At 40.4% G+C, this 121,105-nt stretch overlaps 1 protein-coding gene across 3 annotated transcripts; it reads left to right on the top strand.

The window, feature by feature from the left end:
• Window positions 1-10,775: 10,775 nt before the first annotated feature.
• On the top strand, window positions 10,776-110,542 carry agla (amylo-alpha-1, 6-glucosidase, 4-alpha-glucanotransferase a). 3 transcript variants are annotated; one of them, XM_063064578.1, is made up of 34 exons: window positions 10,776-10,913; window positions 12,639-12,783; window positions 24,156-24,363; window positions 28,801-28,970; window positions 31,721-31,924; window positions 35,266-35,447; window positions 36,890-37,025; window positions 37,131-37,248; window positions 37,759-37,861; window positions 37,972-38,069; window positions 38,785-38,924; window positions 41,408-41,595; window positions 44,925-45,048; window positions 51,174-51,337; window positions 52,239-52,340; window positions 54,384-54,539; window positions 54,668-54,818; window positions 58,067-58,191; window positions 59,183-59,292; window positions 59,412-59,546; window positions 61,649-61,779; window positions 63,867-64,003; window positions 77,401-77,534; window positions 85,669-85,844; window positions 86,414-86,516; window positions 87,741-87,966; window positions 93,508-93,619; window positions 93,735-93,870; window positions 97,582-97,694; window positions 105,445-105,656; window positions 105,933-106,030; window positions 106,642-106,729; window positions 106,824-106,957; window positions 109,131-110,542. In XM_063064578.1, the coding sequence occupies exons 2-34, from the start codon at window positions 12,702-12,704 to the stop codon at window positions 109,246-109,248; spliced, it is 4,614 nt and encodes a 1,537-aa protein (XP_062920648.1). In that variant the 5' UTR covers window positions 10,776-10,913; window positions 12,639-12,701; the 3' UTR covers window positions 109,249-110,542. The 3 variants fall into 3 exon arrangements, with proteins under 3 accessions (XP_062920648.1, XP_062920646.1, XP_062920647.1); XM_063064576.1 differs by lacking the exon at window positions 10,776-10,913 and adding an exon at window positions 10,936-11,194; XM_063064577.1 differs by lacking the exon at window positions 10,776-10,913 and adding an exon at window positions 12,397-12,527.
• Window positions 110,543-121,105: the final 10,563 nt, after the last annotated feature.

Below are 121,105 nucleotides of genomic sequence, written 5' to 3'. Positions count from 1 at the left end.
CCAGGGAATAAAGTCCTAACCTATTCAACCTTTCTCTGTAACTGAGTTTCTCAAGTCCCGGCAACATCCTTGTAAACCTTCTCTGCACTCTTTCAACCTTATTTATATCCTTCCTGTAATTTGGTGACCAAAACTGTACACAATACTCCAGATTCGGCCCCACCAATGCCTTATACAACCTCACCATAACATTCCAACTCTTATACTCAATACTTTGATTTATAAAGGCCAATGTACCAAAAGCTCCCTTTACGACCCTATCTACCTGTGACGCCACTTTTAGGGAATTTTGTATCTGTATTCCCAGATCCCTCTGTTCTACTGCAGTCCTCAGTGCCCTACCGTTTACCTTGTATGTTCTACCTTGGTTTGTTCTTCCAAAGTGCAATACCTCACACTTGTCTGTGTTAAACTCCATCTGCCATTTCTCAGCCCATTTTTCCAGCTGATCCAAGTCCCTCTGCAAGCTTTGAAAACCTTCCTCACTGTCCACTACACCTCCAATCTTTATATCATCAGCAAATTTGCTGATCCAGTTTACCACATTATCATCTAGATCATTGATACAGATGACAAATAACAATGGACCCAGCACTGATCCCTGTGGCACACCAGTAGTCACAGGCCTCCACTCAGAGAAGCAATCCTCCACTACCACTCTCTGGCTTCTTCCATTGAGCCAATGTCAATCCGATTTATTACCTCTCCATGTATACCTAGCGACTGAATCTTCCTAACTAACCTCCCATGCGGAACCTTGTCAAAGGCCTTACTGTAGTCCATGTAGACAGCATCTATTGCCTTCCCTTCATCCACTTTCCTGGTAACCTCCTCGAAAAACTCTAATAGATTGGTCAAACATGATCTACCACGCACAAAGCCATGTTGACTCTCCCTAATAAGTCCCTCTCTATCCAAATACTTGTAGATCCTATCTCTTAGTACTTCCAATAATTGACATACTACCGACGTCAAACTTACCGGCCTATAATTTTCCTGATTACTTTTAGAGCCTTTTTTAAACAACAGAACAACACGAGCTATCCTCCAATTCTCTGGCACCTCACCCGTAGATACCGACATTTTAAATATATCTGCCAGGGCCCCTGCAATTTCAACACTAGTCTCCTTCAAGGTCAGAGAGAATACCCTGTCAGGTGCTGGGGGTTTATCTACTCTGATTTGCCTCAAGATAGTAAGCACCTCCTCCTCCTTAATCTGTATAGGTCCCATGACCTCACTACTTGTTTGCCTTATTTCCATTGACTCCATGCCAGTTTCCTTAGTAAATACAGACGCAAAAAAAACCATTTAAGATCTCCCCCATTTCTTTTGGTTCCATACATAGCCGACCACTCTGATCTTCAAGAGGACCAATTTTATCCCTTACTATCCTTTTGCTCTTAATATACCTGCAGAAGCTCTTTGGATTATCCTTCACCTTGACTGCCAAAGCAACCTCATGTCTTCTTTTAGCCCTCCTAATTTCTTTCTTAAGTTTTTTTTGCACTTTTTATACTCCTCAAGCACCTTATTTGCTCCGTTTCCTATACATCTCTCTCTTCTTCCTTATCAGAGTTCCAATATCCCTTGAGAACCAAGGTTCCTTATTCTTATTCATTTTGCCTTTAATCCTGACAGGAACATACAAACTCTCCACTCTCAAAATTTCTCCTCTGAAGGCCTCCCACTTACCAATCACAACCTTGCCAGAGAACAACCTGTCCCAATCCACGCTTTTTAGATCCTTTCTCATTTCTTCAAATTTGGCCTTTTTCCAGCTTAGAACCTCAACTCGAGGACCAGATCTATCTTTATCCATGACCAAGTTGAAACTAATGGTGTTATGATCACTGGAACCAAAGTGTTCCCCTACACACACTTCCGTCATCTGTCCTAACTCTAATATTGCATTCTCTCTAGTTGGTACCTCTATATATTGATTTAGAAAACTTTCCTGAACACATTTTACAAACTCTAACCCGTCTAGACCTTTAATAGTATGGGAATCCCAATCAATCTGTGGAAAATTAAAATCCCCTACTATCACAACTTTATGTTTCCTGCAGTTGCCTGCAGATTTGCTTCTCCAATTCTTGCTGACTATTGGGTGGTCTATAATACAACCCCATTAATGTGGTGATACTTTTCCTGTTTCTCAGCTCCACCCATATGGCCTCGGTAGACAAGCCCTCTAATCTGTCCTGCCTGAGCACTGCTGTAATATTTTCCCTGACTAGCAGTGCCACCCCGCCACCCTTCATTCCTCTGCCTCTATCATGTCTGAAACATCGGAACCCTGGAACATTAAGCTGCCAGTCCTGCCCCTCCTGCAGCCAAGTTTCACTAATGGCTATAATGTCGAAATTCCATGTGTCAATTCACACCCTCAGCTCATCAGCCTTCCCCACAATACTCCTTGCATTGAAATAGACACACCACAGAAGATTATTACCACCACACACGACCCTTCTATTTGTGACTTTGCATGAACTTTTAACATCATTTATTTTCATCCCCACTCCACTATCTGCTCTGGCACTCTGGTTCCCATCCCCCTGCAAATCTAGTTTAAACCCTCCCCACTTGGGCTATATTATTTTTTTTCTTTGTGACTACATGTTTTCTTGAAATCATAACCATATGTTCTATTTGCACTATGTGCTATGTACTACGTGCAGTGTGCTATTGATAATGCATTTTGCAACTTGGCCCTGGAGGAACTCTGTTTCATTTGACCATATTCATGTATGGTTGAATAACAATTAAATTTAAACTTGAAACTTGAACTTGAAAATGTGTAAGAGTTTTAATGAAATCATTGCTGCCAAAGCAGAAGGTAACTGAGTAACCAATCTGAATGCAGAAACACATTTCTTTATTGACATAGATTAGATAGCACAAAGGGTAAATAGAGTGGGAGATTACTTATGTGGAATATAAACTATACGGTGCATCTCTTTGTTCAAATAGCCTGTTTTTTTATATCCTATTCATTTTGATATATGATGAGATTTGAGAAAGAGAGACCAAAAAGAAACTCACTTTACACAGCTATGCTTCTGAGAAATGAACTGCTGAATTTATGACTAAAATAGCCGATATAGTGTAAAAATATAGAAATATCATACAGGAATAGAGAAGATACCTGGGATTAGGTGTGGATTGCTACTTATATGGAAGATAGAAGCAACGCAATCAAGTAGGGCTGTATAGCCTATACCATAAGACAATAAGAAGTAGGAGTAGGAACAGAATTATGACATTCAGCTGCTTAAATCTGCCCCAGTAATCATGATTCATCTGACATTCCTCAAGTCCCCTTTCTGCTCTTTCCCCATAAGTCTTGATTGCCTTATTGATTAGAAATCTATTTCAGCCTTTGGCACCACAGACTGACGGCTGGTGGGAAACATACAAAAAGACAAAGTTCAACTGAAGGTACTGACAAGCAGGATTAGGAAAAGGGGAGGAGCAACGAGACCTGGGTGTCATTATACACCAGTCATTGAAAGTGGGCATGCAGGTACAGCAGGTGGTGAAAAAGGCGAATGGTATGCTGGCATTTTTAGCAAGAGGATTCGAGTACAGGAGCAGGGAGGTACTACTGCAGTTGTACAAGGCCTTGGTGAGACCACACCTGGAGTATTGTGTGCAGTTTTGGTCCCCTAATCTGAGGAAAGACATCCTTGCCATAGAGGGAGTACAAAGAAGGTTCACCAGATTGATTTCTGGGATGGCAGGACTTTCATATGATGAAAGACTGGATGAACTAGGCTTATACTCGTTGGGATTTAGAAGATTGAGGGGGGATCTGATTGAAACGTATAAAATCCTAAAGAGATTGGACAGGCTAGATGCAGGAAGATTGTTCCCGATGTTGGGGAAGTCCAGAACGAGGGATCACAGTTTGAGGATAAAGGGGAAGCCTTTTAGGACCGAGATTAGGAAAAACTTCTTCACACAGAGAGTGGTGAATCTGTGGAATTCTCTGCCCCAGGAAACAGTTGAGGCCAGTTCATTGGCTATATTTAAGAGGGAGTTAGATATGGCCCTTGTGGCTAAAGGGATCAGGGGGTATGGAGGGAAGGCTGGTACAGGGGTCTGAGTTGGATGATCAGCCATGATCATACTGAATGGCGGTGCAGGCTCGAAGGGCTGAATGGCCTACTCCTGCACCTATTTTCTATGTTTCTATGTTTCTATGATTCTAATAACATCAAATGCTGCAGGACTATCCCATCAGTGAGTTGCTCGATCAGGGACTGATCAGGGACAGTCAGCATGGCTTTGTGAAGGGCAGATCGTGTCTAACAAGCCTGATAGAGTTCTTTGAGGAGGTGACCAGGCATATAGATGAGGGTAGTGCAGTGGATGTGATCTACATAGATTTTAGTAAGGCATTTGACAAGGTTCCACATGGTAGGCTTATTCAGGAAGTCAGAAGGTATGGGATCCAGGGAAGTTTGGCCAGGTGGATTCAGAATTGGCTTGCCTGCAGAAAACAAAGGGTTACGGTGGAGGGAGTACATTTGTATTGGAGGGTTGAGACTAGTGGTGTCCCACAAGGATCAGTTTTGGGACCTCTACTTTTCGTGATTTTTATCAACGATCTGGATCTGGGGTAGAAGGGTGGGTTGGCAAGTTTGCAGACGACACAAAGGTTGGTGGTGTTGTGGGTAGTGTAGAGGATTGTCGAAGATTGCAGAGAGACATTGATAGGATGCAGAAGTGGGCTGAGAAGTGGCAGGTAGAGTTCAACCCGGAAAAGTGTGAGGCGGTACACTTTGGAAGGACAAACTCCAAGGCAGAGTACAAAGTAAATGGCAGGATACTTGGTAGTATGGAGGAGCAGAAGGATCTGGGGGTACATGTCCACAGATCCCTGAAAGTTGCCTCACAGGTAGATAGGGTAGTTAAGAAAGCTTATGGGATGTTAGCTCTCCTTATTACCAGTTGCATTAGTGTGTTAGCTTTCTGTATTTTATTAACAAGGACTCCCTAAATAATTCTACCTGCAGCTTCAACAGTTTTGTTCCATTTGTTCTTTGTAGTTCCTTCTAAGATGAACAACTTCATTTTTCTCCCACATGAGACAACATATGCCAGCTTCTCTCCCAGCCACTTAATCTTCCAATATCTTTCTGATATCTGTAATGTCCAGTAAAGAATGAAAATAACTGGGAATATCTTCAGAGCCTTTGATGCAAACAAACATCTAAACTGGATGTTTGAAACCTGTGACACTTCACATGCTCTCGATCAATCCACCACTTTCAGTTCCCTGGCCCTGCTCACCAAATTTTCACCATGGATATCCAATCCCTCTACACTTCTATGTCCCGTCAAGAAGGTCTTAAAGCTCTTTGCTTCTTTCTAGACAACAGCCCTAACCAGTTCCCCTCCACCACCACCCTCCTCCTTCTGGTGGAACCGGCCCTTGCATTCAACAATTTCTCTTTCAGCTCCTCCCCCAGTTCAAAGTTAAAATAAATGTTATTATCAGGGTACATATATGTAACCCTGAGAATCACTTTCCTACGGGCATACTCAGCAAATCTATAGAATAGTAACTAAAACACGATCAATGAAAGATCAAATAGGATACAGAAGACAACAGTGCAAATGCAAATATAATTAAATAGCAAAAAATAATGAGAACATGCAATAACAAGATAAAGAGCCCTTAAAGTGAGATAATTGGTTATGGGATCATTCAATGGGTGGGTGTGAGTGCAGTTATCCCCTTTTTTTAAAAAATCTGATGGTTCAGGGGTAGGGTAGTAACTGTGCTTGAACCTGGTAGTGCAAGTCCTAATGCTCTTATACCTGATGGCATCAGTGAGAAAAGAACTTGGCCTGGGTGGTGAGGATCTCTGATGATGGATGCTACTTTCCTCTGACAGCCGTTTCATGTAGATGTGCTCAATAGTTGGGAGGACTTTATCCGTGATGTACTGGGCCGAATCCACTACCTTTGGTAGGATTTTCCATTCAAACGCATTGGTCTTTCCATACCAGGCCATGATTCAGCTAGTCAATATACTCTCTACTACACATCCATAGAGTTTGTCAAAGTTTTTGATGTCATGCCGAATCTCCGCAGACTTCTAGGGAAGAAGAGGCACTGTCATGCTTTCTTCACAATTGCATTTACATGCTGGGTACAGGATAGATCCTCTGAAATAGTGACACCCAGCAATTTAGTGTTACTAACCCTCTCCACCTTTGATCTTCCAACGAGGATTGGCTCATGGCCCTCTGGTTTCCCTCTCCTGAAGCCTACAATCAGCTTGCTGACATTGGGTGAGAGGTTATTGTTATAACACCGCTCAGCCAAATTTTCAATCTCCCTCTTGTATGCTGATTTATCCCACCACCTTTGACACAGCCCACAACAGTGGTGTCATCAGCAAACTTGAATATGGTTTTGGAGCTGTGCTTAGCCACACAGTCATAAGTGTAAAGCAAATGGAGCAGCGGTCTATGCTCACAGCCCTGTGGTGCACCTGTTATGATGGAGATCGTGGAGGGAATGTTTCTGCCAATCTGAACTGATAGGGGTCTACAAGTGAGGAAATCCAGGATCCAATTGCACAACGTGGTATTGAGGCCAAGGTCTTGGAACTTACTGATTAGTTTTGAAGGAGTGATGGTACTAAGTGTTGTGCCGTAATCAATAAAGAGCATCCTTATGTATACATCTTTGCTGTCCAGATGTTCCAAGGTAAATTCAAGTTGTAAGTGTCCAAATGGGCCACAGTTATGTGTGCCTTTTTGGCAGCTATGGGAATGTCCGTGTTCCAAGCCTACACTGATAAACCTCAACTCTTTGCCCTATATGACAACTGCATTGGTGTTACTTCCTGAATCCCTGTTGAGCTCGCCATCAATTTACCTCCAAATTCCATCCTGCTCTCAAATTTACTAGGTCTTTCTCTGTGAGGTCTATCTCTGTAAGTTATACTTCTCTCCCTTTTTTCAGTCTTTCTGGAGACAGACTGTCTACTGATATCTTTTATAAACCTACCGACTCTCATAGCTATCATCACTATACCTCTTCCCACCCTGTCACTTGTAAAATTGCTGTTCCCTTTTCACATTTCCTCCATCTCTGTTACATCATTTCTCAGGATGAGGTTTCCCATTCCAGAACATCTGACCCATCCTCCTTCTTTAAAAAATTGGGGTTAACTTTCTCTACCATCGTTGCTGTCTTCACATGCATCTCTTCCATTTCCCAGACATTGATTTATCTATATTCCAGTAATTTTCCCCAACTCCTTTCTCTATTTTACAACTCCCTATTCTGATTCCCCTTGTATCCCCTCCCTTCCCTTCACCCGCCTATTACCTCTCTCTTGTGCCACACCTCCTTCACTTTGTCCCGTAGTCCACTCTTCTCTCCTACCACATTCCTTTTTCTTCAGCCTTTTACCTCTTCCACCTATGACCTTAATTAATGATTTTTTAAAATGTTGGCTCAGACAATTCTAAATTGTTATATCCTGACAATAGTGTGGTGTGGAAGAGAAGCAGGATTATAGTTAGGAAAATGCAGGCAGCTATTAATGAAGTAGAAGAATGGGGACGTCGGTGGGGGTTTTAATGATCTGTTGAAGAGACTCAAGTTATTTGTTTTTCTAAAAGGAACATTACACCCACAATTGTTCACAAACAAGCGAAGATCTGCAGATACTGGAAATTCAAGTAATGCAGACAAAATGCTGGAGAAACTTTGCTGAATTCCTCCAGCATTTTGTGTGTGTTACCTACAATTGACCTCAAGTTCTTTGTTAAATCTCTTAAACAAGAGTCAGTAGTAAAGTTTCTAAGTACGTGGACGGACGCAAGAGTAACATGGAAGGTGTATATGAATAGAATTCTAGAGATGTATAGTAAAGCCCTTAATGTGCTCAGGTGCTTATTTGGATGTGATGGGGTGCAAGGTCACTTAATCAAATGTATACTGCTTTATTCAGACTATGGATGTTTCGTTTTTGGGTCAGCCTCACCAACAGTCTTAAAGCCCCTAGATGAAGTTCAAGCTCAACCTTTGAGATTATGTTGTGGTGCTATTAAATCATCCCCAAATTCAGCATTACTGGTAGAAATGGAATATCTTTACATTTACACAGTTTACAGTTAACAATAGATAATTGGGTTAACAAAGAGGATATAAAGTTGGTCATCCAATAATGGCAACATTAGTAGAGCACTGGGAGCACTGCATTTGTAAGGTCTTCAGTTTTAGTGGATGGGAAATGAGTGGACACAAAATTGGGGTTGTTTAACGTTCAAAATAAATTTATTATCTAAGTGCTTACCTGTATATGTTACCATATACTACCCAGAGATTCATTTTCAAGTGGGCATATTCATAATATCCAAGAAACTTAATAGCATCAGTGAAAGATCGTACCCAACAGGATGGACAAACAACATAGGTGCAGAATGAACAAACTGTGCAAATGCTAAATAAATAAATAGATAGATGAATAAATATTGAGTCCATAAGTTGAGGGAGAAGTTTATGATGGGACAGGTGAAGTTGAGTGAATTTATTCCCTCTGGTTCAAGAACGTGATGGTTGAGGGGTTATAACTGTTCCTGAACAGGTGTCGGTCCTGAGGCTCCTGTACCTTCTTCCCGATAGCAGCAACTAGAAGAGGGCATGGCAAGAATTTGGAATATGTTCCCAGTGTAGCCCTTTCGGTCACTCCTCTATGGTTTTACCTGTGGTTGATTGAAGTCTTCAAGAAAAGATCAAGATGAAGGTTGATTCTAAATAGTGGCACAGGAAGTTCAGCAATATATGCAAGGCAGATATTATAGCTTCTTGCATATTTATATAGATCTTTCTGTTGCGGAATAAAAATCTCAGGAGCAGCAGACAGAATAGATCAGGCCGACTCAGAGAATTGCTCCAGACTAAAGGGTTTTATTACATGGTATCATGGAGAGCCCAGACTGCTAAATGGAGCTCCGTAGCCCTGCTCAACAATGGATTACACTCTTATTTATACCCCAGGCGTACGTGACAAGAAGCGCTTAAATCTGAAAGAGGGAACTTCAACTACAACTCGTTAGAATAGCGAAGTTGCACCATATGTCCTCGAGTGGTTATACATTTTCTTAAGTGTTAGTTCTCAGGACAGTATATCAGGCTTTCCCAAGCGCAGACATGTGATGATTCTTAGAACAAGGAAGCACAGACATAGTTATTTTCCCATCCTGCCTACAAAGCACATTTCAGTCACACAGTGTACATTAGTTGCAGATAAGCGATTACAGACTTTGAATTCACATACTAGAAGAAGGTCATTAACCCCTTAACATTCGTCACAATGTCTTACTATTTTTCTTCCACACTTTCAAGGGTTCCAGTGACAGGTTACTCAGGTATTTCTGTTTATGTTCCAAAGTTTCAGGTGACTATTAAGAGAAGATCATCAGACAAAGTCTATGTTGGGGTTGAAGAAAACAAGGTGGCAGACATTCTAGCCAGGCAATCACTTACCAAGAATGTACATTTGTAAATGTAGTGGTGGCTTTCCATAAAGGGGAGGTGAAAGCCATAATTAAAAAGACATTTGAACATGGTGGTAACAAAGTTGGGATAAAAAGAAAGGATGGTATTTATATAAAATTCAGAAGACAATGGGAACTCAACTGGGAGATGGGTATAAAAGGAAAGAAGTTATACTTACATGTATGTGTACTTATTCAACATACTCCATTGCCTAATTCCCTGTTCAGAAGTAATAAGCACGATGGAGGCATTTGTAGGGAGTGCACTTGTCAAGAAACGGTGCAGCATATATTGCTTGAATGAAGTTCCTACAAGGTGCGAAGGTAAGGTCTAATTGCTAAATTAAGATCTTTGGGACAGACACAGTTTAACATGGAAAGTTTGTTAGGATATCTCTGCCATCGTAATGTATATAACTGCGTGTTTGACATTCTGAAAAGCATTAGACTTATTGATGTTATTTGGGATGGGGGGAGGTTAGTGGGTATTCTTCCTCTCTTCTTACTCCACACTCTACCTTGGTACGTGGCACTAATATACCTTATGTTGGTCTGCAAGCGCTATTAAATTTACAAGAACACTTATCACCTCCCAATTTCTTACTTCATCACCCCCACCCCGTCCCCCAGCAACCCAACCTTCCCTACACCTGGCTTCACTTTCATCCTTGCATCTTGTACTTCTTCCCCTCCCCTTACCATCTTTTTCAGGCTTCTTCCCCTTTCCTTATCCGTCCTGATGAAAGATCTCCGCCCTAAACGTCGACTGTTTACTCCCGCCCATAGATGTGTCTGACCTGCTGACTTCCTCCAGCATTTTGTGTTTGTGTTTGGCTAAGATGCTTCCCTCTCTGCAGATACAGTCTGACCTAAATATCTCCTGTATTTCTGTTTTTACTTCAGGCTTTTAACATATGCAGCTTTAAAAAAAAACTACTCTTTCACTTCATGTCAGGTCTCCACCTAATCTTAAAAACTGTAGTGGCAGACTTGAGATCGAGATTTTTAAGCCTTAGAAAGCCACATTATCAGAATTGTGCACAGATTGCGCATTTCCTCCCTACTTTGATGATACGGGTGCTACATTTGTCCCTTGGAAATTGCTCAGCCGCGAAGTAATTATTACTATGCTGCAATATCAATGTAATTCTGCACTGTAAAGCCCCTAATAAATGTGACCTTCATCAATCGCAATTTACAGTCATGATGTTACAACAGTGACATCACAGTAGACTGGCCCACAGTGAGAGTGGGGGAGCCGCATTACATTTCACTGCAAAAGATGCCAAGTTGTGGGAAATGGGAAACAGCCGAGTAGAGAAAAAGGACAGCAGCTGGAGCGAGCAATGTCTGAACTTTAGAGTCTGAAGCTATGACTGCAGGTTAGTGGGCGGAGCCTTTTTCTGCCCCGCATAAACATGGCGGCGCTCGCCCTTCTCTAGGCCTGAGTGGGGCATCGGGTCTATCTGACTGGGTAGAACGTACCCGGTGTTGCACCAGCCTCCCTTTCCGTTGCTCAGGAGTCAGCTTCATCCGAGGAGGCGACAACTGAGAGACAGGTCCTGTTCTTGCAGAGGAGGTGCTGCCAGAGGCGTAATCCCAGACCCGAGCGGCCGGGGCTGAGCTGGGGACCCGGGACGGTGGATTGAGAGATCTGGCCCAGGTCAGGCGTTGGTTTTGGGTGACTTTGAGGGTCAGAGCGGGATGATCTGAGGTGGCAACGGGAAGGTATCTGGAGAGAGCAGAAAGAACTGGGTCAACGGCAAGAATTTGGCGGGTCAGAACTGGGAGTGAGTTGTGGGGGGTGGAGGGGCAATGGAGAGGGAGGAAGGCTGGGAGGAGGGGGCATTGGCAGGTGCTAGAGAAGCCGAAGGACGTGGGGATCAGAGAGCTCGAGTCTGAGGGTATATCAGAATCGAGTTTATTTCCACTGACAGTCGTGAAATTTGTTTTGTGACAGTAGTAAAATACAGGCATGACAAAAGAGGGATAGCGAGCAAAGAGAACCCTGGGTGAATACGGCGGGAGGCAGATAAAGAGGATCAAAGGGTAGAAAGAGCCCGTGATGAGTGTGTGAGAGGGAATCAGAGAGCTGGGGAGGGATGCACTTGGAAATTAGAGGGTAGAGAGAGCCCGGTGCTGGGTAAGGGTGGGAAGCGATGGTCAGAGAATAGATTGAACCGCGAATGACTATTGATTGATTCAGGGGTATACTGAGAAGTCGATATGAGTTGAGAGGGTCAGGGGATTTAGAAGGCTCGGGATTAGTATGGGGCATGTCAGAGGGTAGAGAAAGATCTCATGATGAGTATTGGATTAGGGTGTGCTGGAGGGGGTCAGAAGATGGAGAGAGCCCGAGTGGGTGTAAGGGATTGGTGGGAGTTGTCCACAATTCAGCGGTGTGGTCGTACAGAACGATACACACACAGTGCTGGAGGAACTCAGCAGGTCAGGCAAAAGGTCACAAACACGAGAAAATCTGCAGTTGCTGGAAATCCAGAGCAACACACACAAGAAGTGCTAGAGGAACTCGGCAGGTCAGGCAGCATCCATGGAAAATAGAAAACAGTCGAAGTTTCGGGCTGAGACAGGCAAACGGTCTGTTTTTTCCTCTCTATAGATGCTGCCTGACCTTTTGAGTTCCTCCAGCATTTTTGTGTATATTACTCTGGATTTCCAGTATCGAATCTCAGGGGTGTAAGCTGCATACATACGTTGATAATTTCTGAATGTTTGAATCTGCAGAATCTCCTATATTTATATTCGTACAAACTGTCCCACAGAGGCTGCGATGGGGAGTGATCGCTCCCCCTGTAGATCGCAGTAGCCATGAAGTCAGTGGTTTGAGTGATAATGTTAACCTACTGCGCCTGCACCAATCAACCAGTGGCTGTTACTGAATCCAGCTCGCCGTTAATTTAACGTTTCTCAAGCCAACGGCCCTTTGGGAGGAAATTAGTTGAGCGTAGCTGGGGCTGGTGTTGCTGCCGTTCAATGTAACAGTCTTTCCTTGCTTTTCGCCTACTCCGCTGGTGCTTATAATGTTAAAATGTTTATGGTAGGGAATCGTCCATTTGACATACTGTCCATTTTATGTGTGTTTTTAGGGGTTGCTGATTTAACCTTGTTTACTTTCTGCTGGGGAGAAACGTTACGTTTAACATTGAAACATGCAGCATCCTAAACAAGTTCGAATTCTTCACTTAAATCGCTTCGACAAGCTCGAAAGAACGCTTTTTCGTCTCAAACAAGGTTAGTGTGTATCTAATAGCCGGTGTTCCTATGCAGACATCTGTTGCAAGCTCAGATAAAAGAACTGGCAGAACTGAGTTGAACTTGTGCGTGTTAGCTGACATTTATTTAGCGTTTTGCCTGTAAGGACCATTGTTTCAACGTCTAGTTCCAGTGTTGATTGCTTCCGGTTTCTGACACATTTGCACGTTAAAAACCTTTGGTACAGGCATATCAGCAGATGCACTTTTTAAAGCATGTTTTAGATGTGGACATAGATAGCTTGTGGCTCGGTCTAATTTGGGAGTAGTGTCAATGACTCAGTGTCAGTGTCAATTTGGACGGGGTCTGTACCGAAGAAGGTGCAAGGCACTCCTTCCCTCTGCTAGCCTGCAGGTCACCTTTGATCAAGATGAGCAGTTGGTGCATATCCCAAGTCCTGGTTGTGCGACCACTAACGCCAGGTAGACAATCTCTGAAGAGTATTGATACTGACTGCGGTCACCCGTCTTGTAGAGACACTGCCCGGAAGAAGGCAATGGCAAACCACTTCTGTAGAAAAGTTTGCCAAAAACAATCATGGTGAGAAGATCACCTATGTCATAGGACAGGGCGCATGATGATGATGTCAATGACCAATAGTAAAACTGCTATCACAGAAGTTCACTGTCCAGTAGTTGGCTTATAATATATCAGGTGCTGTTTAATTTTTTTTTTGCTTTCAGCAAACACTGTGGATTGTATTCATAGGGTTAGTGGTTACAGTCTCTCTTGGCTATGCACTCTGTTGTTTATCAAACCTGATTCTAATTGGAAACTTTGAAGTGGCAGATTTCTTCCTGGGACAATCTATATAACGTTGAAGTACTGCGTGATGAACCTTTTTGTCATTACTGCCTTCTTTCCTGTTCTCTTTAACCTTAATGATTTCCCAACCTGAATCAGTGCACTTGTTCAGATAGCAGGGCTTTTCAGCTTCGTAATTTTGTTCTGCCCATAGCATGGGTTCCTGTACCTGAACCTGTTCCAAATCTGAAAGGCCTGCTATAGTTAAACATAGTTTGAAACGTTGACCAGAATACATTGCTTTGCACTTGCCCTGCTTTCCCCTACTCCACAGCATGCTCAACCATCCATAAATGAAGAAGAACTTATAGGTGTAGATATTTTTATCTCGAAGCTAATTGGGGAAAAGGGCAGGGGATGTTAGACGTATTTGGGGGTGAGAGTCAAAGTTTCAGAGCTGTTGAGTCTGTAGAGCAGGACATCCTGTAACTCCTCCAACAAAAAGGCATCTCCCTCCAGCTTCTTTTGAATTTTGCCCGATTGGGCCAGCTTGTGATCTTGTGTTCAGAACAAACTTCTTGCCGATCTGTGATCGGCTGTTACCCAAATTACTTCCCTCATTGGCACAGGAAGTAACTAACATTATAGGTTGCTCTTTTGTGCAAGTACTAACCTCTTCCTTTTCAACACTAGTTTGCCTGTTAAATTCTCTCTCTTTCCTCAAGGCCATTGTCATTCTTCAGGAAAAAGAAACTTGTTACAGTTTCTTGTGGTTTAATGGTTAGGGTTCTGTGCATTTATCATTGAAGTCTGCTTTTGGTCCCCACTTAGGGCAAATGCACGTTAGTTGTGTAATTTCAATTGCAGCTTATAAGGTAAGGTGGGAGATTTAAGTTTAATTGAGATTTACAAGGCAGGTCGTTGAGACAACAATAAGTGTCTGGTGTATACTACCATGAGAAGCAGTGGCAGCAGATACAATAACAATCTTTAGGAGGCATTTAAACAGGCACATGAACTGACAGGGAGTGGAGGAATATAGACTGTTAGTTTTGATTGACATCATGGGGGGGGCACATGCATCATGGGCTGAGGGGTCTGATCCTGTGCTGTGTTGCGTTCTTGAATGAAGTGCAGGAGACAGAGCCCCAGAGAGTTTAAAAGGAACATGGGAAAAGGAAACTGCTTTAAACAAAAGGCCAGGGATTCATAAAACTTTGTTTAGGGTACATAAAACAGTAAATAATGTAATACTAATAGTTTTAATCATTTTTATCGGGAAATTAATTTGATGAATATATACAGCTGAAGGAAGGAACTGGATTATCAGGGGCTTGGAAGCTTGAGGGGCAGCTGAGGTCGCTATGATCTATCCGTGTGTTCAAGTAGTTTGTGTGTAATGTTTTGGGAAACTTCCAACCTGCAACTGGAGTACTGGCAGAGATAGAACAGATGGAGGAAATAAAAATAGACAGGTCTTCTAGGAGATTCCAAGGAAGAGCTAAGGCTACATTGAGTGGCTCAACTTTCTATGAGAGGGTAAAGATTAGGAGGTGAATAGTTGCAGGGGATTCTATGCTTTGAGGGTGGTATATTCTATCGATCAGCATTTCTGCAGGCATAATTCTGCGATCGTGTATTCCTCCCAGCGCTAGGGATGAAGATATCATATTATTGGATGGCTGCATGAAGTTTCAGAGAGGGTGAACTGCCAAAAGTCCATTTCAGTACTAATGACACTGATTTTTTAAAAAAAAAGGATGACATCCTGCAGGAAGATTTCAAGAAGTTAGAAAAGGAATTCCGAAGCAGGACGTCAAGTCTGGCAATCTTCAGATACACTGAGTATAGAAATAGGAGAACAGACATGCTAAAAAGATGGTACAGGGGGAAGGGCTTTGGATTCCTTGGGTACAGGCACAGGTATTAATGAACTACATGCACAAAAACCCACTACTTTTTAATGAAATTGGATAGTAATTTAGTTCAGTTGAAACCAAGTTATTGTACCTGAATAAAGTAAGTTTTGGAGTTCCAGCTTCCGTGCCCCTTCCTTTCCATTCCTGATGAAGGGACTCGGCTTAAAATGTTGACTGTTTATTCCTCTCCATGATGCTGTCTCACTTGCTGAGCTTTTGTAGCATTTTGTGTGTGTTGCTCAAACTATGAAGGAGTGTGCTACCTTCGGTAGATAGAACTTGACAAAGATGGTGCCAGCGAACAACACTACCACGGGTGAACATCCTCAAGATGGTCCACAAAACTGCTTCTTTCACTTCTACATTTTCTTTTTCTTTCAAATCAAATTTCGTTCTGGTACTTTTGGAGCCTGTGATCTACAGTTTGATGGGTTTTTGGGCCAATTAAGCAATCTGGCACTTTGCTGTCTCCAAGAGGGTTCAGGGACACTAGAGGCCAGGAAGCTTGGAGGTGGAACAAGGGCCCATGATCGACTACGTTTCTTACTGATCTCACTGATTAAAGCCTCAAAAAGAATTGAAAATATTGAGGTGCATGGCAAAGGGAAGCAAGTGTTCAGCGCTATCTACCATCCCCTTGCTCGCTGCTGCCAAAGAAGGTGTCTGCATGTGACAGTGTGTCTCTGTCTCTCTCACTCGCTGCTATTAAAGGAAGGTCCCTGCGTTCAAATGATCACTCCTCCCTCAATGCTGTCGGAGGATGGTGCCAGAGCAAGATTTAATATCCACGATTTGTGGACTGGACTGTTGTTCACATTATGATGTGTTTTTTGGGGCTTTGAATCAAAGGATAAACGCTGAGCTGAACTGAATATGGACTCTTTTGTTTTTGTGTTTTATATTCTATGTTAATGTTCATTCTTTTAGTTGCCATTTGCATGGAATTGTTTGATGTTTTTCTTAGTGTTCTGTGCTTTTCTTTGTTTCATTACTGTTTGTGGAAGACTAATCTCACGGTTGTACACTGCATACATAATTTGATAATAAATATACTTTGAGTCCTTTGAAACTAAATCAAAAGGTATGATAGTAACCTAACAATAGGTAAGTTTTAAGGAGTTGACTTGTGGTTTTAAAATCATATACATTTCTTTCAAGGCAAAACAAAATAACAGGAAAAGTGATCTAGCTTTGGCTATGAAGAGTAATCAAGGATGGTACTGAACTAAAGGAAACGTCTTGTGTTTTTTCCAGAAGCAGTAAGTTTGAAGATAGGGAAAACATTCAAGTTTCAACAAAAGAGGATCAAGACTTTTTTTTTGGTGTGTGTGCCTGCATGCGTGCGAGTCTGTGCGTGTGTCTGTGATGATGTCTTTTTCATGGCTTTTACAAGGCACGGAGCGAGAGAGAGAGAGACTGTATGGCGCACCACTCCTCACACAGACATCCTCGCAGTATTTTCCCTTTATCTTACGAGGTTGAGTTGCAAACTCGACACTCAACCCGGCACGGATGGAAAGCGTACTTGGGAGCAGACCTGACTGGTTTCGAACCCGGGATCCTCCACTCCCGGGTCCAGCGCCGATGCCATTGCGCCACCAGCTGGCCGGGATCAAGACATTGTTAAGGAAAGGAGAAGTAGATTTTTTTTATATAGAAGCAGGCCAGTGAGAAACAATGAAACATAGCTTTTACAATCTGTTTCCATATTTTATCAAAGAAAGAAAAGATTAGCAAAAGTTAATGTTTCCTTAATGAATGAGACAGGATAAGAACATGACAGAGAAATTAATCATGGAAGTCACTGTGGTCCATTAGTATGATTCAATGTTTTATAGATAATGTTTCAGGAAATGATCAGCCTTCAGGGAAGAAGCTGCAGAATCTTCCTAAAAGTGGTGGAGAACTACAGATTTAGAGAAAATGGAGAACACAAAGAAATGGGCATTTGTAAACTTGAACTGTGGGAATTATTGTGCTAAAATCTCTAAGCCCCCGGCACCTGATAACCTTCATCCCAGGATTTTCAAAGAAATAGTTTTGAAAGTCGAGTACATACCAATTATCCAAATTTTCATAGATCCTATAACAGTTCTCACAAATTGGAAAGTAGTAAATGTAATCTGATTATTTAAGAAAGGAAGGGGAGAAAAATCATGGAATTGTGGATCAGCTAACCTGATGCCAGTACTTTGAAAAAATTCTACAACCTATGATGTAAGTGACAAAAAGAGGCAGTTGGAAAATAATAGTGCAACTGGGTTGAGTTGTCATTAGTTTATAACGAAAATTTCCTTGACAAATCTGGAGGACTGTGTTGGAACTGAAACCAGCAGAATAGTTAAGAAGAAACCAGTTGTTAGAGTGCATCCCTGCTTCCAGAAGACCATTCTATTGAATGTTGCCTGAGGTGATAAGCACAGTTATGGCACATAGTTTCTGGTTAATGGTGTGGAGTGAGAATTAATTAATAGTCAAAATAAAACAGTGGGAATAAAAGTGTCATTTCTGGCTTGGAAAGTTGTGACCAGAAGATTACCATAGTAAATGGTGGTAACCTCCAGCTATACCTAACCTCTTTCATTAATCTGGATGAAAGGATCCAATGTAATATATCTAGATTACTGATAATGCAAACCTAGGTGACAGTGTTGATTGAGCAAGATGTAGAGAGGAGTCTTGGATATAGACAGGCTGGGTGAGTGAACAAGAGCTTGGCAGAAGGCCTTTAAAATGGAAAGATGCATATTCATTTACTTTATTTAAAAAAAAAAAGAAAATTTTTAAGGGTGAGGCACTGAAAGATGTAAGTTTTAAAGGAATCTTGGGTATACTTGTATATGAATTACTGTAACTTACTGTGCAGTCTCAAAAGGCAATTAATAGGGAAAAATAGTAGTTTGGCCTTCATTGCAAATAGATTGATGTAATTCTATAGAGCCACAGTGAGGCTGCATCTGGGATATCATGCATAGGTCTTGTCCGTTTCCTAAAAGAGACATACTACTACTTCTTTGTAAGCCAACCATCCCTACTGGGGCATAGGTGCCAACAGCTGCTCGCCAGAGTTCCCTGTCCTGGAAGGACTGAAAGGCTGGCGGGGATGTAGCCCATGAAAGATCCTTTCTGCTCCAGGGATGAGGTCTTAAGATCATTCTGTAACGCTCCGTTTTTATAGGATGGGGTTGTAGCCCCATGCCCAACCCTCCTCCTTTTGCATCCAGGTTTGGGACAGTACATGGCGGAGTTGAAGATATACTTGTGATGAATGAAATCGGGAAATGCAGCAAAAGTTCAAAACTACATCTTATTTTCAAAGTATGCATGTACAATACAACTCTGGTATTTGTCTGCTCTAAATCGCCATGAAATAGAGAAAAGCCACAGGGGTCATTGAAAGAAAAGACATCATCCCCCCCCCCCGCATGAAAAGGAAAAAGAAACAAAACTTACAAACCCCAAGCCCCCAACCCCCTCCCTCGCACAAAAAACTAACACATCTCCCACATGAAAAACAGCAGCTGGGACAGCAACCCCCCCAATCCCCAACCCCCTCCCTTGTACAAAAATATGAACACATCTCACACATGAAAAATGGCAGCTGGAACAACAAACCCCAAATCCCGAACCCCCTCCCTCGCAAAAAACCCCAGTGACAACAATGTCAAACTCCCAACGTCCTGCTCTGCAAAAAAAACAGCAACACCAGCACCAAACCCCCAACCCCCAACCCCCTCTACCACACACAAAAAAGCAACAGCCGCCGTCGGCAGTGGCTAGCAACCGCTGTCGACCCGTGGCCTCCGTAGAGAGCCACCACTAATGCCCTCCGCATCCGCCTTGATGCCTCAATCTTCAACGCTTTGAAACGGAGTCGACCATAGCCCCGTGCCCCATTTGTGGTGCTCTGCAAGAGGCAGCCCGTACTCGTGGTCCTCCCCAGGGACAGCAGAGCTCCGGAACACTTGATCGAACTTCAAACTGCACGTCAGTCTCCAGTAGTCTCCGAAACACAAACAAGACAGAAAGAACAAGCAGAGGGCGTAGAAAAAGTGGAATAATTGATCAGTTTGGCTATCTGAAAGATGTCACCTGAGGAATGATTGTTCGCTGGTGCCATCTTGATGTAGGGACCAAGTAAAGACTACGTTCCAAAAGAACTGGTTGTTGAACTTTCACTGTTAACACAATCTACCTCTATATCCCTTCATTCCATAGAGATATATAAATCATCTATCAATATCTGGTTAGACTCAATGGTGAGCCTCCACTAGCCTTTTCAGAGATTCATCATTCTTGAAGTGAAGAACATTCACTTGAGTTAATAGTGGGGTGGGGGTAAAGAGACTGTTGGTCTGGAATATATGTTATTATTTGTTAACTTGTTTGAGGTAATATTACTTTGTGTGAGTTATACGTGCTGTGTTGTGCACATTGGTCCGGAAGATTGTGATTTCATTTGGCAGTACATGTATATATGATCATAAGCTTGAACTTGTAATTGTATTTGCTGTACATTATTGTGCATTGATTGAGAGCTGCATTTTGTACATTTTAATGGAGTCGAATTTAACAAGTATTTTAATTGTGAATTGCATTGGTATGTCCTGATGGCACAAGTGATGCTGAACTTGAATTATTGCCTCTGAACCACAGGGCTGAAATCTTTTCAAGGATTGACACACTTATCTGCCTGATACACCATATTGTGTGTTTTTCATTGGATTAGATTTTAAACTGAGAAGCTACTCATGATTCAGCTAAAAAAGTATGTAAAAAGGTCTTGGGACCCTCCTGGAAAAACTAGACAATTTTTAATATCCTTAGCAGCAGCCCTTCTAAATTAGCTGTAATGTACCTTTCATAAAACACCAGTTTGATCTCAAGTATAAAAGCTACAGCAGAGGTGCCAAGATCCCAGGCAGTGTAGAGTTAAATGAATGAACTCGGAGGAAGAAAATAGTTTTGAGCCAAAGAGGCTGGGGTCTGGAGTACACTGCCAAGGTGATTACAAGTTTTGATTTATTATTGTCACATGTGCCATGATACAGTGAAAAGATTATTTTGCATACTGTTTGTACTGATCAAGTCATTACACAGTGCATTGAGGTAGTATAAGGTAAACCAATAACAATGCAGAATTAAGCTTAAAAGCTACCAAAGAAGTGCAGAGCAGGTAAATGATAAAGAGCAAGATCATAACGAGCTCAACTGTGCCGTCAAGAGTCCATTTTATCCAACAAGATGTCCACTCAGGAGTCTGATAACAAAGCTGACCCTGATCCTGGTGGTGTGTACTTTCAGGCTTCTGCCCGATGAGAGAGGGGAGAAGAGAGAATGTTTGGGCTGGGTAGGGTTTTGATTAAGCTGGCTGCTTTACTGGGGCACTGAGAAGTCTATAGAGGGACTGTGGTTCCAAAGTTCAAAGCAAAGTACATATGTCCCTCCATATACAACCCTGAGATACATTTTCTTGTGGGCATTGACAGTAAATATAAAGAAACAACAAAAAAAAAGCAACATAATAATAATAATAAACAATAAGTATTGAGAACATGAGATGAAGAATTCTTAAAAATGAGTCCATAGGTTGTGGGAACAGTTTAGTATTGGGATGGATGACATTGAGTGAAGTTATCCCCTCTGGTTCAAAAGCCTGATGGTTGAGGGATAATTTCTGAACCTGGTGGTGTGGCTCCTGAGGCTCCTATACATTCTTCCTGATGGCAGCAACAAGAAGACAGTGTGACCTGGGTGGTGGGGAGGGCTTTAACCGTGATGGACGGAGCTGTATCCACTACTTCATATAGGCTTTTCCATTCAAAGACATTGGTATTTGTATACCAGGCTGTGATGTACCTGGTCACTATACACCCCGCTGCACATCTAGAAGGCCGTCAAAGTTTTAAATTACATGACGAATATTCACAAATTTCTAAGAAAGGAGTGCTGCCATGCTTTCTTTGTAATGGGGCTTTCATGCTGGACAATTCCTCTGGAATGATAACACCGAGGAATTTAAAGACCCTCTCCAACTCTGATCCCCAATCAGGGAATCATGGACTTCAATTTCCTACTGCTGAAATCAATAATCATCTCCTTGGTCTTGCTGACATTGAGTGAAAGGTTGTTGTTGTGGAACCACTCAGCCAAATTTTCAATCTCCCTCCTACATGCTTATTCATCACCACCTTTGATTCAGTCAACGACTGTGTGCCGTCAGCAAACTTGAATATGGCATTAGAGCTGTGCTTAGCCTCACAGGCATAAGTATAAAGCAAGTAGAGCAGGAGGCTAAACACCCAGCCTTGTGGTGTACCTGTGCTGATGGATTTTGTGGAGGAGATTTTGTTGCCAATCCAAACTGACTGGGGTCTGCAGGTGAGAAAATCATGGATCCAGTTGCACAAGGAGGTATTGAGGCCAAGATCTTGGAGCTTATTGATTAGTTCTGAGGGGATGATAGTACTGAATGCAGAGCTGTAGTCAATGAAGAGCATCCTGATGAAAGCATCTTTGCTGTCCGCATATTCCAGGGTTGAGTGAAGAAGCAATGAAATAGCACTTGATGTGCTGGTAGGCAAATTGGAGTGGATCCAAATTGCTCCTAGGCAGGAGTTGGTATATTTCATCACCGACTTCTCAACATATTTTATCACAGTGGATATAAGTGCTTCTGGATGATAGTCATTGAGGTAGGTAATCACGTACTCCTTGGGTACCGGTATTATTGAAGCCCGCTTGAAGCAGGTGGGTACCTCAGACTGCCAAAGCGAGAGGTTAAAGGTATCAGTGGACACTCCGGCCAGTTGATCAGCACAGGTCTTCAGTACTTAGTCAGGTACCCCGTCTGGGCCAGATGCTTTTCATGGGTTCACCTTCCTGAGGATGTTCCCACGTCAGCCTCAGAAACTGAAATCACAGGGTTGTCAGGGGCTTTGGGAGTTCTTGAAGATGCCTCCATGTTTGGACAGTCAAAGCGCACATAAAACGCATTGAGCTCATCTAGAAGTGAAACCTTACTGTCACTTATGTTGCTTGGTTTCACTTTGTAAGAGCTGACAGCATTTAAGCCCTGCCACAGCTGTTGAGCATCCTTCTGTGATTCAGATTTAGTCCAGAATTGTCACTTCACATGTTAGATGACTTTCCAGTGGTCGCAGCTGGACCTCCTATACTTTACTTAGTTGCCGTACCTTAATGCCATTGCGGATCTCTTGGTTCATCCAGGGCTTTTGGTTGGAGAAGACTCTCAATGATTTTGTTAGGACACAATCGTCCACGACTGTTTTTATAAGGTCCCTGACATATTTGTTCAGATGCTCTGATGTCCTTGAACACGGCCCAGTCCGCCGACTCGATGCATTCCTGTAGCCACTCCTCTGCCTCCTATGACCACCTATTTATTGACCTTGTATTTGGAACCTTGTTCTTTAGCCTCTGCCTCTATGCAGGAAAGTGCAGGACAAATGATCAGACAATATGATGTGCTGAGTTATGTCCATAGCTCTGCTGTCCCATACAGAGTAGTTGCCATGCCAAGGGGTTATGCATTCAGATAGAATGCTTCTTGTGGTGCATGATGGAGCGAGGTTCAGACAATTTAAACGCTGGCCCAGGTAGACTAGGGGCTTCTCTGTCTGCGACAGTAAGGCGTGTGAGACTGCTCCTAGCTGACGTGCTTTGTGTCTGCGAACTTTGCGGCAATTTTCCCGGGTAATATGATGAACTGAATACCTGGCCTTTGGGCCTACTCTGGGGATTTGGATCTAAGGACTCAATTCTGGTTTGGAATGCTGTTGTTACTCACTTCTATCATTTATATGATTTGCTCTTTTTTTTCCCTCTCTTTCTCTGTAGGTCTTATTTTTTTAATTGGGTTCTTTTGTTTTTCCTTGCTTTGCAACTGCCTATAAGCAAACAAATCTCAAGATTGTATAATTTATACATTCTTTGATAATAAATGTACTTTGAAACTTGAATTAAAAATTGGTAGGAGTCAATGGGGAGGTGCCAAACTTCCTTCGCCTCCTGTGGAAGAAAAGGCATGACATCAACATGGTTGGACCAGAACAGGCTGTTGAGACCTCGAAGCTTTCAACCCTCTCAACCTTAACCCCATTGATGTAGACAGGACCCTCTTTTCTGACGTCAATAACCAGCTCTTTTATTTTGCTGACATCAAGGGAAAGGACACCACGTCACTCCTTCCTGCACTCTGACTCATCATTATTTGAGATGTGACCCACTGCAGTAGTATCATCTGCAAACTTGCAGATGGGGTTAGGGGAGAATTTGGCCTCATAGTCCCAAGTGTACGGGGGTAGAGTCGGGAACTGAGGACACAACCTTATGGATAATCGTGGTGGAGGTGTTGCTGCCTGAACTTGCAGATTGCAGTCTGTTGGTCAGGGAGTCAAGGATCTTGTTGTAGAGGGAGACATTGATTCCCTGGGTCTGGAGTTTGGTGATGAGTTTGCTTGGAATAATAGTACTAACGGCAAAATTGTTGGAGGTGCATTCACTAACATTCAAAAGTGAGCTGGTAAATATGAAATGAATATAGGAATGTGAGGAGAGGGTGTGCTTGAGTAGGGAGCAGCATGCAAATAGTTAGATTTGTTGTTGTGCAGCCAAGCTAGATGAGTTCCAACCAAAACAACACTTGTTCTATCTTTTGTCTTCAAGGGTATGAACTGCAGTTTCGGCTTGGACCATCTTTACAAGGGGAAGATATCCACGTGCACACAAGCTATCCAGTCGACAGAGGAACCTTTGACCGCCATCGATTTCATTTACTTGAGTGGCACAATACAACAGGAGGAGATGACTCTGATAAATTCTGTGCAATCAACCTTCAGATTTCTGGATCATTTCAGTTTTATTTTACCTATGGGTGAGCTCAAATGAATATTTCCTTCATTTCATAAGCAAGCAATTAACCTGTAAAAATGATTTCACAATTATAATTAGTGTTGTCCTTCCAATTCTCTCTGCTAAGGCTGCTGAACTATTCTGGGCTGTGGTTCAAAACTTTTCCTCTAATCCTGCTTGTTTTTGCTTATTAGATCCAAGCAGTGAGTGACTACAAGCCAATTGACTGGAAAGTATCAGAGAGTCTAAATCGGATTTAATATCACTGACATATGTCAGGAAAGTCCATGTTTTACGGCAGCATTATAGTGCAATACATAAAATATAAATTACAACTTCATATATATAAATTTTTAAAAATTAGGTAGTGCAAAAATAGTAAGGTGGTATTCATAGCTTGGTTCATTGACTGTATAGAAATCTGATGGTGGAGGGCTAGAAATTATTCCTCAACAGCCGCATGTGTGTGGCAATGAATTGAACAAATTTGGAATACAAAGAGAAATAGAAGAAGGAGTAGGTGTTGTGCCTCCTCTGCCATTAAAAATGATGGCGTAACTTTAAACTGGCTACCACTTTCATATGTTAACTCCCTTATTTCCATAATATCCAGTAATCTATTGATCCATCTTAGTATGGTCAGCAAATCAGAAATATAAATGTAGCCAGTTAGAGGGGTTGGAATGTGTCGATTTCAACGCTAGGAGTATTAGGAATAAAGGGGATGAACTTAGAGCGTGGATCAGTACGTGGAACTGCGATGTTGTGGCAGTTACTGAAACTTGGCTGGAGGAAGGGCAGGATTGGCTGATGCAGGTACCGGGGTTTAGGTGTTTTAAAAGGAATAGGATGGGAGGTAGAAGAGATGGGGGGAAGTAGTATTACTGGTCAGGGCTAGTATCACGGCTATAGAAAGTGAGGACACTGCAGAGGGAGGGTCCACTGAGTTGGAAATAGGAAGGGATCAATCACTGTGCTGGGAGTAGTCTGTAGGCCCCCAAATAGCCTTTGGGACACCGAGGAGCAGATAAGCAAGCAGATTTTAGAATGGTGCAGGAAATACAGGGTTGTAGTTATGGGTGATTTCAACTTCCCTCATATTGACTGGCACCTCCTGACAGCAAGGGGGATAGATGGGCTGAATTTGTCAGGTGTGTTCAAGAAGGATTCCTGACACAGTATGTGGACCGGCCAATGAGAGGAGAGGCCATACTGGATCTAGCTCGGGGTAATGAACCTGGTCAGGTGGAAGACCTCTTGGTGGGGGAGCATTTTGGTGAGAGTGACCACAACTCCCTTAGCTTCAGCATAGCTATGGAAAAGGATAAAAACAGACAAAATGGGAAAGTGCTTAACTGGGGAAGGGCTAACTATGAAGGGATGAGGCAGGAACTAGCGAGAGTAAATTGGAAACAGATGTTCAAGCGTGAAAGCACAGAAGTCATGTGTAGGAAGTTTAGGGACCACTAGTGCTGGGTTCAGGATAGGTTTGTCCCCACTGAGACAAGGAAAAAATAGTAGGAAAAGGGAACCGTGGCTGATGAAACACGTGAAGCAACTCGTCAAGAGGAAGAAGGAAGCATATGTTAGATATAGGAAGCAGGAGGGGCTCTTGAGAATTATAGGGTAGCCAGGAAGGAGCTTAAGAAAGGATTTAGGAGAGCTCAAAGGGGGCATGAGAAGGCCTTGGCATGTAGGATTAAGGAGAACCCCAAGGCGTTCTATGCGTATGTGAAGAACAGAAGGATGACAAGAATGAAGGTGGGGCCACTAAAGGATAAAGAAGGCAACATGTGCCTGGAGGCGGAGGAGGTTGGGGAGGTCCTAAATGAATACTTTGCTTCAGTATTCACGAGAGAAAAGGACCTTGATCAGGGTGAGGTCGAAATAGAACAGGCCTGTGTGCTGGACAATATGATTAAGGAAGAAGAAGTGTTGGATCTTCTTAAGAACATCAAGATTGATAAGTCCCCAGGGCTGGACATGATATACCCCAGGTTGCTGTGGGAAGTGAGAGAAGAGATCGCTGGAGCAGTAGCCATGATCTTTGAATCCTCTTTGGCTGCAGGGGAGGTGCCGGAGGATTGGAGAATGGCAAATGTAGTTCTCTTGTTTAAAAAAGGTAATAGGGAGAATCCTGGGAATTATAGACCGGTGAGTCTTACGTCAGTGGTATGCAAACTATTGGAAAGGATTCTTAAGGATAGGATCTGCGAGCATTTGGAGAAGTACAGTCTACGCAAGGATAGTCAACATGGCTTTGTGAAGGGAAGGTCGTGCCTCACGAACCTAATTGAGTTTTTTGAAGAGGTAACAAAAGAAATTGATGTGGGTAGGGCGGTAGATGTGGTCTACATGGATTTTAGCAAGGAATTTGACAAGGTCCCCCACGAGAGTCTCATCCAGATAGTCATGAGGCATGGGATCAGTGGAACCTTGGCTGTTTGGATAAAAAATTGGCTTGCAAGAAGAAAGCAGAGGGTAGTAGTGGAAGGAAAGTATTCTGCCTGGAAGTCGGTGACTAGTGGAGTGCCGCAAGGATCTGTCCTGGGACCCTGCTCTTTGTGATTTTTTTAATATATGAATGACCTGGATGAAGAGGTGGAAGGATGGGTGAGTAAGTTTGCGAATGACATGAAGATTGGAGGAGTTGTGGATGGAGCTGTAGGTTGTCGAAGGTTACAAGAGGATATAGATAGGATGCAGAGTTGGGCAGAAAAGTGGCAGCCGGAATTCAATCCAGATAAGTGTGAGGTGATGCATTTTTGAAGGACAAACCAGAAGGCTGAGTACAGGGTTAATGGTCAGTTACTTAAGAGTGTGGACTAACAGAGGGACCTTGGAGTTCAAATCCATACGTCCCTCAAGGTCACTGCACAGGTTGATAGGATAGTTAAGAAGGCCTATGGGATGCTAGGTTTCATTAATAGGGGGATTAATTTTAAGAGTAGAGAGGTCATGTTGCAACTCTACAAATCTCTGGTGAGACCACACTTAGGGTATTGTGTTCAGTTCCGGTTACCTCATTATAGGAAGGATGTGGAAGCTATGTAGAGGGTGCAAAGGAGATTTACCAGGGTGTTGCCTGGATTGAGGCAAAGTTAGCAGAGCTGGGACTTTTCTTTTTGGAGCGTAGAAGGATGAGAGGGGACTTGATAGAGGTCTACAAGATTATGAGAGGCATAGATAGGGTGGCTAGCCAGTACCTGCTTCCCAAGGCATGAATAGCAAACATCAGAGGGCATATGTATAAAGTTAAGGGATGGAAGTTTAGGGGAGACATCAGGGGTAAGTTTTTTTTACACAGAGGGTTGTGGGTGTCTGGAATGACTTGCCAGGGATGGTGGTGGAGGCTAAAATATTAGGGGTATTTAAAAGCCTCTTGGACAGGCACATGGATGAAAGAAAAATATTGGATTATGGGGTAATGTGTGTTTAGTACTTTTTTTTAGGAATATATGGGTCAGCACAACATTGAGGGCCGAAGGGCCTGTACTGTGCTGTAGTGCTCTAGTGCTCTAGGTTTAGAATCAACCTATGTCATGAAATTTGTTGACTTTGTGGCAGCAGTACAATGCAATACATAATAGAGGGGGAAAACTGAATTACAGTAAGTATTGATTATATATTAAGTAGTTAAATTCAATAGAAAAGAAAGTAGAAATAAAAAAAAGTAGTGAGGTAGTGTTCATAGGTTCAATGTCCATTCAGAAATCAGGTGGTGAAGCTGTAACTGAATCGTTGAATATGTGCCTTCATGTTTCAGTACCTCCTTCCTGATTGTATCAGTGAGAACAAGGGATGATCTGGGTGATGGTGGTCCTTAATGATGGACACCACCTTTTTGAGGCATCACTCCTTGGAGTTGTCCTGGATGCTCATGATGGAGATGACCAAGTTTACAACTCTCTGCAGCTTACTCTGATCCTGTGAAGTGGCCCCATCATACCAGTCTGTGATGCAGCCAGTTTAAAACGCTTTCCACAGTAGATCTGTAGAAACGTTTTGTGAAATAAACCTCCACAGCCCACAATTCCAATGATTCACCACCCTTGGGTGAAGACTTTTGTTTCCTGTTTTCTCCGTTCTGAATCCATCTTTTTTTTTCTGCATTACTTTGATGTACCAATGTAATGAAAAGACCAATATGGATGGCATGCAAAACAAAGTTTTCCACTGTACCTCAGTATATGTGATAATAATAAACCAATTATTATTTTTGTTCTTAGTTTGAGACTGTTAACCCTGATTCTAGGTATCCTAGCCTGGAAAACATCCTCCCTGCTCTTCTCTACTAACCTTCATGTGAATTGCATGTTTCTTTAAAACTTGAGAGTATAGACCCATTCTGCTTAGTCTGTTCTGACAGGACAATCTCAGCATCCCAGGAATCAAGATATTTCTATGTACAATTGGAAACATTGAATGACTTACTGATTAACTTTGCTTTAATTTAAAGAAACAAACAAAAAGGTGGTTCGGGCTTTATAGTTGTTGATCCTGTACTACGAGTTGGATATAACAATGAAGTTCTACCTCTGGACTGCATATGTGCTCAGACTTACTTGTCCAAATGTTTGGGACCATTCGACGAATGGGAGGATAGGCTAAAAGTTGCCAAATATTCAGGTAAAGAAAATCTATTCAAGTGCTAAATATTAATCCAATGTTATGAAATATAGCTGTAATTTGAAGTGATTTATCATAGTTTAACCTGCAATATAAACAAACAAGTCAAAAGTGATACAAAAGGTGATAATATCTTTGGTTGAGGGCAGAGTTTTCTTTTATTAAAACTATTACATAGAATTCAGGAAACTACTTACTCTCCCGTCTCTGTTTCTAGCTCTGTTTGAGATCATGATAAACTTCGTAAAGCAACACTTGGAGAGCTCAACACCTTCCAGAACAAAGAACTCTTCTTGATTGGCATTACATTCACCACCCTTAAAATCCAGCACCTTCGCCCTGTGGCTGCAGTTAGTTGTCAAGGTCACACTGACAACACCTTAAAAATCTGTGATCTCTATAACCAAGAAGTTAGAAGGCAGCATGTGAATGAACATCACCAACTGCCGGTGCCCCTCCAAGTTTGTGACCATTCCGTCTTCGAAAAACATTTTCACTCCTGCATTTTTGTTAAGTCTAAATCTTAGAACGCTCTATTATACAATGTTGTGGGAATACCTTCACCAGATGAACTAGAATATTTCAAGATGGTCACCACCTTTACAGCTAATTTCATAGTAATGTTTGGTCTATCCTGTTTTCCCCTCCCTGCCCCATCTTTCTAATTAAAACATGGCTGCTTATTCACTACACTTTTCTCATTCTTTTCATTGTGTAGTTGTCACGAAAGGAAATAACAAAAAATTAATACTTCACAATTCTTTGAGATTCTGATAAATTTAGTCATGTATTTTAACTCTCGTTCTTAAGTAATTCTGTGCATTTAGTTATCCAATATGTAAATATTTGTGCCTTTTTGAGTCACAATATTAGCTTTGCCAGTGATGAGTTTGAAGAAGTTTATTAATTAAAAATGTCCAATTCTTTGTGATTTCTGTGCCTACAATTCTATCAGGCAGTAATTGTATTTCTGACACATCAAGCGTATATCACCAGGTTTGTTTCCATTTATGCTCCAAATGATAAATGAGTTTGTGTTTACTCCAACCCCTCTTAGCTTTTTCCCACTAATGATCAATTAATAAAAATTCAAAACCTGTTTTTAGCAATATGTACAGTAGTTGTCAATCACACAAGCACCTATAAAGTGACTTTTTTAATTTTGGGGGAAAAAATTAGAAGATGTATGCAAAACATTTACAAAAATATAAGAATATATAAAATATTGGTCTGCTTTATAACTATGGATCAAATATAAAATATCATAAGTTATTATAAGGTAACAGATTTTATATTGCCTTATTAAACATTGGATTTTCATTCACATAGCCACTTGGCTTCTTAACAAATTTCTGAATGGCTAACCTTCCTGTGTTTGCTTGTGTTTTTCGTGACTGTTACTATACTAAATGAAAGGATCTCAAAACAGAGAACATCTAAACAGAATACTGTCACAACGCAAGCTCGTGCTTAAAGTAATTTCTACTTGGATATGATAATTCATTCTTGTTTCTAGAAAATAAAAGTAACAATGAATTTTCAAAATAATAAATTGCAGTTTACAGTCATTCAAAGTACATTTAAAGTACAATTACATTTATTATCCAAGTATATGTACAGAATACCTCTCTATGGCAGCTCCATATGTGACATGGAGGTTAGCAGTAAGTTCCAAATCCGCTGGAGTCTTTGTTGAAGATCCAACCAACATTTCCATTTTAAAAAAAAATGGGATCCAAGGTTCACCTGTTTAAAGCTACTTCAATTTCCAACAGACTTTGCGCATACAATGTAGTGTCCTTCAACCTTTCACTTTGTATTTTAAAGCTGTGTCAAAGTAGAATGATTGCAAGTATCCTACTGCAATTACTATATTGGCACCGCAGTAGCATAGCAGTTAGTGCAATGCTGTTACAGCTCATGGTGATCCAGAGTTCAGAGTTCACTTCCAACCTTGTCTGTAAGGAGTCTCTGTATGGGTTTTCCCGGGTGCTCCGTTTTCCTCCCACCTTCCAAAGATGTTGTCGTAAATTGTCCCGTGACTAGGTTAGGGTTAGTCGGGTTGTGAGGTTGTTGCAGTGGTGTGGTTTGAAGAGGCGGAAGGACCTACTCCATGCTCTGTCATTGAATAAATAACGTTTATTCTGTAACATTTAATTATGGGGTCTCTGGTCTGTGTGGTTTTAAATAACGGTCTTTTATATATTACTGTCATTGCCTTTAGTTCTAAACTTGACCAGTGTGATTCTTCCCCTTGGCAAGGGGTTTCTGACTTTTCTGGGAACATATAACATTTGGAAATGAATGTTGTCTTTTTTTTATACTATTTGGCTATCTTAAACTGTACTTGTTTATAGTTGCTAGTTTTCTAAACAGTGATATCCAAATTCCAAACAAGATAATGTGTCATGTTCATTCGAATCTTCTTTCCCTTCGTCTCTGATGTCGTGTCTTGTTAAGTATTTTGCTTTGGCAATGTCTACTTTGTCCAACGGGATTCAAAGAAAGCCTGGGAGCTTCTGATCAGCATTGATCTTTGAATTAATAGCATTACCAGAAGAGGTTAACTAATCATTTCATAAATACTCGATGGTACTGGAATGTTGGATTTTCTTTTATAATACTTAATGGTGCTTATCTCAAAAAATGGTAGTAAACCAGAATTGAAGTGTTTTAGGTTCCTTAACATCGATCTACTGCCCTACATTAATTTATTTGAATACATTCAACATGATAACTCTTTTTAACAGGTTATAATATGATCCATTTTACCCCGACACAAACTCTTGGATTATCCAGATCATGCTATTCCTTGGCTGACCAGTTGGAATTCAACCCTGAATTTTCTCGTCCTAATAAAACTTACAATTGGACCGATGTCGCAAGGCTGGTCGATAAGTTAAAGAATGAATGGAATGTACTCTGCATAACAGATGTCGTCTACAATCACACAGGTACGGAATTAGTTGTCAAATTCTTTACGTTGGGAGGAGATTCACAAAGTAGAAAAGATGTTTCTTAAGCTTAACTTTTGCTCACAATATTTAATCTGCGAAGTCAATCACTTTTGAAAGGAATCAACAAATTGGTCCCTCACACCAAGCAATTCCTTAGGCCTACACTTCTCATAATACTGTTTTCCCACATATTGTATTGTGTTATTGAGCTATCAGTTTTTGAATTATAATTCTCAAAATGTGTGAGAAAGGACCATTACACCTGGAGTGCACTTTGGTCTATATCGAGTCTTAATACTTCCTAAATACACTGAATTTACAAACTTGAAGTTGTAATAAATATCGTGAGTGGACAGTTTAATTGTTGATGCTTTAAAAATGTATTCTAATTTTTAAATTAGATGATCCCAGATAAACATCAAATGGACTTCATAAACTACAGATGTTGTGTAAAAAGTGTGTTCTTTTTCTACCATCATCTGAGCCTGCATTCTTTGTTGCAAACTGAATGCAATATCTTGAATGTGATTCTGGAACTATTGGATCCTGTGTTTTGCTGCTTGCATCATTTGGATGCTTCAGTGCTCTGTAGTCTCCGTGAGGATTCCGGGAGGCAGAAGCAGCATGAGCAAGCCTCGTGGCGAGAAGGCCGCGGGATTGACGCCATTTCACTGATTATAGCTTCCATTGTTGGCCGATCAAAGCGACAAGGGTGATTAAAGTATCGAAGTGAGTGCAGAGAGTGAGCTTGCCTTTCAATCAGTTGTTCTGTACTGAAGAGAGGAGAGCCTGACGCTGCACCCAGAGAGTGTTGCCCAGGTTTATTCTGCATTTTGGATGTGGACTTGGTCTATAGACTTTTTTTTATGTCTTATATCTTTTATATTTGTGGGTGGGGGGTTTTGCCCAATCTTCTTAGCGTTTTTTGACATGGAAGAAGGGATTTGGGGGCCAATGTGGCTGATCTGTTTTGTTTCGGTTTTTTGTGCAGGAGGAGGGATTTGGGAGTTGATGTATCTGAAGCCTTCTGCTCAGTTTTTGTGCGGGAAGAGGGATTTGGGGGTTGATGACAGTGCTGACTTTCTTTTCTTTCTTGGTTTCATGGCAACCCGAAGAAATGAAGAATTTCAGAGTTGTGTGCTTTGATAATTAATTAACCTTTGAGAGTGTGTATTCCATAGAATAAGCCAGGTTGTGGGAATTCTGAGGTAGCACACTAAGTGATGTGTCAACATGCATAGGTAAGTAAGTGACAGTCAGAGGATGAAAGGCCATAAGATATAGGAGCAGAATTAGGTCACTTGGCCCGTCAAGTTTGCTCTGCCGTTTCATCATGGCTGATTCATTTTCTCTCTTAGCCCCAGTCTATTGCCTTCTCCCCCATCCCTTTATGTCATAACCAATCAAGAATCTTATCAACCTCTTCCTTAAAAATACATAAAGACTTGACCTCAGTATCCACCTGTGGCAACAAATTCCACAAATCGTCATCATCTCAGTTCTAAATGGATGCCTCTCTATTCTGAAGTAGTCCCCTCTGGTCTTAGACTCTCCCCACCCCCCCCCAATAGGAAACATACCCTCCATATCCACTCTATCGAGGCCTTTCAATAGGTTTCAGTGAGTACAGAAGAACGACATGTTGGTAATGCGCTGGCATAAGTCTGGAGCGAGTGGAATCCACTCACTGAACTGTAATAAGTTGGAGCTGAGTGATTATAGTGCAGGGACCACTCACTGTATCATTGTTGCAGCCAGCTTTAACAATACAACCATTCTTCACAATGGGAAGGCTGCCATTCGTGTATCTGAACTCTAGTTTCTAGATTATTAGTGCAATAACTGCACTATGACTATGACCCAAGATCAAATAGCATTGCCGTACTTGCGACCTGACTTGAATTTCCAAAACAAATGTAATCTTACAATTATATTATAAAGAGAAAAATCAAGACTTCCATTGAATAATTAGATTCAAAGTGGTAGTCTGTAGGAGGTAGCTTAAAATGTCAAAGGTGAATACAGCTATTTAAAGTTTCAGTATTTCATTTTTGCTATGTCAGGAGCTGTACTTTATACTAGGAGATGTTCGGAGCTGTTGGTGCTTTCAGACACCGACCTTGTTTTATTTTGGTAAAGGTCAGGCTCCTGCATTAATTTGATACTCGGCTTTTTAAATGGCAAGTTAGAACTGATCTTCATACGACAAGAGCAATTTAGTTATGTACTAGAGCTTGTTTTCCTGAACAGAATTAGTATTCATAAATTGTTTCTTGTGAACTGTACAGGAAATACTTTAAGATTGATATTTGAAAACATTTGTTTCTTATTGATGTACTTAGCCACAATTAAGAACTGAAAAATCACTTTATTGGGATGTTGTAAACGAGATAATAAGATGCCATTTGTTTAATATTTAGCACTTGTTTTAAGAATATAATTAATTTGAAACCTCCAATCTTAAAATTATAGATCAACCATAAACAAGCACTAAAGCATTTAGCTTTTTATTCATCAGAAGATGTTTTTTTTTAAAACTTTCATTATTACGTGAAACACATGTCTGTTGGTGAGATTGTACTGGGAAAACCGTGTGCTGTTTTCGTCGTCAAGCTATAGGAAGGATGTCACTAAGCTGGAGGGCTTGGCCAATGAGGAGAGACTAGATAGGTTAGAATTTTTTTCTCTGGAGTGTAGGAAGCTGAGGCATTACTTTAAAGAGCTTGGTAAAATAATGAGGGCTATAGATAAGGTGAATAGCCATAACTTTTTCCCCAGTGTAGGGCAATCCAACACTGGAGAAAATAGGTTTGTGAGAGAGGAAGGAATAAAGAATGCTGAGGGCAACTTTTAACACAGATGGTGAATATGGAAGAAACTGCCAGAGGAAGCAGTGGAGGTGGGTACAATTACAACATTTAACAGACATTTAGGTGGATATGAGAACGGGAAAGGCTTAGAGGGATATGGGCTTAAACACAGGGAAATAGGACTAGCTCAAGTGGATAAGTTGGTCTGCATGGATGATTTGGGCTGAAGGGCCTGTTTTCATGCTGTACAATTCTATAACTCTATATTGTGTCTCTATCCCAAGAGAAGAAAATGAGGAAAGAAACGAGGTTCAGGTAAAAGAGTGAAATGTTTAGTCTGTCTCCTCTGTGGGGTAAAATAAGAACACTGGCTTGCCCCTGTTACTTTTCTATGGTCGGTTAACATTTTTCTGATTACATATTTAACATGAAGAAAAGGTGCAATAAACTTCATGCCTATTTCATCATTCTAATATCAATAAGCAATGTTGTGCATTGTTCATATTTTTCTTTCTCCTTTCTCAATAGCTGCCAATAGTATTTGGCTGAAGAAGCACCCAGAATGTTCATACAACATTTTGAATTCCCCCCATTTAAAACCAGCTTGGCTTTTAGACCGAGCATTGTGGCATTTCTCTGTTGATGTGTCTGAAGGAAAATATAAGAATAGAGGACTTCCTGCTCTTATTGAAAGTGGAGACCACCTTAATGTAAGTGCAAGATCACTTTTACTTGCCCCAACTTTCCTTCTTGACCATTTCTGCTGTAAAGGTTAAGTAACTGTTTCAAAATACTTCTCAGTTTAAAAAAAAAAAATCATTTTCTCTTCAGGCAGGTTTGCAAGAAGGGAAAATGAATTTTATTTTGGAATTGGCAGGGGGATCTCTGGCTGAAATGTCTGTTACTTATTCCAAAAATGTTATTTAAGCTTAACATTTTTGGAATAAGGAACAGACATTTTGGCCAGAGCTTCCCCCTTCCAATTCCAAAATAAAACTAACATTGTTGCCATAAAAGCATAGTCCTAAAATAACAACTGTCATGAATTTAGCAACTTTTCCCGTCCTGTGTTTCAAATAGGGATAATGCCCCCAATCACTTAGAACATTGGGGAAAAGATGTTGAATTATGTAAATTTTAGTGTTCAAGAATTTAAGCTTTCAATCTTGACACAAATTGCACAGCAGGTAAGTAGTGAAAATAGTTTGTATAAGGTTGATGCTATTATAATGGTAAATAGTATGTATACTCAGGGGCCACTTTATTAGATACACTTGTTCACCGGCCCATTAATCTAAATATCTAATTAGACAATCGTGGCAGCAACACAATCCATAAAAGCATACAGACATGGTCAAAAAGTTCAGCTGTTGTTCGGACCAAATATTAGAATGGGGAAGAAATATGATCTAAGTGACTCAAACCCTGGAGTGATTGTTGGTGCCAGATGAGGTAGTTTGAGTATCTCAGAAACCGCCGATCTCCAGGGGCTTTCACACACAACAGTCTCTAGAGTTTACAGAGACTGGTGTGTAAAACATAAAGCAACCAGTGAGTGGCAGAAAATGGCGTATTAATGAGAGAGGTCAGAGGAGAATGGCCAGATTAATTCAAGCTGATAGGAAGGAGACATTAACTCAATCACGTGTCACAACAGTGGTGTGCAGAAGAGCATCTCTAAACACACAACACATCAAACCTTGAAGTGCTTGGACTTCAGCAGCAGAAGAGCACAAACCTTCTGTACCTAATAATAAAATGGCCACTTTATTATGTGTTCACTTCGTAAAACAAATCATCATATCCATACACAGGCAAGTTTTGTCTATGGACAGTACCAACCTAGAGGCCATGAATATTAGGTAGCCACTAATTAATTCTGTAAATAATTCAGACAAAACTACTTTAACCCTCGGTGAGTGTGTAACTTCCTTCTGCGTGATGTTGATGTGGTATATTACATGAAAGAAATAATGGAAAACCGAGATACTTGCATGAAGTAGAATAATTTCAAGCATTTGGTCAGAAAACTTAAGATGGAATAAAGCCTGTATGCAGCACCAGTAGTTACGTACAGCATTCAAATCAAGCTAAGGTTGTCCATTTGATAAAATTCTAAAAGAGGATTTAATAATGTTTATTCTTTTGACAGTGTGTTCGTCAAATCATGTGGGAAGAAATCTATCCTAAACTACGGTTATGGGAATTCTTTCAAGTGAATGTTAAAAAAGTTGTTGCTGACTTCCGCAATGCACTCGTGCACGGTACAGCGGAGGACCAATTAGCATGTACAAAAACAGTTTGAGATATTTTTTCCCCGTTTTTACAGAATTTACTGTTAAACATGGTAGTTTGCATAGCTAACAATTTTTAAATCTCTCATTCTTTTTGAGGTGAGAAGACAAACTGTGACACTAAACAGCCACTTAAGGTTATTCAGGACCCTGAATTTAAAAGATTTGGCTGCAGTGTTAATATGAGCTTATTACTGAAAATGTTTGTACCTCATGGGTAAGTTATCGAAGCCATTCTCACTCATTAGAAATGTAGAACATTCACACAATTACAGTCTATTCTTTCTTTGTCATTTAAAATGTAACCTAATTTGCAATTCTGGGTGATGCAAAAGTGAGTTCTTTTGGCATTTTGGTCAATCTGAATCCATCAACCACAATTTTTAAAACCAGAAATAAAAATGGAAAATGCACAAGGTCAAGTAGCATTTGAGGAGATCTGGGAAAATTTGGGATTCGACAATAGAAGGGTATGAAGTGGGGAGAGTAAAGGAAGTGTCTGTGTGGTCTTCACCTTATGACAGGCATTTCCGCAAAACAGGTTGTTTCATCATTGTTTTGAAGCTTTGAGACCTTCCAGAAAAAGTTTGGCTGTCTCATTGCAGTAAACAATATCTACGTCTACTTCACTACTTATAAAATACTGTGTCTCAAGATCATGAAAATTGCAATTAGAAGCTCTTTGATAGCTATTATTTTGCTAATTATTCTTCTTTGCTTTCTGAAGCAATAGTCCTAATGAGATAGATGAATGCTGTGGTTGGGTCTTTAGAAGAATGGAAGAGTTAAATATGGAACATTATCAAGAAATACATCATCATCAAGAACAGGTATATCTTATTTGACATTTTGCCTCTGCCTTACATCCCCTATTGATTTTTCATATCTTTGCACATGACTTTGTTACAAGCACTTTAAATACTGAATTATGTACTTTCAGGCTGTTAACTGTACATTGGGGACTATAAACTATGAACGCTTATCAGACCATGGCCCCAAGCTTGGACCCATTACAGCAAAAGATCCCTTAGTAACCAGGTACACTTATAAATAACTAAGCATAAACTTGCACAGTATTTTTTATTGGTAGAATTACATTATCATCGGGAAAGTTTCTATTAATTGCTTATTACTAGATTTATGCTGTAAACATAGTACTTAGAAATTCACAGCATATTACAGGCCCTTCGGCCCACAATGTTGTGCCGACGTGTAACCTACTCTAGCAACTGCCTAGAATTTCCTTAGTGCATAGCACTTTATTTTCCTAAGCTCCATGTACCTTTCTAAGAGACTCTTAAAAGACCCTGTTGTATCCTGTAGTTCATGTGGAAAGATCGCTACTGCTGATGATGTATTGTACTTATTGGTGAGGTGACATAGTCTTCAAATAAAATGGACTTGGCAAGTGTGTTAAGCATTCAACTTTCAAGTCTGACATTTAAGATTATTAGGAAAGAAGTCAATTTTATCTGACTGATGATTCATAAAGCCCACTCCACTTGGCATGGTCCCAGACTCAGACTGAAATGTGGAGCTGTTCTTTGTGGATTCACCCCCCCCCCCGCCCTTAGAAACTATGTACTTATGACTTACCTTCAGGTATTATGTGATAATGAATATTTATCATGGGGAAAAATAGCATTAGATTTTAATGCTGTGCTGTTTTCAGCCATATAAGAACTTAGATATTGAACTTTCTGAAATGTTTCTAGTAAAAACGGTTGAATTTGTATGCTTACTTTACATATAGGTACTTTACATATGATTTTGAAGACATGTCTATAGAAGAGGAAGAGCTGATGATGCATCAGCCAGAAAAGGCGGTGTATTTCATGGCCCACAATGGCTGGGTGATGGGTGATGACCCTTTAAGAAACTTTGCAGAGCCAGGTGAATTAATTATATTTGCATCAAGATGGAAAATTGTAATGAAAGATGAAGCAATTGGGGTAAAGTGGTATAAACCAGTAGACCATCTGGTCACAGAGTAAACATGCTCCAGGTGTGATGTTTAGTCTGTTTTGGTTTGAATCTGTGTGTCACCATCAATTGTTTAGTAAATTGCTCCAAATTCTGGCTTTAATTTCTGTGCAGTGGAGAACCGTTGGTTAATATTTCTCTCAGCTCAAGGTCTCGGTGTTGTCCCTGACTCCTTTTATAAATGACAAGCTGCTATACCTAATGTTGTTTGGATTATTATGCTTTTGTTTTTACTTCTATACATTAGGCTTTTATAATGCTCATTGTAAACGAAATAGAAATCTAAATTAAATTCATAAATACTCCACGAATTAGGGTATTAAAATTATATCATGTAACTGAAGTTACCGAAAAGAATATACGCACTGTAAACATACACATTATATTTAATATAGTTCATAATGTTGCCAGTATTCCTGCACTGCACATCAATGGCTTGTTAGGTGCAGAGAGAATCTGTGCAACTATTGCAAACAAGAGAAAATCTGCAGCTGCTGGAAATCCAAGCAACACACACAAAATACTGGAGGAACTCAGCAGGCCAGGCAGCATTTATGGAAAAGAGTACAGTCAACGTTTCGGGCCGAAACCCTTCAGTAGGACTGAAACGGCCCAGAACATTGACTGTACTCTTTTCCATAGATGCTGCCTGGGCTGTTGAGTTCCACCAGCATTTTCTGTGTGTTTCTTGTATAACTATTGGTTATCCTTATTGATTCATTTATAAATAAACATGCCAATCGGGCTGTTTAGATACAAGATTAATTGTCTGTACCCACACTCACAAGGTTTCCCTAAATAGTCAATCATGAGTTAACATTTGCCAAGGATGCTTCTACATCTCGACTTAATCTTCACATCTCTGACATAAGATCATCCACTTCCGTGGTGATTGGTTTCCAGAGTTTTCACTTCTTCAAAATCTGAAATACTTCATTATTAGTCTCTTTCTCATCAGTTCTACACCCTTGTTTTTCAACTTTGAAGGTTCCTTCTTACCAGGCTCGTCTATGCCACTCACCCTCTTCAATCTGGCTTAAGTTTGCAGGCAAAATTAGCTCATTGCTCTGCTCCCAAATGAGGACTCGAATCTGAGGTTGATTCAAACCATTTCAGCCACGTCACATATTTACTGGGCTCAAGTTACTTCCATTTGCAGACATCTCGAGCCAATGACTAAGCTCAAGCAGACATGCTTTCTTCATAAAATCTACCTTTTCTGGCCAACAATATGTAGATAACGCACCTATGCAAAATACGTAAATTTACTTGATTTTGAAGTTGAAGTGTCTTAGAATACACAATATTCCTTGTGTATGTGTAACATTTTCCAAAATATATTTCTATTTCATAGAGGCATTTAATTCATTATTTTAGTGCCTTATGAAATTACTGGTAATATTTATTGGAATCTCCAGCTGCACTAGAATGACACCTCTGAATAATTGATTATGGTATTTAAGATTTGATGTACCATTTGATGTAGTGCATCAGTAGCTGTTTTATGAGCCATTCTTCACTGATCCCAGACAGTAAACGTAGAGCTTTAGATTGTTCCTTTGCAGTTCCCTGACCATTGTTACATGTTGGAGTTTCCACATTTGTCAAATTTAAAGGGAGTTTAAAAACCTGAATGTGCTGTTCACCGTCTCCATACCCAGCCTCTGCCTTGGCATCATCAAAATTGTTGAAAGCAACGCTTGATGATGTTAAGGCCATGACAATCCTGCTGTCTGAAAAGTCCTTGACTATACTCTTCAACTTTTTTGTGACCAGTTATCACCTCACAAGTATGATGCAGTGTCCATTTAGTTGAGCTTTGCTATCTAATTCTTTTGGAAAATATTCACTGAGGAAGAAAACCAGTTAAATAAGTAAATTAGAATGCATTTACTTTGTCGAGCAGGCCAATTTACATGAGATCAAAGATCTCTGAAGACCTAATAATGTGATGAGATCCTCTAAAGGTTGAATGCATTGAACCATGAAGCCTCCTATCTCAGAATTGTAAATGTTTTTACATTAGCTTGGCACAGCACATAGTGTAGTGGGCAGCACAACGCTATATGGTACCAGTGACCCAGATTCAGTTTCCACTGCTGCCCGTAATGAGATTGTATGTTCTTCCCATGACCACGGGGGTTTCCACTGGGCGCTCCAGTTTTCCCCAGTTCAAAGATGTACCTGTGGGTAGGTTAATTGGGCATTATAAATTGTCCCATGATTTGGCTAGGATTTTTTTAAAAAAAAGGGCCTATTTATTTATTCTCAGTAAATAAATAAATACTTTGGCTTCTAATGTAAATACCATAAACGTTTTATTTGTTTACAAGGTGTTTGCAAATAATTCAAAATAGTAGCTATTATAAACATCTTGTATTGTACTGTCATAGGTTCTAATGTCTACCTAAGAAGAGAATTAATTTGTTGGGGTGACAGTGTTAAATTACGATATGGAAAGAAGCCAGAAGATTGCCCTTACCTTTGGGCTCACATGCAGAAGTACACAGAAATAACGGCCAAAATCTTCCATGGCGTGCGGTTAGACAACTGCCATTCAACACCAATACATGTTGCTGAGGTACAAATAAAGCATTCTCTTGTCTGTGACTATGGTTTATAACATGCTCTGAAATGTATTGCAAGGTCACATTTAACAATGTTTCCAGTTTTAATTTGGGACATTTTTTCCAATTGTCTGTAAAATGCTGGGCCTATCTTCACTCAAATCTTTTGTAAATTGATGCATCATCCATAATTTCCATAATTCATACCCACCCACTCAGACAGGAACCACCTCCACATCCCTACAATCTCGATTCTCCTACGGCCAGGACAAATTACAGTGGCCATTTAACTGGCAACTCTCTCATCTTTGAGATGTTGGAGCAAACACCGGTACCAAAGGCTGGTCTTTGGAGCTTGGAAACAGCATCCTGGTAAGGCTGGAACACTATTGTCTTCATGGTGCCATCTTGTCTAATCCATTTGCCTTCTGTGATTTCCATGAAGCATGCTTCTGGAGGTTCTTTTTGTCTTTGACTGCGCACATATCACTTGTGGTGAGGGCCTTGAGGAAAGACCCAACATTAATTTACATGTAACTAAAGAAATCTGGATTCTAGACCCCATTTGAGAGATTTATCCTCTATTAGCAACTGGTACTAAAATAAGTCATGTCTCAATTTTGTAAGGCTAAACTTTTACAAATGGGCAAAATGTCTCCAGGAGTCAAGATTTGGATTATTGTGGCTGAAGTTTTTATATAGTTTTGTAGCCAAAAGTTCGATAGGTCTGCTTTAAGGATGCTTCTTCCAAGTAACTACATTAAGCCAATTATACAGTACATGAGTCGAGTCAAGTCACTTTTATTGTCATTTCGACCATAACTGCTGGTACAGTACACAGTAAAAACGAGACAGCGTTTTTCAGGACCATGGTGCTACATGAACAATACAAAAACTACACTGAACTACATTAGAACAACACAAAAATACACTAGACTACAGACCTACCCAGGACTGCATAAGGTGCACAAGACAATATGCACAGTAGAGGGCAGTAGGTTGGTGTCAGTCCAGGCTCTGGGTATTGAGGAGTCTGATGACTTGGGGGAAGAAACTGTTACATAGTCTGGTCATGAGAGCCCGAATACTTCGGTGCCTTTTGCCAGATGGCAGGAGGGAGAAGAGTTTGTATGAGGGATGCGTGGAGGTCCTTCATAATGTTGTTTGCTTTACGGATGCAGCGTGTGGTATAAATGTCTGTAATGGCGGGAAGAGAGACCCCGATTATCTTCTCAGTTGACCTCACTATCCGCTGCAGGGTCTTGCGATCCGAGATGGTGCAATTTCCAAACTAGGCAGTGATGCAGCTGCTCAGGATGCTCTCAATGCAACCTCTGTAGAATATGGTGAGGATGGGGGTGGGAGATAGACTTTTCTCTGGCTTCGCAGAAAGTAAAGGCGCTGCTGGGCTTTCTTTGCTATGGAGCTGGTGTTGAGGGACCAGGTGAGATTCTCCGCCAGGTGAATTTGGTGTTCTTAATGATGTCTACGGAGGAGTTGTCGATGTTCAGCAGAGAGTGATCATAACGTGTCCTCCTGAAGTCAACAACCATCTCTTTTGTTCTCATTCAGAGACAGGTTTTTCGCTCTGCACCAGTCCATTAGCCGCCGCACCTCCTCTCTGTATGCTGACTCATTGTTCTTGCTGATGAGACCCACCATGGTTGTGTCATCGGCAAACTTGTTGATGTGGTTCGAGCTGTGTGTTGCAGCACAGTCGTGGGTCAGCAGAGTGAACAACAGTGGACTGAGCACACAGCCCTGGGGTGGCGGGGGGGGGGGGCCATCTTCAGTGTGATGGTGTTGGAGATGCTGCTTCTAATCCAGACTGACTGGGGTCTCCCAGTCAAGAAGTCTAGGATCCAGTTGCAGAGGGAGGTGTTCAGGCCCAGTCGGCCCAGCTTTCCAATCAGTTTCTGAGGAATGATTGTGTTGAATGCTGAACTAAAGTCTATGAACAGCATTCGAACGTATGTGTCTCTTTTGTCCAGGTGGGTTAGGGCCAGGTGGAGGGTGATGGCAATTGCGTCATCTTGTGAACGGTTGGGACGATACACGAACTGCAGGGGGTCCAGTGAGGGGAGCAGCAGGGTCTTGATGTGCCTCATGACGAGCCTCTCGAAACACTTCATGATGATGGAGTGATTTCCATTTCAGGAATTGTAATGAATCCTTGGCTAACTGACTAGTGCTACTCAATTAATCCAATGTTTATATCTGTGTCTCATTCAAAAGAAATTAATATTCTATTTATGAATTATTTTGCAGGTAAAATGACAGTCTTTAACATTGTTCTACCAGAGCTACAGTTGTGCTCCAATTTGCATTGCCATATTACGTTGTACAAACATTTAGTTGATAAGTACAGGGAATAGAAAATTGCTATAAATATTAATTGAAGTTTATGTTTAGTTTTATGTATGTAGCAAATTGGGACTTTTTTTGAATATCTCTTTTAAAGGGACAGTAGGTTCAAATCACGGTTTAATTCCATTTTAAAGTGCTGTTTTTGTGAAGGAAAGGAGGGTAAAATGGAAACAAAAATATGTGTATTAATTACTATCCATGTAAATGAAGTTCTGAAGCTTATTAACCAATTCTTTTCAACTTGACAGTTAATATAATGAAGTCAGCCTGGTTTGAGCCTTCATTTTAATCAAATTTATTGCTTTTTAGAGAATTGAATTTGTTGCATTTTTTTTAAATGTTAAGAGTACTTTAAATAACGAATTAAAAGGCTAAACTGAAATTCTTTACTGCAATGAATTATGTGACATTACTTTTTTAAAGCTACCAGTCTACAGTTATGCAGGCTTTTACATTTTCTTATATCCTGGCCAATGACACCATGCTTTAATTTTAGAATATATTTAAAAATATGTTTTTGCAAATAAGTTACTATCTGCCAGAAATATTGACTTAATTACTTGGACAAACACATACTCTACAGAAACAGAGATATAATCCTTGCCAATTATCTGGGATTTATTGTTTCTTTGTACGTAAATGTGAGTTAAGGAAGTATTGAATACCTTTTAAAGAATACATACTGGAATTCTTTTTCCATCAATTTTCTGACATGCAAATTCTACTTTCATATGGTGGGAATTATTTAATCATGTTTATTAATTGAATCTGCTAAACCTAATACATTGATTTTTATTTTGTATTTTTCTTCCAACAACTCACTAACTTGGCAAAAAAAATCACTTATTTTCTATTTTGCTAAGTATTTTGTTTCCTTGCATTACTTCATTTTGATCTCGCTTTTTGCCCAGTAGATATTTTTTGTCTACTTTCCTATTTTATCTCTCTTTCTTGGTTCTTGTTTATTTTATTGCAGTACATGCTGGACACTGCTAGAAGACTGAGACCTAATTTGTATGTCGTGGCAGAATTGTTCACTGGAAGTGAAGAGATGGATAATGTCTTTGTGACCAGATTGGGCATAAGCTCTTTAATACGAGGTAAGCATGTTGGCTTTATCAGCACATTATTCTACTATAGCTAGTGTAGTATGTCTGAATTGTGTTGTGCATTTGGTATGAAAAATATTATTGCTAACAGAATCATAGGGTGGCATGGTTCAAAGTTTAAAATTATTATCAAAGTACAGATATGTCACCATGTACAACCCTGCAAATCATTTTCTTGCAGGCATGCTCGATAAAGCTATTGAATAATAACCATAACAGAATCATTGAAAGGTCACACCAAATTGGGTGTTCAGTCACTGCAAACTGTACAACAAACTATACAAATACAAAAATTAAATAATAAATAAGCAATAAATATCGAGAACATGCGATGAAGAGTCCTTGAAAGTAAGTCCATAGGTTGTGGTGGGGCGAGTGAAGTTGTCCTCTTTGGTTCAGGGGCCTGACAGTTGAGGGGTTAAAACTGTTCCTGAACCTGGGGGTGAGTCCTGTGGCTTTTGTACCTTCGTCCTGATGGCAGCAGTGAGAAGAGGGCATGTCCTGGGTAGTGGGGCGGGGGGGGGGGTGGCGTCCCTGATGATAGAAGCTGCTTTCCTGTGACAGCGTTTTATGTAGATGTGCTCAATGGTGGGGAAGGCTTTACCTGTGATGGACTGGGCCATATCCGCTACTTTTTGTAGGATTTTCTGTTCACGATAGTGTAGAAGTTAGCATAACACTCTTACAGCAACAGTGGCCTGGGTTCAATTCTCACCACTGCCTGTAAGGAGTCTGAATGTTCTCCCGGTGACCGTGTGGATTTTCTACGGGTGCTCTGGTTTCTTCTCACATTCCAAAGATGTAAGGGTTAGTAGGTTAATTGCCCACAAGGGTGTAATTGGGTGGCACAGGTTTATCTGACCTTCCTGCGCTGTATCTCTAAATTAAAAATTAACCAAGGTGGGTAAGAATAATAGTACTACTATACACAACCACCTGTTAACTATTTCTGAATATTTTGTTTAATGTTTGGATTAAGCTGCATATCAACATATTGGTTTTTGTATGCGATCAGTTATGACGTGCTGCACGCAAAATGCTGGAGGAGCTCAACAAGTCGGACAGCATCTAGTATTTTGTGTGTGTTAGTCAAGATTCCCAGCATATGCAGAGTCTCATGTGTTCATGACATTTTGCACATAGGGTCGAGAACAAGTGGGTGATCCTAATCAGAGTGTAGGAGTATAGTCAAACCAAAGTGGGGTAAGGGGTGATATATAGAATAGATAACAAAATGGTTTGGGTGGAAGTGTAGGAAGAAAGGAGGAACAGGACCATAAGACATCAGAGCAGAATTAGGCCATCTGGCCCATCAAGTCTGCTCCGCCATTCAATCATGGCTGATCCTTTTTATTTCTCCTCCTCAACCCCAGTTCCCGGCCTTCTCCCCTTAACCTTTGATGAATATGATTACATAATTGTATTTGAGGAAGATGATAGATGGACAAAAGCAGTTTGGATTGCACCTTGATTTGGACATATGAGAGCACTGTGAAAATAGCATAAGCAGCACATTGCCTGATATCCTACCCATTAAGCTGCGTCAACGGGCAAATTCTGCTTCACCTAAGGCAGAGTCTGCAGTTGCCACATTGCCCTCAATAGTCACCTCAAAACCCACAGAACTGGAGAGATTCTGCAGATACTGGAAATCTTGGGGCAACACCTACAAAATGCTGGAGGAACTCAGCCAGTCAGGCAGCACCTATGGAGGAGAATAAACGGTTCATGTTTCATCAGGATGACCTTTCATTCTGATGGAGGTCTAGAGGGCCCAGAATGAATTCCGCTCAATGGCAACCACCTATCAGGGCATTCATGGATGACCTCACAGTCACCACAGAATCAGTCCCAGGCTGCCAGAGGATTCTGCAAGGGCTCGAAAAGCTGGTGGAGTGGGCCCGGATACGTTTCAAACCCACCAAATCAAGATCAATGGTGCTGAGGAAAGGGAAGGTGGAGAACAAATTCTGGTTCAGCATCGCAGGCACAGCCATCCCAACCATCACAGAAAAGCCAGTCAAGAGCTTAGGCAAAGTTTTTGACAGCTCTTTAAGGGACACAACATCCATTCAGGCAACCTGCACCAAGTTGGATGGCTGGCTGAAATCTGTGGACAAGTCTGGCCTACCTGGGAAGTTTAAAGCCTGGCTGTATCAGCATCGCATTCTTCCCAGAATCCTGTGGCCCCTCCTCATCTATGCGGTTCCGATCTCAACAGTCAAAACCTTAGAGAGGAGGGTTAGCAACCACCTCAGGAGATGGCTGGGGCTGCCAAAGAGCCTGAGCAGCATCGCACTCTATGGACACCTCAACAAACTGCAACTGCCCTTCAAATCCTTGGAGGAAGAATTCAAGGTAACAAGAGCCAGAGAAGTGCTGCAGTATAGGGACTCAAGTTGCCCAAAGGTGGCTAGAGCAGGGATCCAAGTAAGTACTGGCAGGAAGTGGAGGACAGAGGAAGCTGTTCAGGAGGCAGAGGCGAGGTTGCGTCACAGGAGGCTGGTGGGAGTGGTCACACAAGGCCGAGCTGGGCTAGGATCCTTTCCAACTCCCCAAATGGACACCAGAGGGAAGGAAAGGCATCATCTAGTTCAGGAGGAGGTGAGAGCAGTAGTGGAGGAGATGAGAGCCTGCAAGGTGGTGGGAATGAAGCAACAGGGAGCTTGGACAAGATGGGAGAATGCGGTTGGGAGGAAAGTGACCTGGGCTGATCTTTGGAAAGCCGAACCACACCGCATCCAATTTCTCATCCAGGCAGTGTACGATGTGCTTCCAAGCCCATCAAACCTGCACACATGGGGTAAGGCAGTCATCTGCATGCCCACTGTGCTCCAAGCGAGGAACCCTGGAGCACATCCTCAGCGGCTGTGCAAGGGCACTTGGTGAGGGATGGTACAGGTGGAGGCATGATCAGGTCCTGAAGACCATCGCTGAAGCCGTCAGCACAGGAGTTGAGTGGGTGAAGTGGTCCCAAGCCTCCAAGCAGACCATTACCTTTGTCAGAGCTGGGGAGCAGCCAATACCTGCCAAAAGAACATCTGCAGGCATTCTGACCTCTGCAAGGGACTGGCAGCTGTTGGTGGACCTCGAAGGGCAGCTGAAGTTCCCCAACCATATCGCAGCCACCACCCTGCGACCAGACATGGTCTTAGTGTCTGAATCGACTAAGCAAGTGGTGCTACTGGAGCTGGCAGTCCCATGGGAAGATAGCTTGGAGGAGGCCTTTGAAAGGAAGCTCTCCAAGTAGACAGGACTGGTCAGCAACTGTCAGCAGGCTGGATGGAGAGCGAGGTGTCTCCCAGTGGAGGTTGGTTGTAGGGGATTCGTAGCCCATTCTTTAGTTAGAGCCTTCAGCATTTTGGGCATCGAGGGAGAGAAGAAGAGGAGAGCCATCCACAGTACCACCGATGTGGCAGAGAGGGCCTCAAGATGGCTGTGGCTCAAAAGAGGGGAGCCATGGAGTCATAAGTAGCTAGCCATCTGGACACAAGCTGGGGTCTGATTTGCCCCGACTGGGTCACCTGGAGGAGGTTGTATGATGTTGAAAGACCCGAAACACCCGATGATTCCAGGAACATCACTGAAGATGTGTCCAGAAGCATCAATAGATGTATGTACACAACGGCATTTTGTATGTGTTGAACTAACGTGTATTCTGAGGTGACTAAGCTGGAGGACCAACCATTGAAATATTTAAGTGCTGGGGGGGAAATGAATTCTGAAAAGTGCTCATGAGCATGCAAAGGGATCTACCCAAACAGGGCGCTGAGTGAGTTATGGAAAATTTTACAAATTAATTTCACTATCTTGCGATTAAAATAATGAGAAGTTAGCTAGTGCTGAGACAATCTGCCATTTTAAAAAAAAAACAAATATTGCTCAAGGAAGCCATTATTGCACTGAAGTGGGTTAGTTGGATTTTTGATCTCAGTTTAGTTGGATGCTAATGCAACCTTTGTGTCATATAAATCTAAAAAAAAATGTTCTTTGGTGCATCTTTTTGAATTGCTTCTGAGTATCCTGTGTCTCAATGCATTGCCACCACTAACTAAACTTCTCCTTTGGCTCAGTTATGGAAAATATGCAAGTGCTTTTTCACTGTGATTGTGGAGGAACTTACCAGCAGGAGTAAGTCCCTGACACCTTACTGGCTGGCAGATTGAATTCAGAATCCAACTTTACAGCATTCTGCAAAAACTGACTAGCTATAGTTCCAGTTGATACCTCCTCCAGAGTTTGTGGGTTAAAAAAAATAGGATGCCAGCACACAATATGCATACTAGTTCAACATAAATTGTGAGCATGCATCTGAATTACGCAGTTCTAATCTGTCAGTTGTTTCAGCTGACGGTTTTCAGTTGCTGTAACGCATTAACTTAGAGTTAGCAATACAATGTTCTGGGTTGTATATTAAGATGGCTCTGTGGGAGATGCAGTTTGAAGGAAAAAATGTTATGAAATCTCATCTGATTTATTCACCCTGAAAAAAAAATTATATTCATTTACACCCCACTGCCTTTATTTTAGTATCAACAGCTATAAACAGAATGGAGGTTTCAATATTGAGGATGTGATTTAATAATTATTTAAATACCATAAGACCGGATAGTGGTTAATGTTGTACCTTTGTTTAAGAAAGGCTACAAGGAGAAGCCAGGGAACCACCGGTCAATGAGCCTAATATCAGTGGTGGTAAAGTTACTGGAGGGCATGCTGAGGAACAGGATCTACCCCCATTTGGAAAAGCAGGAACTGATAAGGAATGAAGGGTCTCGGCCGGAAATGTTGACTGTTTATTCCTATCCATTGAAGCTGCCTGACCTGCTGAGCTCCTCCAGCTCACTGTGTGCATTGTGATAGATTTCCAGCATCTGTCTATTGTTACGGGATAGTTAGTGATGTTTTGTGCTAGGAAATTGTGCCTCAGTGCCAAGGAGGCTTGAGGAGGGCAGGGCAATGGAAGTTGCCTACATCGACTTTAGCAAAGTCTTTGACAAGGTCCCACATGGTAGGCTAGCCTGGAAAGTTAAGTGAGATCAAATGGGATCTAGGGTGAACTAGTCTATTGGAAACAAAATTGGCTTTGTGGAAGGAGGGAGACAGTGGTAATAGAGGTCTGTTACACAGATTAGTAGTGTGCCTCAGACTGGTGCTGGGTCTACGATTGTTTCTCATCTATACTAATGATGTGAATGATAATGTTGTTAACATGGTCAGAGAGTCTGTGGATAACACTAAAATTGGCGGTGCAGTGGACGATGAAATGCTAGGTCCTAAAGAGTAATGTAAAATAGAGAGACCCAGGGTACAGATGCACTGTTCCCTGCAAGTTGCAACATAGAAAGATTGGTGAATTGGCATTTGGAACCCTGAGAACAAAGTTGAAATCCCAATGTTTATACAAGTTGTGAGTGATATTACTCTTGGAGTATCTTACTCAGTTCTGGTTGCCCAGCTATAGAAAGGATGTTACTAAGCTGCAAAGGGTATAGAAAAGATTCATGAAGGTGTTACTGGGATTGGAGGGCCTTAGTCTTAAGGAGAAGCTGGATTGGCTGAGACCTTTTTTCCCCCTGAAATGTAGGAAGCTGAGAGGTGACCTTATAGAAGTATATAAAATCACGAGAAGCGTAAATAACATGGATGGTCACAGTCTTTTTCCCGCAGTAGGAAAGACAAAACTTACGGAGTAGAGGTTTCAGCTGAAAGGGGACAAACATAAAGGGAAACTGAGGGACACATTTTTCATACAGATGGTGGTTAGTGTACGACAGAGGAAGCTGTAAAGGTGGATACCATTAAAGTAACATCCGGACAGGTGCACGGACAGAAAGGGTTTTGAAGGATATGGGCCAAATGCAGAGAAATGGAACTAACTAGCTCAGATAGACATCTTGGTCAGCATGGAGGAACTGGGGTGAAGGTTCTGCTTTTGTGCTGTATACACTATATGCCTCTAGTCTTTGCAAAAGTTGCTCACTTCTCTCTCCCAACCTGCTCACTCAAATCAACTAAATGAATTTTTAAAAATATAATGCAAAGAACAACTCAGCAACCTAGATCTAAAGTATGCTATATAATATGTCTCACTTTCTCATGTTTTTGTCTAATAGAGGCAATGAGTGCAGGTGACAGCCATGAAGAAGGGAGGCTGGTTTACCGTTATGGTGGTGTGCCTGTTGGATCATTCGCACAGCTACTTGTAAGGCCTCTGGTACCAAAAATTGCACATGCTTTGTTTATGGATGTTACTCATGACAACGAGTCATTGATTCAGGTACAGCATATCATTATTATTTTTGTTATCATTACTCAACAAAATGGCAGGTGGAGATATATCTCTACTAAAAGAGGTGTAAGAAGCTCCTTCCCTCTGCTAGCCTGCAGGTGACCCTTGGGCAAGGTGTAACATCTGCTTACTCCCCCCCCCCCGCCCCCCCCACTCGGATCAGGGCCACGTGAAGCCAGGGGGCAGTTGGTGGATGTCTCAGGTCCTGGTTATGCAACCACTGAAGCCAGGCAGACAATCTCTGAAGAGTGTTGATTATGGCTGGGGTCACCCATCTTGTAAAGACTCTGCCCAGGAGAAGGCAATGACAAACCACTTCTGTAGAAAAATGTACCAAGAACAATCATGGTTAGGGACAGGAAGATCATAATTGCCCAGTAATATGCCACAGCACATAATGATGATAAATTATCAAAGAGGTTGTTTGGGTGACACAGAAATTCCTTTGTATTACAAAAATTCCAGCTTCATTTTCTAAATCATACTGCATGTCTGTATGCTCTTAGGAAAATTATCGGATCAGGAAAACCTGCCTTAAATTACTTGCTGATTAAAGAGATATTTGATATTTAAAAGTGTCTGGCAAAGTGATTATCAAATTTTTCAGAAAGTGCAAATCCTTCTCAAAGATGGTATGTTTCTCATCTAAATTTGAATAGGAATGCAAGTTGATGGGAAATTACTGAGCAATATGAGTTGAAACTGAGATCAAACGCTATTCTAACGTGGAGTGCACTATAATATGTTGCTTTTTATGTTGGAACATATTTTCATTTTCTTTGAACCAACAAATTAACAATTGGCATACAAGTTACTGAATAATATCCTTTTGATTCAGACTGGTCTACTAATCTTCATAATGCATAAATTTATTTTCTTTTGTTTACAGTGCCGTTCTGCATTTGATGCTCTTCCCAGTGCAACCATTATTTCAATGGCTTGCTGTGCCTCAGGAAGTACAATGGGCTTTGATCACTTAGTTCCACATCAGGTTAGTTTGAGGTGCATAATTTTATGTAAAGTAGAAAATATTTGCATTTTTAAGTTTTGTTCCGTATTCTGATATTAAAATCCTGATTAATCAGAATCTCTCAATATAAGAAAACTGTTCTGGTGGATCTAAAGCAAAATCAAATGGTGAGATCATTCGGCAGATCAGGCTGCATCTGGCTGAAGAGAAGTAATGTTAACGTTTCAGGTGGAAATTTGACCTAAAACATTAACTCTGAAGATAGTGAAGCAATTGTGTGAAATGGTTGCTTTCCATTAAGCTGGAATACTTTATTCATTTTCTATTCCAAACTCAAATTTTAATTTCATTCTTTTTAGTTTAGTTTAAAATGTGCTTTTTCAGATATGAAGTACAAAGTGGTGGTAACTACAGATATTATTCTAATCATGTCTGGCCTATGCTTGTTGGAGTTTACAAGTATGATAGATTTCGTTATTGTTGGATCCGACTGTTTAATCAATATTTTCTTTGCAGTTTAACAATTAATTGTCTGCTTGTATTTTATATGCTTATATGCAAGTAACTGTCTAGTATGCTTCATAGTTGTCACAGTGTAAATATGTAGTTGTTCAGTGTATCCCCTAGTTGTTATTTTGGTATAATTCTGGTAAGCTCTGGAGGATTCTTATAGTGCTGCATTATTTGAATAGGGGGTACCTCATTGGTTGACTCTTATCTACTAATTTAAATGGAATTTTCCTTATCTGTGTAGTATAAAAAGAGCTGCACCATCTTAGTTCTTTTTGCTTTTGTCTCCCTTTTGCTTACCAAGCTTCTATCACGGTGTGTTTCAACTTTCTATCAATACTTAAAAATATACTGTGAAGCAATAAATGTTGTGCCTCTTTCCTGACTTTTGGAAGAACCTTGTATTAAAACATCAGAAGGCAACATTGCATACACGCCTTAAAGGTTCTCACTGCTGTCTGTAAGGAGTTTGTACATTCTGCCCGTGACCACGTGGGTTTCCTCTGGATTCTCCAATTTTCTCCCACATTCCAAAGGGTTAGTATGTTGTGGGCATGCAATGTTAGCATGAGAGGAATAGCGAAACTTGTGAGATGCACATAGCACATCCTCAAACTGTGTTGGTCGTTGGCACAAATGGCGCATTTCACTACAGTTTTAATGTACAGGTGACAAATAAAGCTATTTTATCTATATAGGATGTATGTCAGCTGTTTTCTATATGTGGAAAGTTTAAAGACTAGAGGATAAAGTCACAGAATTCAAGGTTAGCTGATTAGCGCTAAAGTAACCTGAAATAGCTTCTCATACAACTTTGCAACTTTTCATAGATATGTCTTTGAGTTCTCAACTCATAGCCATGTCTCTGAATTCTCAGTTCACATCGAGGACTGAGATTGACAGATTTATGTATATTATGTATGTTAGGGAAATGAGATGGGAAATACTGGATCAGATTTGATAATGACCTATGTCGGTATATCTCAGGGAGCTGGATAGTTTGCTCTTACTTCTATTTCTTATTTGCAATATAAAAAATAGATCATCAGCTTTGCAAGTTGGGTTGATGTGTTCTCTGATCTTAGCAATCCATAGATCAAAGGACAACTCAACCCAACTATCATCCACCCGAGCTATGCATTTTCCCAGTTATTAGCTTTGTAAGTTTGATTTGGCCAGATTCTTTAGCATGAATGTTTGCAATCATGTAGGAAAAAGATGTATGGAAGGTGTTTCATTTGAAAATTTGTTTATTTATACCTCCAGTAATAATGGTGAGTTAAATATTATAAGAAAAACATTTCTATTCATTTATTTTTAATTCTGAGCATGCATGCCATGTCTCTATTGTTTGGTTTACTAGAATTTCTGATATTCTTACCTTGGCTTTTTGGCATATTAAATACTACCTGTTTATCTGTTCCCTGTCTACCTGCGACATTATCATAATTGAAGTTGTAACAGTAACTAGGAGCAATTAAAATACAATATACAGTACATATTTTGATTTCCTGCACATTGAAGTTTCTGTTTTCTGCCTTTACATGTTAATAGATATCTGTGGTTGGGGAAGAGAGGCTCTATCCCAAGTATAATCCTGATGCTATTCCAGAATCTGCAGGGGAGATCAGTGAAAACTCTGGAATCATTGCAGGAAAACAAGCAATTAACTTTCTTCATCGTCAACTAGGAGCTCAGTTATTCAATCAGGTGACGCAAAATGCAACAATTTTTTATTTAAATGCAGAAATATTGATCTAACTTGCGTGACTTGAATGAACTGAAATTGCATCAGGATTACGAGATCTTTCTTCAACTGTGTTGATATGTATTTTAAGGTGTATGTGGATCAAGTTGATGAGGACATTGTGGCAGTAACACGACATTGCCCAAATACCCACCACTCGGTAGTGGCCGTGTCACGTACTGCATTTAGAGACCCAACAAAATATCACTACAAATCTGACCTACCTTCAATGTGCATCCCAGGTACTGCTTCTACTTTTCTTTTTAAACATGTGTTTTTATCATCAAAAATGAGAACACTCTATATTCTTCCCAATGCAGTACTTGCATCATTAAGTTAGATGAGCAACAAAAGTAACCCCTTCAACTAGTTTGCACCTCTTAAGTATCAGCTTGGTTGCTTCCAATACCAAGTCCACATTGAGTCCACATTGACAATGCAATGTTTTGTACTTTTACCTTCACTGCATTTTTATCTAGGACTGAAGTAATCTTTAACCAATGACAAACTAACTTTGTGTATCCTATGAGGATATCCAGATTGGTGAGAGTAAGGATGAGACTGAGGTTTCATTAATGTTGAAAGGGTTGTATATTTATGTTTTAAATCCATAATCTTTCTTTTAATATTCCTTCAACTTCCCTTGGAGAATAGCTGATAGATGCAGGGGCATTGCCCCAAGAGTTCGAAACTTCGTGTATGAAGCTGTCTAAGTCCTGCTGTACCACCTTGTATGCCTTTCAGAGGCTAGGTTGGGGAAAGATGATGAGAGCAAGTGGCCATAGGACCAACCAGTTTTGGATAGTGTGGTTAGGATTGTAGGGGTGGAGGAGTGGTAGGAGCACTGATGGAAACCTGCCTGATTAGATAGTGGAGAATGATGGGGTGATCGGGGAGGGTTGGTGGATTCCTGAGATTCCATGGTCTGGTGAGGGAAAACCAGAAGACCACAAATTAGGTTGTTGGTTTTCTGCACAAAGGTTATCCAAACCTCTGCTGTAATAAAACCAAAGCTTAATATATTTATCCTAATGATATCCTCAGTGCCTCACGGCCAATGAAGTCTCTGTGAAGTGTCAGTATTACAGTTGAACAAAGAGAACTATGGAGCTATGAGGGAGCAGCTGGCCAAAGCTCAATGGAACAATACCCTAGCAGGGATGACAGTGGAACAGCAATGGCAAGTGTTTCTGGGAATAATGCAGAAGGTGCAGGATCAGTTCATTCCAAAGAGGAAGAAAGATCCTAAGGGGAGTAAGGGGAGGCTGTGGCTGACCAGGGAAGTAATGGACAGTATAAAAATAAGAGAAGAAGTATAACATAGCGAAGAGGAGTGGGAAGCCGGAGGATTGGGAAACTTTTAAAGAGCAACAGAAGGTAACTAAAAAGGCAATACACAGAGAAAAAATGAGGTACGAAGGTAAACTAGCCAAGAATATGAAGGAGGATAGTAAAAGCTTCTTTAGGTATGTGAAAAGGAAAAAAATAGTTAAGACCAAAATTGGGCCCTTGAAGACAGAAACGGGTGAATTTATTATGGGGAACAAGGAAATGGCAGACGAGTTGAACAGGTACTTTGGATCTGTCTTCACTAGGGAAGACACAAACAATCTCCCAGATATAATAGTGGCCAAAGAACCTAGGGCTAGGGTAATGGATGAACTGAAGGAAATTTATATTAGGCAGGAAATGGTGTTGGATAGACTGTTGGGTCTGAAGGCTGATAAGTCCCCGGGACCTGATGGTCTGCATTCCAGGGTACTTAAGGAGGTGGCTTTAGAAATCGTGGATGCATTGGTAATCATTTTCCAATGTTCTATAGATTCAGGATCAGTTCCTATGGATTGGAGGGTGGCTAATGTTGTCCCTGTCTTCAAGAAGGGAGGAAGAGAGAAAACAGAATTATAGACTGGTTAGCCTGAAGTCGGTGGTGGGAAAGATGCTGGAGTCAATTATAAAAGATGAAATTACAGCACATCTGGATAGCAGTAACAGGATTGGTCCGAGTCAGCATGGATTTACAAAGGAGAAATTGTGCTTGACTAATCTTCTGGAGTTTTTTGAGGATGTAACTATGAAAATGGACAAGGGAGAGCCAGTGGATGTAGTGTACCTGGACTTTCAGAAAGCCTTTGATAAAGTCCCACATAGGAGATTAGTGGGAAAAATTAAGGCACATGGTATTGGGGGCAGAGTACTGACATGGATTGAAAATTGGCTGGCTGACAGAAAACAAAGAGTAGCGATTAACGGGTCCCTTTCGGAATGGCAGGCGGTGACCAGTGGGGTACCGCAGGGTTCAGTGCTGGGACCGCAGCTGTTTACAATATATATTAATGATTTAGATGAGGGATTTAAAAGTAACATTAGCAAATTTGCCGATGACACAAAGCTGGGTGGCAGTGTGAAATGTGAGGAGGATGTTATGAGAATACAGGGTGACTTGGACAGGCTGGGTGAGTGGGCAGATGCATGGCAGATGCAGTTTAATGTGGATAAATGTGAGGTGATCCACTTTGGTGGTAAGAACAGGAAGGCAGATTATTATCTAAATGGAGTCAAGTTAGGAAAATGGGAAGTACAACGAGATCTAGGTGTTCTTGTACATCAGTCACTGAAAGCAAGCATGCAAGTATAGCAGGCAGTGAAGAAAGCTAATGGCATGCTGGCCTTCATAACAAGGGGAATTGAGTATAAGTGCAAAGAGGTCCTTCTGCAGCTGTATAGGGCCCTAGTGAGACCACACCTGGAGTACAGTGTGCAGTTTTGGTCTCCAAATTTGAGGAAGGACGTTCTTGAGGGAGTGCAGCGTAGGTTCACAAGGTTAATTCCCGGGATGGCGGGACTGTCATATGTTGAAATATTGGAGTGGCTGGGCTTGTATACTCTGGAATTTAAAGGCTGAGAGGGGATCTTAAATTGAAACATATAAGATTATTAAGGGATTGGACATGCTGGAGGCAGGAAGCATGTTCCCGCTGATGGGTGAGTCCAGAACCAGAGGCCACAGTTTAAGAATAAGTGGTAGGCCATTTAGAAAGGAGTTGAGGAAAAACTTTTTCACCCAGAGAGTGGTGGATATATGGAATGCTCTGCCCCAGAAGGCTGTGGAGGCCAAGTGTCTGGATGCTTTCAAGAAAGAGATGGATAGAGCTCTTAAAGATAGCGGAATCAAAGGTTATGGGGATAAGGCAGGAACTGGATACTGACTATGGATGATCAGCCATGATCACAGTGAATGGTGGTGCTGGCTCGAAGGGCCGAATGGCCTGCTTCTGCACCTATTGTCTATTGAATATAATTCACTAATGTAGTAAACAAACACAGAATTCAATTTTCATGCAGTAATGACTCGCAAACAGCAATGAGATAAGTTACATGTAAAATTGTACTTTTGGTCATAATATATAGCTTTCTCCTTGTTCACCTTGTTTCTCATTGCGTTTTGACTGAATGTACTGAGAATTCAAACCATTCATCTTTATTGTAGGTAAAATAGAAGAGATTGTGTTGGAAGCCATGACTGTACAAAGGAAAACTGCTCCTTACAAAAAAGATAAGCATTTTATTAATGGGTTGCCACAATATATGGTGGATATCAAGGAACATTTGCAGGTAAAGATGCACATTTTCTTACAGTAGCATAGTGATTAAGCAATTGGAACAGAGTTTACAAGGTCTGGATTACTGATCTGGCAGTGTGATTTCAAAGTTCCAATGTACCATTTTAGGAATTTAAATTCCAGTAACTAAATAAATCTGCAATTTAGAAGTGTCACTTATGGTGACCATGAAATTATTAGATTGTTGTAAAAAACCCATTTTATTCACTAACTACTTCTGGGAAGGATCTTACATGGTCTGTCTATATGTCATTATGGACACATCCAGCTACACATTTATTTACCTTATTCAGAGATGCAGTGTAGAACTTTGTAGCTCTTTGAGCCACACCACCCAACAACAGGACAATTTATAATGACCAATTAACCTATTAACCGGTATGTCTTTGGACTGTGAGAGGAAACTGGAGTACCCGGAGAAAATCCGAAACTGGAATTGAACTCCGAACACCTAAGCAGTAAGCTGTAATGGCACCACACTAGCCGTAACACTACAGTGACGCCCAAGCCAGGGGCTAACTCTCAATCACTTATTCATGAACAAAGCCATTGAAACTTATTTACTCTGTTAATTGAAACCATAATTTTCTTTTTTTGTTAGTATTTTAATGATTTTAACATATTTACCATTTTAATTGTTTTCATTGACTTGAAAAGTTTTTAAATGATTTTTGGTTGTCCAGGCCTTTTAAGAGGGTGTTAAGTGTTTTTTGCAACTAGCCTTTGAACCAACGTCATCGTAATGGTCTTGTGTTGGAGCCTTGGGGTGATGTCTAAAGCTTGAATTCTGATCAGAGCCCAATGCACCAAGGGGAATGGCCCTCAGGTCAGAGGGTTTGCTTGTTCAGCCTTTTCGATCGAGATAAAGTTCAGCAGAGTGGAGTGCTGGGCAGCAGACAGGTGCAGTCAAGACAGTATTACAGCAAAATAAACACCACAATATCTATTTTTTTTCAAGAGCCAATTCTGTATTTATTTTCTAGTTAAATGAAAGCAGGATTATTAAAGCAAAGGTAACTTCCAAGGATCGCAGTGACTACGTCTATGAACTTGCATTTGAAAATTTTCCTCCTGGCAGCATCATTGTCTTCCGGTAAGTGAATTTCTTCCATACAGTGACTAAAAATGAATTTGTTTAGTAATCTTAAAAAATTATATTGTGACATTTGATTTTGTGAAACATTTTATACGTAATAATCACCATGTTTGCAGGGTGAGTCTCGATCCAAAGGCTCAGCATGCAGTTGGAGTACTTCGCTATCATCTTAGCCAGTTTAATCCATTTTACAAAGCTGGCAGCATTGTCGATAAGAGTGCTCCGCCAGCACTGGCTCAGTCGTTTATATCGTGAGTGCCTTATTTATTTTGGATTTTAAAATATACTTGTAGACGAGTAAGCTTTCAACAAAAAAATTTAAATTCAATCATTTATTTACCAGAAATAGTCAAGCTTGTAATTTTTTTCTCAACATATTTTCTATTAATACAATTTTCTATAAGTGTCTCTCTGAAACATCGTTACCATTCACTTTATTTTTCAATGGTATGTATATCTATTGCTTTTCTTGAATTAGGAAACTGGCTGATTTAGGCCATAAGACAAAGGAACTGAATTAGGCCGTTCAGCCCATCAAGTCTGCTCCATCATTTCATCATGGCTGATCTGTTATGTCTCTCAACTCCATTCTCCCGCCTTCTCCACCTAACTAATTTGTGACGCGACTAATCAAGAACTTATCAACTTTCGCTTTGGAGGCCAAGTCATTGGGCATATTTAGAGTCGTCTGTGGTGATGAATTCCACAGATTCACCATACCCTGGATAAAGGAATCCCTCCTCATCTCTGTTCTAAATGGAGATCCTTCTATTCTGAGACTGTCTTCCAGTCCTAAACTCACCCACTATAGGAAACATCCTTTCCACATCCACGTACTATTTAGGCCTTTCAATATTTGATAGGTTTCAATGAGATCCTCCGCATTCTTCTAAACTCCAGTGAGGACAGGCCCAGGGCCATAAAACACTCCCCATGTGTTAACCCTTTCATTCCTGGAATAATTTATTTATTGATTGACTAATTGTTCGAAATGCAGTGCAGAGTAGAACCTTCCAACCCTTTGAGCCACGCCATCCAGCAATCCCTTAATTTAATCCTAACCTAATCACGGGACAATTTACAATGACCAATTAACCCACCAACTACTACATATTTGGACTGTGAGAAGAAATCCACCCAGTCACGAGGAGAATGTACAAACTCCTTACAGGCAGCGGCAGGAGTTAAATCCAAATTGCCTGTACTGTAAAGCATTGTACTAACACCTCTGATTTCTTAATTTTCTCCACATTTAGAAAATAGTCCACACTGTTATTCCTTCTACCCAAGTGCAGGACTGTAGACTTCCCTACGCCATATTCCAACTACCACTTCTTTGCCCATTCTCCTAATCTGTCTAAATCCTTCTGCAGACTTCCTGCTTCCTCACACTGCCTGCCCCCCACCTATCTTCATATATCATCTGCAAACTTGTCCACAAAGTCATCAATTCCATTGTCCAAATCATCAACATACTGTGTAACTTGAAAAGAAGCAGTCCCAACACCGACCCCTGTGAACACTGCTAGTCACCATCTGCGAACCAGAAAAGGGCATGAATCACAAATTCGGAGGCAACTGCTTGTTGGTTAATCTCTGGTGATTGTTAAACAGTGGACCTAGGTGAAACACAGATCCGTCTGTGCAACAACACATCATAAAAATGGTTGAAATTCCATGTCATTTGTGAACAAGGCCACCAAACCGTCTTAATCTCAAAATTCACGAGAATTATTTTAACGTTGTATTCCTTCTAATGTAGCGTTTGTTAATGAGAGATTATTTTGGTTGATATTCCCATAAACTTTGACTAATTCATCAAAGAGCTTCAATTGTTGAATTTCAAAACGTCTTTGAGTGGGGATAATTGTGGTCTTTTCCTAAACATTAAAACAAAAGGGAAATGGGCCCTTAATTAAGATCAATACTTCAATTCTATTTGGAAATCTAATTTGTGTTTTAATGCTTAACAGGTTCCTTCTGTGGGTTTTTCACATAACTGGATAGAACCTAGGTTCCTCCCGAAAGGAAAAGCTAAGGTGTTTTATTCATTCAGACAATGTTAAGAGCAGAAAATACTGCAAATACTTTGCTGTTAAAGCAGAATATTTACAACTGCTTTTGACCAGAGTATTTTTGGGCTTGTTTTATTTCAGATTCCTATCATCCTCAGAATGTTGCTTTTATATCATTCTTTGTTAAATGGGAGTTTGAATTGACAAAACTGAATTTCTACATAACAAAACACACATTATCAACTTGTTGAAGCTGCGGTACTCTCCTGTAAATAGTAGTATTTTGTATTGTGGTATTTTGTCAACAAGTAATTATCCTATTTCTTTTTCATCAATAGAACCACTACCAATCTTACATTGGCTGACCTTAACATGTTACTGTATCGATGTGATAGTGAGGAACAGGAAGATGGTGGTGGCTGCTACTTTATTTCAAATTTTGGGCATTTGAAATATGCAGGTTTGCAAGGTATGTGAATCTGGTTTGCAAGGATACTGGGCCTAATCAAATTAAGGCACAATTAAATATTAATTTTGTTTTGATTAAATTATGTCAAATATTTTTAGTGCTTTTTTAAGGATTTGCTTTGATTAATTTGTGACTGGTTCAACCCTTGTTAATCAGATTAGGAGTTGGATATTAATATTTGTGTATTAGGACTGAATGTTCGGGGTACTCCCTGGACTGCAAAGGCATGACTTTTGGACCCCCCATACATATGAACAAGCATTTGTGTTGATCACGTTGGGCTGAGTGATTTCAACAAGGTAGAAGCTAGAATTTGTAATGGACTTCCCTGGACATTGATTACAAAGGAACAAATTAGCCAGCTTTTTTCCTCCGTGGTTACACTGGACAGCAAAAACTTTGCTTCCTAAATACTTCTGAGTTTATCTTGTGGATTTTGGACTGCTGATCATGAAAATCACTATGAAATTTCCCTATGACACACCATTTTTTTGTAATTGCCTATATTTGTCATTTCAATTCATAATTCAATTCAGAATAACTGAAACAAAAACAACAGGAATTCTGCAGATGCTGGAAATTCAAGCAACATACATCAAAGTTGCTGGTGAACGCAGCAGGCCAAGCAGCATCTATAGGAAGAGTTTCAGTCGACGTTTCAGGCCGAGACCCTTCGTCAGGAGTAACTCAGAACTGATGCCAAGATTAAAGAAGGCATTTTTGTTGGTTCACAAATCAAACGCGTCATCAGTGACAGGCAATTTGAAAAACTTCTAGTGGGACCAGAGAAAATATGTAGAAGGCATTGAAGGATGAAGAACTTCTAGTGGGACCAGGGAAAATGCATAGAAGGCATTCAAGGATGTTGTTGAAAATTTTCTTGGCAACTACAGAGCATCAAACTACATGCAGCTGGTTGACAACATGCCATGAAGTGCAACATGTCACTAAAGATTCAATTTCTGACTTCCCATTTAGAAGACTTCCCTGCAAATCTTGATGTTGTCTGTAATGAGCATGGTGAAAGATTTCACCAGGACACTGCTGTCCTGGAGAAACCGTATCAGGGCAACTGGAATCCATTAATGCTGTCTGATTATTGTTGGACATTGAAACCAGAAGCCTCAAGCACTGAGTACAAATAAAAATCATCAACCAAACATTTTTAACTTAGTTGAATTATTACAAAACAGGAGCATCATTAGGCAATTAAATGTATTATGTTCAGTAAAAGTTAATTTATTGTTTCTCCAAATTCCTACATGTTATAAGTAGACTGAAATTATTATTTGTGTTCAGCTTCAAGCAGTCTATCATAAACAAAAAAAAAATCTGAGGAAGCAGCACTTTCCAAAAAAAAAAATTGTTGTCCAGTGTTTCTATTCAGGAACCAATTTTGAAAGTGCATATCTGGATGGCATTTCACCACTGATTAGCCCATGAAGTATTCACTGTGCTGGTTAATTATTTGGTGAGATGTTTAAGGATACATAATCACTACTTTTTACAGAAAGGATCAAGGCGTTAAATGGTACTGAATAGGTAATTGAACAGGTGTAATACCTATTGGACACACTGGATGGCGCAGGTGAAATGACTTGATTCTTCACAAATCAAACCAGTGCCATTTAATCACACCTTGTATTCAACATAAATAACCTCTTGAGGGTCAGTTTAATCTTGTGTAAATGAATGCTCAATCTCCTGAGAGATATAATCTAAAACAGATTTATGGTAAATTAATATTCAGATGTTAAATGGAGAGATGAGATAGCATATGCTGTAATTTTGAGCATAATGCAAACTGCTGGGGGACTTGGTGGGTCATGCAACATCTGTTGAGGTAGATGGTGTTTCGGACGGGGACCCTAAATCAGGATCCCTGCAGGATCCAAAGATGGTGACCATCACTCTGCCTTGGCACATGCTGCTGGACCTGCTGAATTCCTTCACAACTTTTTTTGTTTGCTCTGAATTTAAATATCGTATTTTTTGACTGAAATATAGTGGACAATTAGTATATAATAGGATTTCTAATACAAATGGTTTCCCTCAGTAAATGTAATTGAACTACTGTGCTTTACTAGGATTCATGTCAGTACTCGCAGATATTCGACCCAACAATGACCTAGGGCATCCTTTGTGTGAAAACCTGCGGGCTGGAGACTGGATGATGGACTTCATAAGTAGTCGTTTGATCACACATGGCGGCAGTCTTGCAGTGGTGAGCTGATGTTGGTTTGTGTGTTTGTTTATGTGGTCACATGCATATAACTTGTATATAGAAGCAAGTGAAGGCAATTTTCACCTTAGTACCTTCTCTAACTCTCAGTAAGATCATGGCTGATCTTTTAATTACACTTTTCCACCTGAATTTTTTCTCTCTCTCTCTCACTCTCACTCTCACTCTCACTCTCACTCTCACTCTTACTCCGTCTCTGCCTCTCTCTCCCCCCCCCCCCACTAAAAGCATTTTTACGTATAGAAAGGATAAAGGAGAGTTGAGGGTAGATATAGGACCAATAGAAAATGATGCTGGAGATATTGTAATGAGATACGCAGAGGTGGCAGAGAAATAGTGGAAGACATGTGCAGTATACTGGACATTCAAGAGTGTCAGGGAAATGAAGTACGTGCAGTGAAAATTACAACTGAGAAGGGTGGATAAATCTCCTGGACCTGATGGAATGCACCCTCGGATTCTGAAGGAAGTAGCTGGAGAGATTGATCAACATTGATCTTTCAAGAATTGATAGATTCTGGCATTGTACCGGATGACTGGAAAACTGCAAATGTTACTCCGCTGTTTAAGAAGGATGGGAAGCAGCAGAAAGGGAACTATAGACCTGTTAGCCTGACATCAGTGGTTAGGAAATTGTTGGAATTGATTGTTAGGGATGAGATTATGGTGTACCTGGAGGCACCTGGCATGATAGGCCGAAGTCAGTATGGTTTCCTGAAAGGAAAATCCTGCCTAACTAACCTATTGCAATTCTTTGAGGAAATTACAAGTGGGGTAGACAAAGGAGACGCAGTAGATGTGAAAACCTACTGCACAGAAGGCCTTTGACAAAGTGCCGCACATGAGGCTGCTTAGCGGGATAACAGCCCAAGGAATTAGAGGGGAGTTACTAGCATGGGTGGAGCATTGACTGATCGGCAGAAAACAGAGAGTGGGAATAAAGGGAACCTTTTCTGGCTGGCTGCCGGTTACCAATGGAGTTCCACAGGGGTCGGAGTTGGGACTGCTGCTTTTTATGATCTATGTCAATGTTGGACTATGGGATTAATAGATTTGTGGCTAAGTTTGCAGATGATACAAAGATAGGTGGAGGAGCAGGTAGTGTTGAGGAAACAGAGAGCCTGCAGAGAGACTTGGATAGCTTAGGGAATGGACAAATAAGTGGCAAATGCAATACAGTGTTGAAAAGCATATGGTCATGCACTTTGGTGGAAGAAATAAACGGGCAGACTATTATTTAGATAGGGAGAGAATTCAAAATGCAGAAATGCAAAGGGACTTGGAAGTCCTTGTGTAGGATACCCTAAAGGTTAACCTCCAGGTTGAGTCAGTGGTGAAGAAGGCGAATGCAATGTTGGCATTCATTTCTAGAGGTGTAGAATATCAGAGCAGGGATGTGATGTTGAGGCTCGAAAAGGCACTCATGGGATCACACATGGAGTATTGTCTGCAGTTTTGGGCTCCTTATTTTAAAAAGGATATACTGAGATTGGAGAGGGTTCAGAGAAGATTCACGAGAATGATTCCAGGAATGAAAGGGTTACCGTATGATGAATGTCTGATAGCTCTTGGGCTGTATTCCCTGGATTTTAGGAGAATGGGGGGGGATCTCATAAAAACATTCCGAATGTTAAAAGGCCTGAACAGATTAGATATGACGAAGTTATTTCCCATGATAGGGGTGTCTATGACAAGAGGGCACGACTTCAGCATTGAAGGACATCCATTTAGAACAGAGATGCGGAGAAATTACTTCAGTAATAGGGTAGTAAATCTGTGGAATTTGTTGCCATGAGCGGCTGTGGAGACCAAGTCATTGGGAGAATTTAAGGCAGAGATAGGTTCCTGATTAGCCAGGGCATCAAAAGGTATGGGGAGAAGGCAGGGGAGTGGGGATGACTGGATGAATTGGATCAGCCCATGATTGAATGGCGGAGCAGACTCGATGGGCTGACTGGCTTACTCTTCTGCTCCTATGTCTTATGGTCTAAAAATACAATCTGAGTTTTAAACTGAAGACATTGTCATCTGAATTAGACCATGGTGAACCCTATTTTGGAGACAAGTTTATAACCTAAACTCACATTCCAGTGCAGTACCATGGAAGTTCTTCAACGTTGGGTTGTAGCATCTTTAAGAGGAAGCATTAAACTGAGGCCACATTTGTTCTTTCAATTAAGTGTTAAAAACAAAATCCTGTTTCCCTATTTTGAAAAGCATTGCATTCTACTCCACACCCTTGTCAATATTTATCCTTCAAACAAAATCACAATATAAGATTATTTTTAGCATAACTTACTGTTTGCAGAACCACAATTTTCTGTAAGTTTAATGCCTTGTTTCCTACCATGATAATAGTTCATTTTAAAAATATTTAATTAACTGTGCAATATCTTGCAATTGCATTATTTTTTTCTTTGAACAAATGGAATTCCAAATGTTGTCAAAAAATTATAGTTTCAGTAAAAAGTAGTCCTTTTTTGTTTTAAACAGATGATGGTTTATTGAATGATGTACTTTAATCCCCTGCATTAAATTAGTAAATGAAATCGTTAAATTGGTTTATTATTGTCACATGTACTTGGGTCCAGTAAAAACCTTTGTTTTGCATGCCATCCATATAGTTGGAGGGGCAGATAATCAGACAGTGTATACACCTTTTGCAAACCCATCAGTAGTTGCACAGACACCTGAGGAGCAGACTATGTGTTGGATGGAAGTGACGAACAACTCTAATAGAGGCAGATGCCAAGTTTTAATCTCACCACTGGGAGGTGGTGCTTTAGCACTGCTGGCCCACCACCTTGAGGGAGTCTTGATCATAAGTGGGCCGAAACTCCTGAAGACAGGTGACAGATCAACTGATGAACCCACTGGTGATAGCACAGGACAGTTAACATCTTAGTCCACGTGTATTTTCAATTCTAATTAGTTCATTGACAAGTACAAGAGAAAATAGTAACAATGCAGAATTTAGTGCTATAGTGAAAGTGTAGTGCAGGCAGATGATAGGGTGCAAGGCCATGATAAGGTAGACTGTGAGGTCAAGAGTCCATCTTATTGTGTAGCGGTCAGGGCAATAATCTTATAACAGTGGAATAGAAGCTCTCCTGGAGTCTGGTACAGTAGTTGGTAAATAGTTTGAAGCAATGTTATCATACCTGAAAGACCCTCCCAGTTACATTATTCCATTGTACTGTGATGCAATCCTCATGGGCGCTTACTGGACATAACCCGGGAGCTGAATGTCAGGGTGAGTATTGTGCTAACAATTGTAGATGGGTGGAATTCACACGGAATCCTTTTCCTTCAGGGCTTCCTCTTTATTACATACTGACATCAACGGTGAGTCACTTGTCCAGGAATGAAAACACCCCGATCCAAAGATTCCATTATTCTTATACTATTTTGTATCAGCATTCCCTCCACAGTCCCATTGTCTCTATCCTGCATATGCTGTGTATATGTAGAATGAAGTCAGCCTTTTGCAGAGACTTCAGTGCCTATATATTAAGAGAGCCTTGTATGCTACATTAGCTATGTGCAGTTCTATCTTTACTTTGTATGTACAATGGGAAAATTCCATGCTGGAGTTTATGGGATTGTTATTAGGCTGGTAAACAGCTATGAGTTTATGATGGTTCACTTTAGCTGCAGTTTGGGTTTACTTGAACCAGTTCCAGATTTTCTACGGCAGGTACCAACCCTCTAGAGCATCATTTCTCAACTGGGGTTACTAGCGAGAGGTCGCTAAAAGTTCTGCGAGAGATTGTACTTTAAAAAAAAATAAACACCTTTTTTGAACTTTGTGTGATGCCAGTGCTCACAGTGCTGGGCAGTGACTGAGCAGTCCCATTCACCATCTCGTTGGGGGTCTCTCAGATCAATATGGGAGTGTACAGTACGACCATGTGTGTTTGGTTGAGTCCATTCTCAGTTTTTGGCGTGAGATAGGGGAGGTCGTTGATAATCGTTGAGCGCTGTATTGCACGGATGGGAGGACAGTAGGCTAGTGAGGAGCATGAAGTCATTTTCCAGGCATTCAATGGACTCGCCCAACTTGGGCTGTAACGTCAGCCTCTCCCTCCTGAGTTACTATCTGCAACTTCCCCTTGAGCACTGCTGACTGACTTATGGGAATGAACAAACTCTACCGGTGTAGTAGAAAATGGGAGGGAAATTTTCATTCTAAAGAATTTCTATGTGCCGTGACTCAGCAGAACTTATTACTTGGAAAAGTCACAAGTTGGTGAGAACCTAATAATGCCAGTATGTAAAATTATAGTGGATAAAATGCTAGGACAAGATGCAGTACCGAGAAATTGGAAAAGGTTTCACTCTCAAATAGTACATAAAGTCAACATCTTGATGACCTATCTATCGCATGATGCTGAAAAGGTTTTGTGTGATAAACTGAAAAATAATAGTGTCTCTATCCAGGTTGATGAGTCAACAGATCTCACCAATAAATGTCATATTGTAAGATTTGTAAATGATGGTGAAATTCAAGAAAGGTTTTTTCTTCTGCAAAGAGCTGCCTGAAACGAGCAAAGGCCAAGGTATATTTAATGTTTTGTTTTCATAACTGGAAATTGTCACGAACCCCGTGACGGGAATAAAGAACCAGCAGAGATGGAAAACACTTTGGAGTCCAGTATTGCTATAAACTAATAATACTTATTAATAACTATGCAGTACAGTAATATAAATGTAGATAAATCAAACAGGTTAGCAAGATTATATATAGAAATAATATGTAAGTATATCAGTAAGTGTGGAAATATATGTATGAAAAGCCAAACTTCTTTAAGTCTAGGGGTAAAAAGATACAGTTTTATGATGATGAGTAAAGTTCAGTTCAGTTCGTGGTATTGAGTTGAGTAGTGATGGGGAGAGAGAGGGAGAAATTTGAGTCTTCAGGTGAGCTGACACTGTTGATCTTTCTATTGTCCTTCGAAATCCTTTAAGAGTCACCGACTGTGACTTTTAGAAAGGGGACCGGTTTTCTGTGGTGGAGCTATCCCCCAGACGAGTGTGGACACATGGACAACTCCCCACCAGTCAACCCTTTTCCTCTTTCCACTGCAAGAGCGATGGATAGATCCGCCTGACGGATCCTCCAAAACCCACTTTTTCTGTGGGCACAACAATGCTCATTCAGTGTCCAGAACATGTGTCTGAGGTCTACCATCTGACCTCCTATTTTATCTTCCTATGCTGAGCATCAACTGTCATTCAAATAATCCCTCCTTCCTCTCTGTGAAGAAATGCACAAGCAGGCAAAAAGTCCTTGAAGAAGTATCAACAACCCGTCTTCCGTCACCATAGCAATTTTCGAGCTGCTCGCTGCCATCTCTCTCCAACTCAGCAGAAATCCAAAAGTTAACCAGTTCTTAAAGTGACAGTCCAACAGTTAGTCTTCGTCCGTCTCTCTCTCTCTCTCTCTCTCTCTCTCTATCTCTCTCACTCTCTCTCTCTCTCTCTCTCTCTCTCTCTCTATCTCTCTCTCTATCTCTCTCTCTCTCTCTCTCTCTCTCCATCTCTCCATCTCTCTATCTCTCTATCTCTCTCTCTCTCTCTCTCTCTATCTCTCTATCTCTCTCTTTTACAAACAAGTTGTCGGTGTTAAATAACTCTCTTTTCAAAAGCACAGTTAATAGGGGTAATCCAGGATCCCATCACACTCCCCTTCCTCAGAGAAAAAAAATTGACAAAGCCGATTTTTTTTTTGTCTAAATGTAAATAACAGAGTTTGAAACAATACAGGTAAAAATCATCAGATGACAGTGAAAATGTATACAGTTTCCAACTTAACATGTGGATAAGCAATCAGCTATAATATTGTCAGTACCTTTCACATGTTTGATTGTTAAGTCACATTCTTGCAATATCAGACTCCAATTTAACAACCTTCTATTCTTTACCTTCATTTTAGTTAAAAACACCAACAGTTATGATCTGCGTAAATCACAAGGGGTCTTTGAGCAGGACAAATATAAACCTCAAAATGTTGTAAGGCCAGAATAGGTGCTACAACTCCTTTTCAACAGTTGAATAATTTTTCTGGTGCACATTAAATTTCTTTGAGAAATAAGCCACTGGGTGTTCAATGGCATCCACACCCTTCTGTAACAGTACTGCCCCAGCAGCTTCGTCACTAGCGTCTGTTGCTATTGAGAATGGTTTTGAAAAATCAGGTGCTTTGAGCACAGGATGATAACATAGGATGGTTTTCAGGCATTCAAATGCCTCCTGGCAAAGGTCACTCCATACAAATCTTTCACTCTTCCCCGGGAGTTTTGTTACGGGGAGAGCGATGTCAGCAAAGTTCTTACATAACTTATAGTAATACCTAACCATTCCCAAAAACCTTCTTGAAGCTTCCTTGCCCATCAAAACAGGAACTTCAGCAATAGCTTGAACCTTGGCCTGTACAAGAGTCATTTGGCCCTGGCCTACCACATAACCCAGATATGTAACTGTGGCATGGCCAAACTCACTTTTAGCGAGGTTCACAGTAAGATTGGCCTTGGAAAGTCTGTGAAACAGTTTTTCTACCGCTGCAATAAGCTCTTCCCACGTGTCATTCCAGATCACTAAATCATTGATATAAACCCCTGTGCTTTCTAACCCTCCAGTCACAGAATTGATCATTCTTTGAAATGTCCCTGGTGCATTTTTCATCCCGAAGTGTAAAACATTGTATTCATACAGTCGAGACGGTATCCCAAATGCTGATATCTCCTTAGTCCTCTCTGTTAAAGGAACACCCCAGTATTCTTTTAACAAGTTAATCTTAATAAGGTTTTTAGCTTTCCCCACTCTACCAATACAATCATCCATTCTCCTTCCTTGTTCTTTCTTGTTTCTAATTCCTTCTTCAACCCTTTTACTTTCCTCAAAATTGACTCTGTGAAGATGCCGTTTCATAGGCTGGGCTGAATCTATAATGACGTGATGCACTGCCAATTCAAAATGCCAATTAGTCCTTTAACTTGTTTTTGCGATTTTGGGTCCAACTGATAGACTTTATCAGTAATATTTTCCAAAACAATGGAATTCTGACATCTGGGTGAGTCTGGATTTAATGGGTAAACATGTTTTTCCACTTCATTATCAGATTCCACGACTCCATTTTGTTCCATAACAATTCTCCCAGCTGCTATTCTAGCAAACAAGTGTCTTAGTTTGATTCGACCATCTTGTAAGCTTTCCTTTGCAAGGACACAAAGCTTACTAAATCCCTTCCAGAATTCTCAGTAGGGTCAAAGATCCTTTTGGCCTGTAGCTGAATACAGTTTCCAACAAACTACCCTTCACTGCCTTCTGAATCGAATCTCCAACAATAAATAAGAGGAGGGGAACCCCCTCATCCCAATTTTTTCCATTTCTCACACAATGTGCTTTAATCATGGTCTTAAGAGTTGAGTTGAACCATTCCAAGCCTCCCTTGGACTCTGTGTGATATGTAGATGACACCATGTGCTTAGCTACTAATTCTCTAACTACCCTCTAGAATGTTCCCGAAGTAAAGTTACTGCCCTGGTCAAATTGAATTTCTTTGGGTAGACCTACCAGTGTGTAAAACTTACTGAATGCTGTTACGACAGTCTTGGCCTCGGTGTTTTCAAAAGACACTGCTTCAGGGGACCTAGACACAGCACATACTGATAACCAACTGCAGTCTTTTGCAGTGGGCCTACGCAATCCACTATGACCCTAGGGAAAGATTTACCAAAAGCAGGTATCTGTTTAAGCAGGGTGACTTGAATAACCTGATTAAATATCCCCTCAACTTGACAGGTATGGCAGATCCTGTAAAAATTCACAACGTCCCTCCTTAAACTAGGCCAGTAAAATTTCTTCTTAATCCTGTTCACTGTCTTTCTCACTCCATGAGGTCTACCTAAAGGCATACTGTAAGCCATGTTTAAAATTTCAGCCCTGTAAACTTTCAGAACCATCACGTGACTTGCAGGCACTGTAGCTGATCTCCACTTCCTCATCAGCACCCATCTTTAAGGTAATATCCCGCTGACTCTCTCTGAACCTCTTCTCCTGTGAGAGCCATCTCCTTTAAAGCCAACATTTCAGAATCTCACTTCTGTTCCTCTATAAATTCCTTCCTCAATAAAGACAAACCTTTCCTTTCCTCCTTCTTCCTCTCAGCTTTACTACCCTCTAAGTCCTGCTGAAATTTAGAAGGTAGAAAAGTCTGTGACACATCATAATTTAAACCTCTGGTTTTGCTATTGTAGGCCTCAACAGCAGCTTTGTTCATCAGCTGAATTGCTGAAACACTCTTATCTTGGAGAGGTGTCAACATACCCCCATTGTTTACAAAACTCAGTACCATCAGCAGGCTGATGAGAATCATGTATGCATTATGAAAGAGGCCAAACAATCTCTTTATCAACTTTCTCTGACTTACCTGCAGAACATTACACTGAATAACAGCATGACCTTGCAGGTGCTTACTTCCAAATGTCCAAACAAAATTCCACAGACGAGCACATCCCTTCTCAGCAGGCCTCTGTCTGCAAGCAGGGTCAAAGGTTGCACAACCAATCCAACCTTTCCCAGCACTTTATCCAAAAGTCCAGGAACAGCACTTTTCCCATTATTTTCAGCAACACTGACCTCATCAATTTCCACTTCTTCACCAACCTTTAAAACACTACTTAATACAAGTGACTGAGAATCCTCACATTCCACTAGTACCAAAGTTAACCCCTTATTCACTGAACCAAGATCATCTGACACACAAAGACTGCATTCCTTTTCAACCAAGTCAGACACTTCAGACTTTAACTGAGCTTTAACATAAGGTTCAGAACTCTGTGAATTCACAGGTACTTCCATAACCTGAACACATTCAGTCGGAACAGCTGCCTCTTCTGGGTTGTCATCCTTTGTCCCAATTTCAAATTCAAGGTCACCCCAAACCTCCCAGCTTTTCTCTGGCAAACTCTCATCTGGAGTAAACTCAACCCCGTGGGTTAAAACTTCTTCGTCTGCTTTCTTATCAAACCCCTTCAGGGTAGCGGCATCCTCTGCATCTGGGTATGCCCTTACCTCATCAGGAACACACCTTTTAAATTCACCACACAAAACAAGCCCTTCTAAGCTGCAAAAATCACCAGGGTCTGACACTAAACCTCTTTGCTGCTACATCTCTATCTTTTCCAGCTTGAACAGCCTCTGCTAGTCTGCCACGTGATCTTCACGTTGCCATTTCTCCCTTTCAAACTCTCCGTTTTTCTGCCTCTTCTTTCCATTTTTCTGCCTATTGTCTCTGTCTTGCTGCCACTTGTCTCTGTTTTGCTGCCTCGTCGCTCCGTTCTGCTGCCTCTGCTCTCTGTTTTGCTGCCTCTCTAGCCTCTCTCTTGAACTGTTTTAATTTCAATTCATACTCCATTCTTAATTTTTCCAACTGAAGCTGAAGCTCATTCTCAATAAGTTTACCTTCCACGAACCTTTTCAACACCTCCTCATCAAACGTTCCCTTATCTATATAATGCTGGGCTATTATCGTGTGCACTTGAGCTCTCCTCATTCTTGTGGTCACCTTTAGTTTTAACTTCTGAGCAATTCCCAACAGCACAGCCCTCGTAACATCATCCAACTCTTCCGGGGTTGGTTCCAACATAAACTCCTCAACACTAACATCCATTTTTGCTGTATTTCCACATAACCAAATCAAAATGGATTTTCCCCAATCAATTCAAAGCAGCCTCCTGACCAATTTGTTCATATCGCGGACGCAGGCCCCAATTTTGTGAGGGACCCGGGACCAGAATAAAGAACCAGCAGAGATGGAAAACACTTTATATTTCTAAGGTATTAAATATAGATATCTCTCCTCACCCTATTACTGCTATCTTTGGACTACCTAAAATTTCTAGTAATCTTTCCCCTTCAGCCCGTAGAATGATTGCATTTCTTACTTTAATGGCGAAAAGATGTATTTTACAACATTGGAAAGAGCTTAATGCTCCAACTACCTTTTTTTGGTTTTCTCAGACGATTTTATGTTTGAATCTGGAGAAAATTAGAAGTAACCTTTATGATTCTTCATTTAAATTTGAACAGATTTGGGGACCTTTTATTCGATATTTTCATTTAATGTAATATTTACCCTTCTTGTTTTCTCTTCACTGTTTTAATGGAGGTCGGGATTGAGGACGTGATTTTAAGTTTAACTCTGTTTGGTTTCAAGTTAGCCCATTGCTTTGCTTTGCTTTTAGTTAGTTGCACGGTGGGTTTTTTTTTGGGGTTTTTTTTTTCTTTTTTTCCATTGATATATATAAAATCTAGTATACTATTATGTTATCTTGGTTTCTTATGCTTAAATTACATTGTTTGTAGTATTTTCTTTTTGGTATTGTTATCTTTTGGAATTTTATTATACTTTAACATTGTATTAATGTTTATATGGCTTACCTTTTTTGTATACTTACTCAATAAAAAGATTTAAAAAGAAAAAGGAAAACACTTTGGAGTCCAGTATTGCTATAAACTAATAATATTTATTAGTAACAACCCAATACAGTAATATAAATGTAGATAAATCAAACAGGTTAGCAATGATTATATATATCAGTAAGTGTGGAAATATATGTATGAAAAACCAAGCTTCTTTAAGCCTAGGGGTAAAAAGATACAGTCTTACAATGATGAGTAAAGTTCAGTTCGGTTTGTGGTATTGAGTTGAGTAGTGATAGAGAGAGAGAGGGAGAAATTTGAGTCTTCAGGTGAGCTGACGCCGTCGATCTTTCTGTTGTCCTTCGAAATCTTTTAAGAGTCACCAACTGTGACTTTAACAAAGAGGACCGGTTTTCTGTGGTGGAGCTATCCCCCAGGCAAGGGTGGACACATGGACAACTCGCCACCAGTCAAACCTTTTCCTCTTTCCACTGCAAGAGCGATGGATCGATCCGCCTGATCGATCCTCCAAAACCCCCTTTTTCTGTGGGCACAACAATGCTCATTCAATGTCCAGAACATGTGTCTGAGGTCTACCATCTGACCTCCTATTTTATCTTCCCATGCTGAGCATCAACTGTCATTCAAATAATCCCTCCTTCCTCTCTGTGAAGAAATGCACAAACAGGCAAAAAGTCCTTGAAGTATCAACAACCTGTCTTCCGTCACCATAGCAACTTTTGAGCTGCTCGGTGCCATCTCTCTCCAACTCAGCAGAAATCCAAAAGTTAACCAGTTCTTAAAGTGACAGGCCAACAGTTAATCTTCATCCATGCGTGTGTGTGTCTGTCTGTCTCTCTCTCTATCTCTCCATCTCTCTCTCTTACAAACAAGTTGTCGGTGTTAAATAACGCTCTCTGTCTTTTCGAAAGCACAGTTAATAGAGGTAATCCAGGATCCCATTACAAAACAAAAAGTCTGTCTTGAAGGAACTGTGTTGGCCTCTGTACTGATGGTCTCCCATCAGTGGTTGGTTCCATGAGGTTTCATTTCTCATGTTTTAAAAAAAGGAGAAAATCCGACATTGTCACAACACACTGCTTTCTTCACAGAGAGGTGCTGATGTCAAAAACTCTTGGAGCTGTAATGAGAAAAGTCCTAGATGATGCCTCAAAAGTAGTTAACTTTATTAAAGAAAGACCAGATCACTGGAGAATGATTTAAAATAACTGTGTGAAATATTAGATGAAGTGCACATCAGTCTCCTGCTACAAACAGAAATCCAGTGGCTAAGCAGAGGAAAAGTTCTCAACAGGGTGTTTGAGCTGAAAGGTGAATTGCAGGAGAACTTTCAAGAAAATAATTGAAGATGAAGAATTGTCTACTTAACACATTTTTCATCATATGAACCAGTTGAACAAGTTTCTGCAAGACCCTAGAGAAAATGTTTTGACTCAAGTGACAAGATTCTTGGATTTAAAAGGAAACTGAATCTTTGGGAAAAATCATGTTGCAAAAGGAAATCTGCTGGTTGGGCTTGAGAGTAAGTAAGGATATCAGAAAGTCTCGAGTCATATTGAAAACCACCTAGAAGAACTGCAGAACAAAATTGAACAATATTTTTCCTTCCTGTCAATGCAAGTGTATGACTGGGTGAGGGACCCTATCCCTGAATCTTCTGCTCAGCCTGAGAACTTGAATTAGAAAGAAGAGGAAGAACTTTGTGAGGTGCATTCTAATTGTGCACTCAAGATGAGATTTACTGACCTGCCCCTGGCCATGTTCTAGATTTCTATGAAAGAGGAGTATTCTGCCATTCATACGAAAGCAACAAACACTATACTGCAATTTTCAATTTCCTATATGTGTGAGCAAGCTTTTTCTTGTTTAACAAGCATCGAGCAAAGATAGAAATTGTCTCACTTCAATTGCAGGCGAAATCCATGTGTGCTTGTTATATTTGTCTTATGAGTTTTTAAAATTTATGAAAGGGAAAGAAAGATTAATTTCAAGAAAAGTAAGCTAAGCTTAGCTACCTATTTTTTTCAAGAAAGGTTGACTAAAAATTCATTCCCTACTCAAAAGAGCATTGTCAATTATTTTTTCATTGTTATATATACAACGTACTGATCACACTGTGATCATACTGCGAGCTGAAGATATAACATTTTTTTTACGCAGGGGTTCCCTGAGACCTGAAAATTATTTCAAGGGTTCCTCCAGAGAAAGGCTGCTCTAGAGTATCCATATATCTCTCTGCAGCGTGACATTCTCCTGTTCTTTACTGCAGTGTTACAAAGCCATTTCACTATTTCCTACAATGCTGTAGAAGAAACAATATGTCAGTGGATAAGGATAATGCTGGTACAGGGGTATTCCAGTGCTTTATGTCAAGAGTGCATGTAAAACTAACCTAGGTAATTGTCTGAAATAACTGTACTGGATTTAATAATGCACAACAGATCAGAATGTGTTAACAATCTGATAGTGGGATATATTACATCCCTCTGCTGCAGGGTCCTGATGCAGGATTTAAGTCCATAAGACATGAGAGTGGAACTGGGTCATTCATCCCATCAAGAGAATTGAGACGCAGCCTCAGATTGGAAAGTTGTCCCTTTAGAACAGGGATGAGAAGGAATTGATTTAGCCTGAGGGTGCTGAATCCGTGGAATTTATTTATAGATGGCTATGGAGGGCAGGTGATTGGGTGTTTTTCAAGTGGAGGTTCAAGGGCATCAAAAGATACGGGGAGAAGGCAAGAGAATGAGGTTGAGCAGGATAATATATCAGCCATGATGGAATGTCATAGCAGGTTCGATGGGACAAATGGCCTAATTCTGCTCCTATTCCTTATGAATGATATTAATATCTAATTTGAAACCCCGCAAATTGGTTAACTTCTAACTGTACTTGCTGGAAATCTATTATCTCAATGTTCTCTTTTCTACCAGGTTGGTAAATGGTTTGAAGCAATGTTTTCTTACCTCAAAGTCCTTCCCCGTTACCTTATTCCATGCTACTTTGATGCAATCCTCATAGGAGCTTACTCAGTTATCATGGATATAACTTGGGACCGAATGTCTAGGTGAGTATTGTTAACAGAGCAAAAAATACATCAACATGTAAAGGTAACACTGCTATGCAAATATACTTCATGTCAAAAGTCTGCACATAAAAATAACCTAGATCTGTACCAGCTCTGCTGGATTTAGTAATGCATCACTCAAGAATTTGTTAGCATCTCACAATGGAGAATATTGCCTAAATAGAGATTAAGATGTTAAATTTGATACCAGGTTTCCGAGGGAGATTAGAGAGGGTCATGAATCAAGCTTTGAAGTTTAAATCAATTTAAGAAGACAAAATGGACTTGGCTTATAATCAGTAAAACAAGCAAAGACAGAAAGTGAGATTAGAGAGGTTTGTGGAAGAGATATTATTACCATATTGTTTTTTTTTCACTCACTTTGTAACACCTCACATAGCAGCTGCGATGAGCATCATCATGTGAGACATCGTGATCAAATGGAGCAGAACGAGCAAACCATCTGCATCATTGATGTGCCATAAAGATGCAGACATCTTCATCGTCCTTCCCTCTTATCCACACCCTTCCACCCCTATCTTGTCTTGTGTGACTGATTATGTACTCAGTACAAGACTATTTTCCCGGTGTAATGACGTGATGTTGAGATGTTTGGAGGATTACTGGGATCTTGAAGCACATGCCATCAACATCCTAGCAGTCTCCATTGAGCAGCATTTCAACTGGACTAATCAGATAAATATGAGAGCAGTCTCCTGCAACAATGACTTACCTTCTAAATCACCCAAAGCCTTTTCATCACCTTGGAGGCATGAGCCATAAATGTGATGGAATACTCTTGGTAAGCCAAAATCACTGCAGCTCTTAAGTAGATTGAAGCTCAACACTATCCAGAACAAAGTGGCCTGCTTTGTTGGTACTCCATCCTCCACCCTCAACCCTAATTATTCCTTTCCTCCATCACCAGCTCACAGAAGAGGCAAGCTGGGATGATGAGGGATTTGTTGGGGGAACAGAAAAGAGGTTCTATGGATGAGAACGAGATTCCTGGATTGGATATTGCCAGCCAGGTGCTGGGGTCTGGGGTATTTCAGATAGAGTCCTCGGCATTCTTAAGTGGGAGGGTGGAAAAGGTCATGGTCTATGACATAGGTAGCAAAAGTGATGAGGCTCTGCAAAGTCAGTTCAGGAAGTTAGGTGCTAAGTTAAAGGGCAGGACCTCGAGGGCCATGATCTCAGTATTGCTACCCATGCTACATGCTAGTGAGGCCAGAAATGCAAAGTTTATATAGTTTTGCAGAATCTCGTCACTCTTCTACCTATATAATCAGTTTCTACTTGGACCATGACCTCTGGCTATCCACTATCCCACTTAAGAGTGCTGAGGACTCGATCTGGGATAGCCAAGGAGTTGGTGTAGGAGAGAGGGCATCAAATTTTTGGATCATCGTGCTCTTGTCCAGGGAAGGTGGGATGTACAGAAGAGACAGTTTGCACTTGCACTGGAGGGGGACTAATATCATACTGGGAAAGTTTGCTAGTGCTGCATGGGTTGTGGGGGTGGGGGAGGGAGGGAGTAGGTTTAAACAAGAGTTGCAGGGGGATTTGAACCAGAGTGCCAGAACAGGTTGTGGAGACAAATGTTGCTGAGCTCTCAGACAAAGATGGGAATCAAAAGATTGAGCATGGTGCAGCAAATGTCCTGAGCTGTGTATATTTCAATGCAAGAAATATCTTAGGAAAGGCAGATGGGCTCAGGGCATGGATCAACATGGGATTATAATACTGTACTTATTAGTGAGACGAGTGCAGGAGGGGCAAGACTGACAGTTCAGTGTTTTAGGGTTCAGTGTTTTGGAGTCGATAGAAGAGGAGGGATTAAAGGAAGACGGGTGGAATTACTGGTCAGGAAAAATGTTGCGGCAGTGCTCCATCAGGACGGACCAGAGAACTCGATTAGTGAGGTGTTAAGAATGAAACTGAGAAATAAGAAAGGTATGACCACGTCAAGGGGTCTATATTACAGATCATCCAACCGTCGTAGGGATTTAGAGGAGCAAATCTGTAATGAGATCGTAGACCATTGCAAGAAACTTCAGGTTGTTATAGTAGGTGATTCTGACTTTCCATATAATGACATACTGTAAAAGGACTAGATGAGACAGAGTTTGTCAAAGTTCCCTGAATCATTATGTAGAAGTGCCAGTGAAAGAGTGTGCACTTCTTGATCTGCTATTAGGGAATGAGACAGGGCAGGTGACATAAGTTTGCATAGGGAGACACTTTGCATTTAGTGATTACAATGCCATTAGTTTCAAAGGAAATATGCAAAAAGATACATCTAGTCTGCAGGTTAAGATTCAAAATTAGGAAGAGACCAGTTTTGATGGTATCAGAAAAAGAACTGGCAGGTGTGAATTGGGACAGCCTGTTCTCTGTCAAAGGTGTACTTGGTAAGTGGGAGGCCTTCAAAGGTGAAATTTTGAGAGTATAAAGCTTAAAAGGTAAAAATAACAGATTTAGGGAACGTTGGTTTTCAAGAGATATTGATGTTCCGGTTAAGAAAAGAAAGAGGTGCACGGCAGGTATAGGCAAGTAGGACCAAATGAGGTACTTATGGAGTATAAGAAATGCAAGAGAATACTTAAGAAAGCAATCAGGAAGGCTAAAAGAAGGTATGACATTGCCAGAGCAGCCAAGGTGAAGGAGAATCCTAAGGGATTCTACACATGTTAAGAGCAAAAGGATTACAAGGAACAAAATTGATCCTCTGGAAGATTAGAATGGTAATGCATGTGTGGAGCCAAAAGAGATTAGGGAGATCATAAATCAATTTTTTGCATCTATGTTTGCTTGCGAGACAGATACAGAAGTGAGGCAAAGTGGTGGTGAGGTCTTGGACCTTATATAGATTACAGAGGAGGAGGCAAATTAGGGTAGATAAATCGCCAGGGCCTGACAAGGTGTTCCCTTGAACCTGCAGGAGGCAAGTGCAGAAATTGCAGGGGCTCTAGCAGTGATATTTAAATCATCTTTAGCAACAGAAGAGGTACCAGAGGATTGGAGAGTAAGTAATGTTGTTCTGCTGCTTAAAAAAGGCTCTAAAGATAAACCAGGAAATTATAGGCTGGTGAGCCTGATATCAGCAGTGAGAAAGTTATTGGAATGAACTCTTAAGAATATTTGTGTATTTGGATAAATACAGACTGATTAGGGTATGGCTTCGAGCATGGTAGGTCATGTCAAGGAGGTTACCTGGAAAGTTGATGAAGGCAAGGCATTGGATGTTGTCTACATGGACTTCAGTAAGGCATTTGACAAGATCCCACATGGAAGGTTAGTCAAGCAGGTTCAGTTATTCGGCATGCAAGATGAGGTAGTGAATTGATTTAGACATTGGCTTTGTGGGAGAAGCCAGGGAGTGGGAGTAGATGGTTCCCTCTCCACTGTGACCAGTGGAGTTCCATGGGAATTGGTGTTGGGTCTGATGTTGTTTGTCATCTATAATCAATAATCTGGATGATAATGTGGTTAAATAGATTGACAAATTTGTGGATGATGCCAAGATTTGGGGTGTAGTGGAAGAATATCAGAGCTTGCAACTGGATCTGGATCAGCTGGAAAAAGTGCAGATGGAATTTAATGCAGATAAGTACAAGGTGTTGCATTTCAGTAGGAGCAACCAGGGTAGGTCTTACACAGTGAATGTTAGGACACTGAGGAATACTGTGGAACAAAGGGATCTAGGAACGCAGGTACATAATTCATTGAAAGTAGATGGTGTCGTAAAGAAAGCTTTTGGTACATTGGCCTTCATAAATCAAAGTATTGAGTATAGGAGATGGGATGTTACGTTGAAGTTGTATGAGACGTTGTTGAGGCCGAATTTGGAGCATTGTGTGCAGTTTTCGTCACCTATCCACAGGGAAGAAGTAAACAAGGTAGGAAGAGTGCAGAGAAAATTTATAAGGATGTTGCTGAGATGGGAGGACCTGAGTTATGAGGAAAGATTGTATAAGACTGATTCATAAGACCATAAGATATAGGAATAGAATTAGGCCTTTCGGCCCATCAGGTCTGCTCTGGCATTTCATCATGGCTAATCCAATTTTCCTTTCAGCCCCAATCTACTGTCTTCTCCCCGTATCCATTCATGCCCTGACTGATCAAGAATTTATCAACCTTTGCCTTAAATATACATAAAGACTTGGCCTCCACAGCTGCAAAGAACTCCACAGATTCACCACCCTCTGGCTAAAGAAATTCCTCCTCATCTCCATTCTAAAAGGACGACCCTCTATTCTGAGGCTGTAGCCTCTGGTCATAGACAATCCCTCCATAGGAAACACCCTCTTCACATCCACTCCATCAAGGCCTTTCACCATTCGATAGGTTTCAATGAGGTCTCCTCTCATTCTTCTGAATTCCAGTAAATACAGGCCCAGAGCCATCAAACACTCTTCATATGACAAGCCATTCAATCTTTGAATCATTTTCATGAACCTTCTTTGAACCCTCTCCAGTTTCAGCACATCCCTTCTAAGATAAGGGACCCAGACCTCCAAGTGAGGCCTCACCAGGGCTTTATAAAGGTTCAACATTACATCCTTGCTTTTATATTCTAGTCCTCTTGAAATGAATGCTAACATTGCATTTGCCTTCCTCACCACAGAATCAAATTAACATTTAGGGAATCCTGCATAAGGACTCCCAAGTCCCTTTGCGTTTCAGTTTTTTGTATTTTCTCTCCATTTCGAAAATAGTCAACCCTTTCATTTCATTTCAAAATACATGACTATACACTTCCCGACACTGTATTCCATCTGCCATTTCTTTGTCTTGTCTCCTAATCTGTCTAAGTCTTTCTGTAGCCTCTCTACTTCCTCAAAACTACCTGCCCCTCCACCTATCTTCATTTCATCTGCAAACTTTGCAACAAAGTCAACAACTTTATCATCCAAATCATTGACATATCACACAAAAAGAATTGGTCCCAACTCAGACCCCTGTGTAACAGCACTAGTCACCAGCAGCCAGTCAGAAAAGGCTCCCTTTAATCCCACTCTTTGCCCCCTGACTATCAGCCACTGCTTTATTTATGCTACAATCTTTCCTGTGATACCATGGGCTCGTAGCTTGTTAAGCAGCCTCATGCATGACACCTTGTCAAAGGCCTTCTGAAAATCCAGGTACACAAGATCAACTGATTCTCTTTGTCTATCCTACTTGTTATGTCTTCAAAGAATTACAACTGATTTGCCAGGCAAGATTTTCCCCTAAGGAAACCATGCTGACTACGGCCTATTTTATCATGTGTCTCCAAGTACCCTGAGACCCCATCCTTAATAATCAACTCCAACGTCTTCCCAACCACTGACGTCAGACTTACTAGCCTATGGTTTCCTTTCTTCTGCCTCTTTCCCTTCTTGAACATCTGGCACTCAGAAGGCAACTTGCCATCTGGGAATCTCGTTCTCACCTACAGAACCTCTTGTCCATTCCCCTAACTAATGAATCCCCTATCACCACAGCGTGTATCTTCTTCCTCCTTCCTGTCTGAGTCACAGAGGCAGACTCAGTGCCAGAGACTACCATTGTGACTTTTTCTGTTAGGTCATTCCCACCAACAGTATCTGAAGTGTTATACCTGTTGTTGAGGGGAATAGCTACAGGTACACTCTGCAGTGGCTCCTTAACCCCTTTCCGCTTACTATCACCCAGTTTCCTGTGTCCTGCACCTTGAGTGTAACTACCTCTCTATATATCATATCTATCAGTCTTTCAGCCTCCCCAATTATCTGGAGTTCATCCAGTTCCAGCTCCAACTCCTTAATGCTGTTTGTTAGAAGCTGCAGCTGGATGCATTTCTCGCAGTTGTAGTCGTCAACGGTACTGGAGGTCTCCCTGCCTTTCCCACATCCCACAAGAGGAGCATTACACTATCCTCACTGTCATCTCTACCTAGTTGAGCAGATGTAAAGAAGAGAAGAAAAAAAAATAAACTTGAGCTTTTCTTTCCCTGAGTGAAGCCTCAAAGAGATTAAACCTTAGGATCACCACTCTGACTATGTACACTCCTTGGAATATAGAAGATTGAGGGGAGATTTGATAGAGGTATACAACTTTATGAGAGATATAGATAGGGTAAGAACAAGCAAACTTTTTCCACTGAGGTTGGGTGGGACTACAGCCAGAGGTCATGGGTTAAGGGTGAAAGGTGAGAAGTTTAAGGGGAACATAAGCGTATCGTGAGAGTGTGGAATGAGCTGCTAGCACAGGTGGAGCATGCAAGCTCAATTTCAACGTTTAAGAGAAGCTTGGATAGGGGCCTGGATGATAGTGGCTATGGTCCTGGTGTAGGTCATTGGGAGTAAGCAGTTTAAATAGTTTGGCATGGACTAGAAGGGCTGAAGAGCCTTTTTCTGTGCTGTATTTTTCTATGACTCTATAAGACTCCTCATTGCCTCTGAACATGATTTAGAGCTGAATTACTATCCTCTCTTTATCACTGGGTCTAAATCTTAGAACTACTTCCCCAACAGCATTATGGGCTTACCTTTACCAGTGAGAAGACAGCTCGGTTTGAGAAGAGCAGTGGGGATGGATAATAAACATAGGCTTTACTAATAAAACCCAGATCCCAAAAATGAATAAATAAATATGGTGGGGTATGTGAAATTCTGCCTATCAGGTGTTTGCAGGTGCACTAAGTTAGAGATAACCTTGTAACACTGTTTAGAAATGGACCAAAAGTGCAAATCAAAAGAATAAAAATCCTTTATAAATGCTTTAAAAAGTTGAGGCTTTATAAGGCATTGGTCAGACTGCATTTGTAGTTTTCGACCAGTTTTAGCCCCATTATCTTAAAAGGGTTGTGCTGGCTTTAGAGAACATCTAGAGGAGATTCACAAGAATTATTCCAAGAATGAAAGGTTTAACTTGAGCATTTGATGGCTCTGAGCCTGTACTCATTTAGATTATGAAGACACGCAGTCCTCTTTTATTGTCATTTAGTAATGCATGCATTAAGAAATGATACAATATTTCCTCCGGTGTGATATCACAAAACACAGGACAGACCAATACTGAAAAAAAACTAACAAAACCACATAATTATAACATATAGTTACAACAGTGCAACATACCATGACTTGATGAAGAAGTCCATGAGTACAGTAAAAAGTTCAAAGTCTCTCAAATGTCCCACATCTCACGCAGACGGGAGAAGGAAGAAAAATTCTCCCTGCCATGCCCGACCACAGTCCGACTCTGAGTCATCTGAAAACTTTGAGCCTCCGATCAGCTCTCTGACACCGAGTACCGAGCGCCATCTCTATCCGAACGATTCGACCTCAATCTCGGTCGCCAACAGCAGACAAAGCCGGGGATTTTGAGGCCTTCCCTCTGAAAGATTCCCGACTGCGCAGTAACAACAGCAGCGAACTGGCGTTTCAGAAATTTCTCCAGGTGTTCCTCTGTGCTTTCACGTCTGTCTCCATCAAATCAGAATTGTCCACGGCCCCTATTTAACGGATACGATATCATTTTTCACCGGAGGGCTGCGCATGTACGGCGCGCTGCTCCCTCTCCTCCTGCATGAAGGGGGATCTCATTGAAACCTATTGAATATTAAACCTAGATAGAGTGGATGTGGAGAGAATATTTTCTATAGTGGGGGGTCTTTAGGGCCAAAGGGCACAGCCTCAGGATAGAGCGGGTCCATTTAGAACAGAGATGAGAAATCTCTTTAGTCAGAGGATAATGAATCATTGCCACAGTGACAAAGTCATTGGGTATATTTGAAGCAGAGGTTGAGAGGTTCTTAATTAGGAAGGGTGTCAAAGATTATAGGTGTGAAGACAGGAGAATGGGTTGAAAGGGACAATAAGTCAGCCATGATGGAGTGGCAGAGCAGACTAGATGGACCAAATGGCCTAATTGTGCTCCAATTTTTTATGGTCTTCAATATTTTTCCATGACTAGTGAGATATAATTATTTCCATTGGATTACCATTCAAAATTTAGTTGGTTAATCCTCAAATATGTCTATCTTTTACAATAATTCAATGCGTAAACCTGGGACATTTAAAGCAAAATGGGTAAATGAATGATTATTAGTAAAGAAATTGTAATTGTTAGTTCTCTGATTTCTACTTTTGTAATTTTCTCTTAGCTTTGTGCAGCATGGCTCAACATTTGTGAAGCAACTTGCTATGGCTTCACTGCAGATGTGTGGAATCGGCCGATTTCCTGTACTTCCACAACTGTCATCTTCCCTGAAAAATGTTCCCTATAGATCGAATTATATAACTGGTGAGAAGGAACAGTGCTGTGTTTCCTTAGCAGCCGGTAAGTTAGCAAAAATTAAATGTTTTGGTTCTAAACACGTTTCACAAAAACATACCCAAAGTTGCAGTTCTGGGGGTTGGGTGGGGGGGGGGGAGGTCAATAAAGCTGAAAAAATTTCCTATTTTCTTCAAAACCTTTTCTTTTGAAAGAAAGGTCATGATTCATAAGTTAAATGTAAGATATTGCTATACATCTTGAACCATTACATATATTTGGTCTTCCACTGTCTATAACAGGAGTTCCAACCTTCCTTATACCATGAACCAATACCAATAAGCAAGGCATCCATGAACCCTGGTAGGGAACCCCTGCTCCATACCAAGATTATTCAAAATTTTGCAAACTGACATTGACCAGAGTATCTTTTGACTCTATAATGCACCTTTGGTTTTAATAGAAGTCTTCATTGCATTAACTTGTATAAGGTGCAGGATTTATCACTTACCAAGGAACACTTTCCCAATATTGTAGAATAAAGTTCATTTACATTGCTAAGCCAAAAAGCTATTGTGCCATTTCAGTGTTCAATTCCATCTCCTCTAATAAGGGTTTTCTTGTTTGCTATTAAGGGCTGCCGCATTTTGGTTCTGGCTTATTCCGCTGTTGGGGTAGAGATACTTTCATTTCTCTCAGAGGACTACTACTAGTCACAGGACGTACCATAGAAGCTAGGTAAGAAGAAATGATGTCCCGGAATCCTAGGTGATGGCAATACTGAAGAGGTTATTTTTCATGTTTTCCTGTGTCATTGGTAAAGAAGCATCTCTCAACTCATTCCTCCTTTTTATGTCGCCAGAAATGGGTCTTCTGATCATGTTGGTCTTTCTTTCCCTTCTAAGTTTTGTTCTGCATATTCTCTCATTCTCTGTACTGTAGACATTGAGTCAGCAAACATTTCTTATAAAAATTCTTAACCACACTGTGATTGCGACGATAATCAATCTCCTGATGCTGTGAGTCAGATATTAAACCTGCATGCAATAGAAGTATACAATTATGTCATTTTGGCCTGTTTGAACTCAGAGATAACTTGGGTTAAAAGGAAAACAAAGTGCCGGAAACCGTCTGTAATCTGGGTAGTGTTTTTCCAGAGAACATTTGAAGTCTGGCGCAATTTAAAATGGTCAATAAAGATTGTAGATGGAAAACATTTTTTTACAATGTTATCACTTAGCATTCAAATAGAAAAATAAATTAATGAATGCAAGCATAATTCTGAAATTAAGCACATTAGTATCTTACAAAAAGTAAATTATTTCAGAGTGACTAAAATTTAGTGGATTTGATATACTATACTGTTAATACTGTTGGGAAATCAAGTTTAAAGCTAAAATTATTAACAGAAAAGCACATTGCCCAGATTACATCGGAAGTGGTGAGAACTCTCTTATTGTCCATTCCCAATTTTCTACTGGGGTATATTCATGAAGGAATTGCAAGCCATACTATTTGATTGACCTCTTGATTCTCTTTGTTGGGTTTGAGATTTTCATAATAAGAACATTCTTTGGATTTGCATTCTGTGTTACCTGTTCATTAAAGACAGTCTCTAAATATCGATCTGTTTTTCTCTAAACACATTCTTTGTGTAAGGGCACTACTTTGTTGTGAATGATAAAGCTTGCCTTCTCCAATGTAAAGTATCTGCAATATTTTGTTTTCACCTTATAATTTATCTATTGCCTGGTTTATGTTAAAATCATCTGGTGCAAGTTCAAAATTTGATCAAAGATATTTGCTGAACATGAATCCAAATTATCAAGTACTCAAATCAAGTCAGTCCTTTTGGTTTACTGACTTGGGTTGTGTTTTGATACAAATAAAAATTAACCACATCTTTATTTTTTTTAAATCTGTCAGTTGTTTCAGTTCTCAAATTATTTCATTTGATTATAGGAATATCATCCTTGCATTTGCTGGTACTCTACGACATGGTCTAATTCCAAATCTGCTCGGACATGGAATATATGCACGATATAATTGCAGGGATGCTGTCTGGTGGTGGCTTCAGTGCATTCAGGATTACTGCAAAATGGTTGAGAATGGATTGGAAATTCTCAAATGTCCTGTCAGTCGGCTATATCCCACTGACCGTTCCCCAGCTCTTGCTCCAGGCTCTGTGGTAATTGTTTACTTTCTTCTAGTTATTTCCAGCTTTGTATAGCTATGGTGTAACTGACTTTTTTAAAAGTGACAAGTCTTTATGATTTTATTGATGCAAAATTATCCAAGATATTTCCTTTATTACTTTATCTACATCTTCCATGTTAGGATTTAGATCTGGTAGAATTAGAACCTGGAACAGTACACTAGAGGAACAGGGCCTTCAGCCAAACACAGAGCCAAATTGAATCAAATCAAATTAAAAGAAGTTCATTTTAGTTTTCATATAAGACTATAAGATACAGGAAGAGTATTAAGCCATTTGGCCCATCAAGTCTGTTCTGCCATTTAATCATGGCTGATCTATCTTCCCCCTCAGCCCCAATCTCCTTCCTTCTCCCCGTATCCCTTCATGTCCTGACCAATCAAGAATCTATCGACCTCTGCCTTAAATTACATAAAGACTTGGCCTCCACGGCTTACTGTGGCCTAGAATTCTACAGATTCACCACTCTCTGGCTAAAGAAATTCCTCCTCATCTCTGTTCTAAAAGGACACCCCTCTATTCTGAGGCTGTGTCCTCTGGTCTTAGACTCTCCCTCCACAGAAAACATCCACTCTATCAAGGCCATTCACCATATGATAAGTTTCAATGAGGTCACCCTCATTCTTCTGATTCTAGTGAGTACAGGTCATATGCATGATTATAGTGGAAAGGAATGATACATAATCTGATGCTTCTGTCTAAAGAATAACCTGCAAACAAAAAAACTAAAAGTAATGGTCTTTTACTGTAAGTATTATCAGAAGCACAAGCTTACTCACTTATTCAAATTTGCTTGAGGCAGCAGTTATTTAGGAATGATGTCTGATGCTTCCCACCCTTGTCCGCTGACGCATGCACATACCTATCTTCGAAGTTCAAAGTCTTTCAAGCTATTTATTGCAAAATGTACTTCTTCTTGTCTGCATCTAAGGTTTAAAATTTTTTTTTTTATAAAACTGTGAAGATCCACTCGAGCTGGAGAAGTGTATTTAATTATCTTGAGTGATCTTGTTCACAGTTTATTCCTTTAGCATTTGCATTACGCCCCATGCATCAGCCAAATCAAACAATCTTCTGATCTTAGTTTAGAGGTTGACAGTGGTAATGAGAATTCTTCCAGCCAAATGTACAAAAATACACCAGCTGGAATGTTCCTATGAGTCAAAGATATTCCAGGGAATCGGTATTGTAAAATTGAAAAAATAGCAATAATGTGAAAAATCATTCTGTTTATGATGGTTGTCCATGTGGGTTTTGCTAAAGATCTTGTGAAAGTTTGAATATGAGGCACGAAGTACAGATGTGGTAATATAAGTATCTTGGATCATAAAGAATGACTCTCGGTGAGGTGGGTATTGTGATAGAATTGAGGGAAGGGAAGATGAGGAAAAAGGAGATGAAAAGTTGGGGGTAGGCATGAATAAGAAGTGTGGAACTTGTGCATGTCTGTGTGCGCAGACAGCTTGTGCCTGTCCGTCCTGTTTGTGCATTGAAAGATGTGATAAGTACGAGCAGTAGAGCTACATATGTCTCCAATCATCTTACCCCCTCCTTATCGTTGACTAAGAACCTGCCTTTTTTGACTTAGAACCTGCCTTGTCATGACGTTGTGCTGTTTGGTATGCAGTAAACACTCCAGAGAAAAAGATATCATTTGTGGAAATTTGCCATTGCTCAGAATAGAGACTGAGATCTGGAAAATCATGAATAAGCCCTACAGTGGCAAACCTGAATGTCACTCTTACTGAACCTTAACGTTAATTTCTTGAATGACGAAGGAAAAAAAGTTAGCTTTATTTCCCGGATTACATCAAAGCATGCGTGAAATATATTACTCAATGACCAACACAGTCATCAGTCGGCTGTAAAAGAAGTGGAGAGGAAACAACTCAACCTCAGTCCCTAGTATCTGTCTAAGTGGAAGAGAAGGTTGGGCAATGCAATTTTAGGTATGCCCCTGAGCAACTTACAGTACTTCCTTGTTGGTGTCGGTCGGTGTCACTCCATGTATTGAGTGAATGTAACGTAAGCAAGGCATTTGACAAGGTACCCCATGCAAGGCTTATTGAGAAAGTAAGGAGGCATGGGATCCAAGAGGACATTGCTTTGTGGATCCAGAACTGGCTTGCCCACAGAAGGCAAAGAGTGGTTGTAGACGGGTCATATTCTGCATGGAGGTCAGTGACCAGTTGTGTGCCTGAAGGATCTGTTCTGGGACCCCTACTCTTCGTGATTTTTATGAGTGACCTGGATGAGGAAGTGGAGGGATGGGTTAGTAAGTTTGCTGATGACACAAAGGTTGGGGGTGTTGTGAATAGTGTGGAGGGCTGTCAGAGGTTACAGCAGGACATCAATAGGATGCAAACTGGGCTGAGAAGTGGTAGGTGGAGTTCAACCCAGACAAGTGTGAGGTGGTTTATTTTGGTGGGTCAAATATGATGGCAGAATATAGTATTAATGGTAAGACTCTTGGCAGTGTGGAGGATCAGAGAGATCTTGGGGTCCGAGTCCATAGGACACTCAAAGCTGCTGCACAGGTTGACTCTGTGGTTAAGAAAACATATGGTGCATTGGCCTTCGTCAATTGTGGGATTGAGTTTAGGAGCCAAGAGGTAATGTTGCAGCTATATAGGACCCTGGTCAGACCCCACTTGGAGTACTGTGCTCAGTTGTTGCCTCACTATAGGAAGGATGTGGAAGCCATAGAAAGGGTGCAGAGGAGATTTACAGCCTGTATTGTGCGGTAGGTTTTCTATGTTTCTATTTAAACAAGAATGAATCCTCTCTTTTTTTTGGTGGTATGTGTGAGTAGCCTTGGGAAAGTGGGAAAGGAAAAGATCAATAAAAGGCATGTTAATTTCACCAGAGGTAGCATACAGTTCTTTGTCATTTGTTTGTCCTGCACCAAGGTTCCCTATTTCTTTTAGAGGAAGGCATGCTGTTTTTGAGCTCTACTAACAACATTCCAGTGCAGAAAGGCCCTAGTATAATGAGTGAGTGATTCTTGCTATTTCTACTTAGCAAACTTTGTGCAGGGCAAGTTGTGTCTTGCTCAGCATGGTTTTGTGCAGGGCAAGTTGCGTCTTGCACAGCATGGTTTTGTGCAGGACAAGTCATATCTTACTAACTTAATTGAATTTCCTGAGGAGGTGATGAGGTTTATTGATAAACATAGGGCTGTGGATGCTGTCAATGTGAATCTTAATAAGGAGCTAGACAAGGTCCCTTATGGAAGGCTAATCCAGAAAATTAAGATGCATGACAGCCATGGTGAATTGGCCATTTAGATTCAGAATTGTCTTTCCCATGGAAAACAGAAGATAGTTGTAGATGGGATTTATTCCGGCTGTAGGTCTGTGATTAGTGTTGTTCTACAGAGGATCTGTACTGGGACCTCTGCTGTTGGTGACCTGGCTGAAATCATAGATGTGTGTTAAGTTTGCAGATGATACAAAGATTGGTGGTATTGTGGATAGCGTTGAAGATTGGCAAAAGATACAATGAGAGATAGGTCAGTTGCAGATATGGGCAGAGAACTGGCAGATGGAGTTTAACCCAGCCAAATGTGAGGCATTGGGAAATCAAGTGTAAAGAGACAGTGCACTACAAAGCCCTTAACAATGCTGATGAGCAGGGAGTCTTGGGGTCCAAGTTCATAGCTACACAGATTGATAGAGTGACATGTTTGCCTTTGATTATCAAAGAGTTGAGTTAAAATTGGATAGTTGGGCTGCAGCTTTGTAGAACTCTACTTATGCTGCAACTGGGCTATTGTACAGACTGTGGTCTTCCGGTTAGGAAGTCAAGGATCTAATTACAGAACGAGGTACAGAGGCCCAGGTTCTGCAACTTCTCAATCGGGATTGTGGGAATGATGGTATTAAATGCTGAGCTGTAGTCAATGAACAGCTCCCAAAGTGATGTAACTATGTTGCTAATAAGCAAACTTGTTGAAAATTAACATTTAATATTTGTTAATTGCAGTAACTTGTAAAAAATCATGAAAAATAAAGTGACAATATTTTTTATTAGAACGTTATAAATCTTGCCATTAAATCGTGTTTGTGAAATGATTTGTCTTAACTAATCACAAACACAAGAAAATCAGAAGATGCTGGAACTCCAAGCAGCACACACAAAATGCTGGAGGAATGCAACAGGCTAGGCAGCATCTTTTGAAAAGAATAAACAGTCGATGTTTCAGGTCAATGCCCTTCATCGGCAAATCTGACAAAAGGTCAGCCTGAAATCTTCTCCATAGATGCTGCCTGGCCTGCTGAGTTCCTCCAGCATTTTGTGTGTCTTAGCAATGTTTTCTTTCTGATATATTCTCCCTTGGTGCACTTTAGTGCATTGTTATAGTCTAGTGGAAAGTCCAGAGGGGATATTTAGTTAACCCTGTTTGACCATCATCAGAGATCCTCACAAGCCAGGCCATGCTCTTTTCTCACTGCTGATATTAGTAGAAGTACTAGAACCTCAGGACTCACACCACCAGATTTGACCTATAGTTACTACTCCTCAACCATTGGGCTCCTGAACTAAAGGGGATAACTACACACACTTGCCCATCTATTGAGATATTCCCGCAACCAATGATCTCACTTTAAGTACTTTCTATCTTGTTATTTCATGTTCTCGCTATTTATTGCTGTTTATTTATATTTGCATTTTCAGAGTTTGTTGGTTTCTGCACTCTACTCAATGATCCTGTTATGGTACTATTCTGTAGATTTGCTGAGTATGCCCACAGGAAAATGAATCTCAGGGTTGTATGTGGTGACATATGTGTACTCTGATGGTAAAATTTACTTTTGAACTTAGAACCTTGAGAGCAAAGGAAGTTTAGTCATAGGCATACTTTATTGATCCCGGGGGAAATTGGTTTTCGTTACAGTTGCTCCATAAATAATAAATAGTAATAGAACCATAAATGGTTAAATAGTAATATGTAAATTATGCCAGTAAATTATGAAATAAGTCCAGGACCAACCTATTGGCTCAGGGTGTCTGACCTTCCAAGGGAGGAGTTGTAAAGTTTGATGGCCACAGGCAGGAATGACTTCCTGTGATGCTCTGTGCTGCATCTCGGTGGAATGAGTCTCTGGCTGAATGTACTCCTGTGCCCACCCAGTACATTATATAGTGGATGGGAGACATTGACCAAGATGGCATGCAACTTAGACAGCATCCTCTTTTCAGACACCACCATCAGAGAGTCCAGTTCCATCCCCACAACATCACTGGCCTTACGAATGACTGCCCTTAGTGAGTGTAACCAGATATGGTGAAGCAATTGGCCCTGCAACATTGATTTGACCCATGAGGTCTGCTGCAGAAGTGGGTGTAAGACATGCTAAGGAGGCCAAGCACCCAAAAAGTTGGGAGTGGATTAACTAGCACATTGCAGTAGACACCTGATGTTGGAAGATATATTTCCCCTCTTGGTCCAATTTCGGTATTGGCGTAGCAATTTTTGTTAAATTGCGTTTGTGTTGAAATGTTCTGTATTAGGAGCAGCCACTACACGATGTCATGCAGGAAGCCATGCAGCGCCATATGGAAGGCGTAGAGTACAGAGAAAGAAATGCTGGACCTCATATGGACACACGCATGAAAGATGAAGGTAATTATGCAACAATTTTGGTACCTATACACTGCTTAAAAATAAGGCACCAAGTCATTTTTAAATTATAATGAATTTTGAGACATTTTAAACATTGAGTTTATTTTCCTTCTAGGTTTCAATGTTTCTATAGGGGTCAACCTAGAGACAGGTTTTGTGTTTGGTGGACATCGGTTCAACTGTGGTACCTGGATGGATAACATGGGAGAAAGTGACAGAGCTCAAAACAGAGGAATTCCAGCCACCCCAAGGTAAAATGAGATTTAAAATATTGTATTTCAAGAACATTTTCAAAACTGTTCTAAAATTTGTTTTTAATAACCATTTAATGAACCCATGAATATCTTGAGCTTTAATGAAAATAATTTTTTTGTGATGTCGTAACTTGAATTTTAATACTGAAAGTTTTGCTAAAAGTTCAGACAAACGTAACAGTGGTAGGTACTATGAATAATAAAAATGCACTGTGGGAGAAAGTTCTTTGACTTGCATGAAGGTTAAGTTCCCATAGTCGTCAGTTAGTTACATTTATTTTCGAGCAGAGCCATCATAATTGGTAAACACATTAGAAAAGCACTTGGCTCTAAGTGTGAGTTGTTATGGACAGATTATTATTGGGTCCGATGGTGGCACAACAGATGGTGCTGCAGCTGTATTTTGCTGGATGTGGAGAGGTGTACAGGAGGGGAATAAATCAGCTGATTGAATGGTGTCACAACAACAACCTTGCACTCAGTGTCAGTAATTCATTGTGGACTTCAGGAAGGGCAAGTTGAAGGAACACACGTCAGTCCTCATCAAGGGATTAGCAGTGAAAAGGGTGAGCAGCTTCAAGTTCTTTGGTGTCAACATCTCTGAAGATCCATCCTGGGCCCAACATATTGGTGCAGTTACTGGTCCCATCACTGTCTGGTATGGAAGGGCCACTGCATAGGGCTGTAAAAGCTGCAGAAAATTGAAACTCAGCCAGTTCTATCATGGGCATTGTCCTTTCCAGCATGGACAACTCCAAAAGTGTGTGCCTGAAAAAAAGGACATCCGTCATTAGTCATAGTCATACTTTATCGATCCCAGGGGAAATTGGTTTTCGTTACAGTTACACCAGAAATAATAAATAGTAATAAAACCATAAATAGTTAAATAGTATTATGTAAATTATGCCAGGAAATAAATCCAGGACCAGCCTATTGGTTCAGGATGTCTGACCCGCCAAGGGAGGAGTTGTAAAGTTTGATGGCCACAGGCAGGAATGACTTCCTATGACGCTCTGTGCTGCATCTCGGTGGAATGAGTCTCTGGCTGAATGTACTCCTGTGCCCACCCAGTACATTATGTAGTGGATGGGAGACATTGTTCAAGATGGCATGCAACTTAGACAGCATCCTCTTTTCAGACACCACCGTCAGAGAGTCCAGTTCCATCCCCACAACATCACTGGCCTTACGAATGAGGTTGTTGATTCTGTTGGTGCCTGCTACCCTCATTAAGGACCCTCATCACCCAGGTCATGCCCTCATTTCATTACTAGCATCAGGGAAGAGGTACAGGTGTGCAAAGGTGCACACTGAGTATTTTGGGAACAGCTTCTTCCTCTCCACCGTCAGATTTGTGAATGGACAATGAACCCATGCACACTACCTCACTATTTTCCCCTCTCTTTTTGCACTACCTATTTAATTTAATTATATATACTGTGTGTGTGTGTAAACTAGTGATAATAAAATCACCTTGCTCGCGTGCTGCCTGTGTGGAGGTTGCATGTTCTTGCTGTGACTGAGCAGATTTCCTCATGCTGCTGTATTTCCTTCCACATCCTAAAGGACTGCAGGATGCTCAGTGGTGGAATCTGGGAGACAAATATAAATGGGATTAATGTGTGGTGGTCTGGTGGTTGACATGGACTTGCTTGGCTGAAGAACCTGTCTCTGTACAGTATGATTCTCATTTTTGGAAAGATGTCTTTGCAACTTTATCAAAAGTTTTGAATTTGGACCTACAATGGAATTTATTTACAGCAATTTTTGGGATCATTCCACCGGGAGCAGGATATGTTCCTGTTTCTGCTCAACGGATGATAGCTTTTATAACTTTATTGGCTAGGAGAGCCATTTTGCTTAAATGGAAGGACTCTAATCCACCTACTGTTTTTTTTTTAATTGGCTTTCCTCCATTATGTCCTGTCTAAGTTTAAAGAAAATTAGAAGTCAGACATTTGATACATCCTTTAAATTTGAAGAAACCTGGCGACCTTTTATTCATTATTTTCATGTGGTTTGATTAATTGCTCTTCCAGTTACTTTCTCGAAACTTTGGATTTGATCAGAAAGTTTTTCTTTTTTCTTGCTTCTACTCTCAATATGGGCTGCCCAGTCCCCTTTTTCTTTTTTTAAATTTTTTTTGTTTTTGTTTATAGAGAAATGTTGGGGTGGGGGTTATATATATAAAAATTATAAAAGTTTCTTTATTTTTTCTTATTATAAATGATAAGAGGAGAATTGATTAACTTATTTTTTATTATATACTATTAGATTAATACTATATGATCTTGATAATGTTTATTTTACCTTTTATATGTATTGTTATCGCTACAGATATCTGAGATAATCCTCTTATTTGTATATATGTACTTTTTTAAATTAATAAAAAGATTGATAAAGAAAGTATCATTCTCTCTAAAAAGACCATAGACATGGGAGCAGAATTAAGCCATTCAGCCCATTGACTGTTCCACCATTGCATTATGGTTGATTTATTGTCCCTCTCAACCCCATGCTTGAGTCTTTTTCCCCATAACATTTGATGCCCTGACTAATTAAAACTCTATCAATCTCCACTTTAAGTATACTCAGTGAGTTGGGCTCCAAAATCGTCCATGGCATTGACAATGAATGTACTGTATTTTTCTCTATTTTCTGTAATACCTTGCTTTTCCGAAGCTTGTCCTCTTTGTCCCTGTAAACTGCTCCTTCTCTAACCATCCTTTCATTGGCAATATGTGTTATTGCATCCCAAATGTTTGGACATCTTCCCTACTCCTCAAAGCTTACACTCCTACATTTGGACTTCCACCCTTGCCACAAGACTGAAAAGCTGCTTATCAAAGTCACCAATTATTAGTTGTTTTTTGTATTTGCACAGTTTGTCTTTAGTACATTGGTTAGTTCTCAGTCTTGGTGTGTAGTTTTTCATTGATTCTATTGTATTTCTTTGTTCTACTGTGACTGCATGAAAGAAAGTGAATCTCACAATGGTGTATTTTATCATATATATTAACAATAAGTTTGCTTGGAACTTGAAATTGTGCCCACTTAGCTGTGAGCTCGGTATGCTGTAGCTCCTCGCCCTCCTCAAGCTATCGGCAGTCTCTAACACAGTGGATTGCACCAGCTTCTTCAATTACTTCATGCTTGTCCTGTTGAGGATGCTTCGCTTGCCCAATTCATTTTGCCCATTCAGTCAAAGCCAGCAAAATACAAGGAGTGGTTTTACTGATTATTTATTTATCTCTTTTTCATGAACAGTGTTCCATTGACAGGAGGCTCTTGTGTGTTTCTCCATCCATTCGTGTTATCCTGTCATTGACAGCTGTACATTCATTCATCCACATAAGCCTCATCCTGTAATTTCCTCAATAAAACATTGTCATTCTATCACCCACTGCTCTTTAACCCCCCCCCCCTGGAATTACCTCTCTGATTAAATGTTTTATTCTGTCTCCTAATCTTTGGGATTCTTTTGACTTGGAGTTTGTTTTCCTGTGCACTGTTTGAGATGCATATTTCTATCAAAACCTTTATATAATAGCAATCTGGTGAATAGTTTCCTATGTTTTATTTTCTCTCGAGTGGAGATTCTCAATACCATGAAGTAAGGGGTCTGTGGACCCTAGGTTGGGAATCCCTGCTCTGGTGAGAAGAATCCGGTTTCTTAAAGTAACCTTTTCAAATGTATTTATTTTTCAGAGATGGATCTGCTGTTGAAATTGTTGGCCTTTGCAAATCAACTGTTCGCTGGCTGATGACCCTTTCCAAAAATTCTTTGTTTCCTTACAATGGAGTCAAGGCTCAGCTGAACGGTGAGAACACTAATTTTCTGACAATTATCTGGTAAATTGGACAGAACATTGTAAATGACATTTACAAAAGGATGAGGTGCATGAGTGACAAGAAATACTCAGTAAATAAGAGAGTAAATATTGAGTTGGAATAGAGAAGGATAGAAATCTTAGAGTCCACAATGGTAATACACTGTCCTTCCTCCCCTCCACCCACTCTATCTGCCCACCCCACCTCTTGTTTGGTTCCATGTTCTGCTTTCCTGTCCTCTCAGATTCCATCATCTGCAGTCCCTTGTTTTCTCCACCTTTGTCCTCCCAATCTCTGTCCTGATTTTCATTTGTCCTTCTGTCTGTTTATCGTTACTCGCCTGGATCCACCTCTCACTTTCAAGCTCTTCATCCACCTTCCCCTTCACCTCTTTGTACTGACTATCTCCCCTCCAATCTTAGTACAGAGGAAAGGCCTCGAACCAAAACATTCACTGTTCATTTCTCTGCACAGACAATGCCTGACAACTGAGTTGATCCAGCAGCTTTTTTTTTTTAAACTCCATGGAAATCTTGAACCAATGTACACTGCAGGCCTATATTGATCAATTTTAGCTTTCTGTATGCAACCCAGAAATAATTGTTGTTCAATACCTCTACAGTGTTCCTTCAAGTGACACCATGAAAAATTCTAGTATTCTATCCGCCCAAAAACTTTTTCCACCAGTGTCCATAAGACATAGGAGCAGAAATAGGCCATTCAGCCCATCAGATTTACTCCAGCATGGCTGATTTATTATTCTTCTCAAGCCCATTCTACTGCCTCTTCCCATAAGCTTTGATCCTCTGACTAATCAAAAACTTATCAGTCTCCAATGTAAACATAATCAGTGTCTTGGCCTCCACATGCATCCATGGCAATGAAATAATGCAGATTCAGTACACTGTGGCTAAAGAAATCCCTCCTAAATCTCTGTTCGAAATGGACATCCCTCTATTCTGAGGCTGTGTCCTCTGGTCCTAGATTCACTCACTATAGGAAACATCCTCTCTACATCCACTTCATATAGGCCTTTCAATATTCGATATGTTTCAATAAGATTCCCCTTCATTCTTCCAAATTCCAGCGAGTACAGACCCAGAGCCATCAATTGCTCCTCAAAAGTTAACATAATCCAGGACTTCCAAGTGGAGCTGTTCTCTTGCATCTGCCTTGATCACATTTGGAAATCTCTCTGCCAAAGTCAAAATGTGGTCTGGATTCACCTCATCTTGGCTCTCTGTATTGACCACTGACAGATTTTTCAAGATTTGGTCTCTCATTGGGAACTTCTCCAAGATTTTTTGAAAGCACCTGACATAGAATGCTCTGGCATCTTTGAAGAACTGCTTTGTCTTGTAAGGGGGGATCCGTTGTGCTTCCTCACTTAGCAACTGCCTCCTTGCCAGGTACCCAGTAAAAAGCTCTTCATCTGGGCGGTGAATTTCAGGGTTGCTCACGTCTATCTCCTGAATGTTTTGTTCTCTCAATACCTTTAGCTCAGTAAATCTGCTGGCTATGTCATGCAGGAGCTCTTCAACACTCTGATCCAACTTGAAGAGGATAGGTGTCTTGTTCTGAAAAATCAAATTGAATTTATCAAAACATTGTGTGACATTATGGAGAAAGCATGTGTATGTTTTCATTTGGGGGTCTTTCAGCCTCTTCTGAATATGAGATAACTTCTGATTCTCACTCTTTGACTCAAAATATGAAATAAAGGCTGGCCATTGGTGGAGCAGATGGTCCAAACCTTTTCTTAAAGAAAGCCAGCACGTAGAACAATGCTTTTGTACTCCCTGCTGGGCAACATTGCAGAACTCTTGAAACTGTTTTAGGTCTTATCTTGGAACTTTTCTCAAAGTGGTAGTAGATGTCAGTGAACAGTTCTTTAGGTGACATTGAGAGCTCCTTAACAGCAGTTTTGGCACAAATGTTGACCAGGTGACTTGGACAGTCAACGCTGTAAATATGATGGGCCTGTGCTTTCACTCTTGATAAGACAGAGTTGTTTTTGCCAATCATCACATTGCAGTTGTCACTGCTAAACCCTACAAAATTAGACCATTCAAAGCCCTTGTCATGCATGGATAATGCAATGCAGTTGAACATGTTTTCAGCTTTGGCCTCATTGCACACTGGCATGTCTACAAATCCAACTGTTACCTAATCCTGTGTTTCATTCTAGTACCTGGCTAAAATGGCACATTCCTTTTCACACATGATATCGTTGCTTTTGTCAACCAAAATACTGTATGGCCTTTTATCGGTCTGGATGAATGTACAGATCCTCTGAACACTCAGGTTCCAGTGCCACGTTCACAATTGCTGCTGTCTTGGTTGATGAGCAGGCATAGTTTTTTGCTATTTCTGTACTTATTATTATCAATAGACAATAGGTGCAGGAGTAGGCCATTCAGTCCTTCGAGCCAGCACCACCATTCACTGTGATCATGGCTGATCATCCATAATCAGTACCCCATTCCTGCCTTCTCCCCATATCCCTTCACTCCGCTATCTTTATCATGGAGTCGTTTTTTTTTATTCTATTACAATGTTAAGCAAGTCTACAGGGAGTTTGGCCTCATCACGTAGGACATCAATAGCGTAGCTCCTTAGCAGCTAGCCAGCTAGTTTAAATAACGTTGGCTATGCTAATGAATGAATGACACCTGTTAAACTCACCTCAACCTGTCTTTTACAGTCATCTGGGCAATAGAAAAGTCTGTTGCAAACAGTGCAGCGAGCAACACTGTCATTACTTTTGACCTGTCTGGGGTGAAATACATTTTACATATTTTTTTGAAACACTCTGCCATGGCCGTGCAGGACACGAAACTGAACTGATGGAGAGACAGAGCTCAACTATAAAGCCCGCCCACAGAGAAAACTGATTGGTATCTCTTTGTGCTCCCCCTCTCGCTCTCCCTCTCAAAAAAAAAAAATTCAATTTCTGGGATATTGTATATAATTTGCAGGTGTCAGGGAGCTGCCATCAATATGCGGGAGACTCCCGGAACTTCCGGGAGAGGTGGGATGTCTGGGGAGGCAACATACCATCCTGCCACCCACACCTTGTCCCTTTCCTCCCTTTGGTGGCTGACTTTTGGAATAGACGTAGGCTTTGTAAATCACGTAGACTTATTTCAGCACTATTTCAATTGGTAGCTGAACCCATCCTGTATGCACATATATTAATGTGTGATATAAATTGACCAGAATTCAACTGCTGTATATGGCAGAATTTGAAATTGCAGTGCCATTGGCAGGTGGAAGCATAGCTCTCATTTCTACTTTCTCAAATTGGTGCCATATTAATTTTTCATTGCATCTTGAAAACGTTGAAATCATCCTATCTGTTAGACAATTAGCCTGAGCCAGAGGGCCTGTACTGTGCTGTACTGTTCTATGTTCGGTACAATCCGAGTTTGTGTTATTGCCCTTCATAAATTACCTCATAGGATTCTGGATACTATTATAGTGAGTCTACTCTGGAATATCTTTTCATACTGTTAGCCATCCGTGCCTATGATCTAACTACAGCTTTGTATACCTTGCATTCTAGATATAAAATAAAACACATACAAAAACACACAGATGAAGGGTCTCGGCCCAAAATGTTATCTCTTTATTCCTCTTCATAGATACTGCCTGACCTGTTGAGTTCGTCCAGTGTTTTGTGTGTATTCTCTTGATTTCCAGCATCTGCAGAAGCTGCATATAAAGCCCAGCTTTCTATTAGTCTGTAGCTATTCGTGGTGTTAACAATGGACAATATTTCTGTTTCACCATTTATACTTTGGTATGTTTTCTACTGTATCCAAATTTAATGACTTGGATTTCAAAGGAGGCAAGTACATGTCCCTAAGTTTTATCCGATAACTTCATTTTAGTCTCTCTTTCCAGTATTGGAGTCATAGAGTTGTAAAGAATGGAATCAGACATTTTAGTCTAGTGGTCACCAACCTTTTTAAGCCCAAGATCCCCTACCTCGACCTCAGTGAAAGGCAAGATCTACCTACTAAATCGTTTAGAGAAAAAACAGCTCAGATTGTACTTCCAATTTGAAGCCTTTTATTTGGGCGAATTGTGTTTGAATTACACAAAATACTTTTGTCAAACTTTCAAAATAATTCGAACAAGAAAACACTGTAACTAGCATATCAAACAGGCCATAGCTGTCTTTCTTTAAGAATATTACAATACTTCACACCTTTAATTCTAAGTTTCATTATTTAATTTTATTTCAACACGAAAAATAAATGAATAAATATTGACTGTTGCACTCAGTGTGATGACTGGGGCTTAATACTTTCTGCTAGTTGGCTGAAATTTGGCTCATAACTACAGACAGCCAGTCTGAGACAGCCTGTGAGGTGTAGGGTTGCCAACTGTCACGTATTCCTCCCCGCTAAAGTAGAGCGTTCCAATGAAACCTTTCGTGCCGAAATGCTTTACGCCGAAGAAGCAATTTATATGGAAAAAAATTTTGAGCGTTCCCAGACCCCCAAAAAAACCTCCCAAATCATACCAAATAACACATAAAACCTAAAATAACACTAACATATAGTAAAAGCAGGAATGATATGATAAATACACAGCGTATATGAAGTAGAAATAATGAAAATTAAGCCAAAACCGATTCATGGGGTAAAAAAAATCGGCACGTATGCACATGCACACACAGGTTCCCACGCAAAGCTTCATGGTCATGGTAGTCTTTCTTGGGGTAAACACAAATGTCCCGGGATTTGACTGCTATTTTTGTCCCTTATTTGGGAGTGAGAAAGTTGGCAGCCCTAGTGGGGTGTCTGTCAGTAAGTCAGCTCCTGTACTTAGATTTAATAATTTTCATCTGTGAAAATGCAATTTCACATGGATAAGTTGACCCAAAGTAGGCACTGACTTTTAGTGCTATAAAACTAACGCACACACCACACATTACTCGGCCCCATCAGTAGTAATTGCCACCAGTTTATGAATGGGGATGTCATTTTCACAGACATTTTTTTAATCTCATTGTAAATATCCTCACCTCTCGTTCTTTCCTTTAATTGCAAAAGAGTGAGGAAGTTCTCCTTTGTTGTAAAATCCTGGAAAGCCATTCTGACAAATACAACAAGCTGAGCTGTTTGCATTACATCCAGGGATTCATCCAACTGTAGTGAAAAATATTCACATCCTCTGACAGTGACTCTACCCTCCTTGTCACTGTTGCAGGGCCAAGCAGTATATTATGTATTGCGGTTGTGATGTCGTTCCTGTTTTTAAAGTTATTAAAAACAGTCTCTGCGGTAATGACCATTGCCTCCTTGAATAAATTGCCATCTGTAAAAGGCTTCTCGTGTTCAGCCAAAAGGTGACTTACACGAAATGATGCTTCAATAGCAGCCTTATTTTGAGCAGCATGTTTTGTGGAAAACGATTGCTGGGCCTTCAACCCCGATTTCAGCTCAACTTTCCAGGCACGAATTACGCTCTTTGGCGGGTAGGTGTCTTTAAATTCCTGGTGGTTGGTGTTGCGGTGCTGCTCCAGATTCCCTCTTTTAGTCCGTGCTTGTGTTTGGTGGCACAACATGCATACACACTTGTCTTTCACCAAGGTAAATAGAAATTCCTCTTCCCATTCTGGATGGAATTTGTATGTTTTCGCCTTCTTTCGTGGAGCCTCCACTATGCTATCAGAATATCACGAGCAATTGCCGATTGCATCGCCTCTGATCTGGGCCGACATTCACGTGCCGGGTGGCACCTAATTAATTAGCTGGTTTATTTCGGCTTCTTTTCTTAAAGATGTGCTGGGTGCGTCCCGACTACCGCTGCACCCCTGCATGCTTCGCAGCCCGGAGGTTGGGGACCACTGCCGTATATCGATGTTTACGACAGTCTGTACTCTTACCTAATCTGATTGGTCACTTAGATGCAGCACAGGCTACGCTGAAAACGCGGTGCCTGGCGGGGGAGTTACACACATGCGCACTGGGCAGAAAGAACGGAACTAAACCCCCTCAACCCGGAAACAATCTCTCTTTACAAACAGCTTTTTAGTGAAAATATTGCTATATTACCATTATCCTAATTAGTATTACTTTTATAATGCTCACATTACAACAGTATTTGTGTATTTATTTTTGATTTTTCTTCGGGATCTACTGGGAAAGTCTCAAAGATCGACCGGTCGATCGCGATCAACGGGTTGGCGACCCCTATTTTAGCCTATCTAAGTTAGTCCCTTTTGCCTGTATTTGGCCCATAACCCTTTAACCTTTTGAATCCATGTACCTGCCCAGCTATAATGTTTCAATCAGTCTGCAGTATTGACTATATTTATCAGTATTGTCCGTTGTGAATATGTTTGTCTTAGTCCATCATAGCTACTGATAAAGACAATGAGTCCATCAGACTTTCCAGCAGATTCCTGTGAGGCACATGAGTTGCATCATCCCAGTTTTCTATCTGTCTTGGTCTTTCAAATCTATAATCTAGAGTTCCTTTGTCCCAATGTTTCTATCATATTGTTATTTTGATTTAAAAACAGAAATAACTCTCAGCTTCTCTCCAAATACTTTATTAATCATCTTTCTTAAGCTATCTTTTCTTGGGCCCTACCCATATGCCTTTCCTCTTTTGTGAATTTCTGATGGTAGAAATCTGAAAGAACTGAAAAAGCTGGAAATATTCAGTTGGTATGGGAAAGTTCAGATGAAAGGCTGTAAACCTGAAATTTTAACCCATATCTTTCCTCCAGAGCTGACTGATGTGCTGTGTATTTCTAGTGTTTTTCAACCGTACAATTGCAAGTTGTTTATGTGCAGGTTATTTAACCAACTTTTGTAATTAATACATACCAAACTTAATGGAGAAAGTGCCGCTGTTGTGTAGCAGTAGCATGACGTTATTACAGCTGGGGTCATTGGAGTTTGGAGTTCAATTCCGGCATCCCCTGTAAGGAAGTTTGAATGTTGTTCCCGTGAGCCTGTGGTGCTCTGGTTTCCTCCCTCAGTCCAAAGACGTACCCGTTAGTAGGTTAATTGGTGATTGGAAATTGTCCTGTGATGAGGCGAAGGTTAAATAGATGGGTTACTGGGCAGTGCAGCTCATTGAGCTGGAAGGACTTGTTCCACCCTGTATCTCTAAATAAATAAGACTGTCTTCCTTAAATCTTAGAGTCACGTAATGAAGTGGACTTTACGTTCAAGGAGATGGCCAAGAAGCAGCAATAAAAATAGAGGCACATTGTAGTGCTATCAACATCTGAGAAAATAAAAGTTTCCAATAAGGTTCCTTGATGGAACCAAGTTAGACCTGCATATTTTCAGCATTTTATGTTAGTTTATGGGTAGTCTCTAGTTGTAGAAAGATGTGTCAAAGATTTAAATACTATGCACTGAAGAGTATTCAGCCAATCATCTATTTTGTTGCCTAAAAGATAATCTAGTCAAGTGGCTCATTCCCAGCTGTAGAACTCTTAAACTTACAACTTGAAATTTGCCCTGCCAACTTGGAGTTCAGGTGTGATAGTGAATTATTATTTATTGGTCAAATCTGGTTGAGCGTGCAATGCTGGTAGTAGTTTTATTTCAACACTTAAAATGATCATCTTTGAGATCTATAATTAGTCAAATGTTAGTCATGTTACATTGTTTATTGAAAAAGTTTCTAAATGTTTGTAATTGAATTTTCAATTATAATTTTCCTAAACATGCCATATTGGATGATAAAATTGATTGTATTGTACAGGAAAAGAAATATTTATCACATATGAGGAGTGGAACCGTAGAATACAACAGAACTTCGAAAAGCATTTTTTTGTTTCTGGGGATCCAAATGATCCCAATGAAAAATTTCCTAACCTTGTCCACAAAAAGAGCATATATAAAGACTGTTATGGAGCTTCCAGTCCATGGTGTGACTACCAACTGAGACCAAATTTTCCAGTTGCTATGGTTGTGGTAAGTGATCCTATTTGTTTAAATAAGTGTCTTCTGCTTTAATTCTATCTTTTTAAAAGAATTACTTTGAAGAAATATGTGACAGTACAAATATTTGTAATTGAGACCAACAATGGAGTAGTTATCACATGTTTTAAACTGAGTTTGATTCCATTTCCATTCAGTCATGTCTCCTGCAAAACCTTGATCTTTTCATCATAATTTTCATTTGAAACTACATGAATGCCCAACTAAAGTTTTATTTATAGCACTAAAACTATCACTTTGCATTTTCAGGCCCCTGAACTTTTTACACCAGAAAATGCATGGAAAGCTCTGAAAGCTATAGAGGAAAAGCTGCTTGGACCGCTGGGATTGAAAACTTTAGACCCAGAGTGAGTTGAGTTATTCCTGGTACAAGTAAAATGAACACAAAATAATCTGCAGATGCTGGGGTCAAAGCAACACTCACAACACGCTGGAGGTTCCAAACCTGGAACCTACCAGCCTTCCCCTTCCCACCCTCCCCCCATCTTCTTTATAGGGCCTCTGATCCTTCCCTCTTCAGTCCTGACGAAGGGTTCTGGCCCGAAACGTCAACCGATCATTTCCACGGATGCTGCCCGACCTGCTGAGTTCCTGCAGCGTGTTACAAGTAAAATGAAATGGTGTGCAATAGTTAATCTAAGATGTTTCCTTTCGTGTAACACACACAAAATAGTGGAGGATCTCAGCAGGTCAGGCAGTATCTATAGAAAGGAATAAAGATTTCAATGTTTTGGGCAGATACCATTCATCTCAATATAATTAATTGACTATTCCTCCTCATAGATGCTGCCTGACCTGAGAGTTCCTCCAGCATTTTGTGTTCCTCTAGATTTCCAGCATCTGCGGAATCTCTTGTGTTTGTATTTCTTTTAGTGAGCTGTTTGTTGATCCCTATTTACTGTGGTGGTTATCTGCTAGTGTGTCTTGACAGTAAAATTCGATTTCTCTTTTTGGTTAGTGACCTTGTTTACGGTGGTGTCTATGACAATTCGATGGATTGCGACAACTTCAACATTGCTAAGGGCTATAATTACCATCAAGGGCCGGTAATTATTTATACTATGTTTAATCTATTTCAGCTAAAATATATAGGACATTTAATACAAAAGACATGTGACTTGCATTTCTTTTGTTTTCTAGGAATGGGTGTGGCCTATGGGGTATTTCCTCCGTGCAAAGTTGCACTTTTCAAAAGTAATGGAAAAGAAATTGTATGAAGACACTATAATTTTAGTGAAGCACATCCTTTCCCATCATTACGATCATTTGTCAAAGTAAGGGTATAATTTACTTGTCTACATTATGCAAATTTCCTTAGGAACATTTTGATTTTTGACCATTGCTGTAACACCCTGCTTCATATCAAGTCATTACAATAAGTTGGTTTGTGGGGTGTGAGTCATTGTGACTGAAAAGATTTTTTTGATTTTTAACAGAAATAGTTTTCCATAATGAATATCGCAATATTTGTTAGGATTGTGATTTGCTTTTGTACTTGAAGCGCATATATTAGTTGATGCAGAAATCAGGTTGCAAGAAGGACATATTGACTGTGCTGTACCTCTGTGTTCTACCTTCTAAATGCAAAACAGCATGCAAAGGGATCCAGCAGGAACCTGGACTTTATCTGCAGAATTCCTCGTGTTTATGTTCTTAAGAAAATACTACTTTAATTTATAACTGAATGGTACTCAAGGTTATATTGAAGTAGTTGGCCAAATAGGGTTACAAGTTTATCAATCCAATTCATAGCTGTAGAACAGTTGTTACAAGGTTTACCCCTAAATAATAATGATCAATTAGGCACAAAGAGGATCTGTATTTATTGACAAGTACCTTTATTGGCTCAGTTCACAAACATGTAAAGGGAAAACTTGCCTGACAAAACTGTTGGAGTTCTTTGAGGAATTAACGAGCAGTGTGGACAAAGGAGAGGCAGTGGATGTCACTTTGATTTTCAGAAGGCATTTGATAAGGTGCCACACATGAAGCTGCTTAACAGGATAAAATCGTTAGGCATTACAGGAACTATACGGGCATGGATAGAGGAATGGCTGACAGGCAGGAGGCAGTGAGTGGGAATAAGAGGGGACTTTTCTGGTTGGCTGTCAATGATTTGGATGGTGGAATTGATGGCTTTGTAGCAAAGTTTGCGGAGATAGGTGGAAGGGTAGGTAGTGCTGAGGAACAAGGTGATTACAGTAGGAGTTGGATAAATTCGAAGAATGGGCAAAAAAGTGGCAGATGGAATACAGTTTTCGGAAATGTATGATGATGTATTTGGTAAAAGGAACAATAGTACAAAAGATTATCTAAATGGGGAGAAGGTTCAAACATCAGAGGTGCAGAGGGACTTGGGAGTCCTCACGCAAGACTCCTAGAAGGTTAATTTACAGGTCATGTCTGTGGTAAAGAAGGCAAATGCAATGTTGGCATTTATTTCAAGGGAAATAGAATATAAAAGCATGGAGATAAAGCTGAGCCTTTATAAGACACCAGTCAGGCCTCACGTGGCGTATTGTCAACAGTTTTGCCCCTGTGTCTCAGAAAGGATGTGTTTCCATTGGAGAGAGTTGTTCACGAGGATGATTCTGGAAATGAAGGGGTTAATATACGAGGAACATATGGCAGCTTTGGGCCTGTACGCACTGGAATTTAGAAAAATGCGTGGGGATCTCATTGAAACCTACCAAATGTTGAAAGGACTATGTAAGGTGGGTGGGAAGAGGATGTTTCCTATTGTGGGGGTATCAGAGTGCACAGCCTCAAACTTGAGGGGTGACCTTTCAGAACAGAGGTGAGGGGGAGTTTCTTTAACCAGAGTAGTGAATCTGTGGAATGCTCTGCCACAGTCTGGTGGTGAAGGACAAGTCTCTGCGTATATTTGATCATTTCCTGATCGGTCATGGCATCAAAGGATATGTTGAAAAAGCAGGTGTATGGGATTGAGTGGTAGCCGGGATCAGCCACGATGGAATGGCGGAGCAAATTTGATGAGCTGAATGGCCTAATTCTGCTCCTATGCCTTATGGTCTTACATGAATATACACAGCCGAATACCTGTGTGCACATTTAATATGTTTCGCCGACACTCCACAAACAAAGAATAGAAAGGCTAAAACTCAGGATGAAGAGTCTAGGTGTTCCTCGTGGTTCCGATGCCATTTCAACGTGTGCAGTGTGAGGTGCTCCACATCTGCGAGAGTTGTCGCTGCCTGACTCCAAAATCTTTTTGCTGATCAACCTGTGTAAATTATATTTTGACAACAGATTGTTAACATAGCATGGAGTTGTCTTGGAGGGTCAACTCCTTTTAAATAAGATTATGCTGTTAAGAGTGTATCCAAGTCCTAATGAATAACCATTCTCAGAACCTCAAAATGTGACAGTTACCAATTAAAATGAATTGTAGTGCTTTTATTTATTATGTTTTGTTTAATTCCTTAGGTCTCCTTGGAAAGGTCTTCCAGAGCTTACCAATGAAAATGGAGGGTACTGTCCGTTTAGCTGTGAAACACAGGCTTGGTCAATAGCTACTATTATAGAAGTTCTGTATGAGCTCTGAAGTGCAATATTTTCCTCTTGCCAACTGCGGTGCAGCAGTTCTACTGAGGGCAGTCTTTGTGTGTGTCTTTCCAGAGTATTAAATGCCACTTGCCATTTAACTGTATGAGTTTGGTGATACAATTAAAAACCTCATTGACATTGCTTGAACAGTACAATGTTGTGACCTTGTATGTGATATGTAATACACGTGCACTCTTCTGATAGGATTCACATAAAAGGAGCTTCTCAAATTAATATTTTAATGTGGTTGTGATATTAACTGTTATAATCTTGTGTGGCTGTTAGCAACCCTAAAGCTAGTTTTAAATTGATAATAGAATAGAATCTACATCTTGAAAGATAGTTTGGTTAAAATGCATGAAATGCACTAATCAAAATTTGAGCCTCATTGTAACTACCACTATTATTTAATTGGCCAAAGTACAAAGAATCTGAATTTACACATTATGAATGGAGTAAAAAATTACTATAATTTTTAAACCACTTTCAGAATTAATTCTTGCAGCAATGGTGAATGAATATGGAAGCAAAACATTATCTTGTATAACACTGTACACCAGCTTAGTTTAAAGCTAATGGAGTGAAAATTATTTTAAGTACTTGCATGAAATTTGCACATTTAAAATTGTACTATGCAAGAACTATTTGTGTGTTCAAAAGAAAGAGATTTGGAGTCATAATATCTTCAAAGTCTTGATGGTACAGTTAGTCTTATATTAACTGATTATTTTAAGGTTGCCATAGTGTATAAGTAAAGAACCAATTAATATGCATGTATTTTTCTATCTCACTACGGAAAAAAAAATTCAAATGCACATTAATGACTGATCCATTTCAGCCAATAAGATTATAGCATTTCCATCAGGTTTTAAAGTCTGCTGTAAATGTTTAATTTGTTGTTCCTCTGTAGATGTTCTTGCCAAGTGCAAGAATTGACCATTTCAATGCATTAAACCAGCAGATTTTAAATTTGCCTCTCAATCAATTAGTACTGTACTGGGCAGAGAAGCTGATTGAGATATTCGGTCTTGTCCTACAGACAAATATACATTTTTATTCCTAAGTATAATCCTCAGCATTCAGTTTTCATTTAATCTTTCCAAATATTGAAGAAACTTGACATGCATTTATTTTAAAATAGTATTAAGTTTTGTTTGGAATTGTGGAAAATTAAGTTTAAAACAACAGCAATTTGTACATCTGTTTTGTGTATTGCAAGGACAGATAGCTATGAATCAGACATTGACATTATTTACTGCTATGATTAAACATATTATTGCATTAAATCACTCAAAGGCTTTTTTTTGTGTTTGTGTGATTTCTCATTAATGTGAAGTTTTTTTTTGTGTTTGTAAATGAGTTTTAATGTATTGCATTTTAGTTATAAATATTCTGTCCAGAAATCCTATTGTAACTTTAAAATTTAAAAAATGAGAATATATTAATAGTAAATTTTTAGATAATGCTATATTGTCAGGGCACTAAATAAACCACCTGTTATCTCAAACAAGAGGAATTCTGCAGATGCTGGAAATTCAAGCAACACACATCAGAGTTGCTGGTGAACGCAGCAGGCCAGGCAGCATCTCTAGGAAGAGGTACAGTCGACGTTTCAGGCGGAGACCCTTCGTCAGGACTAACTGAAGGAAGAGTTAGTAAGAGATCCATGGTAACACTGGGATGTGGCAATTGGTTTTTATATTGATTCACTCTGTTTTTCTCTCAGCAAACTGCTGAAATATGAGAGGTCAGAGGTGGGTAATGGTGACAACAAATGCTGCAGATTATGGAATCTGACAGAAAAGGAGAATAATGGGTGGAACCTGACAAAGAAAGGCTACTGGGCAGATGGAGAAATTGGGGGGAAGGGACAGAACAAGGCAGTTGAGTGGGTTTGAAGATCCAAAGTACATTTATTATCAAAGTATGTACGTATGTATGCAGCACACAACCCTGAAATTCGTCTTCCACACACGGTCATGAAACAAAGGACTTTGGAACCAACCCGTACAAAGAAAAACCTCAAACCCTCACGCTCAAAAAAAAAAAAAATTGCTTAATAAAAAACAAACAAAAACTCAGGATATAAAACACACAATCAAAAAGCATATTGCAGTTCAGCTCAGTGTTCATTATCTGAAGGCTGCCCTGACTCAAAATTTGTCTAAAAGTAGCAACAGAAAAAGGAGTGATCAGTACTATAACACATCATAAACCTGAATTAGAATCCAAATCCACAAACCACAGCAATTAAACCTAGTTCCAGCACCATCCTTTGACAGCATTATGGGAGAGAGAGATCACTGAAATGCAAGGAGCTTCCCTCAAGAGCAGTGGGCAAGAGGGGGAGAGAGAGACCACCCCACGCAGACACCCTCCTCCCACGAGCGAGAGGCTGAAAGATTGCACTGAACACCTGATTGCTCTCCACACCCACCTCAGTGATTTCAATCTTCCTCAGCTCGTTAATCATTGAGAGATAAAGTCAATCATGACCTCCTGGCCTCCATGCTGCACACTTTGCCAGCAGCCTGTGGAACACTCTCGGAAACAGCGAAGCACCAGATCGCCCGATTGGCCTGAAAACTCACCACTGGAATGTAGATAAACAGCCCCAACAGTAGCAGAGCAACATCTGAAATAAAAGAAGGTCTAAAAGGAGTTGCTTAATAAACCGTCTTGAGTATGTCACCTTTGGTAGCATTGTTTGCTGTTGCTAGCTTGGATCGACAAGTAAGATGGGTTGAGTGATAAGCAGGTGGAACCAAGTGGAGGTGGTGAAAGAAGCAAATTAATGAGGGGTGGGTTGGAGAAGATGGAAAGGAAGGTGTGTGTATGAGGGCTGGGGCACATTAGGAAAGAGAAAGAAACAAAGGATGTGTGGGCTACCTGAAATTGGAAATCCATGTTCCTTCTCAACTTCAATTATGTTTTATGTGTAAGAAAGTAAACATAGCAGCAAATACCAAAATATCTATTTTATCTTGATTACTCTGTGTTTAGTACACGAACCAGCCAAATATCCATCTCTGAAGTGACTGATGTGAGAGTACAGAAACTAGAAAATGAGAATACTGCATGGATCGAAATGTCGACACAAAAATAGAATTCAAGATTGTAAAGCTGGAGTTGAAAAAAATCAAAGTTGAGTTCATTAAGGGATTTGCCTAGTTTAAATGGGGAGTAAAATTAATTTCTGGGGCAACAGAGCTTTCAACTGCTTCAAATCAGTCAGGCCAATGTGATGGAATATGTTAAGAAAGAGGCAGTTTTGGAGTTCCTGAAAAACTTCAGGATTGACAAGTCCCTGGGGCTGCAAGGAATGTATCCCACAATACTTTGTGAATTTGGGGAAGGGATTGCTGGGGCATTGATGATGACCTTTTCAATCTCCCTGGCCACATGAGTAGTACCGGAAGGTTGGAGGATGGAAAATATTCTTCCATTGTTTAAGAATTATAATAAGGATAATTCTACGGATTATAAACCAGTGGTGGCCATACTAATGGAAAGGATTAAAAGGAACAGGACTTACGAGAATTTGCGAAAGCATAGTTTAATTAAGGTAAGTCATATATCACGAACCAAAATAAGTTGCGGGGATGTAAGAAAACAAATTGAAGGTGGAGATGTGAGTGTGGTGTATATAGATTTTAATAAGGTTTGGCAAGATTTCCCCCGGCAGGCTTATCCAAAAAGTCAGGACGTGTTAGATGGAGCATGTTCTTCCTGGATGTCAATGACCGGTGATGTTCCGCAGGGATCTGTTTTGGGACACTTGCTCCCAAATGACTAGGATGAGAAAGTGGAAGGGGGGGATGTTAGTAGGTATGTAGATGACACAAAGGTTGGATGAGTTGTGGATAGTGTAGAAGTTGTAGGTTACAAGAGGGTATAAGACCATTAGACCATAAGACAAAGGAGCAGAAACGGCCATTCGGCCCATCGAATCTGCTCTGCCATTTTATCATGAGCTGATCCATTCTCCCATTTAGTCCCACTCCCCTGCCTTCTCACCATAACCTTTGATGCCCTGGCTACTCAGAGACCTATCAATCTCTGCCTTAAATACACCCAATGACTTGGCCTCCACTGCCACCCGTGGCAACAAATTCCACAGATTCACCACCCTCTGACTAAAAAAATTTCTTCACATCTCTGTTCTGAATGGGCGCCCTTCAATCCTTAAGTCATGCCCTCTCGTACTAGACTCCCCCATCATAGGAAACAACTTTGCCACATCCACTCTGTCCATGCCTTTCAACATTCGAAATGTTTCTATGAGGTCCCCCCTCATTCTTCTTATCTCCGAGGAATACAGTCCAAGAGCGGACAAACGTTCCTCATATGTTAACCCTCTCATTCCCAGAATCATTCTAGTGAATCTTCCCTGTACCCTCTCCAAGGTCAGCACATCCTTTCTTAAATAAGGAGACCAAAACTGCCCACAGTACTCCAAGTGAGGTCTCAAGAGCGCCTTATAGAGCCTCAACATCACATCCCTGCTCCTATACTCTATTCCTCTAGAAATGAATGCCAACATTGCATTGGCCTTCTTCACCACTGGCTCAACCTGAAGGTTAACCTTAAGGGTATCCTGTACGAGGACTCCCAAGTCCCATTGCATCTCAGAGTCTATAGACAGGGAGCAACAGTGGGTGGAGAAGTATCAGACAGGGTTCAATCTGAAAAAGTGTGAAATTATACACTTTGAAAACTTGGAGGAAAGTACAAGTTTAATGTCAGGATTCTTAGCAGTCTGGAGTAAGAGAAGGATCTTGATGTCCATGTCCATAGACCCCTCAAAGCTGCCATGCAAGTTGATAGAGCAGTTAAGAAGCTATATTGTGTGCGTTAATTCGGAGAATGAGTTCAAGAGTAGCGAGGTAATGTTGCAGCTCCATAAAACACTGCTTTGACCACACATAGGGTATTATATTTAGTTCTGCTTTCCTCATTGTAGGAAAGATGTAGAAGCTTTAAAGAGGGTGGAGAGGAGATTTACCAGGAGGATGCCTGGATAAGAGAGCATGTATTGTGTGGAAATATTGACTGCACTAGAGATTTTATCTTTGAAGCAATAAAGAAAATTGATAGAGTTATATAAGATTATGAGAGGCATAGATAGAATAGAGAACCAGCACCTTTTTCCCGGGACAGCAATGACCAGTACCAGAGGATATCCAGTTACAATGAGGGGAGGAATGTTTAGAGATGCTGTCAGAGTTAATTTTCCGTTTTTTTTAAACAAAGTGTGCAGCGAATGACTGGGAATGCACTGCTGTTCATCATGATGATGGAGGATGATAGAATGGGGACATTTAATAGGCAATGGATGTAAGAGAAAATGGAGTATTATGGGCCACATTGGGGGGAAGGCTTAGATTAATCATGGAATAGGTTTATTTAGATTGGCATGCATTGTGAGCCAAAGGGCCTGTCCTGTGCTCCTTGCATAAGAACAAGAAATAAGTGGGCAAACAATTACAGAAGAGTGAAAAAGGTAGGAAAAGACTTGGTAATATTATAAACAGGGCATTTGTATGAGAAAACACTAATATATCAAAAATATATTCATAGGTGCTTAATCCAAATGAGCCCTACAATAGGATTTGTAGCTGGGTGGATAAAGTGATCTGTGCAAATGTAGGTAGATGGATGTGATATAATTGCTATTATGGTGATGATCATCAAGGACATTTAATGTTTAGGAAACAACACATACAAAATGCTAGTGAAATCCAGCAGGTCAGGCAGAGTCAGATGTTACGATTTTGTAACGTACCAGCAGCAAGAGATGACAAATTGAGTCGGGTTTTAATATTAAAACCACCATATTTATTTACATCTACTCAAAAATATAGAAAATTAAATAAACTACTTCCTTAAACAGGAGTTAACAGTGTTATGCGTCTATAGCTCCCTTACAGTCAAACTTAGAACCCGTCCTTAACAAATCTTACTCAAACACAGTCTTACAGTGGCAGTTCAGAGCGTCCCAGTAATTCATGAAATAGATGAGAGGAGAGACTTGTGCATTCACAATGCAGCAATGAGCTGATCACGACGAATTCCAAAAATTCCACAGTTAGTGAACGAGAAAAAGGTTACTGAGGATCCCAGCCAAGGAATACTGTTCCAATGTCCACGAAGAGTGATTTCACAAACTGACTGTCACGAAATCCACATCCACGGATCATACAAAGGACAGACACGTCTCCATAATGCACAGTGTGCCGCTGATTAACCAATCTTTGGGTTTGGGTAAGCATTAGACTTTACCCTCCTTGACCGTGAGCTGTTCCCAGATAGCCCGAAGTCTGTGATCTTCACTCTCTCTCTCTTTCCTTCGACTCCCTCTTTTATACCATTGACATACATCATAAGATAACGCTCAGAAACGAAACTGTGAATTCCCAGTACAATGAAACTGGGGACACGTGACACTCACAGTAAATGAAACTATGGACTCCCAGGAAAACGAAACTGTGGACACATAACACCTCTCCCCAAGAAGAGAAAATTTTGATCTGCAGGAGCAACATTTTAACTACAATCTACAAAATGTGGAACAATACATATACGGTTATCATACAGCACACTACAAACTAATACAACATATTGCAGGAGCATATACAAATATTAAATTCCACTCCATTATTAAAATTAAATTGCAAGTTTAACATCTGGAAAGACAATTGGCAATTACATTATCTTTGCCTTTAATGTGTTATCATGAGATCATACTCTTGCAAAATCAAACTCCAATTCAGCAACCTTCTGTTTTTGTTTTTCAGCTTACTCAAGAACACCAACAGATTATGATCTGTATAAACCACAAGTGGTTTCTGAGCTGTGCAAACATACACATCAAAATGCTGCAAAGCCAAAATAAGTGATAATAATTCCTTCTCTATGGTGGAGTAATTTCTTTGATGCTCATTGAATTTCTTTGAAAAGTAAGCCACAGGATGGTCAACATCATCATAATCATCCTTTTGCAGTAACACTGCTCCTGCAGCTTCATCACTGGCATCCAGAGCTATGGAGAATGGCTTGGCAAAATCAGGTGACCTGAGCACAGGTTGGTGACATAAGATAGCTTTCAATTTATCAAACGCCTCCTGGCAAGGTTCTGTCTAAACAAACTTTTCACCCTTCTTCAGGAGGTTAGTCAATAGGAGAACAACATCAGCAAAGTTCTCACAGAACCTGCGATAATATCCGGCCATTCCCAGAAATCTTCTAAAAGCCCTTTTCCTGGTTGGAATGGGAACCTCAAAAGTTGCCTGATCTTTTGCCTGAACAGGAGCCAACCTGCCTTGTCCTACAACATAATCAAGATGGGCTCCAATCTGAAGTAGAAAGTCTAATAATATCATTTTCTAACATATACTCAATTTCTTGTTCAGCAAGTTAACATTTTTCAATATTCATACGATATGTTTGTTGTTTTATAGGTTTGTTATTACCCACATCTAAATCATGTAAAGCCACTGTGGTTCTATTTGAGATATCCAGAAATAAATCCGTAAATTTCATAATTAACTCTTTCATCTGCTGCTGCTGCTGTGGCTGTAAATGAGCCATTTTCTCATCAATATTTTCCAAAATAGTCAAATTTGTCAATCTGGCTGAAATAATGTTAGGTTTAAAATAGGCCTCAGATGGATCAGCTCATAAATTTCCAGAGAGCTCACATCCATCTCTGTTTACAGCAACCGCCACAGCTGCAGTTGGTTTTTCATGATACAGCTTAAGCATAGTTATGTAACAAAGCTTTGTTGGCCTTCGTCTATCTAGCGTTTTGACTACATAGTCCACATCATTAACTTTAGCCACAATTTCATAGGGACCATGAAACTTAGCTTGTAGAAGGTTTGTTTGTACAGGAAACAAAACAAGCACTTTATTTCCTGGCTTGAATGACCTCATTCTGGCTTGTTTATCATACCAAGTTTTCATTCTTTCCTGGGCTGATTTTAAATTCTCCTTTGCTATGTTGCAAGCCCTTTGCAATTTGTCCTTGAACTTCAAAACATAATCTAGCAAATTAACATGCAGGTTATTGTTAACCCACTGGTCCTTTAACAATGCCAAAGGTCCTCGGACCTGGTGACCAAACACAAGTTCAAAGGGACTAAAGCCTAGGGATCCTTTTACTGACTCCCTTACTGAAAATAAAAGCAGATGAACTCCCTCATCCCAATCCTTCTCATTTTCAGTACAGAATGTGTTAGTCATGGTTTTGAGGGTAAAATGGAATCTCTCTCTAAGGCCTCTTGGGATTCTGGATGATACGCAGATGAATGAGCCCTACCATAGGATTTGTAGCTGGGTGGATAAAGTGATCTGTGTAAATGTAGGTAGATGGATGTGATATAATTGCTATTATGGTGATGATCATCAAGGACATTTAATGTTTAGGAAACAACACATACAAAATGCTAGTGAAATCCAACAGGTCAGGCAGAGTCAGATGTTACGATTTTGTAATGTACCAGCAGCAAGAGATGACAAATTGAGTCGGGTTTTAATATTAAAACCACCATATTTATTTACATCTACTCAAAAATATAGAAAATTAAATAAACTACTTTCTTAAACAGGAGTTAACAGTGTTATGTGTCTATAGCTCCCTTACAGTCAAACTTAGAACCCGTTCTTACAAATCTTACTCAAACACAGTCTTACAGTGGCAGTTCAGAGAGTCCCAGTAATTCATGAAGTAGATGAGAGGAGAGACTTGTGCATTCACAATGCAGCAATGAGCTGATCACGACGAATTCCAAAGATTCTACAGTTAGCGAACTAGAAAACGGTTACTGAGGATCCCAGCCAAGGAATACTGTTCCAAAGTCCACGAAGAGTGATTTTACAAACTGACTGTCACGAAATCCACACCCACGGATCATACAAAGGACAGACACGTCTCCATAATACACAATGTGCCGCTGATTAACCCAATCCTTTGGGTTTGGGTAAGCATTAGACTTTACCCTCCTTGACCGTGAGCTGTTCCCAGATAGCCCAAAGTCTGTGATCTTCACTCTCTCTCTCTTTCCTTCGACTCCCTCTTTTATACCATTGACATACATCATAAGATAACGCTCACAGAAACGAAACTGTGAATTCCCAGTACAATGAATCTGGGGACACGTGACGCTCACAGTAAATGAAACTATGGACTCCCAGGAAAACAAAACTGTGGACACATAACACCTCTCCCCAAGAAGAGAACATTTTGATCTGCAGGAGCAACGTTTTAACTACAATCTACAAAATGTGGAACAATACATATACGGTTATCATACAGCACACTACAAAGTAATACAACATATTGCAGGAGCATATACAAATATTAAATTCCACTCCATTATTAAAATTAAATTGCATGTTTAACATCTGGAAAGACAATTGGCAATTACATTATCTTTGCCTTTAATGTGTTAACATGAGATCATACTCTTGCAAAATCAAACTCCAATTCAGCAACCTTCTGTTTTTGTTTTTCAGCTTACTCAAGAACAACCCACAACCTAACAAGTGTTACAAGTCCTGCGAAATGTTGCCACATCTTTCCTCAAGCTAGGACAGAAGAATTATTTTAAAACTTTGTTCACAGTTTTCTTCACACCTAGATGTCCACCCAAGGGTTTACTATGGACCAAAGTTAAAATCTCATTCCTATAGGCTTTCAGAACTACAACCTGGTGAACAATTGCCCATTCCTCACTTGCAGGAATATTAGGTGGTCTCCACTTCCTCATTAACACTCTATCCTTGAAATAAAACCCTCCTGGCACTTTATCAATCTCCTCGCCTGAGAGAGCTTTTTCTCTTAAAGCTTCAATCTCAGGGTCTCTGCTCTGATCTTCTATAAACTCTTTCCTAGACAGAGACAAATCTTTATCATCAGTTTTAATACCTGGATCCTGGTGAAACAATGAAGGCAGAAAAGTCCCTGACAAGTCATCAAAATCTGATTCCCTATTTGGGCTATCATGAGTAGCCGAATCATGGTGCACAGGACCATCTGCATTGACAAGTTTTTTGGCCCTAGCTCGAGTTACTGCACATGAGGGATAAATGTTAGGGTCTATCTTTGAATCATAATTGATTGGCTTAGTTGTCAGCTGCACTGCAGGAACAACTTTACCACCTGCTAGGCCATTACCTAACAACAAAGAAATACCTTCCACCAGTAAGCTGGGTTGTAGTCCTATTTTAACAAGTCCTGAAACTAACTCTGACTTCAAAATTACCTTGTGCAGAGGTACAGGAACAATATCGCACCCAATACCTCGAATAAGATTTACCTCACCAGTGGCAGTCTCATTACCAAACTTTAGAACACTGTCTAACATTAGTGACAGAGAAGCCGCAGTATCTCGCAGAATTTTCACTGGTATCAGGGTTGACCCTTCCTTTACTGAAACAAACCCATCTGACGTAAAATGAAGGAATTCTTTCCTAACCTAACCAGACATTTTAGTCTTTGACAGAGCTTCATGAGAATGTGCAGAACCCCATGGGTTTACAGGTGTTTCAATATTTTGAACACAGGCATCTGGAACTGCCTCCTTTTCCTTCTTCTTTTTCAGAGGAAACAGTTAGCCATAACATGACCAGGTTTCCTACAATAGTGACAAGTAGGACAAGAGGGCTTCTCCTTTAATTATTTCCCCTCATCCTTACCTTTGTCACTAGATCCAGATTTGATTTCTGGTTTACCCTGACTATCCATGCTACTCATTTGGAAGGTCTTACTTAGAGTAAACTTAAACTTGTGGGTTAAGGCAAACTCATCTGCTAATTTAGCAGATTCTTGTAAAGTGGCAGCATCCTTTTCATCTAAATATGCCTTTATATCATCATGGATGCACCTTTTAAATTCTTCAATTAAAATTAACTCTTTCAGTTTCTCAAAATTATCATCCACATTTTTAGATGTGCACCATCTTTCAAAACACACAGATTTCTCATAAGCAAATTCCACGAGTCTTCAAATTCCTAAACATTTGCCTATAGGCTTCTGGAATCAGTTCATAGGCTTTAAGCACAGCCTGTTTCACAATCTCATATTTAACTGCAACTTCAATTGATAGGGCAGAATGAGCTTGTTGAGCCTCACCCTTAAATAGACTTTAACAAGAGGGACTAACTTTCTTTTGGCCACTTCAGTCTCTGAGCCACTTTCTCAAAATGCTGAAAGTATTTAGCAACCTCAATTTTATCAAATGGAGGGACCAATTTAACTTCCCGACTGGCAAAAAACTTATCAGCAGAGTGAAACACTAGACCCCTTTGCTGCAACTTCTCTATCTTCTTTAACTCCTTTATACTTCTGCTTCCTCCTTCTGTTTTCCTGCTTCTTCCCTCTGTTTTTCTGCTTCTTCAGCTGCAAACCACCTCTGTTTTTCTGTTTCCTTGGCCTCAAGCTGTTTTCCTCTTAACTCAGTTTCGAACAGTTTTTGTTTTAACTCAGCCTTGAGCTGTTTTTGTTTTAACTCAGCTTCCATCTTTAGTTTAACTTGTACTAGAGCTCAAGATCATTGAACTTACTTTCAGTAAACCTTTCTAACACCCCCTCTTTAAACTTCCTCAAACAAATATAGTGCTCAGCTATTCTCCTCTGAATCTGTACCTTTTTCATATCCCATTTTACCGCAGCAAGTCCCAGCTCCTTAACAATGGCCAACAAGTCACCCTTTCTGGCATCCCCCAATGCCTTAGGGTCTGGTGACGCCAGAAATGCCCCAAGATCCATTGCTGCTGGTTTCCCCACACAAGTCAATCAAAAGTGTAGTAGCCAATGAGATCGATAATTAATCAATCAATAAGCTCCAATTTTG

The sequence above is a fragment of the Mobula hypostoma genome, chromosome 12 (genome assembly GCF_963921235.1).
Source record: "Mobula hypostoma chromosome 12, sMobHyp1.1, whole genome shotgun sequence".
NCBI lineage: Eukaryota > Metazoa > Chordata > Chondrichthyes > Myliobatiformes > Myliobatidae > Mobula > Mobula hypostoma.
The sequence above is the reverse complement of the archived record's forward strand: the minus strand, read 5'-3'. Positions and strand labels throughout refer to the sequence as shown.

What these genes read in the sequence shown, in the direction of transcription:
- agla (XM_063064578.1), top strand. Translation starts at nt 12,702, where the DNA reads ATGCAGCATCCTAAACAAGTTCGAATTCTTCACTTAAATCGCTTCGAC. An exon ending in AGCGGAGGACCAATTAGCAT is followed by an intron (nt 37,026 to 37,130) that starts GTACAAAAACAG and finishes ATTCTTTTTGAG; the next exon opens with GTGAGAAGACAAACTGTGAC. An exon ending in GAGCTCAGTTATTCAATCAG is followed by an intron (nt 54,540 to 54,667) that starts GTGACGCAAAAT and finishes ATGTATTTTAAG; the next exon opens with GTGTATGTGGATCAAGTTGA.